The 123045-nt window shown below is 43.9% G+C and overlaps 1 protein-coding gene and 2 long non-coding RNA genes across 6 annotated transcripts; 2 read left to right on the top strand and 1 right to left on the bottom strand.

The window, feature by feature from the left end:
- Positions 1 to 1408: 1408 nt before the first annotated feature.
- On the bottom strand, positions 1409 to 77337 carry PINX1 (PIN2 (TERF1) interacting telomerase inhibitor 1). Of its 3 annotated transcripts, none has more exons than XM_017883688.1 (7): positions 77182 to 77337; positions 72136 to 72245; positions 70589 to 70681; positions 69372 to 69450; positions 63180 to 63272; positions 57090 to 57166; positions 1409 to 2343 (listed from the first exon to the last, which is right to left on the bottom strand). In XM_017883688.1, exons 1-7 carry the CDS (start codon positions 77198 to 77200, stop codon positions 1831 to 1833), a joined length of 984 nt encoding a protein of 327 aa, XP_017739177.1. In that variant the 5' UTR covers positions 77201 to 77337; the 3' UTR covers positions 1409 to 1830. The 3 variants fall into 3 exon arrangements, with proteins under 3 accessions (XP_017739177.1, XP_017739178.1, XP_017739179.1); XM_017883689.1 differs by lacking the exon at positions 77182 to 77337 and adding an exon at positions 76339 to 76901; XM_017883690.1 differs by lacking the exon at positions 77182 to 77337 and adding an exon at positions 75229 to 76308.
- LOC108536695 (uncharacterized) lies at positions 77245 to 84242 on the top strand. Of its 2 annotated transcripts, XR_001887587.1 has the most exons (4): positions 77245 to 77337; positions 78304 to 78371; positions 81543 to 81656; positions 83954 to 84242. It is a non-coding gene; the product is annotated as an uncharacterized LOC108536695 (long non-coding RNA). The 2 variants fall into 2 exon arrangements; XR_001887588.1 differs by lacking the exon at positions 81543 to 81656.
- Positions 84243 to 94066: 9824 nt separating this feature from the next.
- Positions 94067 to 99965, top strand: LOC108536708 (uncharacterized). The gene is made up of 2 exons (XR_001887599.1): positions 94067 to 95306; positions 98052 to 99965. It is a non-coding gene; the product is annotated as an uncharacterized LOC108536708 (long non-coding RNA).
- Positions 99966 to 123045: the final 23080 nt, after the last annotated feature.

Raw genomic sequence — 123045 nt, 5'->3', positions numbered from 1 at the left:
AATCAGCATCTACTTATTTTGAAAGTTAGCTCCCCTTAGGTTCCAGGCATTCCACTTATTTCTGGATCTCTGGTTTCACAGGCAAGATGGGACAGGCAGACAGAACTTGGGCATGTGCCCTCTGTGGAGAAAGTGACTTCAGAAACCTCTGAGGCTTTATTAGCCTGCGATTCTAAACTCGGGGGGACATGAAAAACTCAGAGACGAGTCATCAGGCTCTATCTTCATAAGACTTTTTTCTCTCTGTGTGTGTGTGTGTGTGTGTGTGTGTGTGTGTGTGTGTGTCTTTTCAAACAAATAGCACTGCGCAGTATCCTTAGAGACTACAGCCAAAGGTCCTTCACGTATTTTCTCTACATTTCAAGAGTCTCAGGACCATGCTTCTTATCTAATGTGTGACCTTATCTAATGTGTGACCCTTGAAAGGGGAAAAGGTCACGGAATTGGGGGCAAGTTTGAGTTCCCGTCACCAGCCACAATCTCTAGATCAAATGGAGGACAACACACCGCCTGGGCCCTGGCCAGGTTTGCCTGAAGCAGGGCCAGGCAGCCTCAAGGCCTCCATGGCAGGCTGGGGGTATGGGGACGTGGGAAAAGGGGGTGCAGGGAAACTGGGAACTAGGCGGGGAGCGTGAGAAAGGGAATAAACCCGTACGCCGATGAAGAGGAAAAGCAGGAGGAGATGAAGGCAGTGCAGGGGGCAGAACAGCGGACACAGGGCCGGGAAGGTGGCAGGGCTGCACTCCAGAACCTCAGCTGAGCGTTTTCTTCTCCTGTGTCCAGGAATGGTGTGAAGTATCTGCAGGCGTCCGAGTGAACCCACAGGGAGAGTTTGGCTGGCACACAGGGAGATGGGCCAGGGCGTGGCAGGCGAGGGCAGCACAAGCATGGTGCTGCGACACCACTGCTGGGAGCAGGGCTGAAAGGCGTCTTTTGCTCTAAGGACTTTCATAAGGCAGTCCCAATCCAAAGACCAACCTCAGTTTCACGGCCTTAGCCTCTCAGTTTCTTAAGCCTTCTGAGGACCTCCTGATCATGATGAGTAAGTCATTATTTACAGCCATGTGACAGATAAATCAGTATAGGTGATTTGTCCTGAAGGACCCCCAAAAGGAAATACATGAGAGCACCCACACTCGGCACAGGAACGGCAAGAGTCCTCCTGTGAGAGCTGAGGGAGGACACTGGCCCTGAGTCTGTCCACTGCTGAAGCTTGGCAGAGGCTGGGGGAAGACCTCAGAACAGTCGGCTGCCACTGCTTAGTGGAGGGGAGGGCGGTAAAACGTTTCCCCATCAAACCAAAACACAACAAAAAACCTCTCTGATTTGGGAATGTAATCATATAATTTCCACTTGGCAAAAATGTTGGTTGGCTATAGAACAAAAAGAACAATCTGAATCCAAGCTATTGCCTCTTAATCCTTTAATTAGGCTGAGTCTTTCAGAAGAAAGCACCATTCATTTTTACTGAAGGGAACCAAGAGCAGAGATAGTGACACACACAGACACGCGCATGCACACACGTGTGCACACATACATGAATGCATGTATTTGTAATGATTATAATTAAACACTCTTGCTGAAGGGCTCAGAGTTTACAAGAAAATTTATTTGTGTCTGAGAGCCGCCATTTAGAACATTAAAAAGGCCCTCCTGGGAACGTAACTTGAGGGAGATGTGGTGAGAGGGCGGGACTCAGCAGCCCACAGGCATGTCACAAGATGTGCCCAGATGCTCTGGGGTGAACTCTGCTCTGACTTCAGGCCAGAGGTGTCTGCCCCGGCAGTGCCCTAACAGCTGAGTGGTCGGAAGGCTCCAGCTGGGGAGGATTCATTTGGAATCTTTCTTCTTCTTCTTCTTCACTGGTGTTTCTTTTGGCGTAGCGTCCTCTGCTAACTCTACTGGCTTTTGCGGCTTTTTCTTCCCTCTTCTCTTTTTGGGCTTCAGGGTGAAGTCCCCGCCCTCAGGTGGCTGCGCATGGTCCCCTGCATCCGGAGCAGAGGCCTCAGAACTCTGGTCCCAGCAGGGGCCTCTGAGCTGCTCTCCCGCTGGCCCGCTCTTCTTGGCCACTCGCTCCTGGGCCTTGGGCCTCTTGCGCTTTCCCTCCATGTGCCTCTTGGCCTTAGGCTGGGGGTAACTCTCCACATCTTCACCCGTGGCCTCTTTGTTTCTTTTCTTCCCCCTTTTGCGTTCCACCTGCGTCTCAGAAGTGTCAGACCCTGGAACTGGGACCTGGGGCTTGTTTTTCAGTGCTGCCATCCGCTTGGCAAAGTACTCCTGGATGGTGAAGGCACTGGTTGTCGTGGTTTCGTTCTCATCTGGAGTGGAGGGACTGGCATCACCCTATAGTGCGCAGAAGAGTTAAAAGGCAGGTAAGCATCAACTGTTCATCCCTCACTGCACCCAGGAGGCACTCACACCCGGCACTCACACCCGGCACTCACACCCGGCACCCACACCCGGCACCCACACGCGGCACCCACACCCGGCACCCACACCCGGCACCCACACCCGGCACCCACACCCGGCACCCACACCCGGCACCCACACCCGGCACCCACACCCGGCACCCACACCCGGCACCCACACCCGGCACCCACACCCGGCACCCACACCCGGCACTCACACCCGGCACTCACACCCGGCACTTAGGAGACAAGGCTGAGTGCCAGGCTTCTTTCGGCCTCTCTCCCTTCTGGTCGGCCTGAACTGCAGGCCTGGAGCAAAACAGCCACACACTCTGGCTAGGTACTAGGTGGGGTGGTAGATGACAGGCAGAAGTTAATGTCAGAAGGGAGCTGGCAAGCCGCCTCGATGGAATTCTGAGTAAACATCTCCCTAGAAACAAGTGTTGTGGTGACTAAGCTCCCAGAATCTCATATCAGAAACAGGGACACTGGCGTTCCAGAGCTTCATGATTTTGTTAGACAACGATTTCACCTTCATTATGAATTACACGGGCCTCTGTGTTGATCTAGAAACTTAAGACACCACCTAGATAGGTTAACCTTCCATGAGGACAGGAGCCGCATTCCACCCTGGAACCTGGCTTGCCGGGGGCACCCTTTCTCACCCAAAGGCGGAGTGTGGCCGCTCTGGCAGCTGCTCCTGAATGGAGTGCAGAGTGGAGACTCCGCGTGTCTCAGCCTCCGCCCTGAAACAGCGGGCCAGCTTAGGGGCTTCTTTCCCTCAGCTGGGGTGGGGAGGAAGGAAATGCCCCTCCTTCCCTAACAAAAACTAGATACTCAGGACTGTATTCGGGCTATTCTTAAATTTGAGGAGTTACTCACACATAACAGCTGAGATGAGGATTTTAATTTTAAATGAGTATATTGCATTGTCAGATAATATCTGCTATAAGAAAAAATGTGAAAAAAGTATATATCTAAAAGTACATTTTGCTGTAAAGCTTGAGAAGTGGGAGAAAATTCCTAAGGGGAGAGGCTGGGATAAAGAATGAAATGCTGGAATCACCATTTGGGTTGAGGCTGGCAGTAAGGTGAGGAGGCGTGCCTGTGGGGCAGGAAGTGCCTTCGGGTTGAAGACTACAAGGAATATGCTCGGAGTCAAATCAATGTCTGCAGCAACTCTGCCCACAGAGACTCTGGAAATAAGTCATTAAGCTAGCATGCTAAACTTAGGTTTTCATAGTCGCCTGGCTTCTTCCTTCATACTCATTTACCTCACAAGAAGAGGCTGGGTATTCCATGCTTTCATGGTGGGAGGGTGGGAAAGGGCTCCTGAATAAAGCAATCTCTAAATCAGGATTCTACTATGATCCTAAGCTTGGCTGGCAAGGTTCTGCGTCTGCAGGTAACTGAATTACAAACCACCTATAAACAGACCCTGTATTGTCTTGACAGAGTGGTCCTCAAAAACCAGCTTAGTGGAATCCAAGATAATGTCCCATTTGCAGTTCCAGCAGAATCAATATTATTATATATGAACGGACAACTAGGGCTTGAGTGGCAAGTGCCTCAGAGAGCTTTCACAAAAGGGTACATAAAAAAATCATGTGGTCAATTTTGGAATTTCAAAACAGGCAGAACATGAGGAATAAATCAACTGAGTTTTGGGAAGAAGTTTTAATTTTATCCATTACTATTCAATTTGTGCTGGAATTCCATGTGGTGATTTTGAGAAAAATAAAAAATATCTGCTCCCAGGAGATTTGTCTTTTTGTTCTTCAAATGTCGAAAAAGAGCTGAAATGCTGCACAGCCGAATGAAGGATCTTCTCAAGGCTCTCCTGGTGCGAGCCAATCCCAGGCTTATGAACGAGAGAGATCCTGCCACCCAGATGGGCACCTCACAGCCACATGGAGACAGAGACAGGCTCGGTGACCAGCCACCCTCACAGCCACATGGGGACAGGCTCGGTGATCAGGCACCCTCAGAGTCACATGGGGACAGGCTCGGTGACCAGCCACCCTCACAGCCACACGGGGACAGACTCGGTGACCAGCCACCCTCACAGCCACACAGAGACAGGCTCGGTGACCACGGCGGGCTCGTTTATGCAACAGAAATCTCACTGACAGTTTTGCAGCACTACAGGCGCCTGCAGTCTGTGGGCCCTCTTTTGGAATGTATTTGTGAGGCTGGAACTCACATCTGAGTCAAATCCTATGACTCCTTACCTTGCTTATCTATTTATTACCTTGTGAATTCCTGATTTTAACCACAGGAGCTAAGTGCTGGTATTAATCACATTTTTTATTATCAGGAAGTACAAAACCATCTTTGAGTCACTTGTTGAATTCAGTGTGTCTTCCTAATCCCAGAAAGTAAGTAGGCTCATAATCAATTCCTGGGATGTAAGTTTAATAGGCACAGCCACTGCACAGGCTTGGCAGGGCATGGAGACAGGCTAGAGAGGGGCTAGCACCCGAGTCCTACTTCTTCCCAGCAAAGTGCTGGCCACATAATGACCGGCTAGAGAGAGCTGCTTAATGCGGGGGTAGCCACCCTCCCACACCACAGAAATGTGCCTATTGTACAAGGCCATGGACTCAAAGGAAAAATACACTGAAAATCTGACTCCTGCAGGAGCAATGGCCAGGACTCATCTTTTTATACACCAAAGTCAGAAACTCAGTTTCACTGCAGAGATTCTAATCCTGCTTCTGCATTCTTGACCATGGCATCACATAAAAATATATACATATTTTCAAGAAAACTAATGCTTTTGTATCTGGTCTCTATCAAAGTAAACAAGTATTGAGAAAAACAAGTCACTTTAAAGTATTTTGAAGTGACAATAACTTGCATTTTCCCACATTTCCATTAAACACACAATACAACCTCAAAAAATAAAATCTGTAATATTTAAATGTGACGTTCACCGCTTCATAAACGTTGAGAATGTCTGTTTGCTAACTGTGTTCCAAAAACTAATGAAACAAATTTAAGAGTAACTTGAAAACTTCTGGTTCTATATAAAATACTACCAAGAAATATGGTTAATCATCTTGCCAAATGTGATTTAAGCTCATGGATTCAGGAAACGTCGCTCTCTTTTGAATTCCAATGCCTGCTGTTCAACTAAAGGAGGTTTTGTCACTAATGGCAAAACCGTGAGCACTTTTGCACCAACCTAATAAAACAAGCAGGACTAGCCTTGCCCGTTCGCAGCAAGCCTCACGGTCCCCTCCCTTCCTTCAGCGCTAATGAGTGCATCGCATGTGTCAAAAACATTTGTGACTTTCCCAAATGGTAAGTGGGCCTTAATTTCTACCCAATCAATAAGCACTTGTGGGTTTGAACTGAGATGACTCCGGAGCATCTGCTCCCCAGTTCACAGAGCCCTGAGAGTTTAAAGCCAGGCCCACGGGAGCACCTTGCTCACTCACGTGAGGAAGCTTCACCCAAAGTGATCAGGCCCGGGGGTCCTGAGGAAGGCAGCTATCACCACTGTGCCAGGCACTTGACATCAAGTGGCATCTCAGCCATCTCTTGCGGCAACCTGAAGAGAGGCGCCCTCTCATGACACAGGCAGAGTGAGACTCCTAGCGCTTAATCCGCAGAAGGTCTCACAGCTGGAACACGGCAGGAGAGAAACAGCCCCAAGGCTGCCGGAAGCAAAGCACTTGCTCCCTCTACCACAGGACCCTGACTCCTAGCTCCCACCTCCTGGGCTGCCTTGTCACCTTTCCTCTCTCTTCAGAAGCCACCACCAAAACTAAAGCATGTATCAAGTGACCACATAATCCAGAGACTGAGGTCCACACTCACCTAAGTTGACTGATGCAGAAAAAATATCCACAGAAATAGTACTTTCAAAAGAGAAAAAAAAAACTACATCATCTTAGTTTGCAATTCATATAAATAAAAAACAGCCTGAAGCCAGGCTTAAGGGTTTTATAATTTATCAAACTAGCATGTACAGTCACTTGAAAAAGTGTGACTGTTTCAAAGCAGAGAGTAAAACCCAAGTCCAAACCTTCCACCCAGGCAAGAAGCCCTCTCGAGCAGATGCTGGACAGCTTCCACCTGGGCACTGCCAATATGGAAAGGTGGCTGCTCTGGTTCTCTGACTCAGTTTTCTCATCAGCAACAGGTCGATTCAGGTGGTTCCTGGGCATACACCGTGTGTCATGATTAGAGCTGGAGAATCTTAACACCATCTCTGGCAAGTCCAAATTACCACTGAGGAAAAAATAAAGTGGGTACAAAGGCAAGCTGACCCTGCAGAGTCCCTGCAGGTATCAATTACAATACACCACAGTCCTCTCTGGTCCCTGAAAGTTGCCTGAAGCTACACATATCAACTCTTCTCAGAGGTCTACAGAATTACAGTCTGTCTGCTTCTTTTAGGATCCTCTATCTGGAGACTGTGCAGCTCCATGAGTATCTGCGCAAGCTCCTCTGGGCTCACGGAGGACTTTGCTCTTGGGTCATTCAAATGTGTATACTGGGGTGGATTATTAATAAAACGCCCAAATAGAGAGGATTCTCCATTATTCTCAAAAGAATCTTTTGGGGCAGGGAAATGAAGCAGTCTGCACACAGGCCTTAGTGAAGTGCCTGGAGCAGATGCACCTTACTATAGAATCCCCCTACTTAGGATCAACACGCCAGTCCAGGGAATGCACTTCAAAGGCAAGTCTTTCAGCTTGCCAGCCTTGCTCACACATCACCACTGATCTTAAGTGAGAGGATGGAAGCTTTCTGATTTCCATGTTAAGATATGGAGGTCATGCTGCAACAGTAACCCTTCAATGAACTTTGTTAACAAAGTAGACACCCCGAGCTCAAGGGTAATGGATTTAGCAACTGGGGTTGTGAGTCCTGATGGCTATTGCCTGTGATGAACAAACGCTCACTGCCACCACAGCCTGTCTGTCATCAGCCTGTGCTGGGTTCGTCTGTGAAAAGTTAAGAAAGCTTGGCAAGTGAGTGGTTTGACAGAACATTCTGTACCTCTTCCAAACTTTTCAGTAGGGCAGTTCTGACAAACACAAATTATGTATCCCTTCAGGTATGAAGTGACTCTGTGTGACTCCTCAAGACAAAGGGATTGTGGAGACCCACTGTCAGCTGTGTGTGTCCTTTAAACTCCTCCAACAGAAGGGGCAGGATGAACTGACCCAGCCACTCCCTATGCTGGCCTACCATGTCCTTCCACATCCCCTGTACACAGTCTCATGCATCAGTTTCTTGAAGATCAAGTGTAAAACTGCTTCCTTCCACAAGTCCGATCCCATGTGAACATCCTTTCTTGTTTATTGCCCATAACAGCAATTTGTTGCTTCTATTTTCTGTATTTGTTTAATTTGCTTTGCAAGCATCTTCCCAAGGAAACAAGTTTCTTGAGGACAGGGGTCATTTCTACTTCATTTGTATTCATACAATCCACAACCTCCCTAATGAGGAACAAGGTATGGTAAGTGCTCAACAAAGGCACGAAGACACCAAACCCAGCCGGACCAACGCTGTGAAGAGCTCCCACCACCACCCACTGGCCCCAAATGTTTTGTGTTTGTCAGCACAAACTTGTCTGCATATCAGACAGGTCTAATGTACAGAAGGGGCATGGGAGGGTAAGAAGAGAATCAGCATTTTGAGTGCAGATTCTTCCCATCCACATGAAACCACCCCCTTCTCATCAGACAGCACCTTCCCTTGCCTCAGGATGCAAACTACTTCTCTAACTACTGTAAGGTATATCTGAGTGTCCTCTGCTGTCAGCCAGTTCCTTCCTGGCCCTTAGCAATAAATAGAAACTCAGTCTCATCTCCTGCTCCATCATTCCACATGTTACCATAGTTGCCTTGGAGGGGATAAGTCAATTGGAAAAAAGCAAAGTACTGTGTGGTATGGGAACTGCCACGTTTTTTCTGTGGGATTAGTCAAACACAAGCAATGTCAGTAGGGAATGAACTGTTCTTGCTAAAGAAGACAACTGTTCTTGGTAAAGAGAAGAGAGTTCTCAGGCATATCAGATACAAAGGTAAGCAGCTCACTGGGAGAACAGCAGTGGGATGGAAGTTCCACCAGCAGCCTCTGGTAGCAAGCTGTGAAGGCACAGCCTACATTATATCTTAGCTGAAAACACAACCTGGGCAAACTGATTCTAGGGAATCATTGAAATGGGTTTGCCACTGAAGGCCGAGCTAGGCAGTGATTCACAGCCATTCGTCGGAAAGCCTGCCCTGAACCACCATGGCGGGCGGCTCTGCTCTTCTCTCTATGAAACCTCTGTGGTTTCATGCGTTTCCTTTGTGGTTTCTACATAACTGAAAACATCCAGTGTTTTATTGACGAACAGCTATTTTACACTCACAAAAAGCTTTTCAAGTGTGAAATCTCGTACATTTTTCAAGACACTCATCGCTCACATCTGGAATTAGGCTAAACACACAAAGTCTCGGCAATGAGCAGCCTCAGGGAATTTGCCTGGGAGATGCAATCAGTTTTAGCGTTAGCAAGTATCACAAGAGTCAAACACAAATATAAAACCCCATCGACTGGAGCTGTGATTTGAAGTGGTGTTAAAAAGCAAAGATAAAATAACAGAATGAGAATTATGGAGCAACTCAACTGGAAAACACAGAAATTGTGTGTGTGTGCACATGTGAAACAGGTATAAGAACCTGTGGCATGTATTAGAAGCCCACTATGCAGGGGTTCCAGAGGGTTCCCTCTAGACAGAGACTGGTGAACTATGGCCGTGGGCCTAGTTTTTAATGATTTTTTAAAAACCATTTCTAAATGGTTAGGAGGAAACAAAAAACTATTTTATGACATGTAAAAATTACATGAATTTCAAATACCAGTGTCCTTAAAGTTTTGAATTTCCTCAGTAAAAATGTTGTGAAAATTTGTTTTCTTTCTCATCATACAAGTATACGCAATAGGTGCTAAGTAAATATTTACTGAATAAATGTATTATAAAATCAGCTCTGCGATTGTGAATATAGTACTGCTGACTTTTGGAAGTGGCAGGTGCATTTCAAGTGCACACACACAATATACCTTTATATACACGCATGTACCTATATACACGTATGGAACTGGAGGACACTGGGCTTTGACAAAGTCCTCAAGCTCTGTCTCCTGCCAGCGACAGAATGCCTACCTTTCTGAACTGTCAGCAAGCAGCAGAGAGGCTGCTAACTGCTGCCTGCTTTTGAGTAGCAAAAGACAGCAGACAAAGAAAAAATTTGTTTAAAAAGTGATCTGACGTCAAAGAGAACTCTCAGCAACCCAATAAGTATGCAGAGATACCTTTCTAATAATCAGGCATCAGAACTCTGCTTGGAATTTACAAACTCAGACACACTGGACATCGGAGAAGATAATACGAACTAGAAGGAACAGAACAGCTTGCTCTTCCGTGGACTTTAACAGAGAAATACACAGAATGCCAAATTCCTTATATGAAAGCCAATGCTAACAGAGCTGTTAATTTTATGTCTTTTTCTTTTTCTCTTTTCCCATATGCCTAAACAGCTATTCCGATCGCCACTTGTTAGGAGAAGCCGACATAAACATGTTTGAAAAGGATGGTTCTCCATGGCAACAGCTTCTCAAGTAACCAACATCAGGATCACTAACAAGAGTCATCCAGCTTCTGTGGAAAAAGAGGGAAAGAAACAGGAACAGGCTTCCTGCCTCCCTGAAAGGTCCTCAGGCTCGGAAAGTTGCAGTGACAACCATTCCCGACACACTGGCCATGAAGATAAACGAGGCTCCTCCAGAGCTGGAGATGATCCATGTGACACAGGCCCCAACTTCTGTGAATGATGTCTAAAAATAATCCAAATTGACTGCATTTTAAAATTCCAGGTCAACTGGTTCTCTCCCCTGCTCTCCAGAGGCAGGACAAACAGCTTTGATAAACAGCTGAGACCCAGCACTGGCCTCTCACAGAACAGAGCAGAAGCTTCCAGAGGGTTCTGTCTCTTCCATCTTTATCCCACATGAAGAGGTGAAAACTGCTAAAGAACCATGACAACTCGAATGCAGGCTCCTTACTATAGAAAGCAAAGCACAGCAGTTCTTGAAGATTCTAGAAAATCTAAAGTCTTCAATTTCTAAAAAGAATAAGGTCTTTGTTTTTTTTAGACGAAGTTTCACTCTTGTTGCCCAGGCTGGAGTGCAATGGCACAATCTCAGCTCACCGCAACCTCCGCGTCCTGGGTTCAAGTGATTCTCCTGCCTCAGCCTCCCAAGTAGCAGGGACTACAGGCATGTGCCACCATGCCTGGCTAATTTTGTATTTTTAGTAGAGACAGGGTTTCCCCATGTTCGTCAGGCTGGTCTCGAACTCCCAACCTCAGGTGATCCGCCCGCCTCAGTCACCGAAAGTGCTAGGATGACAGGGGTGAGCCACCGCGCCCAGTCGAATAAGGTCTTTTTTAGAGAATAAAATCTTTATTTTGAAACTAGGACTAGGGTATGCATTATATGGAGTAATTAAGTAGTCATGATTATTTATAAAAGAAAGGTAAATTAGGTGAATATAGTTGTGACTAATACAAAAAGTTTCCTCTTTCAATTTTGTAAACTACGTAAGGCTAATATTTTCACATACTCTTTCTTTCACCAAAACCAATGTAGCAAATAAAAATATTTAAGAAATATTTTTAGGAGTAAATTTGGCAAGGCAAAGTCATCCTATGTTTAAAAGGTATCAAAATTAGTAAGAATAAATAAAATTCTGAACTTAGTCATGTTAAAAAAGTAAATGATATAAAATAATACACCAGATAGTGTTCTTATCACAATAAAAAAAGACAATATGCCGGCACAACTTATTTTTAGCATAGACAAAAACTAAACAACAACAAACCAACTACAAAACCAATTCTACTCAAGAAAAACCCTAACCAGTTACACTGAGACGGTAATTCCAAGGAGCTGATAAAAAATAAAAACTGTTACTGCTATTAAATATATAATCCTATAATAACCTCTTCTCTTAGTTTTACAGAAGCTATACTTTTTTATTTTATAAACACAAAATATATTGAAAGCTTAAGTGAAAAAGTACGAGAAATACTGTCTCCCTGGCATGCTCAGAATCCAAAAAAGTTCTTGCAGCAAGACCTGCCTCATTTGCAACAAAGCATTGCTTGCAGTCCTGAACCGACCCAACCACCAGAAATTCAATGCCCTCCAGTATGCTGCTTCTCAAACTATCAGGGGTAAAGGATTAGTTCTGTCTGTTTTGTGTTTTTTTTTTTCTTTTGCCTTTAAAATTTCCAATCCATTACAGGATTACAGGGCAAGATTTTATACAGTTAAAAAAGTTACCAGAAAATGAAGTTTTAAAAGACATCTAAAACCCAAGTCCTAAATTATTGTCAAATTACTAGAAAAGCTTCTAAATGCTTACTCTTAATTTCTGTCTTTACCTTGTCTATGGACCATACTTTGAGTGGCACTGCTATAAAATATCAGCTAGCAAAGGACAGAAAACAGGTGCTCAATTTAAGACAGTAGAAGTGGCACTGAATTGGCTGTCAGAAGATCGGACGCACAACAGACAGAACGTGTGATCTAGGACAAGTCCCGGGACTTTCCAGGCCTCAAATGCAATCATTTGCAAGACAGAGAAATAGGGCTCCTCAGTAAGCTTTTTCAACATAGTTTCTTCACATGCCCTTCTTCAAACACAATCTTAAACAGAAGGCCAATCTGTACAACATCTCGCGGAGCTTTGGCTGCAGCCGGGCGGAGGCAACCCAAAGCTCATGTCCCAACTCTCCCCTCCAATCCCCTTGTAAAGGCCCCTGGGGACCCTAGAACTCTATGGAATCCAGTCTGAAAATCAACAGCTATATTTTTAAGGTCCATTACAATTCTAGCATTCATTATAGCCTAGATAAGTCCATAGCACTCAGCAAAAGGAGAAGGCGAAAGCTTTCGAGAATAAAATTGGTCTTTGGCTGGGCGCGCTGGCTCACGCCTATAATCCCAGCACTTTGGGAGGCCAAGGCGGGTGGATTACCTAAGGTCAGGAGTTCGAGTGCAGCATAGCCACCATGGCGAAACCCCACATCTACTAAAAATACAAAAATTAACCAGGCATGGTGGTGCGTAACCTCAGCTACTTGAGAGGCTGAGACAGGAGAATCTCTTGAACCTGAGAAGCGGAGGTTGCAGTGAGCAGAGGTCGTGCCACTGCGCTCCAGCCTGGGTAACAGAGTGAGACTGGTCTCAAAAAATAAATAAATAAAGATAAAATAAATTGGTCTTTAACATTACATAATATACATAATTCTTAACACTGTCATTAACCTTTGGAATGTCAACAACTGGCAGTCAGAACTGTACAGTCAACCAATTTCTTCCAAAAATGGTAACAAAGAATCAAGACTGAACTCCCCAATAGTGTAAAGTCTCAGGTTGCAAAGTGGGTCCTCCTGAGGCGCACAACGGCTGACGATGACCTCAGGCTGCCTACTCTTCCGGCTCTGCCTCGTGAGGTCAGGAAAGGACCACAAGAAAGGGGAAGCAAGGGACGGGATGGTGCTGCCCAGACCTGTCACCACAGTTGCCACCCTGCTTCCTTCAGACTACGGCTGGAGACACAGAGCTTTGCCTTCTCCGCCAACCCTTCCCCCACACTGCAACCCAAAGAAAGGTCCCCCTTCTTCCTGTTTTCATGACGTCACAGAAGGAAAATCTGGGGAGGAATGTTATTTCTGCTTTCCTGGCAAGAGAGAAGTACAGAAGGAAAAATGAGCCAGTGCTTCCCCCCTCTTCTCCTGCAGTAGACCATGTGTATGTCAATTTCTTACTATCACAAAGGCTCTTAAAACCACTTGCTTCATCTGTCAACACACGAAAAGCCAAATCTAATCCTTTCAGGCCAAACCTACGTCCTGGTGAAGCTCTAACCAAACAAAACAGCCCAGCGACTTCCAACCCCTGGGTGTGTTGGCAGGCCCTGCCCTCACCCCCACTGCTTTCTCATTTCTTCTTTACGAGTATCTTATTATGAAGTTATGTTGCTGATCCACAAGACGACATAAATTTTTACTGGTACTAAAACAACTTTCAAAAAAGTCATGACCCACTTTCTCCTTTCTGGCTCCTCTAGAAAGTAGAGGCAGGCCCAAGCCCCGTTTGAAGTCCTTGCTGCCGGGAGATGGCCAGTTTATGTCTCTTGTCCTAGGACAGGAAAAGGATGCACTCTCGGCACCATGTGCTAGGGTGAGATAAGACCAGAGATTCTGTCCTCAGCACCTTATCAGCTTTTCCTGCCACTTTCCAGAGCAGACAGCACCATGGCTGGCAATGAACGAAGCTCGCTGAGGGGGGGCTGGGTGTGTGAATGGCTTGGGGACTGCAGGGAGTGAGGTAGGCAGGGTGTAGAATGAGAAAAGGAAAGAGAAGAGGTTCTTCATGTATCTTAAAATGGTTTGTTCCCCCCAAAATTGCTTTTTTTTTTTTTTTTAAACACATGGATTTTGCATCTCTGTTGAAACTGCAGCAACCAGGATAGATGTTTTTATAAGGACTTCCGTTATTGTTAGAATGAACCACCACTTTCATTGCTTCGCGCCCTGCCCCTCACTGCCTTGTGCGACTGGCTCCTGGGCACGTAGCACAGGACGGATCTGCTATCAGATGCTCCATGGAATGCCCGTGGGGCCCAGGCTGCAGAGCCGGTGCCTTCCACAGGCACGCGAGCCTCTATCTGCACACCCAGTGATCTCCTGTGGCCGGGACACACTTGCTCACATGGGACAATCTACCTCACAGTGCAAAGGAACAAGGGAGGCTACAGGACACTCCTTCAAATACAGACGAATGGCATCGATGAGCTGCTTTGTTCTGCAACAAATAACATCTGTGAATCCAAGGATTATACTCTTTAGAAACCCTGGTCTTTTGGGGTTCGGTTAGGGAGGGGGAGAATAAAACTCTTGGAAAAAAATCTAGACTAAGCAGGAAAATTTTAATTTGGTTATGGACTCAGTTATTGATAATAAACTCATGAAAGTTCAGGTTGAGTATCCCTTATTTGAAATGCTTGGGTTCAGAAGAGTTTCAGATTTTTGATTTAGGAATATTCAACCTGGAATAGCAATATAAATATACTAAATTGATATTCCAGGTTGAACATCCCTCTCTTGTTTTTGCAATTTGTTGTTGATGAAACCAAACCACGTGTCCTGTAAAGTTCTCTCATAATCGGATTTTTGCTGAATGTATCCCTGTGGTATAGGTTAACACATTTCTCTGTCTCACGTATCTCCTGTACGGTTCAAGTGAGAGGCAGGCTTACTTCCTAACGGAGCACTTTTCCAATGCCAGCATGTTGTTTTATGAAAAACTGGGCTGGATTCATGGTCTAAGTAAGTTTGGGAAACAAGTCTGTGCTATTCCTCCCTTTGATTCATAACGCACATCACCATCTGAGACACGTGGCGGCTGTTAAACTTCAGAACGGCCCACATTTATTTGATCCTGGAACATTTTTGGTAACACCCACCAGCATCCCATGAAATCAGTGCTCTGCCGAACTGACTTTGAAAGGGCTATTCAAACAGATAGTTCCATTATCTGGATGAAATGAGTAGTTCTCTTGTTAAATCTTATAGTTAAATCTTTGTTTTGTCCCAGACTGTCCAAGAGGGTGGGCTTTTACCAATGTACGTTTTTGCAAAAATGACAAAAGCATAGCAGGGAAGTGAAAAGAGGGCCTGGTAAGCATCCCACTACGGACACTGGCTTGCAGAGCGCCTCCGGGAGGAGAGGTTAGCTCTTTTGTAGTTATCACACGATTGACACGGGAATGTCTGTTCCTAGGTTTAGAAAAATTATGCTTCCATTTTGGAATGGAGGGTAGCGGAGAAATAACATATCCTAAGTGATGCCGAGTACGGATGTATTTTCTTTGTTTACTTTTAAGACTGCCTACAATCTAGCTGTATTTTTAAAAGGATTATGCAGTAAGCGGCAAGCCCTGCAGAGTCTGACAGTGAGATGACCACTGTGAAGAAGAAAGATGTTGGGCATCAGGTTCCACTTAAAGTCTGCGCAAAGTTCAAACCACAGAACCAAGAATAAATGTATAAAATAATCAAGTGAATAGCATATGGAACACAGAAGTCAATGGACACATAACAAAATCAAATTCAAAAAAGCAATTTCTAAAAGTGAAACAAACTTGATTCTGCAACTAGCTGGTGAAGAGCCACACAAAAAGAAATTCCAAATGACTTGGAACATAATAATTTAACTGTATAGACTGAATAGGAAATACATAAAGACAAAAAGAACTGCCACACACCCAAAACAAACCCTCTGAATCTCTCTCTCTCTCTCTTTTAAAATGATCAAGTTATTGGCCTTATTCTGTGACTACTGTGTGTATAATGGGAAATAAGCAAATGAGTACTGTGATATTTTCATGCTTTTATTTCTGGAACCTGTTGATTCCAGGAATCTTACTGTGGGTAAGTAAAGGTAAAAGATGAGTGGGGTTAAGTCCTTGTGATCCTGAATCTAAACTGGCAATATGACTATAAACTCAAGATATATTTTATTATAAAGAAATTATAGTTATATACATGTAACAAGGCCTACAAATGAAGACCAATCTAGGAATAAATGAGCAAGCCCAAAGCCTAGATTGTGTCGCTAAATATCATTTACCACAAAAAAAAGGAATCAGGGAGAAAGGGATGACTCCAAGCGTGGGGCAGCAAATGTGCACAGTGGGCCTGGAAACTCTTACACTAGATTGGAAGGAAGCTATCAAATACCACTTAGGGTCATGTCAACAGTACTCAGGTCATTGTCTGTGTATAGAAATACCACAGATTTTTGTATGTTGATCATGTATCCTGCAACTTTACTGCATTCATTTAGTTCTAACAGTTTTCTGGTAGTCTTTGGGGTTTTCTACATATAGGATCAGGTCACCTGCAAACAAGAGATAATTTTAATTTTTCTTTCCAATTTAGAGACCTTTTATTTCTTTTTCTTACCTGACTGCTCTTGATAGTATTTCCAGTACTATGTTGAACAGAAATGGCAAGAATGGACATACCTGTCTTGTACCAGATCTTAGAGGGAAAGCTTTCACCTTCCCCCCCATCAGTTATGACACTAGCTATGGGTTTTTCATAAATGGCCTTTATTTTGTTGAGAAATTTTCTTCCTCTACCTAAACTGTTGAGAGTTTTTACCAATAAAGGATGCCGAGTGCTTTTTCTGTGTTGACTGAGATGATCATGTGGTTTTGTCTTTCCGTCTGTTAATATGATGCGTTACACTGATTTACACAGTTAAACCAGCCTTGCACGCCAAGGATAAATCCCAAACAAATGAAAACCTAGCTGAAAAAGAAATCAAGAAAACAATCCCATTTATGGTAGCATCAAAAAAAAAAAAATCAAAATACTTACGGATAAATTTAACATAGGAGGTAAAAGACCTGTACACTGAAAACTATAAAACACTGATGAATGAAAAGGGACATAGATAAATGGAAAGATATTCCACGCTCATGAATTAAAAGAATATTATTAAAATGTTTATATTACCCAAAGCAATATACAGATTCAATGTAATCCACCAGAATCCCAATGGCATTCTCAACAGAAATAGAAAAAACAATCCTAAAATCCATATGGAACCACAAAAGACCATGAATAACCGAAGTAATTCTGAGAAAGAAAAACAAAGTTGGAGACACCACACTTTCCGATCTAAAATTATACTACAAGCTATAGTAATTAAAACAATATGGTACTGGCATAAAAAACAGACACATAGACCAGTGGAACAGGATAGAGAACTGAAATAAATCTAAACATTCAGTCAACTAATTTTTGATAAGAGTATGAAGAAGACACAATGGGGAGAGGACAGTCTCTTCAATAAATGGTGCTGGAAAAACTGGGTTTCCCACGTATAAGAATGAAATTGAACCTTATAACATACACAAAAATCAACTCAGAATGGATTAAAGACCTAAACATAAGACCTAAACCATAAAACTCCCAGAAGAAAACACAGGAGAAAAGTTCCTTGACATTGCTTTTGGCAATGATGTTGCGGATATTATACCAAAAGCTCAGGCCACAAAAGCAAAAATACGTAAATGGGACTACATCAAACTAAAAAGCTTCTGCACAGCAGAGGAAACAATCAACAAAATGAAAAGGCAACCTACGAATTAGGAAAAAATACTTGCAGACCATGTATCTGATATAAAGTTAATATCTAAAACTTAAAAAGAACTCATGCAACTCAATAGCAAGAAAATACATAACCTGATTTAAACATGGGCAAAGGTGCTGGACGGGCATTTCTCAAAAGATGACATACACATGACCAAAAGATGCTCAACATCACTAACCATCAGGGAAATGTAAATCAGAACCACCATGAGATATCACCCCACACCCATTAGGAGAGTTACTACCAAAAAGATAAGAAATACTAAGTGTTGGCAAGAGTGTGGAGAAACAGGAACCCTGTACACTGCTGGTGGGAATGCAGATTGGCATACCCTTATAGAAAACAGTGTGGAGGTTCCCAAAGGAATTAAAAATAGAACTACCGTATGGCCCAGCAACTGCTCTTCTGGGAATATACCCAAAGCAAATCAAATCACCTTGTGAAGACAGCTGCACTCCCATGTTCACTGCAGCAGTTTGCGTAATAGCCAAGACATGGAAACGTCCTAAGTGTCTGTCCACGGGTGAATGGATAAAGAAACTGTGGTGTGTATATATGTATACAGTGAAATATTATTCAGCCTTTAAAAAGGAGGAGATCCTGCCATTTGCCATGACATGGATGAACCGAGAGGACACTATGCTAAGTGGAATAAACCAGACAGGAAAGAAAAATACTGCATGATGTCACTGATACGATGGAATCCTTTAAAAAAAGCAAATACGCAGAAATAGAGAGTAAGATAAAACAGTGGTTCCTGGAGCAGGGTGGGGGATAGAAACGGGGAGATGGACGTCAAAGGATGCAAAGTAGTAAGTGTGTCAGTCCCCACGTCGTACTTTAGATCTCTGAACTTCAGATCGAAGGTATGGCGTGGGGACTGTGGTTAATAAGAGTGTACTCTGTCAGGAGCTTCACTAAGTGAGATTATAGCTGCTCTTGCCATGAAGGGAAAATGGGTAACTATGTCATTATATATCAGTAACTCATAACGTGTACACATTAAATATACTCAATAAAAAAAATATTTTTTTTTTAAAATACTCAAAAGGCCAGGCACAGTGGCTCATGCCTGTACTCCTAGCACTTTGGGAGGCCGAGGGAGGCAGATCATCTGAGGTCAGGAGTTCGAGACCAACCCGGCCAACATGATGAAACCTTGTCTCTACTAAAAATATAAAAATTAGCCGGGCATAGTGGCTCACACCTGTAATGCCAGCCACTCAGGAGGCTGAGGCAGGAGAATCACTAGAACCTGGGAGGTGGAGGTTGCCGTGAGCCGAGATGGTGCCACTGCACTCCAGCTTGGGCGACAGAGCAAGATCTGTCCAAAAAAAAAAGTACTCAGGAACCAGGCCCCCATTGGGTAGAAATGGGAAATCTGATCACCAATAAAGATAATAACTGCAATGCACTGAAACATCAAACATTTGAATTCACCAGCAAAAAAAAAAAAGGAAAACTCTCCAGCTTTCTTTGGAGAATGCTAGAGCACCTCCCTGTTTGGAAATTGCTAAATAAAGGACATAAATATTTATCCTGTCTTTTCCATATAAACTGTTCCTCAGAGTAATCTACTAATAAGGGGAAATACACATTCCAAATTTCATTCTAAAAATGAAAGAGGAACGGAGAGAAATATGGAGGGAGACTCCACAGATTGAAAGAAATTTAAAAGATCTATCAACCAATTGTTATGTGTGCCCCTTATCTGAATCTTAATTCAACGAAAATGTAAAGAAAACTCAAATTGATGACATTTATGAACACTGGACTTTGAACACTTATAGTATGCAATGACTGTAAATTTTTATAGAGTATAATGGCATCAGAGATATACATTTTAAAAAAGAACCTCTTAACTTTTGGAGATAAATACACACGTACTAAAATACCTGTGGATGAAATATTGATTTCTGGGATGGATTTGTTTCAAAGTAACACAGACAGGAGAAGTGGCTGGAGCACTTACAGACTAGCTATCAGTAGGGCTGTTGTTCCCCAAAAGGACCTGTGCTTTCAAGAACCCGTGTCTTTGCAGATATGGTCTTTTTTTCTCTCTGGAAAGCCTCTGAACCTGCCAGTTGCTGCTCCTTCGAGACACACACAAAGGTTATCTTCCTTGGTCTCTGCAAGCTGAATCCAGTGCTGCATCACATATGCCCCCAATCCTCTGGCACAGCACTCAAGGCCTTTGCTCCGGTTGACTGCGAATGTCCCAGACTTCCTGACGAGGTTGTGAATAGGGATTACACCTTACCCATTTAATCATCTGTCATGAAATAATGCTACTGGGTAGCAAGAAAAACATCTGAGTTAAGTAGGAAAAGGAATTGGAAGGGAGAGGGAACCAGAAAGGAAAATGGTTAAAGCACTATTACGCAGAAGAACTATGAAATAATGAGATATTACCCTGAAGTCTCATTCTAAGACTATAGCCTTGTGTAAAGACACTGAGTCAAATCAAGTCTGATCCTATACTTTTAAAACATAGATGACTAGAAAGTAGGCTCTGTTTATGGATCACTTGTAACCTCAACTCAAAGACAGCTGATTTTATTCACTAATTTTAAGAGGGTGCCACCACAGTATGAGTCTAACAGTGGTTAAAGTCTTCTAAGAATCCCTATAAAGAGTCTAAAATAAACTGTGACCAATGATGATAATGTGTCATGCATCATGATTAATCCAATTTAGAGTACCTGAGGTCTATTAAAAAATAAAATAATATGAAAGTCATGCTTCTGCCTGTATAATAACACATAGATCTCCATAGCAGGGAGGACACAGGGGCTGCGAGTGAGGAGGCTGATCTAAAATGGAATGAATGATTTAACTAAATGAATAATGTCACTGTTTATAAAGCACATCATACATTTTAGAAGACTTATTAGTGGCCTTCCTTAGGATCACAAAGTAAGCAGGCACACAAATCCAATCTGAAACTTTATCCAATTTATCAGAATTGGATAAATTATTTTAAAGCTGATACTCTATTTACAAGTTTCAGTGCTACCTAGAAATAAAAGAAAACTAACTGCACTGATTCCCAGAGTCTACTCAACAATTTCCTACAAAAGCCATGTTCCTTTTAGAAATGGTGCTGACATGAAAGGTTCAGATTTACTTAAAGTAGCTTTCCCAGGTCAGCTTTTCTGCTTGCAGAAAAATAAACCTCACAAAACCTAGTTTACTGAAAGGCATAAAATAAGTTTAAGCACTTGTTAAAAAGCTATTTGGAGTTCAGGCCCACAAAATGCTTCAAAACCAGTCAGGTAAAACTTAAAACCTCCATGTGATTTTAAGAGTCAGAATGAGAATTGCAGGAGCCTGGACTAAGGTTAGGGGGCAGAGGTAACTGGGGGGGTGTCATTACTGCTACTACTTTGCTTCCAACAAGCCTTTTTGATGCAGGAAAGATAAACTTGTCAAAGAACAACAGATGACAAATCAAAGACTAAAGCATTTCAGCCTTGTGCTCTTGGGCAGAGACTGCCCGCTGTTCGAAGAAATACAAACTCGGAGTGAACTTCCTAGAGGCTCAGGCGGCTTCAGATAAGAATTAACAGAACCTTGAGAAACAGAAAAACCTACCAGCACTCTGATCCCTAATAAACATAAAGAGCGTATCATTTCAATCTTACCAAGGAAAGAAACTTCTTTTTAGATAATTCCCATTAAGTTTTAAGCTAGTTCAAGATGGTGTTTTAAACAGAAATTTCTGGTTGTTACAAAGTAGTTCCAATGGAATTATATAAGATTACAATTTCATGACAGATAAACATCAAGAGATATTCTAAACTACACTTAGAGCTATTTAGGATTGGTTTAAGTTGCTTCTTGCATTATTCTATGGAAGGACTGGCCTAGTAAGTTAACCCATCAGAACCTTATTTTAATACTTTACTTTAGAACCAGTCTACGAAAGACAAGATTCTTAGACTCCATCCAACTATGCTTCGATGATAAATTATCCCAATGACTTAATTACAAACAGTTTGAATTACAAAGAACTCCTAAGGCACAGGAAAATGTTTATTTAAATTACTATAAAAAAACACTTTCAGGTAGCTTCAAGCAATAGGATAACACTCACTTATACAAACATTTGCTGTACTAATTACAATTAGTTCTTATTATAGCAATCCCACCGGGACAGTTTGAACAATAAGCTGGGGTTGAAGCTGTTTTTTCCTCTAGAACAAAAGTTCTTAAACCCCAAACTCAAATAAGAAAGATCTTAAATACAAATGCTTTTCGCAACACTGAGCTAATTCGTGTTGAAAGACTGATTTTTAAGTACCCAGCGTGTGGAGGTCTGTTGCTTGTGTATGTATACCTACATACACATGTGTACAGCACCCCCTCCATGTAAGGAACAAACACTACATACTCTAATGGAACACAAATAATGTACTGAGAATAGTTCTTTTCTCTTTAGCTAGACAAGTGTTTAGGTTTGTTACCATGAAAATCAAATTAAAGATGGAAGGATTCGTTACCTGAAAAAGATTCTGGACTGGGTATACCACCACCAGATTAAGGGAGTGTATATGACGAACGCAGAGCTAGGCCACGGTGAGTAGAAAGGAGGCAGTCACTTTCCTCACTGAGGACATCCAGGTTGTATGTGGATCCACTAGTGTTTTTGGTTTATAATCCTTCTTTATTTTTCACATTTTCATCGACTCAAAATGCCTTGTTATCTTACAAAATTATTCTTAATCATTTGTTCACTTCCTTGCTAATGTATTTAAAGAGATGTTACATTTTAGGTGAATTTCTTGGGACTGATAAACCTGATAAGTGAACATCAGGGTTAGGTCTATAAATGGCATCAATACCTTCCTGAAGCCAATACAAAAGTGAAGAGGCCTTGTGATTCTCTTGCATAGCGGGGAGTTGCATGGTTCACACGTGACACTTCCTAAGCAAGGGGAGCCAAGACAGTGTGAGCAGAACTATAACCCTGAGAAAGAAAGAAAAAGTTCCAAGTCTCAGGGTGGCTGCAGCACAGGCAGGACCCCTCCAGTCTACTTTAAGAAAATTAAGCATGAGCTATGCCCCCGAAGGGCTCATCCCGCAGGGTTGGACCCTGTGACTGGTCAGTGCAGGGGCACAAAGACTCTGCCCCCTCCAAAGATCTGGGGCAGTTGGGAAGAGCTCCCTGTGGAGTCAGCTGAAAACTTCAGTGTACACTGCAGGCCAAAATCCTCTCCCTGTGTAATCTTGCTTCCTCCTTTTTGCTCCCCTAGCAGGCAGTCCTGAAAGCACTCCTATGAACTTTCTGCAGGCCAACTCCCAGGACCCAACCTGCAACCGCACTTGCACCCAGCACCTCTCCCCAGACAGCCCTCAGCTGGTGGCAGATTGCACCCCACTGTGGACCGCTAATGGGGAGCCTGTACATTCGACTGTCTTTGAACATTTTTAAGACTCCCAAGTAGCCCCCCTGGTCTGAGTGAATTATCTCATGAGGAAACAATTACTGTGGTGTGGAGGGGTAGGCAACATATATTCTGGGTGCAAAACGACACACATTTTAACAGTTTGACCCTTACCCAATTTTTCCCATGAGCTCTGTTATTTTATAATATTTTATAAAATATAATATTTTCATGAATGCATAAATTGTTATAGCAGAAATGTCTATATTTGATATTATATATATGTATTTATATATATATACACATATATACATATTTTACACACACACACAAATTTTTTTTTTTTTTCAAGAGACAGAGTCTTGCTCTATCACCAGGCTAGAGAGCAGTGGCACAAACACAGCTCCCTGTAGTCTCGAACTCCAGGGCTCAAGCAATACTCCCACCACAGCCCCCCGGAGGAGCTGGGACTATAAGTGCATGCACCACCACACCCAGCTAATTTTTAAATTTTTTGTAGAAATGGGATATTGTTAGGTTGCCTGGGCTGGTCTCCAATTCCTGGGCTCAAGCAATCCCGTCTCAGCCTCCTAAAGTGCTGGGATTACAGGCGTGAGCTACCATGCTTGGCTGACATGTCTTTTATTTGACATTATTATTTTGAAAAAGTTTACAACATTATTATCTTTCAGATTACACTGTAAGCTACATGACAACAAGAACCATTTACCTTTTGGTAACAAGAGCCACACCAGGGAAATTAAGGATAAATGTGGATTCAGCAAGGACGGAAATCTATGTGGTAAAGCCAGTCAGTGTAGGGTCTCTTTACAAAGTGAAGATACTAAAGCCCACTGGGAAGGTGAAATCAATAAAATTCAGGATATGGGAAATTCTGTAAGATAAGGAACCCAAAGTGACTTCAACGATAAACTGCAAAGAAAAAAGAGAGAAGGAATAAGAGCCTATTGGTCAGGAGAGTCTAAAAGACATTACCGAATAATCTGTAATATACAGACCTTGTTAGATTCAAATACATATGCGAAGTAAAAACTTACTAGACAGCTGAGGAAACTTGAACACTGACTGGATTTGATGATACTGAGAAACTGTGGTTAATTTTTTTAGGTGTGATAACAGTACTGTGATTGTGTGTTATGCAGTCCTTATCTTTTAGATATGTAATACATACAGACAGAATGATATGCTGTCCAGGAATTGCTTCAGTAATGGGAAAGACGGGTGGGAGTACAGCTGGAATGAGGCTGGCCACAAATTGATCATTGTTAAGCTGGGTACCGGGCATGGAGAGACTCCTTTATTATTCTCTCTACTTTTATACACATGTAGAGTACTCCATAAGCAACAGTTTTAAGAAGTGAATGTAGGCTAAACACAGTGGCTCACATCTGTAATCCCAGCACTTTGGGAGGCCACGGCGGGCAGATCACATGAGGCCAGGAGTTGGAGAACAGCAGTTGGAGACATGGTGAAACCCTGTCTCTATTAAAAATACAAAAAAATCAGTTGGGTGTGGTGGTGCGTGCCTGCAATCCCAGCTGCTCGGGAGGCTGAGGCAAGAGAATCGCTTGCAACTGGGAGGCGGAGGTTGCAGTGAGCCAAGATCGTGCCATGCACTCTACCTTGGAAGACAGAGCAAGACCCTGTCTCAAAAAAAAAAAAAAAAAAAAAAAAAAAAAAGTGCGTGTATATCTGTTGGTATAATATCATTACAGTTTTTCCTGGAGTGTAGTAAGTAACCCAAGGAATCTGTGTCTAAGTGAAAGTGGTCACAGAAAGTGGCCTACCTGAAGCCTGGCAGTTCCATTATCCTAGGAGAAATAATCGTGGACTCTCGCAGAAAAACAAGGCTGAGGGGAAGCCAACCAAGGCAGAAAGGTGACCCCATCTGTGCGCTGACTCAGACAGCAAAGCGGTGGGTTTCCCTTATGAGATCATGGATTGGCCGCCAGTGACCGCTACTAATGTTAGAACAGGGTTTTTCCCTGAAAGAGTCACAATTCCTCTCCCTGGCAAAACAGGAACTGGTCCTAACAGGAATATTATGTAATACCAGAACTGAGGAGCTCAGGAAAAGCAGGATGAGGGTGGGGGTGGGGATGGAAGAGCAGAGCCCTTTGTGGGAGCGTGAAAGGGACAAGCCCAGTACTGGCTTCCTGCCAGCCTCCCCTTCCCGCCTGCAGCACCTTCTCTCCCGGGATGAGCAGGCATCTCGTAGGCAGACAGAACATGGAGCGGGAATAAAAGAATCCCACCTTCTTCAAGGCTGACGGTAACTGAGACTGTAACTACAGTGTAACTGAGGACCCTGCATACAGAGATGGGCCAGGGAGATGAGGAGCTATGCTGGACGAACGTCCTTTCTTTTTTCCAGATGTAATAAGGTATGACAGGAAAACTCTATGTTTAAGGTGTGTCGTGTGATGTTTTGATCTACATATACATAGTGAAATGATCCCCACACTCAAGCTAATTAACACATGCATCACTTCTCACAGTTACCTTTGCGAGTGGTGTGGACACCTAAGATCCACTTTCTTAGCAAATCTTGAGTACACAGTGTGTTCGTATTAACTGTGGTCACCATACTGTACGTTAGGTTTCCAGAACTTACTCATCTTAGCCTCTGTCCAGAGGGGAGCCCCCTTGCAATGTAGAGGGCAGTGGTCAAAGGAGTAGCATTTTAGGAATGTCCTCAAATAGCACAGGGTCCATAAAACACATGTCACAGGCCCAGTGGCAGAGCCAAAAACGCAAGCTGCTAAAGAGACAAAACATGTTCAATTGTTTTTCAAGTTCAACATTGTCCGTATCCAATGACCCTGCTTTTGAGACAGACAGAAAGGGTACACACCACTGAGACCACATGCACACACCTGGGCACACACGTGCCCAGCTTTTCACTGCGGTTATCTCTGGCTGTTTGGATCATGGATTTTTCCCCCCTTCTTCCTAATGTATTATGTATAGGTCATGATTTTTCTAGAGTGGACAGGTACTGCTTTTATAATTTAAAAATAGTTGAAATTAAAACTCACACAGAAAAAAACCCTACAAGCCTAGGGCAGAGTGCTCTCTCTGTGAGGACAACTGCATTCAGGAGGCCAGGATGCCATCACAGCCAAGCAGCAGGTGCTGGCCCTCGTCTCTGGACAGGACACAGGTGGAGGTGCCGTCTGCACTCACTCTCAGGACTCAGGTTCCCTCTTCATCCCTTTCACTTCCAGAAGGTCCCCATGCTTCTCTCAAGGTTCCTCCCCCACTACACCCCACCGGCTGTGTCTATAAGGGATCTAACAGGGCTGAATAAAAGTCTTCTAGCACAGCAAATGACAGGAAAAAGTGTTCAAATGAGAACGAAGGAGGCTTTTCAGGAAGTCACAACCTGATGGCAGAGAGGGCTCTGACATGCATTGAGTACATGAAAGAAGTGAAGGACCTCACAGCATCAGGTCAGATGTGGAGGAAAAGTTAACAGCACGAGCGACGAGATGACAGGCAAGCGAGGGGGAGGAAGCAAGGGTGCACCAGCAGAGGCTTCACATCCTGAGCTGCTCCCATCCACACGTCTGCCCGGCCGTGCGCTCCTCTCCCAGGAGCCGTGCCACCATCCATCCAAGCTGTCAGAGCCTCAACTTGTCCATACTGTCGGCCCTAGTCCCAGGGCCTCGACCTCCCAACATGCCCTCACCAAGCTGCCCCTTTCTCTTCAGGTCTTGCCACCATGGAGCAGCTCAGGCTGAGGCTCAGGCTTGGGCTCTGGCGTCCTCTGGAACAGCAGCCTCTACCTGCCTGCCTCAGTCTGGCCCTTCTCTGCCCTCCTCATTCTTAGTGCCTTATCTCTGCTGCTAGAGGGATCTTTCTAAAATGCAAAAGCAACCAGCCCCGTCCCATACTTCAAAGCCCCCAGGAGCTCTCAAGTACATGCCAAACATACAGTCTATCCTCCCTGCAGATGTCTTTTGGGGGCTCTCAGGGAAAAGTGCCCCTCCCCTACTCTTTTTTATTTTTGAGACGGAGTCTCCCACTGTTGCCTGGGCTGGAGTACAAAGGCGTGATCTCAGCTCACTGCAACCTCCACCTCCCAGGTTCAAGCGATTCTCCTGCCTCAGCCTCCTGAGTAACTGGGATTATAGGTGCGCACCACCACACCTGGCTACTTTCTGTATTTTTAGTAGAGAGGGGTTTACTATGTTTGCCAGTCTGGTCTCGAATTCCTGACCTCATGATCTGCCTGCCTCGGCTTCCCAAAGTGCTGGGATGACAGGCGTGGGCCACCACGCCCGGCCAAAATCCCCTCCTTTTTAGATCCAGCTCATTTTTCAACACCCACCCAAAAAGTCAAAATTAATTCATAACAAGACTCTTTTTTCCAACATCCAGCTGCACCTAAAGCATCTGAAGCCTCTAGTGGCTCCCATCCTTTCTTGGTGGAAGCACATATTGCAAATGCTCTGTACACGGCATCCTCAGGTCACTGCAGGTGCAGTACGAAGTGACCAGCTTAGGGACGGCAGCTGCTCCAGGATCCTGGCCGCGAAGAGGGCTGAGGGGATCAATCCCTCGCATCACCTACAATCCACTCGTGGCGTGCCAGCTGGTCAACTCTGCCTAAGAATAAAGGTGACTGGTGAAACCAGCTTGCTGAGCCACAATTTGAATTTAGGCTTCAGTGCAAAGTTGGAAACATAGCTATATTCTTTTAAAAGGACTAGTGGGTTGTTTTGGAATGGGGAGCTCCGGCCCCCATCTTTGTGGCTGCTGCTGATGTGCTTGGGGGATCTGCTGGCCCCCTGGCTTTCTACACGGAGTCTGACTACAAACCGTCAACCCTGGAAGAGATGCCGGGGTGGCGGCGGCGACCTCTCTCCAGTACTGCGCACAGCAAAAGACTCAAATCTGGCCTGTGGTGCTGCCACGGTTCCTGCCTGGGAGCGGGTGGACATCCTGCCCTCTTCCAGGCTGACCAGAAGCGTGTAGCTTTTGGAGGCCCTGAGACCCCCAGGACAACATGCCCCATCTCAGTCTCTCCACAGAGGTGCTAGTCACACCTGGGAGTGATGAGACTCTTAACTCTCCGTGCTGGCCAGGACCGCCCATCTCTCCCGCTCAGGACCAGCCAGGGTAGTGGTGGAGCTTGCCTGTGTTACCATCAACCACTGGAGTCTGAGTCTCTGGATAAAGGTCCAGCTATTTAGAGACCTAGAGAATTATCCTCTCACCTGACGACAGCAGGCCCTGCAGATGCGCTGGCCTCGCCCTCCCCGCACTCTCCACACTGGATGGGCCTGCAGCTGCAGGTTCCTCTCTGCCCTCTTTCCACTTCACATCCACACCCGATGCAACTTCTGCTTGAAAATCCTCCTGCATCTTCTCTTACTGACCCTTTTGTCCTTATGGATTAGCAAGGACACCTCCTCCTCCAGGAGGGCAGGAACCTACCTGAGAGGGAGGTACCCAGGGGCCACGTGCACGCCTTGCCTCCAGCTCCAGCTCAACAGTTACCAAACTGCATCAAAATCATTGACTGTCCCTCTCCCGTGACACTGTGTGCTCCCTGAAGGGACAGACTGTGCATCTTCTTCACAGTTCATAGTTATGAGTGCCTCGCACCACTCAAGAGTGGTTCTGGGAGAAATGGATGAAGTAAAGCAGATTTACAGCAAACAGAAATACTCTCAGGGATGGAATTCATGAAAGATTTGCAGATGCCACACCACATACACGCCGCAGGGACTCTGGCAAAGGTATTTTTAGCATCTTGAGATTAAATGGTTTTATCTACAGAAGAGTGTAATAGGAAAAAAAGAACTACTTCAGGGACAGGATTGTTTAATTGCTGTGATGTGATAAACAGCAGTCTACATTGTATTCCTCATGGGATAGCTGTCATCTGTGTGAATTACTTAGATCACAATGTTTACTATGTTAGTTAGTGTGAGTATATACAATACACCATCTCGTTATCTGAGACACCCCCTTACCTCTCCCAGTCAAGCAGCTTTCATTCCCAGGTAGAAGCTGACCACATACCGTGCCTCATCCCTTTTCCAGACTGTCTTGTTCCCACTTCCATGGATTTGCGAGATCCCGCTCCCAATGAACGTGTTCCACGGCACGCCATTCTGACCCTCACTGACACCTGCTGAGTGCCTACGAGGCGCGAACGCTCGGCCAGGGGCAGACACCCATGATGAGGAAAGCATGATCTTCCCCTTGAGGTGCTTCAAGAAGTGTAAGTTTGAGGAGCTCCTGCCCTCAAGTCTGTAACTCCTAGTGTCTGCGTTCTCTAAACTATTTTAACAGGAATATTATCTACATAATGCTCAATTAGCTGGTCTACAAACCAAATTATGATTGACAAGTTCTTCTGAGCCAGGTTATGCTCCTGAGCTTAGTTTGCCCAAATGTTTTCACCTAGACCAGGGATATCCAATCTTCTGGCTTCCCTGGGCCATGTTGGAAGAAGAAGAATTGTCTTGGGCTATCCATAAAATACACTAACACTAATGACAGCTGATGTGCTATTAAAAAAAAAAATTGCTAAAAAGTCTCACAACATTTTAAGAGACTTTACGAATTTGTGTTGGGTCACATTCAAAGCCGCCCTGGGCAGCATGCAGCCCACTGGCCATGGGCTGGACAAGCTTGACCTAGACCATTACCTTTCTACCAAAAAGCTTCTAAGGAATTAATGCTGAAGAAAGGACATAGATGGCCACTGGAACAGGGGCATTTGTTTTAATTTTAATTATGAAAGGTCATTAATTTCAATAGCGAGAAAAAAAAAAAAAAAAAAGACCTTACTTGAAAAATAAAAGTATAGTGAATTTACAAATCATTTTGCCTCAGGGATCTCTGTCAAAGCAGCAACATGAATACACTTAATGCTGTTGTAACAAATCATGACAACATGAGTCACTCAGGAGCCTTTCAGTATATTCTTTATTACCTATAAAGATTTAACTTAAGATAAACTTCAAACAAATACTGCAATAAGTATGTAGTAACAGACTCAAAGAGGCAAAATAATTCCATTGGGGTGTGTAAAAGCTATGCTGCTTAACATAGCTTTTGTGTAAGAAGAAAACTACATTCAAAGATCTGGAATGTTTTTAAATTTGAACAAATGTAAACTTTTAAAAAATGGACTTGCTAGTTGCTAAGGAGTTGTCACCACCAGAATAACTCTTTTCATTAATTTTTCTCTTCAAAAGTGAGAATGTTATGAACTGGCAATGAAGGGGTATTTTTAGAAATGGGCTCAGATGAACCAAAATATTATTGCTCAATCACTGGTAATCTATCACAATTAAAAATTTAAATTACAATTTTTAAAATAAAATTGTAAATTACATTTTAAAACATACAGATCTTAAAAATCTTTCCTTTAACCTACACAGAAAAGTAATTTTTGTTTATTCACAAAAAGTAGCTTCATCATATATTGACTTAAAATATCTAGACAGTACTACAAAGTAAAAAGGAGCAAACCCTCCCCTTCGCCTGTTACTACCACTTTTTTTTTTTAAAGAGTCTCACTCTTCGGCCGGGCGCGGTGGCTCAAGCCTGTAATCCCAGCACTTTGGGAGGCCAAGACGGGCGGATCACAAGGTCAGCAGATCGAGACCATCCTGGCTAACACAGTGAAACCCCGTCTCTACTAAAAAATACAAAAAACTAGCCGGGCGAGGTGGCGGACGCCTGTAGTCCCAGCTACTCGGGAGGCTGAGGCAGGAGAATGGTGTGAACCCGGGAGGCGGAGCTTGCAGTGAGCTGAGATCTGGCCACTGCACTCCAGCCTGGGCAACAGAGCGANAAAAAAAAAAAAAAGAAAAGAAAAAAAAGTCTCACTCTTCTTGCCCAGGCTGGAGTGCAGTAGCGCAATCTCGGCTCACTGCAACACCTCCGCCTTCCGGTTTCAAGTGATTCTCCTGCCGAGTAGCTGGTGCCCACCACCACATCTGGCTAATTTTTGTATTTTTAGTAGAGACAGGGTTTCACCATCTTGGCCAGGCTGGTCTCGAACTCCTGACCTCGTGATCTGCCCGCCTTGGCCTCCCAAAGTGCTGGGGTTACAGGCATTAGCCACTGCGCTCAGCTGCAGTTACTACTTTTAAATGAGTGGGAAGATGTGTTCAAATTAGACTTTTAGGGGTTTAAAACTAAAATCTGAGTGCATGTATGTTTTTCAGATTGCATTTTGTTTTTAGTGACATCAATATAACAAGTGCTCTGAATTCCTCCCAGGAATAGAAAGACCATTTATCTACTGTATTTATTCAGGGCAAGCTTCCTGTCTGTGTCAGACTGAGAAATTTAACATTGCTGAAGAACGCAGGCGGTGATAAGGGGGGTGACACTAGAAATGAACACCTCACATGTTTCCAAATACTTTTTAAAAGGACGAATACTATACTCATCTAGAAAGTGGGTATGCATTCAGAGAATCAGAAGATAAAATCCAAAAATTTATTGACTTTATAGATGCAAAATTCTAAGATTAATTCACTCAAAAAAAAAATCACTTGGGTTGGGTGAAAATCGTAATATCAAAGCAAGAAAACTCACCAAATCTACGTGGCGAATGATTATCAAACCTCTGCCTCTGCCAGGTTAAGTTCACAGAAGTGTCTTTGACCTGGCCACAAACGGAGGGCTTCGCTGGCTCCCAGGCTGTCTTTCTTAGCTGCTATAATCAATGAAGCAGAAAGGGTCCTTTCTAAAGATGCTGGCAAAATTTTTAACCATCAATATCACCTTAAGTAAAAATTAAAAGTTTCTCTCCCCACCACCAAGATGGCGTGTTGCTCTGTCACCCAGGCTGGAGTGCGGTGGCGCAATCTCGGCTCAATGCAACCTCCGCCTCCCGGGTTCAAGAGATTCTCCTGCCTCAGCCTCCCAAGTAGCTGGGACTACAGGCACACACTACCATGCCCGGCTAATTTTTGTATTCTTAGTAGAGACAGGGTTTCACCATGTTGGCCAGGCTGGTCTCGAACTGTTGACCTCATGATCTGCCCACCTCGGCCCAATAAAAGTCTTTAACTTGTGACTTTATGACTTACTTTTATAGTCACTGCTTGTAAGAAAAAATCCCAAGACTCTCAAAGCATACTGTACTACCTAAATAGGTAAAGTTAAAAGTAAAGTGATCTCACTTTTTACACCAAAATCTCTGTTAGGGAATACCAAATATTATGATACTTAGGAAAAAACAACAAAAGGCCCTTATTCACAAATCCCATTTTATTTTATTTTATTTTATTTTATTTTTTTCATGATGCCTAAGCTTCTGTCCCATTCAACTGAACAAAGATTTGTATGGACGAATAAAATACAGTAGTTGCTTTAGTTGCCTAAAGGTGGTTTAAGAAAAACTATTATCACCACAGAAGAAAGATACAGGTGTTTCAAGAAGAGAACTGGCTGATGACTTTGGAGGCCAAGTGGTGAAAGAACTTAGAGATTTGGAGAACCAGTCAGTTCAAATGATAACGGGATGCAAGATTCTGAAAAGAGCAGATAATGACTTAGAAGAGCACACAGAATTGTATACTGCTGAGTGCATGGAAGGAGCTTGTTTGCTCAGATAAGAGAGGCTTCCAAGGGACTGTAAGCAAAACCCAAGAAACAGGGCAGCTTGGGGGAAAAGAACTTCTATCTGAAGTCAAAGACTCCAGGCATATGAAAGGCACAGGATCTCCTAGGGGGAAATGGAGAGTAAAAGAAGTGTGATTTGTTTAATTTCAACCAGAACAGAGACAGCCGCAAGAATCCAATGAATTCCATTTCTACCTCTTGTATCCAGCCTTTACCATTAAGACTCACTCAGCCATCAGCCCCCCTTCCAGAGAGCAAATTGGGAAAGGGAATGAAGAACTCTCTATTAGATGATGACTCAGCTAGCCAGGCTGCCTTTCGGGTTGCTGTTCTATTTGTTTAGTTCTATTCTGATAATAGATTTTCTTTAAAAGATAAACTGTTTAAAATATGGGAAGTCCTAGAAAACAAACTTGTTCACTCCAGACAGGTGATAAAAATCCATTACTCTGCCTACATTTTTTTATCTGATTTTTTTCCCTTAGTAACCTAGTGTAGCTTTCCTCAACTTACTCTAAGGGCTGTTAAAAAAAAAAAAAAAAAAAGAGTTCCAGTCAAAAAAGTAACATTAATTCTTAGAGATGAACCATGTTCATTACCATATAAAAGGCTCTAAAAAGGATGCAATGAAAAAGTTGTTAAATATCTACATGTTTAATCCGTGTTTCCCAAATGTATCTGAGCATGCGACAATGACAACCATCAGCACTCCCCTCCTCCCACCTCAAACATCTACCAGCAACACTGATGGTTCCAAGGAACACATTTTGGAAAATTCTGCCCTACAGCAATGCTGACAGTAAGAACCAAGCAGAAGAAACAGCCCCACAGCTTGAATTGAAGCTGATCCAGTCTCTGTCTCCCCTACCCTGCAACACACGTGAACCTGCAGTCCAGTAAAGCGAGTGACAGACAGTGTTGCTGCTGTGGAGGGAGAAGGGCCTGGTTTTTCATTAGGGGTCTTCACACTCACTAGTCTAAGTCTTCAGCCAGGTTACTTTGTCAGCTTCCTCATGAGTAGTTCCTACCTCTCATGGCTGGTGTCTCAGGGACCTAAAAGGAAACAGTATTTGACTGCACTCTACAAACCAAAAGCTCCCTCAAATACAAGGCACTGCTGTTGTTAGTAAGCCACTGACCATGTGACAGAAAGGGTGTGCTGGAAGACACTTCTACTGCACTTAGCTCAAGCCTGCTAGCAGAGCCTGAAATAGTCGACAGTGGCCTCTCCTGAGCTGGAAGTTTTGAACACATAGTTATAGGAGACGATATTGTTGCTTAAAACAAAAAAACAAAAACTTTCTAAAGACGAACAGAGCCTAAGTCATGTAGATTACTACAGCTTCAGGAATATTTGTAAGCCACTATTTTATTCAAAATGAAAAGAGGATCCCTGAATCAGAGATTCAGAAGAAACCTAAATATTGAGGACCACGAGGGGTGCCTGAAATTCACTTTATTTCTAGTGCTTCATCATCACAGCAAAAGGTGCCTCAAACCACCTTTTCATATTTTCAAATAATTTGAAGAGAAAGAAAACAGCATATTTTCAGTCACAGAAATGTATTAACTCATAATTCATAATAATTTATTCAAAAATTTGAATTAAGAAATGGTACAGCAGGAACTAGTGAGCTCTCCGCTGTCTGATGGAGAGAAGAAATCTACACTAACACAACCATGACAACCATGTCAGGAGAATCTCAGCCATCTACTAATGCATGCACGCGGGACATTCTAAATGATGAGCTAAACAGTGCCTACTACTTCACTCTATCAGAAATAAAGCAAGTGTTCTTAAAGTAAAGAAAATAATGAAGTACTGAACCGACTTTCCAGGAGTAAGAGCTACACTAGAAGTGAGGAATAGACGGGGAGACAGATTCCATCCTGGAACTGCCCCCACAACACACGAGTTTCTGGGATGTTTGCAAGACATGAGTAGGCTGCCTTTGAATAAACTGGTCAGCCAACATTTTTGAAAACTTAACTGAATTTCTTTTCGAGTCCATGTGGCCTGGGTAATGCTTATTAAATGTCCACTGAAGTGTGCATGTGTGCATGCTCACATGTGTGTTGTGGAAATAATGAGAGCGGCACAGGCTCCAGCCTTGAGAAATTATTACTTCAAGTTGACTTCCACCCCCTCCCAAATCCATTTCCCTCAAACATATTTGGAAACAACTCAGAATGAGACTGTGGCAACATGTTATTTTTACCGGTTTTAACTAGCATATGATTTAAAACTCAGGATGAAGTTACACTTCCACTTGATATATATAAAAGAAAATATAACAGTGGAAATTACTAAAGAAGAGAAAATCATTTCTTTTATCAGTCAAACATGTAGCCAGGACTCCTGGGTAAAAAAAAGCCAATCAGGCAATTCAAAAGCTGCACTGATGGCCGTTTAGGAACAGTCTCTTTGCAGTAAGCCAGGTAAAACTAAACTCTTTCCATCTCCTCCTCAATTACTTTTGCAACTCTCTCAAAAGGTAGAGCCACCTTTTCTAAATTCAGAAAAGGTGAATTATTTTCAGTCTAATGGTCTGGTCAGTGTTTCTGAAATTACATACCATATTACCTGGGAGCCTGTTAAAAATGCTGATTTCTAGTGTCCAGCCAGAGCCTACAATATGCATTTCTAGTAAGTCCACCAGGTGATTCTGCCAGCTTAGAACTGGAGGTGGTGAATCAGCTACTGCTCAGTAGCTCCTCCTGGTGTTAGCTTTTAGAAAATAATCAGTTTTCCCAAATTGTGCACAAGAAGCAATGATTTGATATTAGAAGAATCATTACCCAAATCATTAATGTGATAAGAGAAAAGGCCATCTGCTTGCCCTCTGAGAGAAAAATCCTTCTCCCTCTTCTTAGTTATGTAGACTATTTATGACTCTTAAATTACATATTTTGTCTGCACATCGTTTTTTGCCCTTTCTCTGTAAGAAAGGTTGTCCCTTCCATCACATGATTTGTAAGAAAATGAGTTTGTACTCACATACACTTTCACAGCAAAGAAATTAGAGGTAAGGACTCTTCCTACTCTCTTGGGAAACTGATAAGCTGTATCATAATATTTAAATTTTATTTCAATAAATTACACAGTATTTAAAGAAAGGTTTTCTAGTTTGTCAATTTTTTCTTTTATTTCAGTGCATTTGGAATCTATATCTGGACAGAATAACTGCAAAAAGTAATAACTCAGTTAAATAATTGTATTATAAACCTGAACTTATGTTTTATGTTGTTAACTATATTTGAATACAATCATCAATTTAAGATGGTCTCAACAGAACTGATGAGACTTTAAAGGGTGTGTTCATGCGTCATGTGTTTGCTGTTGCTTTTTTTTTTGTTTTTTTTTGAGAAGGAGTCTTGCTCTGTCGCCCAGGCTGGAGTGCAGTGGTGCGATCTCAGCTCACTGCAAGTTCCGCCTCCCGGGTTCACGCCATTCTCCTGCCTCAGCCTCCCGAGTAGCTGAGACTACAGGCACCCACCACCACACCCGGCTAATTTTGTATTTTAGTGGAGACGGGGTTTCATCGTGTTAGCCAGGATGGTCTCGATCTCCTGACCTCGTGATCCGCCCACCTCAGCCTCCCAAAGTGCTGGTATTACAGGCGTGAGCCACTGTGCCCGACCTGCTATTGCTTTTACAAGCAAACAGTTGTCCTTGAGGCCCCCAGAGGCCTGACAGTTGCTGGGGAAATGATGGGACAGACGTGCCTGCTTCTGTTTCCATCCTTCTTCTGGCTGGCTCTGCCATTTCTCTTACTGTGCATTCTAGATCTGCCATCAAAGATTCCAGTTCATTCCCCAACACACCTGCTTGGCTTATGGAGGTCCATCTTCAATATGGTTTGAAATGGACAGGTGAGCAGCCTGACTGCGAGAAAGCATTCAGGGAAGAGCGGAGCCACTCGGACCACATTAGTGACCAACCCACAGCTGTCTAATCTCACTTATTGTCCCTCTCTAAACTGGGGTGCAGTGGACAAAACCACAATCCCTGCATGTCTGAGCGAAGGGACATGACACAGGGCCATTAGATAAGAGGAGCCCACTGGCATGGGATCAAGGGAGGACAATGTCCAAGGACTATGGGCTGGAACATGGATCCTGGGAATTTTACTGGGCAAAGTAGGTTTTTTCCAAGTTAGGGCCACTTCCTACAAAGTTGAACAGGGAACATGTTCTCAACCAGGGTCTGAGTTAGTCCTTACTGGGCTATTTGTCATTCCACTAGCTGACTACTAAGGCTCAGAAAGGTTAAATTCCTGCCTAAGGTCATATGACTCATAAGGGCAGAGCCGAGACTGCGATCCAGGTCTGCATGATGACACAGCCCGGACTCTTTCTACTATACCACACCATTCTCACGTCTGTTACTACTAGTCTTTAGGATTGTGTTCCTTCTCCGTTTTGATGGAAATAACATTTTTTATCTCCACTGTGACTTCCACAAAGTGAGACCGTGGGTGCAGGAATATTACCTAACAAGAGTCTGATGTACAGCATTTGGTATTATTCTTAAGGATTCATGAACAAGAACACTGCGTATGTATAAATGAACTTGTCCGACTTAAGAGTCACCCTGTTGCTAAACCACACTGATGCAACTCAATGTTGCCGCGGGGCTTTAAACAATGTCAAGGATAATTATTTTGTGGTTCTTTTACTGAAAGTGCTGTTATAAGTAACTTGGGTTTTTCTTGGTCATGGTCACTCTAAAACAATAGAATAGAGTTTATCTACATGATCTAACTGAGAATAAAGTAAAAATTCTTTTTTTTTTTCCTTTATTTGAGAGCAAGTCTTACTCTGTTGCCCAGGCTGGAGTGCAGTGGTATGATCTTGGCTCATTGCAGCCTCTACCTTCTGGGTTCAAGCAATTCTTCTACCTCAGCCTCCTGAGTAGCTGGGATTACAGGTGCACACCACCACACCCAGCTAATTTTTGTATTTTTAGTAGAGAGAGGGTTTCACCATGTTGGCCAGGCTGGTCTTGAACTCCTGACCTCAAGTGATCTGCTTGCCTCAGCCTCCCAAAGTGTTGGGATTACTGGCATGAGCCACTACGCCCAGCTGAGAATAAAGTAAAAACTCTTTTTTTTTTTTTTTTTGAGAGAGTGTTGCTCTGTTACCAGGCTGGAGTGCAGTGGCATGATCTCGGCTCCCTGCAACCTCCGCTTCCCAGGTTCAAGCAATTCTCCTGCCTCAGCCTCCTGAGCAGCTGGGATTACAGGCGCCCACCACCACACCTGGCTAATTTTTGTATTTTTAGTAGAGGCGGGGTTTCACCATGTTGGTCAGGGTGGTCTCGATCTCATGGTCTCATGATCTGCCCGCCTCGGCCTCCCAAAGTGCTGGGATTACAGGCGTGAGCCGCCGCGCCCGGCCAAAGTAAAAATTCTTCATGTCACACTAGCCTCAGATGAAAAACAACAGCACTCTCTTCTCTTTGCTTTCCCACCACAGACCACACCACCTGATCCAGGTGCTTAGCTTATAGGACCCAAATACTGAAGCATGCAGATGACAAATCTGTCCCAACTCTCCTTTCTGCAAGACGGACACTGAGTCAGTGTGAGATGGTGGACCCTGGGGGAGTCCTTGGTATCAGTCTCTTCAGCTCTATTTTCTTAATAGATGGATAATGGAGTAGAAGCTCTATATTTTATCATGATCTCAACAAGATAAAGAGAAATGTATTTTAGGAAGACACTGCTGGTAGAAAACTGAATTCCAAAACACAAAAACCTAGTGAACTCTTCCCAGTACCACAGATTAATCATGCCTATCCTGCAGAAAGGGAAGGAAGGGGAAAGTGAATAGAAGAAAGGGTCGGATTTCCACTGATGGCTTACGAAAGCGTGCTTCCAACTCCCCTCCCATATGCTAAAGGAGGAGAGGATGACGCTGCCCCAGCTATCTGCTTAGACTTACTTCCTCCAACACAATGATGACTGCACATTTGCTTTATGCCTTAAAGAGTCTCCAAGTACTTTCAACCCATACAATTTCATCAATTGGTAAGGTGAGCATAGGCTGTCATCCACATTTCCCAAGTGAGGAGGCAGAAGCTCACAGCAGGTGTGGTATGCTCCCCTCACCTAGAAGCAAAAAGCCAGAATTCTCTGCCCAGCTCTACAGTGGGCAAGCTTAACCTCTATAAACCTCAGTTTCCTTTTCTGGAAGTCAAGGGAAGACCTAGATGGTCTTCTCCAGCTACAAAATTCTACCACTTGCCCAAAGTCACGCTGAGGGTTCAGTGACAGAGCTGGGACTTGAGCCTAAGTTTCTGACTTTTAAAATAATTGGTCCGTACAGAACTACACCAAACCACCTCCAATGAAAAAGAATTTCTGGTATCATTCTAACCTGGCTCCTGGATGCTTTAAACCTGTGAGCAGTATCTCAAGAATTCAGACTGCTAGGAGAACAGATTTGCCTAAAAGATAAAGGCACCTCCATCGCTGCCCACGGATATCGTCCTGGCCCCATGAGAAACCTTGTCACAGGAAGTGGCAAGGTAAACATCAAATGCACAAGCACCACTGGAATGCAGTCTCACAGTGCTGCCCCGTCCCTGCACTGGAGAAGCAGAAGACGTGCTGCGAGCCGTACAAGTGCCAGCTGTATCCTACTGACAAACTGGAAGACGTACGAAGAAGCCCAAACGCTTCAAAGAAATGAACAAGTTAAAAAGATAGTTTGGGGGATGGAAGGCAGAGGAAAAAAAAAACTTTAGCATAATCAAGAACTTCTTCAGAACAAGTCGAAAAGCCTGCAGCATTCAATGCCAGGGAACTCCCTCCCCTGTAACAGAGAATTGCTTTAGGGGGAAGCTCAAGAAGCTGACTGCACCTGGGGAACCATCGCCAAAGAGACTTCTGTGACTTACACACAGCAGGTCACTCATACACTAATGACATTCCCTCGGAGCACTTCACCCCACAGACAAGAACAAGGCTGACATGTATGAAGACAACCTTCACTCTGGAGACATCAATCAAATTTGGATATTCCAGGCCTGGAATAGCTTTGCATTCCACTCCATCATTTATGATGAAAAAATTGCTTTTTGGGCTTGTTCCCATCTTGGAACTCCTACCTCTTTGCCAGAATCCGGTATCAACAAAAACCTACTGGTTACTTGGCATTCCCAAATCTTACTAACTGCTTGCTATACCCAACCTTGATTTCCCCAGTAGCCAGGAGTGCACAGAGGGCAGGGACCCGGAGGAACCAGGTACTCTACTGCTTCCACACCTCACTTCTGTCCCATGGGATCTGGGCGAAGAGCTCTGTGAAGGGAATGTGCCAGTCCTCTGAGGTGGGAGATAGGGTGCTCTGCTCAGAAGACTGGGGGATTATATTCCAGGAAAGAACCAAGATATGGATTCTCTTGGGACAACTATCTTCTCTTCGTTTGCTTCCAGCCCTGACTTCTATTAATATTAGTACACACAGCAAGAAGACTTATTGAAGGGATTTAAGGAAGAAATAAACTAGGACATATGAGGGCAAAAATAAATGGGACACTAACAACTTCACACTTGGAGGATGACCATGACATTGTGAACTTAAATTCACACAAAATTAAACCATTTCTGTGGTGGGACTAAATAAATGTTAACGTATTATTAGTAGATTCAAAAAACTTTTTTATTGTGTGAAAATTTCAAATGTACAAAACATTAGTGAACCCTAATATTCCTATCAACAATTAACAAAGTTTATCACACTGTTACATCATTGCTTTGTTCTTTGCTAAAGTATTTTAAGGTGAATCCCAGACATCAAGTCATTTCATTCTGAATGCTGCAGTAAAAACCACTAAAAAGCATGGAAATTTCCTTACACAATCACAGTGCCATTAGCACATCTAACCAAACAGACAATAATTTCTTGGCATCTAATACGATCTATAATCAGATATCCTCACCAGCTCCGGGATGTCTTTTTATGGTTCAAATCAGCTCATAAATAAGGTCTATAATAGCGCGTGATAATCGTATCTTCTAGGGTTTTTCTAGTTACCACACCCTATTCTGTCCCACAATCCCATATTTTTTTTCATTCCACTGACTTGTTGTAGGAATTGGGTCAATTGTCTTGAGCTCTGTCCCACATTTTGGATTTTTGTTTGTTTCCTTCTAAGATTGCATCTCTACAACTTGTATTTTCCATGAATGAAAAATACTTCTAGAGATTTGATTAGATTTAGGTTCAGCTTTTTGGCAAGAAGAGTTCAGATTTATACTGCATTATGTCAGGAGCACACAAGGTCTGATTGTTCTACCTCTGTGGTACCAAGGCTGAACCATAAATAGCAGGTTCTTTATTAGGCTGAAAAATACTCTTTTTCTGTTGAAAACAGATTTCCTATGAAAGTGAATTTTGTATAACTCTTAGTATAGTGGATAATGTGTCTGGATTTTAGTAGGAAGCAGAAACTGAATAATTCTTTCATAGGACTATCAATTAAGAAGCAAGGAAATCAACCTGCAATATAAAACTACCCTTGATTCCCATAAGTATTAAAGAAGTTCAAACCAGCTATCATTTGTTAAAACTCATAGTTACCTAGTTACCTAGTGGGCAACTACTAATGATCCTGAGCCAGGGCTATGAAGAGACAAAGGCATGGCTTCTGTCATATGGGTAGAAGAGGAAGACACACACTGTTGAAAGGACAGCACGCAAGGCAGCAGACAGTAATCAGCAAATTCAGACCAAGGCAGAGCATAGTGAGAGGCAGGATGGAGATGAGGAAACCAGCTATGAAGATGTCACTGCGGTGTTAGCCGCTGGGGGCAGTGACTCGCATCACCAGAGCCTAGAACAGCGCCTAGCACAGAAGTATTTAATAAAAACCTGCTAAATAAAATAATGAGCCAGAATGTGGTCAGGGTCCTAAAAGAGGCGGCAGCAGAGTGGGTGACAGAGCTGGGTGAGAAGAGTCCCGGGAGATCTGTACCAGGAGCCAGCAAGCATCAGCATCAGGGAAGCAGGTTAGCGTGAGCTGGGCAAGGGTCTGGTGTGTGCATGAAGGGAGCTGCATCTGTCATACGCTGGACACTGCTGACATGGGACAGGAGCACTGGAGAAAAGCTGATTTTGAGAATAAGCTCTCAAAAACGCTCTGAAAGGATGCCCTGCAAGTAGGAAACAATGGGGCTGGGGACGCCACTCAGGATTATAATTTCGGGTCATAATGATTAGGAACGGTTTCACTGGAAGGAATGAAAAAGTAGGATGGATGCTGGAGGTGTTACACACACAAAATCAGCAGGCCCTGGTGATGTCAAAAGAAAAAAATAAATCGCAGATCACACTTAAGATCCAACAACTCTAGGTAAGTAAGATATCCAATGACAAGAAATGTGCTTAGTGCTTGTACTTTTCCCCCCACAACTCTGGGTATGGGTTAATCCACTCACCATCATTCTCACAGGAAGTGACCCTGTCTATGCTTTAATCGAACACTCAAGAAGGACCCAAGAAGACTTGGCTTAACGCTACAAAGGGAGCTGCCAACAGACCTCGGACTGAAGTGAAGACTGGTGGCACTCAGCTCATTCCTCTTTTCTCATCCACATCACAACTATAGTTTCCACGAATCTTTCTCAATAGGGCAGTTATTATCACTAAGAAAGGCCAACCTGCAATAGGTGAGGCCTGTCTCTCCTGGCAGAACACCTCACATTCTTTCTGTGGGAAAGGAAAATGGAGCCGGGGGCAACGTATCTGACCTGGTGCGACCTCCTGCAGGGTGTGCTTGGAGGAACCATCCAGCAGAGACAGCCTGCCGGCTACAGGAGGCACATGCAAAAGACATCCACGTCAGGGTAATAACGACCAGCATGTATTTATGGAGGCTCAGAGCACTGTCTGCAACCCACCCCATGTTTCAGTAAGATAAGTTAGGAATGGCATATTTCCATGATATACTTTAGACAACCAGAGTACTTGGGAGATTCATGCTTAACTTGTAGGAAGAGGCCACACTAGTGCTGAGGGGAGGCAGAGCACAGGAAGAGGCCACACTAGTGCTGAGGGGAGGAGGAGAGAGCACAGGAAGAGGCCACACTAGTGCTGAGGGGAGGCAGAGCACAGGAAGAGGCCACACTAGTGCTGAGTGGGAGGACAGAGCACAGGAAGAGGCCACACTAGTGCTGAGCGGGAGGAGGAGAGAGCACAGGAAGAGACCACACCAGTGCTGAGGGGAGGAGGAGAGAGCACAGGAAGAGGCCACACTAGTGCTGAGTGGGAGGACAGAGCACAGGAAGAGGCCACACCAGTGCTGAGGGGAGGAGGAGAGAGCACAGGAAGAGGCCACACTAGTGCTGAGCGGGAGGAGGAGAGAACACAGGAAGAGGCCACACTAGTGCTGAGGGGGAGGCAGAGCACCATCTCCTTCACTGCACAGCAGGGGCTTTCTCAGCTTTCTTCAGGCTTGGATCTGACAGGCTGCAGCGGGAGCTCGTGGACGCACATGTAGGGGAGAGGTCTGCATGAGACCACGGCCCTACTTAAATACAACTCATAAGGAAGTCAATCTGAGGAGCAAACAGAATAAGTTTTTGTGTTTTCTGTTTATGTTTTAAAATGGGAATGATGCCAGGGCCAGGATTTGAAAAGAGCAACCACTCCCACCCCTCCCACATCTATTGAGACAAAATAGTTTATAACATTTTGGAATTGATGGATGAGAAAAGGGGTTGTTACACTTTAAAATAAATATTTCTTTTGAATTGAAAGGGTTTTCTCTTACTCTTTCTCCACTCTTTTCCTTCAATAACGATTTGCTGAATACCCTGAGCCTAATGGCCCAACCACTTTCCAGAGTGGGGAACAGCAGTGTTTCCTCTACAAGAGAAACATGTGAGGCAACAGAAGCTATAACCCCTGGAAAACTGACCCCAGAGGTTCTGCCAGCAGGACCTGGGATGCAGCGGAGGGTAGGGGAGACGCTCCTGACAGGAGGGAGGCCAGGGCATGTAGGAGGACCTCCCTCTTGTCCACCAGAGCCCAGGTCCATGGGCCCAGCGAGATGGCTTCTCTAGAGAAGCCAAGACCCACTGACAGAAAGACCCGCCAACTCTGACATCTGGGGGTTCCCTAAGGAAACGGCCAATTCCCCATCTGAGAAGGCTCCCTCTGCAAACAGCTTCCAACTGGCTCTTCATTCATTGACTGTTAAATGAGAGTGGACAGCAAAGGATCATCGGACTATGCAGGGGAAATCCTCCGTCATGAAGGCAGCAAACCAAAACCAAAAGAAAAGAGGAACTCAGAGGACAAAGACAGAAAAACAATCTTAAGAATCTGAAAAACACAATGCCTCCAGAGGCCGGGTAACATATGGTCGTATCCACGACACAAGAACAGAACATTATGAAAAAACAACAAACAACGAGAAAGACACAGCTCTTGAAAATTAAAAATATGACAGCAAAACTTACCTTATAATAAAAGGTTGGAAGATAAAACCAAGAAAATGCCCCCCACCCACCCCCACCAAAGTAGAACAAAGATACAGAAAAATTGGAGACAAAAGGAACATCTGAGGAGGAATTCAAGATGTCAGTGCAACTACTGGCTTCCTGACAAAACAGAGGGGAAAAAATTATGAAAGAGCTAATGTTCCAGAACTCAAGAAAGGACATGAATCTTCATATTGAAAGTTCTACCAAGTGCCTGGTGAGTAAAAACCCCCAACCAACTCATATTCCCATGAGGTTTTAGAATCTGAACATGTTAAGATTCTAAAACATCCTGAAAATGAGATAAACAGGTCTGTGCAAAGGACTAAAGTAAGAACTGCAACAATGGCTGTCAAAAAACACTAGCTAATACCTTCAAAATGCTGAAGGAAAATGATTTGCACCTCAGAATTCTATACCCAGACCATCTGCCATAGTATTATTAGAGATTTTCAGACCTGTGCCCTTCTTAGAAAGCTGCGGAAGATGAGTGAGGAGCTAAAAGGAGCAAGGCTGGGGAAAGTCCAGGAGGCCAGGGAAGTGGCCGAGCCAGCAACCAGTCCTGAGGGAGCCACGAGGCGGAAATCTTGGGAGAAGTCTCTTGGGAGACAGATCCAGCCGACAGATGATCTGATGCAGCTGATACTCTGCAAGTTTTATATTAAGAGGCTACCAGAGGGTCTAGAGGGAAAAAACGAAATCACACAGATATATAGAACGCTTTTGTTTCCCATCAGAAAACCAAAAATTGTTACAGGAAATGTTATTATTACACGCTATTTGGCTTAGCAGGGTACGATATTTACATAGTAATAAAAATATAAACCCCAAATAACAAATTCACTAATTATTATACAATACGATCAGTAGTTTGAGTGGTGTAAAGGCCCAGATCTTAATCTACCAAAACAGAAGTCCACATTTTAAAAATTACAACATTGAAAAATGTCAATGCAAGTTATTATTCTAAAATATGAAGGTAAATACCAAGTAACTGAAGAAGAATTAAAAGTGCTGCAGGGAGGAGGCTTGTGAGGTGAAGTGGCAAGGGTGACTACAGAATGCTCTTTCTTTAAAAGCTGTTTGGTGGAGCTTAATTTTTTTACAACTAGGTGCATATATTACTTCGATTAGAAAATAAGCATTTAACACATACTCTCTTTGTATGAGTCATTGTTCAAATGCTTTATAGGTGATCTCATTTAATTCTGCCTAATAGATGATATTACTATTATCCCTGTTTTAAGATATGAAAATTAAAGTACAGAGAGGTTACATGGCGTGTCCAGCAGTGCAGTGCTAGCAACTGATGGACCCAGGATTTTAACTCATGCAGTGTGGACCAGAATCTGGAGATCTTAACTCGCAAGGAAGCCAGGAAAAGATAATTTCAGCTTGGGAAAAACTATCTGATTTTCACCTATTGGTAAACCTAGATAGTCAAAACCAATCAGCCTATCTGACATGAATAAGTAGGAAGCATTTATTTTCTCATACCTAAAATCCTATATTTTCTATCAACAACACAAAACACAGCCTAAACAGCAAGAGCAGCAGAAAAGGAAAAGTTGGAAAGAAAAATTGCAGTCACACAAACTGTAGTTAAAAAATGACTAAGTTTCCTTGATATATGAATTTCTTGGAAAACCATTTATCAACAGCCTGTTTCTCTCTAGCAGAGTCCCTCAAGCCGAGAGCCATGTCATTCCCCTTTGACTGATTAATTAGCCAATCAGGGGACATTTTTCATTGTGAGGTATGATGGTTTATTTCAGCTAATGTTTGGTCTCTAATGGCGACACATTAAAGCCAACTCGGCTATTTCAGCCCTGTAGAGTGACCAAAAGGAAAGAACAGAAGATAAATCAAAAGAGCTCCCTTCAGTTCCCCTTCAGTCCTTAACAAAACCCCTAAGGAGCAAGTGGCTGCAGGGAAGATCCTCTACCAATAAAGAGAAAAAACAAATAAAAGAAAGGCACACATGTCTTCGAGCCCAAGAGTAGCCTTCCTGCTTCTGAAGAGCAATAATTTATCTGTTGATTTACAGACCACTGATAGAACAGGCCCCCAAAAGTCAATATCTAGCTCTTCTTCCTTTTATCAAAAGCTGTGCTCAATAGAAAATCTAGCTCTGTCATGCTTCTTACTCACGGGGCTGATTTTCCCTGCACTCTGAATTGGAAGAGGCTGTGAGTAACCCACCTCAAGCACTATTCACACCAAAGTCACTCCCCCAGCGAATATCCCATTGCACTGCAGGTTCTCTAAGCTTCTTACCTGTCCCTATGCTGTGAGGGCACTGAAAACACAAAGAAGTAGAAGTTCAAGAGGAGGACAGATGGGAATATTCACATATCCAGGCAAGAAGCACATCTTCAACACGTCCACTGACAGGAGTCACCAAGGCAGGTCTAAGGAGCTGGTCTTTGCTATGTAGTCACATCTTCACCTTTATCATCACCATCCTCATTCATCATTCTAATTTTATGAATCTTGGAAGCTGTGTTAGTCTGTTTTTGTACTGCTATAAAGAAATACCTGAGGCTGGGTAATTTATAAAGTAAAGAGGTTTGATTTTGGCTCACAGTTCCGCAGGTTGTATAGGAGGTGTGCCACTGGCATCTGCTCCTGGTGAGGCCTTGGGAAGCTTCCAGTCATGGTGGAAGGAGAAGGCGGAGCCAGTCCATCACATGCTGAGATGGCAGGAGGAGGTGCCAGGCTCTTAACCAGATCTCATGTGAACTCAAAGAACTCATTCATTATCATGAGGATATCAAGTCATGTGTGAGGGATCCATCCCTACAACCCAAACACCTTCCACCGGGCCACACCTCCGACACTGGGGATTACAATCCAGCATGAGGTTTGGAGGGGACACACCTCCAAACCATATCAGAAGCCTTCAGACAAGACACCACTGTTTCCTTCCTTCCCAACTGATTTAACAATGACTTCCACATGGCTAGTTATGTTCCTGGACACCACTACCATTTGTGTTTGAGGCCAGGATGAGTCACGGCTCATGCTGCTTCTGCCTTTTGATGCCTTGTCCAGCGAGAGAACTGCCACCCTTCAGGCCTAGCTCAATTTTCAATTCTTCTGTGCATCTATGTCTCCTGACAGACTCAGCATTAGCAGCTCCCTGCCTTTGTTCCCACATGTTTAAGGCATATTTCAACAAATGAATTCAATTCGGCAAGAACCTTACTGAGAACCCACTCCATGCCAAGTGTGGTTCTAGATATGAGGAAATATAAAAATTCCTGCCCTTACAGAGATCCCAGTCTCCTGAGGGAAGGCAGGCAGTCAACAAGGGAACCACCGAGCATGTCAGCGGGTGCTCACTACTGTGAAGGAAAACAAGTGACCAAGGTCTGTACTTCCACCCAAAACTGCAGAGAACATGGCATTAAAAGGTTATTGCCTTCGTCATTACTTATCTTCAACATCAATTAAACAAAATTGATGCGTTAGGAGGTCCTGTGCCATTGCCGTAATGGCAAAACGGCAGGCAGGAGTCACTTCACTGGAGGACTTCGAGAAGGACGTGCTTCTCAGCAATGACCCCGTTTACTCAGTAGGTTTATACCAAATATTGTGACTACAAACACATAGATACAATTTTCTCAGTTCTAAAGGATGTCTCATAGAAATTATTACTGGCTATTTTAAACTGTGAGAGTGTTGGTGCTGACTGTGATGACAGTGGTCTCAGCAGCAGCAGCTAACTAAGAGTTTTATGTGGCTTATCATTTAATCTTCCCTGGATCTTTTATTATCCCCATTTACAAATGAAGAAGCTGGGGCTCAGAGAGGTTAAATAACTTGCCCCAAATCACGCAGTCTTCAAACTACTCTTGGGCTCACAGGCAGGCATATGAAACTCTCAAGTGCCTATTCACAACACTATATGGCCCTGAGTGAGCTGCCCTTTAGAAGAAACCAGAGTAGAACATTCATTAGACGACCTGATTTCCTCATTCTACTGGCTCAGATGGTTCTACCAGATATGTATGTTTGACACCAGGTATCGATGTCTAATCATAGAACCACAGGAAGACAAATCCTGAGACAGCCATTTCAGTTATCTACACAACAAACCATCCTGACACTCAGTGGCTTCACACATAACAGCCATTTCCCTGTTCACCCTATTTCTGTGGGTTAGCAATTAGGAAGGGCTGGGCTGGGCAACCCTGGCTCAGGGTCTCTCAGGCAGATATTGTCAAAAGGTGGGGAGAGCCGGCAGAGCCAGGAGCTGGCCAGGCACGCTCGGGGAGCCTGCATAACTCACTGATCACGGTCTCTCCATGGGGGCTTGCCTGGGCACTGGGCCTCCTCACAGCTTGGGGCTCGGGGCAGCTGGACTATTTACATGAAAGCTTCAAGAGCAAGTGTTCCAGCCAACGAGGCCTCAGAAGTCACCTGGTATCCTACTGCTAGACTGTCTTGGCTACAAGCAAGTTCCAGGCCTGCGCAAGTAGAGGGGAGGGGACCGGACTTCACCTCCTGGTGCGGAGGTGGTAAGGGCCCACCTAGAAGAGCATGTGGAATGGGAGGTATCGCTGAGGCCATCTTTGGAAAACAGAATCTGCTACACAAACATATAACTCAAGACTCATTTATAGATATCTGAGTTTACAGATAAAATAGGAACACCCTACCCAAGGTGAAGGTAACTTTGCCTTGATACTCCACAGTTCCAGTTGCTCTTTCAAGTCTTGAATCTGCTAAGACAGATGACTTGCTATTTTACCTGAAGTCTATTTGATCTCTTGTTTGCACACATCAAGACCCTTTCACATTCATCTACTGGATAAAGGGCATAAGTAGATAAAGCCAAAATTGCTCAAGCATGTAAGAATCAAGAAGCATCCAAGTAATGTTCTCTTTTTTGTTGTCGAGGAAAACGTAAAACTTCAAGTCAAGTCTTAAACCTGCCAGCACCATTTCAAATGGGATCATTTCACATCTTCTCTTTACTCCAGAATGAGAGAAGGACAGAACTGGAAGGGCTTGAATGCATTTAGCTGGGACTCTTGCCTGGTACCAGAACCTGCACAGGGCACTCCCAGGAGGCGTGCACTGTGCCCAGCAGCTCTGCCAGCCCATGCAGGCTGTTTCCTTTTCCTGAGTTGTTACCTTTCTATGAATTTCATCAGTCAGTGCTAATTCTTCCTTTGTCCAAACTGTCACCCTGACAACTATACCCAATTCTTCCACCTGTTTCTGTACATAACATGCTTTCCAGGCGCCACTGTCCCCGAAGGCCATTCTCTGAATGTACTCTTTGAAAACATGACCCCCAGGCCCCCAAAGAGCTGTTAAAGCGCAGTTACCAGTGAGGAACACAACTTACAAGCCTGTTGCTTTCAGCAAGTGGGCACAGCCTCCCTGGCACAGCCCAGCCTGCACTCAGGACAGGTGCCACAGGACATAATTTGGCTTAGGTTAAACTTGTGGTCAGGATACATGTCCTACCTTCTAATTTTCATCTAGCTGCTACCAAGTTAGATGTTTCCAGAACTAAATGAGACTGTATGTATCTTCATAAACTTTCACCTTAAAGCAGTGAAAACGTTTTGGCCAACTGTCCCAGCTAAGAGAGATCATTTTGAATCAGGATTCTGTTATCAATGGTCAAAATGATGACAAGAATTACTAAGGTCATCACTGTTGGGAAAAAATGAATTTTGGAACTCAAGTGTATTATTTGTCTTGTTTGTGGGCTTATATTTCTCCCTAACTAAAAGGTTTTTAATTAAAAGATGACTTTGGTGTCCAGATGTGGAGCAGGGGGAGGGTGGGCAGAGCGATGGGTACAGGAAGGGGGGTCCACATCCTGCAAAGCCCTCATGAAACTCACCTAACCATAAACATCGGGTATCAGTGTGAAAATTCAAAACAAAAGGAGAAATGCCCTTCAATTAAAAGGCACTTGAAAAATTACGGCAATAAAGAGACTCTTCTCAATGATCTTCTCCATGAGGAACTTAAGGCATTGAAGCCAACCAGAAAAATGAATGGTCCAAGATACTTCATGAATCCCACCAAGCAAAACAGAGGCGTCTGCTTGGAATTCGTTTTCAGACTGGATAATCAGCAAGCAATGGGGAAAAAGGGGACTGACAAAGAGAGGTGAGAAAGGAACACAAACTGCCAAGAAGTCATGCTTTGCTTCAAAAAGCAAAAGTCAGCAGAAGAATTTCAAGGAAAATGATTATTGAGTTGGTATCCTGGGAGAGTGTAACTCTCACGAGGGTTCTAATTCAATCAGGCTAGAGAGGTGAAGAAATGGACAATTATTTTGCCAGGAGCCCATGCCAGAAGCATGCTAAACAGAGAAACGAAGTGAGAAGGCTGGTGACACATTCTCCATCCTCACTCCGGTTTCAGAGTATTTTCTCTAGTGATAAGGCTCAATCCGGAAACAAGCCGGAGAGAGGAAGGAAACTGGGAAGGTGGGGGAGGGAAAAAAATGAGAGAGGAAAAAAAAAAAAGAGTAGCAGGAAGTTCAACCAGATAGGAACTGATGGAATTTGTTTTTCAGTGTCTCCAACTTCAAATTGCAAACCAAGTGAGAAAAGACACACACTTATGTACACAGGCCCTGGCAGGCACTGGCCAGCACAAGTACTGCCGCAGGTCTCAAGGGGCCCTGGGAATCTCAATTCATTATCTTCGATCATTTCTTTGTCTCCATAGAAAGTGCACACATCTCCAATTTAGGTGCACTCCAAACCAGAGTTATTATCTTCCAATCAATATACAACAAAGATGGTGGGAAAAGGAAGAACTTGGAAATTAGAAATGTGCAACCAGCCGTCCCCACACAGAACAGTTTATGAGAAGTTTTCTGAGCAATTGGCAGTTCATGATGATCTTTCACCGTTGAAGCCAGTACCTCTGAATAGCCGGATTCAGTGGGGAAACAGCGCCTCCTGACAACTTCGGTGTCTGGAGGAAATACTCAGCACTAATAAAGTCAGAGGAAAGTCCTTCAAGCAATAGGAATGCTTTATCTTCTGAGCAAAGAAAACAGCCAGAGCTGTGAAAAACTATTCCAGAGTGAAATGCAAGGTCTGAAAGCCAGTTTCTGGCAAACTGGGTTGATTTTTAAAAACATAAAATGGTGTGAGCGAAGATTTATTCAATAATCCTTTCTCCAGAACCCACAAGTAGATTGTGCATGGCATGCAATGTAGATTATGAATATGTCCTACTCTCAGAGAAGAAATACTTATTGATTAGAACATTTCAAAAGGAAAAGACATTTCAAATATCAATGATGACGCTATACAAACGGTGATTTTTATGGTAACAAAGTCCATTTTTTAAAAAGAGATGAATGATAAGGCTTCAACTGACTGAATCCCTACCATGTGCCAACGACTGGAGCCAGTCACATGCTGGGGACCTAGAAATAAGAACACACATCCTCTCTAAGGTGTTCGCTGGCCAGTGTACGCCACAAATGAAAAAGTCCACATGTAAAACACAGTGAAGCGATTTCTTCTTTTTCTTTGTTTTTTTGAGACAGGGTCTCGCTCTGTCACCCAGGCTGGAGTGCAGTGGCATGATCATAGCTCACTGTGGCCTCAATCTCCTAGACTCCAGCAACCTCCCATCTCCAGCCTCCTGAGTAGCTGAGACTACAGGTGGATGCAACTGAGCCTGGCTAATTTTTAAAATTTTTTTGTAGAGACGGTGTCTCACTACATTGCCTAGGCTGATTTCAAACTCCTGAGCTCAGGCAATCCTCCTGTCTCGGCCTCCCAAAATGTTGGGATTATAGGCGTGAGCCACTGTGCCCAGCTAGCAGTTTCTTCATTAGACACAAAAACGTCAGAGAGAGGACAGAAAGCATGATTTAAGTTTCATAAACATGTCCTAGAAGTCTTGCATTTAGCTTGGATTGTTGCTGTTTCGTTTTGATGTAATTTTCTTTTTATTTCTATACATTATATTCAAAATAATTAAGAGAACACATTCTTCATTTGGCATAGTTTGTTCCACTACACAAACAAAGTTCATTCCTACTATGCTCACAAAGGAATTTTACATTTTAAGTGATTTTTTTTTTGGAATGAAGATTTCTAAATGCATAGTCTTAGATTTTAATGCTTCTTTTTGGACCAAGGACACCTTCGAAAATCCAATGAAAGCTCTGCCCGTGTGCCCCCACATATTTTGCATGCAATTTAAAGGAGGTCACAAACTCACTACAGTGAGTTTACCTTGAGATACTGCCAACACCATGAGCTCTCCAATACCAGCACGCTACAGATGACAAAACTGTCACGACACCACTTTGTACTTATATATCACTTCACAGTTTAACATACCTCTGAAGTTACTAAGTAATGATTTAATCAATTGGAGTGAACTTTAAAGACGTCAACTGATTTGATCTCTACAAGGAGTTCTCTAAAGACTTATAAAACAGAAAATAACACTGAGCTTGGCTAAGTGCAGGAAGCAGATCACGGAAACAACTGGCCTTTAGCACTGGGTAGTGACCCCTGCAGATCTGAGCAGCCTCGGCGTCAAACTGAGAGACCATGTGGTCTGTACACACGATATGCCACTCCTAGTCAGACAATTCTGTCGACAGCAGTGGTTGCTAGGATCACGGGCAGTGCTGGAAGGGTATGCAACTATGATTGGGGTTAGCATGAAATAGTTCAGGATCTTCACTGAACTATTAGTTCAGGTGGTCATGAAATAGTTCAGGATCTTCACTGAGATAATAATGGTCACACAATCCACAAATGTGATAAAGGGGCACAGAGCTATATGAGCAGATGGTACCAATGCCCATTTCCTGGTTTCATCATCCTGTACTGCAGTTAGGTAAGATGTAAGCACTGGGGAAAACCAGATGAAGGGTACACGGAACCCCTCTACTATCTTTGCAACATCCTGTTAATCTATAAAAAGTTAAGGAAAAAACCCTCATGACTATTAATCAAGGGCTGCAGATGTTTCTTGGATATAAATATATTCAGATCATCCAGTTCAATAGAGAGATGAAAAAATACACAAGCAACACAACATCTATGCTCCAGATGCTCAAGTTCTTTCTTAATTTAGCCTCCAGCCCCAACAAGGAAGTCAAGTCGTTCCCTAGGCTGGTCCAGACACCTAGTTACATGCTTCTCAACCCTAACAGCTCACCTCTGACTACAGATAACAAAGAAGTTTTGAAATTTAAACCATTATTTTCTACAAAATAGGAACAGCCAATCATTTTCCCACAAAGTTACGATACAGCATCAACCACTGGTGTCTCTGATGAAGCTCAACAAAAGCTGCTAAGGCCTAACTAACCCCCTTCAATGTAGATTTTTTGTTAAATGTGAAAGAGTTCATTAACTTCGGCAGGACTGCGGTACAGGAGAAAGAAGGCTGATTTTGAAATTGGAGGGACACAGATTTAAAGCCCACGTGTGCCATTCTGGAGTGTTCTAACAATTCTCTCTGTGTTTCCGTTTCCTCACTGCCACAGAGGGGATGCTGACGCCTACATGACAGGATTGCTGCGAGGATGAAATGAGAAAATCCAGCAGAGGATTTGGCACACAGGTGCTTAATAAAATTGGAATTCTACGATGGCAGTCAGGAGCTACAGAAATTAAAATCAGTAGGCTTCGCTTAATGCAAGGGTGATGCTGTCACCCAAGCCAAGAATGTGGTTAGCACCAAGGTTCTGGAACTCGGGGTGCTGAAGACAGATCAGCGTCAGCACCTAACCAGCGCACCCACAGAGCTACTGCTGCCTTAACGGCCCGCACCGCCATGGTTTCCAGGACTCTGGAGGTAGGTGACCTCCAGCAACACCTTGGCCTCTGCAATGCCAAATATAAATCCAGGCCGACGCGGCTATGACAGTCAAGCAAAGCAACAACATGCAGTATTCCCGCCCACTGAGGATGGGAGCCGAAAGAGGTTGTATTTTCAAACAGATCTGATCAAAGACCTCCTGCCTTTGACTATAAGGGCTGTTGTAACTAACAAGGTAAGGTTTCTTAGCAATAGTCTACTCAAGGAAGGTACCAGTATACTCAATAAAAGCAAACTTATATGAAAATCCACATGGATGTCAAAGATAAATTTAAAGGTCATTTTGCTTTATAGAAAGAATATTCTGTTTGTCTTAAATGTGATAACATTTAAACAGATTCTGCTTTCTGCACACATGTGGGCACACATCTAATGGAAAATACTGTCGAGGCCCGACCTCCTCAGTGTGGCACACAGGCCAGCAACAGTGTCACCTGGGAGCTCCTTGGATGGGGACGTGCAGGCTCTCAGCCCCCACCCAGGTTTCCTGAGTCGGAATCTGCAGTTTGACAAGGAAGCCCTGTGCACACGGCAGGACTTGAGGAGCTCTGTCCTCAGGGTTACTCACGACCCCAAAGCCAGAAGCTCTCAGTACAGCTGCATGGCAGGCTTTCCCCGGGTTCTCAACCCTCGCTCCTTACCGAACGTCAGAATAAATGCCGGAACAGTTGGGGAGGTATTGAAAAAAAAAATTTTTTTTTTCTCTTTTTGTAATACAGATACCTGGGCCCTGACCCAAGATTTAATTTAATCGGTCTTGGGCAGGACCCTGGCATTAGCGTTTGTTTAAAGCTCATTAGGCAATGCCAGGGCAACCTTGTTGAGAACTATGGCTACAGACGGAGAGCAGGGCCTGGTAGAAGACTGCCTCACCAACAGGTAGGACCTAAATTCATCACTGGAAGAAAACACTGAACTGGAAGAGAGAGAAAGATGTGACTAACGGAAATCTTGCACAAAACACCATGTTGCATCAAGGTTGATCATCTCTACACCAACTGGACCAAAAGAGATTTTCCCGGGGCTAGCATTAGGGAACTGCTTCTGAAGCTCCTCAAACACAGGTGGGTGTCTCACTTTAACATGACTTAGCCACCAGAATCAAGTAACACCACATAGTGCTGAAAATCTCAAGGCACCCAACACAAATAAATTCTCAAACAGAAATCTGCCAGAGGATCAGAAACCTCTGATCTCTTACAACTAACAGCTTTCTGCACCAACCACATAAATTCTCTTGAAGTTCTACAAAAGCCGACAAGTAATATTCCTCCCTGATCTGTTCAATTGTACATTTGCAAAGAAGGTGTCCGGGAGGGCAAAGGCTGGGGGTGGTGGGTGGGTGGCAGGGAGAAGAGAGAGGATCAGCGTGCAGGGATGTGGAAGCACCAGTGCAGAAGGCGCTGTGCGCCCCACGGGGCTGGGGAGATGGGGGTTATCTCAAGGTGTGGGAGGGATGTGGAGTTGATGCAAAGGCTCAGGCTGTGATCGTGGGGCGGGGCAGCTGTTGGGCAGACCAAAGGAGATGGAGTGCAAGAGGCGCGGGACGGGAATTCCAGTTCTTCCTGAGGACACGGAGGCGACTGAGAGAGTCAAGGAGGAGGGGTTGGAGGGGAGGCTGGGATAAGCCAGAGGCCATGTCCTCAGTGAACAAGGAAGAGTGGCCTAGTCCAGGTCTCATGGTGGGCACTGAGGGCAGAGGTGCAACCAGAAGCCAGCCTGTCTGACCATGGCTCTTTCCAGCAGCCCCTTTTGAAGGAGCAGCCAGCCTGGCCTGATGTCAGAGCAGCTCCTCCCTAGTGACCACTGCCTACCGTGACTCAGCACAGTCCACGCAGGCACCAAAGCCAGGTATCCTTTCCCAGCCTGCTGCTTCCATCTGCCGAGAGTACAGCGGCAGACAAGGGCTAAGGTACCCAGGAATTTAGTCCCAATCTGCACAGGGAATCACCAAACAAGACTTCCAACCACTGGTAATTCTAGACTCTCTAAAAATTATTACTATTAAGAAACAAATATCTACCACCTTAGAAATAAAGATTTCTGTCAGTCTGGAAAAATGCCAGGAATTAATAAACCAAGTCTTCTTTTTTGCTCTATGGTCACCAAGGGCCCTGGCTAGGAACCAATAAAAGAACATCAGTACAACATACCAGGTTAGCTGAGTAACAGCGGTCACAACCATATGTTCCAGATTTTCTTAGACAATACCAGTTCTAAGTATTTTTAGCCTGTTATCTTCAGAAATCTGTATTTCAAAATCCTAATATATCTCAAATTATATCCAGGGCTGTCTTTTACACTTAAAAACAGCACAAAAAATTCTTTGCAATATTATACAGCCCAATTTAATAATTAGAATGATAAATTATGGACTTCATTCCATTAAGGGTGCAGTTTAGTCACCCCATTCTTTTCTTCTAGTTGTAGAGCAAAAATATTGAATAGAGGAAACACCCCATCGAACCCCCTTATAGACGGTGCTGATCTAGCGCTGTCTCACATGCTGTTAGAATGGAACAGGCTGGTTCTAGAGAATGAAGGTGACATCCTTCCTCCCACCTCCGTTCCAAAGGCAGTCACACAGTTTGAGCAGAATGGACAAAATCCCTCCCACCTCGGCCATGGAAGAGATATTTTCCCTCCAATTATAACAGCAGTGGGTATTCTTCCCCAAGTTTAATCTAGTTCTCACACCAAAACCAAAAGAACAAAAGCCAAAAACCAGAGAACACTTATTCTTTGTTTTAAGATTCCTTATAAAACATTATCTACCCAGTAATATTAGTAAAAGGATCATATCTAGGCTGTGTATGAAGCCTCCGAAGTGTTTTGGAAACTTTGTCGGAAAAGTACTAGTCCTAGATAGAAACAGTCCCATACACAGGTGAGAATCAGACAGTACTAAAGCGGAACAGACGCTGTGGGCTTTATACCTCGAGAGTCTAAACAGTCCCATACACAGGTGAGAATCAGACAGTACTAAAGCGGAACAGACGCTGTGGGCTTTATACCTCGAGAGTCTAAACAGTCCCATACACAGGTGAGAATCAGACAGGACTAAAGTGGAACAGACGCTGTACTGGGCTTTATACCTCAGGAGTCTTCTTACTCTGTCTTTTCCCAAAAATGCAGTCAAGATCTGTTTTGCTCCGAGATGATAGATCCTTCCCTAGAAAAACAATGTGATGCTTTCAGTGAGACCGCTCTTCCTAAAAGAAGGAGCAGAGACGTGAGTTACATGGCACCTCAAAGGAAAATGGCTTTTGGGAAAGAAAGAAACAACTTTGACTTTCTTTTTTTTTTTTTTTTTTTTTAAGACGGAGTCTCTCTCTGTCACCCAGGCTGGGGTGCAGTGGCCGGATCTCAGCTCACTGCAAGCTCCGTCTCCCGGGTTCACGCCATTCTCCTGCCTCAGCCTCCCGAGTAGCTGGGACTACAGGCGTCGCCACCTCGCCCAGCTAGTTTCTTGCATTTTTTAGTAGAGACAGGGTTTCACCATGTTAGCCAGGACAGTCTCGATCTGCTGACCTCGTGATCCGCCCGTCTCGGCCTCCCAAAGTGCTGAGATTTCTACCCACTGTTTCATTACAACTCTTCCATTAGTAAACAAAATTAATTAAATTTTAAAAACAAGTAAATGTTTTAGAACCAGAACTCTTGACATCCACTTAATTATAGAAACAACCCAGAGCATCCTGACTGCAAGGAAAGCTAAATTCTACAGCTCACTCTACTCCCGCTATGCCCTCAAGGTGCAATTCCTGGGTCTCTGGGTTCCTCATTTAAAAATAGATCTCATTTGCTTCAGAGATATGAGCTACTTAAAGATTATGAAATGCAGATTAAAAAATATTACTAGACACATAGCTTCAACTCCACATATGCACATGAATGAGAATGTATCATATTTGACATATGGGAGCTTAATAATTAACTCAACAAACAAACATTTTAAAAGAATACATGTAAATAAAAAATACTGTATAAGGGGGACAGGGTTTCAGATTTTTCTTCTTAAAATGTTCTTTACTGCTCTAGCTATATTGTCTAAATAAAAGGCTACATAGGGAGAGCAGGAAATTAAATGGCTCTATGGTTCTTATTTAAAACATTAAACTCTTTAATTTCAAACCCACGAACCAACTAATTTAAAATTCACTTCTTTGGAATTTCCACTTCTACCCGATAATCCTCTGTGAGCAGTCAGCCAAATCTATTCCCATTTGTCAAAGGCACGGTAAATGCATTGTAAAACGTAACTACTCCATGTAAAGGCTTGAGGCTGTGGGCGAGGGAGGTTCTGGGTCAGACACAGGAATGTGAGTTTCACACTGGAAGCCGAGTTCCACCGTCACAGACTCACTCGTCTTCTTGGTTTCCTGTAGCACACTGACTTGGCAAAGTAATGTCATGACCCAGAAGGTTCTAGTTCACTGACTATCACTGGGGCACTTAAATATGACATTGCTTAGTGACTCCGTGAACTTAAAAAAACAAAACACCCTTCAATTTAATGCAAAACCAGGTGCCAAAACCAGTTTCCAAGGCAGCAGTACCAGATGAAGTGGCCCAGGCGGTATGACCTGTTCCTCCCAGGAGGGCAGGCTCCCTGGGCTCTGCCTGCTGCTCTCCTTCCTACCTGAGCTTGACACTAAGCCCTCCTGCTTCTCATTTATGATTAAATAGGACCTACACAAAAAGACCCAAGGGAAAACCTACTTAAGAATAGACAATGCACATCACAGATAGTGCAGAAAATGAACCGGGAAAGTGGGGAAGAAAACTAGTTGTAGCAGGAAGAGGTGGACAAACTCATCGGAGGTGTAGAGATGTCCTCACAGCTTTACTGCCAGTACAGCCCATTTTCCAATGCAAAGCACAATTTGTACTTCAGAAAAGGCAGCTGCACTTAATTCAAAATGTGTACTGGCCATCTATCCCTAACCTATCCTCTGGAATACAGACACTCTAGAAAATGCAAATTAAGATCTCTTTTACAGGCATTAGACTAAAAGGAATGCTGGAGGGATTAAGGAAGAGAGGGCACATGCGAGATCACAATTCGAAACTACGATGTCAAAAGACAAACACACAGAGAGTCAAAACTCAAAACAGATCTGAAAGTCAAAGGGGAACTGCCAAGCTGGCAGAGACAGTAAAAGCTACGCCAATGAAGGTGCACCTGTGTCTAAAGTTTTGATGATGGATTCTTGTACCAGAAATGTTTATCCTTTAGCAAAGTTCACTTAAGTAAGTGTAGAAACCAGGATTGTTACAGGCTTTGCTCTGGATTTGATCTGGAAAACAAGAACACAGAGAAGAAAGAAGAGTCAGAGACCAGTGGAAAGGAATATAAAAGGTGGATAAAAAGGTGAAGATGGAAGTGATCTTGAGATTGTTACTAATTAATGGTCCTGATGGAAAGCTTATAAACACTAGGAAATTATGGCCACTTTTGAATAAATACCACAAACTTAAAAAGTATTTAAAAAGCTTATTTGTTTCAATTCTGAATTATGGTCAAATCATACAAAATACTGTTGATAAACTTAGAGAAAATGACAATTAAGAAAACTGAATAGGAAACAGATCTATGTGGATTTGGTTCATCTATTAGTCTTCAATGCATGACATTTGCAGAATCAGTAAGAAAGGCCTCCGAGAGTCAGACTGCAAGTTCCTGCAAGGATGAGCAGGTGCTTTCATGGAAGTACGCTCTATTTAGGATCGTTTTAGCTGTTGTCTAATAATCATGATTATCAGTTTCCCAGTCTGTCACAGTAGCTACTGGGAAGGGAGGAAAATTACTGCTATAGTCAGACACATTTACAATACCAAGATGTCCACATGGGAGGCAACTAAAACTTTTATAGACACGAGAACTTAGGAATCAAGATGACGTGGAAACAGTTTAGCAATAACCCAACAAGCTGTATTAGAATTGAGGCTCAAAAAACCAAGTCTGTGGAAAAGCAGAGTTGAGCTGCCGAGAGTAAAGAAGCGAAGAGCAAGGAATATGTTTGCTAAAATAAAAAACACTTAGGGTTTATAAAGGTAGCTTCGATTGTTTAGAAAATTCATTTTCATTATTCAGTCAAGAAGGACAAATAAAATGAAATACTTTTATTTTTATTTTTTTTAATTGCAAACACACAGAACTGGCAGTCAGCCGAGGGCAGAAGATAAGGGTAACTCCACTAAAAGCCACCGTAAACCAGGAAAGTGGGAAGAGTCAGTGTGGGTGACACAGGTCAGACCCTAATAAGCAATAATAAGAGTCAGAATTTTCAAAAAGCCTACAAGGTGGTACGTGATATTTGTTTAAATGTCAAAAGAATCAGAAGAGGAAACTGAATGCTCCTCACCACCGGTGTGCGACTGAGGGGCAGGGCTGACTGCGCTGTGAATACCAATTCTGTATTTCCCGACCAGGAAGCTGAGCACCTGAACACGTGTTAGGCATGTCATTTCCTTGTTTAAGAAGCACATAAAATAGCCCAGACTCTCACAGGAATAAGAAGTCTGCAAGATTCCCAGGATAAAGCTGCACAATTACAGTTTATGCAACTTTCATCCAACGACTGCATAACTGAGGGGAGGAAGCACTGCTCTCCTGCCAACATCTCACCATCCAGTCAGAAAACCTCAAAAATGGCTTTGTGTTGATTGACATTTTCCCCTCTGCAGATATAGCCTTTATCTGCAGACATCTTTTGAATTAAAAAAAAAAACTCACAAACCAAGCTGGAGTTGGGCTTTTAAATAAGTATGGATAAAACTGACTTTTAAAATTATACAATAAATTAGCTCAAGTGAGACGATAAACTCAGGACCAGGGAAAGGAATAATTATATATCAGAACTAAAAAGATATAACCAGCCAGGTGCAGTGGCTCCCACCTGTAGTCCCATCACTTTAGGAGGCTAAGGCAGGAGGATCACTTGAGCCCAGAAGGTCAAGTCTGTAGTGAGCTGAGATTGTGCCTCTGTGCTCCAGCCTGGGCAACAGAGTGAGATCCTGTCTCAAAATAAAATAAAATAAAATAAAATGATATAGCCGATATTTAGGCAGTAGCTCTTACCAAACTATGTAAAATTCCATCTTCCTGTTTGATTTCCTGGACCATGCATGAGTGACAGTATGAATCATCCTCATCAACGAAGTGAATGAGTCACTGCCATGGTGAGCATGCCCACTGGTTAAAACCTTTACGAGCCATAATGCTGAAAAAGCAACGGCTCCATAAATGGGCCACTGCCTATAAATCGTAGAACAGAGCCTACCTCAGAACTTAATAGCCACTTACAAATGTATCCACATTTTACAAAAGAGGAAACTGAGTCTGAAGGGAAATGGGTAGGTGACTTGTCTGAGCGAGTAATGGCCAGAGTCAGATTTTCTGTGATCTAAGATAGTGTACCCTAGAGGAAACTTTAAAATAAGCTTGCACCGAGGACTAAAAAGCTAGATGGTAAACCATTCTTTTCTTCACTCCCTGGACTTTTGCTTCCTTCTCTCTTTCCTACATAGGCCCAGTCTGCATGTCCTTCCTGTCTCCACTCCAGCTACTCTCTGCAATCTGACAATAGATCCGGGACTCTTTCTGTTCTGCATACTGACTCCCCCTTCTTCCTAGGCAAGGCTAATAGATACAGAACCCTCGCTGGAAGACAGAAAATGAAGGCACAAGTCACCCAGCAGTCTGACAGGGTCACCCAGCAAAGGAGTGGCTTAACTAGAAATAGAAAGCAGATGCTCCCGGCATCCATTAGATTAAAGCAGATTACAGAGGCTTATCCCAGCCTCAGCAAATGCTTCAGATGAAATCATGCATGCAGTCTGGCACCAAAGGAAAATCAGAAGATTCTACCTGTAAAAGTGAAAGCGTAAAATGCTGCCACACCATCCGAAAGTTACAGCTCACTGAGTTTTATTAATTTGCTCTGCAACAGCACCTTCTGTGATCGTGTTTTTTCTACAGTCTAATGAAAACAGAAGTGCTGTTTCAGGGATTGAGTATGAAGTGAGCATTTCCCCTCTCCTCAAAAGGACTGAGGGCCAACGAAGCCTATATTCTGATCCACAGCAGGCTGGGGTGGAGAAGAACCCCAGTCAGAAGGGATGCAGGCGACAGCCAAGAAAGTTCCGCGTGAGAGAAAGAAAGGAGGAAGCAGAAGAACCACGGCTGCTGACGAGAGAAGGGAGGCTCAGCCTCTCCCTGCACACAAGCCCCGATCCACTCAGCTCTGCCACGGCCTCTCACCTCAACCAAACCCAGTCCTTACATTTGGGCTCCTGGCCCCAAATGAAAAACATCATCAATACTTCAAAGTAGTGGGAATTCCAGCTCCCACTGCTATCCAGGCTGGTTCTACAAGTTAAGAGCTTCCCAGCAATGCCCTGATATGCATGACATTCATAGAAGACCAAAGCAAAGAGATGTGCTTTTCCTGGCTTATTGAGGTAAAACACATCCAACCTCCCAGGGAAGAACCATCAGTAGAGACTAGATATGACAGTATCAGCATCATCATCACGCTTCTTAGCTATACTATGTAATAAGCAGGTTTCTAATTCATGGTACTGTTCTACAGGCAAACAACTGGAGAGTTGATGCTAGTAAGTTAAATTGTTTCTTTCCAATGCAAGACCGCCACCTAGCGGCTGAAGAGGACAGCCGGCATGCCTACGCTGTGAAATGGATAAATTACGTGGAAGAAAGGGTCAACCAGGGAGTGTGCTTTATCACACTGGAGGTCTCAACATAGAGCATAATTCTCTAACGTGGCGTATTAAGAGCTATCTAACACCAACACTCAGCTGTGAAAAAACAAATGCAGCTAAAAATGTTGGGCAAGAAATAAAAATTATTTTCTGACCTAGCTACATAAAGTCCCTTTTTCCTCTAAATATAAGCTGATTCCATTTTTTAGCTCAGCCACAGGACTTGTTCCCAGTCTAAAGCCTAACCTGGATCCCATCTCAGATCTCTCAGATCTGAATTCTAACAAGATCCTCAGGCACACCACAGTCAATGCGAAGACTCCAGCACCGTTTCAGAGCAATTCAGTCAGGCTGTCCATAAAGCATGAAGTCACTGTTGACCAAGAGCTAAAATGCTTCAAACCACTCAGGACAAATACACAGATTTCAACAACAAGTAAAGAAATGCTTAATCTTACCTTTTGTGAATTTCATATAGTGAACACGGTTTTTGGAGATTTTGGACTTTTCCTCAAGGCTAAAAGATTTCTTTTCCTTCTTGTCTGAGGAATCTTAAAAAAAAGATGAAAAAAAATACATTAAAGTCTTTGTAATCCAATCTCATTTATTCTCCTAACAGTGGATAGTCTTTAAAGAAAATTTTAGGAACCATATCATTTATGATTGAACTCTTTCATTTATTTGCTCTACAATAGCACCCTTCTGCTGGATCTCTGTTTTCTTTCTACCGGTCAAATGATTAGAAATATTTCCTTAATTTGCATACTACGGATCAGGCCAAGCTGCCCTCCAGAAATTTAGAAAATCCTTGAGGAAGAAATGAAAACTTGTGTTCACACAAAAACCTAGACACAAATGTTCATATTAGCCTTATTCATCAGCAAAATACCGAAATCACCCCCAAGTCCTTCAACGTGTGAATATGCATGAACAGCTGAGCAACCCCTGGGCCATCCTTGCAGTGGAATACCACTCCACAGTGAAGAGGGGCGGCCGCTGCCACTGCAACGGCCAGGACGAACTCCAGGGTGTTGTGCTTAGTCAAAGAGGTCCATCTAGAAAAACACCTCATATGACTCCATCTACCGAACATTCTCGACATGACAAAACTATATAGAGAGAGGACAGATGAATGGTTTCTCGGGGACAAGGATAAAGGTACAGTGAGTACAAATACAAAGATGAAGCATGAGGTTGCTGTGCCGTGGTGGCCAATCCTGTATCTTCACCGTCGTGGGTGCTGCATGAATCTACACTTGTGATAAAATTGCACAGAACCATACACCCATGTGCAAATGAATGGAGGCCAAAAAGAATTATGAAAACTGGATAAGGTTTGTGGTGCAGTTAACAGTAACATCAAGTGTCAACTTCCTGGTTTCGAAAAGCCACAGTAATATAATGTCTCTCCACCCTGAGAGAACAGGGGAAAGACGTTCAGGACTCTTTGTATCATTTTGCGAATTCCTACGAGCTTGTAATTATTTCAAAAGAAAAAGTTATTTAAAAAAGTGAATAGAGGTAAGACAGGTTAAATGATCATCTAAATACAGATCAGAAATGACGATTAGGTGACATGTGACGGAGCAGCACTGGCTCCGAGCCACCTCCTCAGGGTTTCGGGGAGGACCACTGGCAAGGCAAAAGGAGCAGGAACACACCACTGAGGAAGACATCCGATGGGAACTCCTTTGACAGAAAGGAAAATGTGAGCCAGAAAGTAGTCCCTTGCCTGAACTATCAGAGCAGGCTGATCTGGGGTTAGAGTCAATTATAAATTAGCTAGCCACCTGCATTCTCTTACCTGTATCTGCTTGTCAAGTTCAGATAGAAGAGTGCCACAGAAACAGATCACAGGTAGAAGAGAGACTAAATTTTCCTATAGTTTTAAGAACATTCAGCTATGAGGTTAGAGAAACTGGAAAAAAAAGCGGCCGGGCGCGGTGGCTTACGCCTGTAACCCCAGCACTTTGGGAGGCCGAGGCAGGCGGATCATGAGGTCAGGAGATTGAGACCATCCTGGCTAACACAGTGAAACCCTGTCTCTACTAAAAATACAAAAAATTAGCTGGACGTGGTGGCGGGTGTCCGTAGTCCCAGCTACTCAGGAGGCTGAGGCAGGAGAATGGTATGAACCCAGGAGGCAGAGGGTGCAGTGAGCCGAGATCGCACCACTGCACTACAGCCTGGGTGACAGAGCGAGACTCCGTCTCAAAAAAAAAAAAAAAAAGAAAAAGAAAAAAAATCCAACAAACCAACCATCTTCAGAGGATATAAGAGAAGCTGGAAAAAAAGAAACTCTCACCCTAATACTGGAGCGAAACAAGCACGTGTCCATTCAACAGCATGTGACTGCACTGAAGTCCCTCCCAGGAGTGACTTATTTCAAAGGTGAAATGGGAACTATACAGCAGGCTCGGAAGAACGTGAAGGCAGATGTTCCAAACTTGAGGCAAAGCCCAGCAAGGGTTCATTATTTCCACAAGCTGAAATATTCTCTTCTGCAGCCACTTCCCAGGGACACCTTGGATTTTTTTTGCAAAGACATCCTACCAGTAAATTCTTCCCTTTTGTACTTCATATGGCACATAACATTTTCAATGCTGATGTTCCAATCACAGATCACAGAGGAAGTTATCAGCTTAAAGTGGCTCCTACCAACTGCAAGTGTATGAGGGACTAGGCGCTGGACTGGAGGCTTTCCATGAATTCTTGGATTTCCTTCCCACAGCCACTCCATAAGAGAGCTGCTGTGATGCCTGAATTCACCACAGAGGACGACACTGATAACGCACACCCAGGAAACCACCGCGATGGGACCGATGCCCAGAAAGACATGACTGAGAGGCCACATCCTGAACCACCACACTGTGCCCTCACAGAGCAGCTCTCAGCCTTGAGAGGACAGAAGAATGACCTGGGGAGCGTCTCTACCTTCTCAGTATGCAGGTATCAAGAAGGATGCGTGAGCACTGCCAGGCCTTGAGGAATCACTTTCTATCTATTTGTTCACGTGCACTCGTGCCTGAAACCGCTCGGAGTCTGAGTTATGCGCCAATCTCGCCGTCCTTTCCCAGGTGCCCCCTCCCACTTTACAAAGGAAAGGCACAACTTTCCTCTTACTGGGATCAGTGAGGGACAAGCGAAAATACTGGTGTCAAAGCAGCAATCAAAGCAGCTTGCCTAGCCCCCACACCCCTACGCCAACCCAGCTCGTCAGGAGATACACTGCTAAAGAGATGTGTTTAATAAGCATTCATTAAAATTTTTAACAGATCTGCTAATTTTACTAACTGTAAACTACTAATCATGAGGGCAGGTACAGTGGCTCACACCTGTAATCTCAGCACCTTGAGAGGCCGAGGTGGGTGGATCACGAGGTCAGGAGTTTGAGACCAGCCTGACCAACATGGTGAAACCCCCGTCTCTACTAAAAATACAAAAATTAGCCAGGAGTGGTGGCATATGCCTGTAATCCCAGTTACTCAGGAGGCTGAGGCAGGAGAATCAGGAGAATCGCCTGAACCTGGGAGGCGGAGGTTGCAGTGAGCCAAGATTGTGCCACTGCACTCCAGCCTGAGCCACAAAGCGAGACTCCATCTCAAAGAAAAAAACAAAAAAAAAAAAAAAAAAAAGAGAGAGAGAAAATAAAACCCTAGATTCCTTATCGAAATCCTTCAGAGTAAAGTAAATTTTCTAGCCTTAATCGTGGTTTATGGCTCTAGACTTACCAGCCACACTATCAGGAGGCTTACAGTGCTGAGTATCTCTCCTTGCTTTCCTCAGATGTTATAACACATTTAGTCCTCACAACAACCTTCCAACGATGATACTACTGCTTCCATTTGACCAAAGAGGAAATCGAAGTACAGCCATGTTCAGCAGTTTACCCAAGGTCACGCAAATGAAGAGTCAGACCAGGATTAAAATCCAGGCAGTCTGACTCTGGTGTTGGTCTCTAAACCACTACATCCTATTTAATCTCCAAGTCTTATATGGTCATGCTTACATTCTTTTTTTTTTTTTTTTAAGATGGAGTTTCACTCTCGTTGCCCAGGCTGGAGTGCAACGGTGCGATCTCGCCTCACCGCAACCTCTGCCTCCCGGGTTCAAGCAATTCTCCTGCCTCAGCCTCCAAGCAGCTGGGACTACAGGCATGCACCACCACACCCGGCTAATTTTGTATTTTTAGTAGAGACGGGGTTTCTCCATGTTGGTCACGCTGGTCTCGAACTCCTGACCTCAGGTGATCTGCCTGCCTCAGCCCCTCAAAGTGCTGGGATTACACCGTGCCCAGCCAAGCTTACATTCTTATCTGTATTTCTACTGAGTTCAAGTGTGATCATAAATATCAAGATGTTTTCTGTGTATAATTAGTAAGGAATAGCGTCCTTGAACTTGACTACTTCATAGATCCCGCATTTCCTAATATGAGTCACTCAGTATTTTCAGGAAACATTTTCCTTATCTTTTTCTTCTGCTAATAAATTATTGTCCTTCATATTAGGACCACACACAGAACTGTTAGGATATTTCAAAGTCATGATCCTATGGCTAAGGAAAACTGTCCAAGTTATGCGTTCCAACAAAAAGTTCAATCTGGTTAGAAAAAGTACCAACAAAGCACCTTTCCCTTCATGCTTTTGGGCTCACTTCTGCACACAGCACTGCAATAAACCTTCTATGCTTAGATGTGTGCTGTGATTTTTACCAGGTAATTACCAGCATATTCTGCTAGGTACATCCAAGCAGGACTGTGCCTGATACCCCTGCAGATCCTCACACCTAAACTGGTACCGAGCACACAGTTCAATAAATATTTGCTGAACTCAAGTCTAATTCATTATTTCACTCCACAAAATTCTCTTTCAATCTATCACATATCTTTTGATTATTCACACATGATACACAAGAAATAGATTGTTTATAAACTAGAATGTTTATAAAAATGCTTGCAGGCCGGGCGCGGTGGCTCAAGCCTGTAATCCCAGCACTTTGGGAGGCCGAGACGGCGGATCATGAGGCAGGAATCGAGACCATCCTGGCTAATACGGTGAAACCACCGTCTCTACTAAAATACAAAAACAGCGGGCGACGAGGCGGGCGCCTGTAAGTCCCAGCTACTCGGGAGTCTGAGACAGAGAATGGCGTAACCCGGGAGGCGGAGCTGCAGTGAGCTGAGAGCCGGCCACTGCACTTCCAGCCTGGGCGGCAGAGCAGACTCCGTCTCAAAAAAAAAAAAAAAAAAAAAAAAAAAAAAAAAAAAAAAAAATGCTTGCAGATTACAACAACAAAATCCAATTAAAAATGGGCAAAGTACTTAAATAGACATTTCTTCAAAGAAGATATAAAAATGGCCAATAAGCAGATGAAAAGATGCTTAATATCGGTCATTAGGGAAATGGAAATCCAAATCACAGCGAGACATCATCTCACACCCATCAGGATGGCTACTATCAAAAATATGAAAGATAAGTATTGGCAAGGATATGGAGAAATTGGAAATCTTATGCACTTTTGATGTAGTCACTATAGAAAACAGTATGGCAGCTCCTCAAAAAGTTAAAAATAGAACTACTATATGATCCAACAATCCACTCCTGGGCATTACCCAAAGGAAAGGAAATCAGCATGTTGCAGAGGTGCTGGCAAACCCACGTTCAGTGTAGCACTATTCACAACAGCCAAGATATGGAATAAAAATAAGTGTCCACCGGCCGGGCGCGGTGGCTCAAGCCTGTAATCCCAGCACTTTGGGAGGCCGAGACGGGCGGATCACGAGGTCAGGAGATCGAGACCATCCTGGCTAACACGGTGAAACCCCGTCTCTACTAAAACTACAAAAAACTAGCCGGGCGACGTGGCGGCGCCTGTAGTCCCAGCTACCCGGGAGGCTGAGACAGGAGAATGGCGTGAACCCGGGAGGCGGAGCTTGCAGTGAGCTGAGATCCGGCCACAGCACTCCAGCCTGGGTGACAGAGCAAGACTCCGTCTCAAAAAAAAAAAAAAAAAAAAAAAAAATAAGTGTCCACCAACACAAGAACGGGGAAACAACATGTGGTGCATACACACCATGGAATACTATTTACCCTTACGAAAGAATGAGCGTTTTCCATTTGAGGCAACATGGGTGAGCTTGGAGGACACCAAGTGAAATAAGCCAGGCAAAGATAAATATCGCACATTCTCATTCACATGGAAAAGCTAAAAGAGTTGAGCTCATTAAAGTAGATAGCAGAATAGTGGTTATTAGAGCTAGGTAAGGAGAATAGCTAGGTGGGAATAGCTAAAGATTGGCTAATGGATATAAAAGTCCCACTAGATAAGAGGAAAAAGCTCTAGTGTTCTATATATAGCACTGTAGGGTGACTATAGTAAATAATATTTTATTGTATATTTTCAAATAGCTAGAAGAATAGATTTCAAATGATCCCAACACAAAGAAATAATAAATGTCTGAGGTGATGTGTATGCTAATTGTGCTGATGAACACAACACATGTGTACATTACAAATTGTCCACAGGTATTGATGTACCACACTGTACTCAATAAATATATAGAATTGTATCCATTAAAAATAATAAAAGCAAAAAACAAAAAGTAGATAAACATATTTTCACTGACAGCTTATGTCATCCAATTTCCCTACCTGCGGTTTCCTGCCCATGGCAAGTGTTCAGTTCAGCCAGAAGCTGGTTAAAATCATCCTGATGGGCAATCCAGTTGTCCTGAAAATATCAAAGAAATGAATGAGAGGTAAGCCTGTAGTTTACTTACACTGACTGGGATGATATATTTTAGAATCAAGGAAATCCAGTGGTTAAGAAATTTTAAATGTTTTACCAAAATGTTATTTGATAAATTTAAGTGGATTCAAGAAATAATATAAAGTTAAAATGCTCTTTATCCAGGTCAGTATTAAAAAGCGGCTTCCTGGAAGCTTAAGGCCTGATTTCAAAAGTGAATGACTATCAATCAAGTCAATCTATAGTAAAGAATCAACAGGCAACCTGTGTGCTAAATGTTGAAGTAAAACACAATGAAATTACTGTTTTTTTCTCACTAGGGGAAATTCCATCGTTCAAAGGACAAGAACCATGAGAGACACAGAAATGCTCTTCTTTGCTCAGTAGAAATTAAAATATTCTAATTACTTGCATCAACTCCAATTTTACAAAACTCTTGAGGAAGGGGAGGACGAAGGACCTCAAGTCCCCTGAATCAATGAGCATCCATTTGTAAGGTGGTTACCTAATAAGTTCATTATTTTATAAGAGAATGAAGATCTCCCAAACCAGTGGGAAGCAGGGTTTCAATGTAGGAATCTGCCTAATCACATTCTTACACATTTTTAAGAATACTTAAGGTAAAGCAATACGGAATAGGTTTACTGGGCAATGCTTCTTCTAAGAAAATAAGTATATCTGTGTTATCTCTCCCTCAACAACTACATTTGAAATCAACCTTATATAAACTCTTTCTCTAGTGGCTAAAAATTTTAGCTCCGCCAATCCACTACTCAGAGATACTGAACTAACCAAAGTAATTCAATTTACCTAAAGTAATTCCCCAGATTTCCTACCAGATTCTGTTGGCTGCAAAAACTGAGGAAGAAAACTTCCAGTTTAGATACTTTGCAAAAGGGAACAATGATACTAAAAATGAAAAGCACGGTAGGCCACGGACTTCGAGTTACAGTGCCACTCATTCAAAGTGTCAGTGTTCAAGAGGAAATGTGAATAAAATGAAATGCTGCACCAACAGTCAGAAACAGATGAATCAATCAACTGACTGGACTAAAATTTGTAGATTTATAAGACTAAAGTCAATTATGCAAAGACACGCAGGAGGCACACTGCTGCTCACTTCATGATTGATGGTAGCTCCGAGTCCCAGGTGGTTATTTTTCACTTGAACTTTAATATGATCTGTAGCTCCTTGCTCCTGAGCCCCTAAACCCTGTGGAGATTAAACACAAAGAGAGTTAGAACATGCCTCTCACTGACACTCAGAAGCAGAGCACTGCAACAAAACTCACAGATGCCCATGGCAGGTGTTCTGAACTGATGATTCTCTCCATTAAATACTTTCACAAAACAACACGGGGGAGGACTCTAAGTCCTCTGTATCAATCAGCACTTATCTGTAAGATTTTCCAGGTAAGGGAAGATCAAGTGCAAAGACCCTGGGTGGGAAACACTCAGTGTACTGGGAAACCTCAGAGGCACCCGGGTGGCTTCCGCAAACGAAGGAATGAAGGAAATAGGATGACGAGGGGCTAGATCTCACATAACCTATGGGAGGAATTTGGATTTTATTTTAAATACAATGGAAAACCACTAGTCTTTTAAGAATGACATGATCTAATTTCCATATTTTAAAAGATCATTTTGGCTGCTGTATAGCAAATGGGCCAGAAGAGAAAAAGGAGGGAGGAAGGGAGGCAGCTGAGAGTCTAACGAGTCAATGAGTGCAACTGATGGCAGTGGCTGAAGCAGAACACTGCCCTACATGGAGAAGAACTGATGACTGGGGGTGCAGGAGGTGAGAGGGTGGAGGCACCAAGCGTGACTCTCAGGTTTCTGGCTTGTGTAAGTGGCAGATGGTACCACGTATGAAAAATGGGGAAAACGTGGGAAAAATATATTTGGGGGAATCAAGAGTTTTATAATAGAAATGACACCCTTGAGATGCTTACCCAAGTGGAAATATCAAGTAGGCTACTGAATTCACAAATCTAGAGCTCAGAGGACAGAACTGGACTAGATACAGAAAAATGACAGTTCCCAGACTTTAGCTAATCCAAAGTGTTGCAAGGGAATGAACGAGATCACCGGAGCAGAGTGCAAAAAAGGGCCTGAGGTTGAGCCTCAAGGAGCTCTAATAATCAAAAGTCTACAGAAAGAACAGACAGCAATGAATTTAGGAGTGGCAAGTGAGGTTAAAAGGAAGAACAGAAGAGACAACAGCACTCTGGAGGCCGAGACAGAAGTATTTCAAGGAGAGGAGTCAATTACATCCAGCACCACTGAGGACTGAAATAATATGAGAACAAAACAAGGCCCCACTGGATTGGCACTTAAAGATCACTAACAACCTCAACAAGAACCATTGAAGTATAGAGATATCAGCAGCTCTACTGGAGTCACAAACAAATGGAAAGGGAAAAAAGCATGTAGCCCTAGTTGCACAATCTACAAAAGATGCTAAGCATGGCAGCTTAAATGATAGACAGTTGACACTTATGTTCAATCCTAACTTATCATCATAAGGTCACAACAATTTTTGATTTTGGATCAAATCACTTACTGATCCAAAGCATAAGTTTCTTCCAGTCTCCTAAGAAGGAAGTTTTCCCCTAATTTCTAATCTCTTTTCATAGCTCAGATTTTTTCTGCTTTTCTCCAAAATACCTTTCCTTTAGACCACCCCATCTTCTCTAGCATCCTCTGGCCAAACTTGGAATCGTCATTACTCCAGGCAGTGTTCTGAGGATCCACAGCCCACTTCTGCTTCCGCCGACCTAGAAATGAAAAAGCATCTCATCAGCAATGCACTACCTTTCAGACCTGGAAAATACCACACAAACATACACATGCATAACTTTGTGTATTTTACGTATGTTTGTAAAATATGACATACATTACAATACAGAAATTAATTCAACCCTCAATAGAATGTTAACAGACTGGATCATTTATCCTGGTTTTCCTAATAAATGTACATTCTAGACATATAAGTTGACCTCTTAAGATCAAAATTGAAATATTCCCTCATAATGTGGCAAAGCAAATACTCAATATACTGGAGCTGCGCCTTCCATACTCCACCATCAGCACAACTGAAAGCACCTGTGGACACCAGCGTCCTCATCACCATCAGCAGTGGGAGCGGCAGCAGTTACAGCTTCCACTGCCATGCGTTACTACATAGAAAATAATATGCAATACCAAGGATGCACTTAAAATAATAAATGCCAATTGTTCAACCTTAGACTTGCTCCAAACGCTGTACATAATAAAGATTCACAGTAACCCAACGAGGGTGGATAGTACCATCGTCGCTGGCAGATATGAAAATCTGAGGCTTAGAGAAAGAAATCTGCCCAACATCCCCAAGCAAAACCCAGACCCTTTAAACCAACCTTGGTCCTACTGACTTCAAAGCTTATGTTCTTAACCCACAACACAGAATAGTCATTACACTCTTGGGGAGAGGTAACTGTACCCGCCACACATGTGACCTACAGAAAATAACAACTCCATCCCTCTCACAGAGATGCCCTGAAGCCCTCTGACTCCCCTTTGAACTTCTAGAATCACTTACCTGTTTCTTAACATCCACTGTATTAGAGCTATTTACATCCACCTTTCGGGTTTCCCATTAGACCATCATGTCCTTTGGGCTCATATTCATGTCTTTTTTCTGAGGCTTCATTGTAAGAAATAAAAAAATCACTGTGCCCACAGCAGGCACTCAATAAATATGTGAATGGAATAAATGAGTAAACATGAAGAATGGGAAGAGGGAAGAAAGGAGGAAAGAAGAGGCAGAGGAAAAAGGAAGGACGGAGTATAACCGAATTAAGAGAGCTGCTTTGAATCTCATCAAAGCAACTTTTGTTAATGCATATAAATTACTGATCATTATGAACTCAAGTTTATCACTGTAGTTTTAAGGAAAATTATGGCAAAAATAAAGAACTCCAAAGGTTCAAAGAACAAGAATATGAAACCCAAAAGTAGACTGTGGCCAAATGAGAAATTTGGAGGTGTCATTACCATTTATCTGCCACATCAATATAAGCACATTGTCTCACCATCAACACAACCCCTCCTACCTTGCCCATCTCATCACATAATTAAAAAATAACACAACCCCCTGGCAAAGGGGCTCACTGTGCCACACATAAAATCAATAGAGGCCCATAACTATGCACCCTCCAGCAAAAATAGGAAACCCCTTACAAATACACAGGCAGAAAAAAGGCCACCTAACAAAGCAAAACAAGCTGGGCTCGAATTTGTAGTGTTTTGCAGAAAAAAAAAAGGTGACCCAAAAATGTTCCATCTAAGTTACCACTTCACTTATCTTGGCAAATACTCAGCATAACACTGCGTCTGCTAATGAACAACACACCAGAGAGAAGCCTGTTAGCCAGTATTCTATATGCAAGCTGGCATCAGGGTGTCAGAGTTCATGTGTCTACGCAGTGCTTGCCAGGGTTCTTTGACTAGGGTTCGTATGAAGGAGACAGTTTTGAGAATAAGCTCACACTCTGCAATAAGAACTGCACACGCTTCATGTTACATACTTATATAAAACAAACGATAATGCCTACACGAGAAATTAGCTCTTCGAGGTCAGTTCCTCTCCCCCCGGGAAATGGCAGTTAGCTTCAATCAATGGGATCACACCAGTGTTTCCAAATAAGGATGTTAAAAGGGAGGGGGGGGGGCCAGTTTCCCATTGAAAATGAGTAACACTGGGTTAAACAAAATACTGAAGAATCTCCTGGAAACTTTACTATGCAAATGTGCAGATCCTCTTAGGGGAGGCCAGAGCAGGCCTACCATGCTTCCCAGACTTACTTGACCAGAACCTTGCTTCCCTGGAACATTTCCTGGCTCTAATGCCACGCAAGTTTCCAGGTGTGGAGAATCATGGTAAGGAAAACACTGCCTCTGAGCTCTTCCAATTGGCTCACCTTTTACAAGTCCTTTGTCATTCTCATGCCACAGTCTGTTCTGTGCTCAGATCTCAGCTTTGTTCACTAACACAGCAGGCCTGACTGCTATCCTTTGAAAGGCCTGTTTATAACAGGGAACCCAAGGGTTCCCACCATTCGCAGAACTGGTAAGAGTGGCTCATTGTTCCTGTTTATACAAATGATATGGTTTATGCTGAATGCCTGCTTTCCTTCTGGGAGCCTGGAATTTTGGTATGTGCCAGGTAGAGGGTGTCTATGTGACCAGCCCCCAGGAAATCCCTGGCACTGAGTCTCTCACTAGCTTCCCTGGTGGGCAACATTCCACATTTGCTGTCAGAACTCACTACTGGAGGAATTAAGCGTGTCATGTGTGACTCCCTGGGGGAGGGCTCTGGAAGCTTGATGCCTGCCTTACTCTGGACTTTGTCCCATGCATCTTTTCCTTCTGTCGGCTTTGTTCTGCATCCTTTTGCTGTAATAATCTTAGCAGTGAGTGCGACTACATGCTGAGTCCTGTGACTGAATCCCCCAACACATCGCTGAATCTCGGGATGATCTTGAGGACCCTTGACACGATCTGGAATAGCAGCGTTTACAGCATGGCGCTGGACTTCAGGTAGAATGCCCTGAATCTGCAGAATCACTATCTGGGATGTATTTAACCATCCTCTAGCAGGTACTCCTATGTGGAGATCTAACTGTAAATGGATCTGTCAGGATACTTTTGGGCAAATCCAATAAAAACCATCCACACAACAGCTCAATACCACATGACTTATGCTAGGATCCCACTTACTCTAAAGGGCGTGTTGAGTCCCAAGAGCCAGGAGCAGAAGTTTTAAACAATCTCTCAAAATTCAGAGGTTGATCAGAAGGAGCGAATTGTTACACTAAATTAAATTTGGCCTGAGGAGGCCTCCGGACTTCAGTCCTTTCATAAGGAACTACAACCTATGTTAGAATTTAAGCGAAGCGAAAGCCTATCGTAGGAGTATACTCTTTTAACATATAACTGAGTCTCAATCCTTTACAGCAGCTGAGCAGCAATCACAAGCAGCCAGCTGATTCAAATAAGGCAAATCAGAGCAGTAACCCTAACCAAGTTGTCTCTGTACCTCACTTCCATTTACTGTCCATAAATACTGCCTGACAGCATAGGCTTGGAGTTCTTATAACCTGTTCTAGTTCTGAAGGTTGCCTAGTTCTTGAATCATTTTTTGCTCAATCAAACTGTTTAATTTGTCTAAGGTTTTTCTTCTTAACAACACCAATTCTAAATATCTAATTACAGAAGATGCTATACCCATTTGGCAAATTATGAAGAAAAAAAAAAACACAGAACGTTACATATTATGACAAGGATTTGACAATTTGGAATAACGTTGGGAAAGGAGAACTGAAAACACTCTCTTGAAATCATGCAATCTGAATTATGGATGTCTACAAATAGCATTTTACACCTCTCTACTTCAGATTTTTCCAACTATGTTCATGTTCACCATCGCATTGATTTAAGGCCACCTGGAGATAAAGATAGTAAGAGAAGATTTTAGTGGCCTCACAAACACCAATCAAAGGAACAGACATAAATGAACAGCAGAATTAGGGCCAGAGTCGCCAAGTGCATGCCGAATTGAGCAAACATCAAATACGAAAACCAGAAGAGATCTTAGCTATCTAGGCTCTAATCCTGACTCCTCATTTTTTACCGGTGAAAAAATAGAACCCACGGGTTCAGTCTAAAACATACTCATTTCTATGGGTCTCCGCTGGTCTTACTGGCAAGAATATAAAGATACAGAGATAACTGGATCAATTTTGCCATTTTCTAGCTCAATGACTAGGGGCAAATTATTTTCCTTTGAACGTCAATTTCTGCCCCTGTAAAACCGGGATGGTGACTGACCCATTTTGTTTTGTGCTCCTAGTCCTCCGTCCTCTTAGAAAAAAAAAGAGTGCTAACAGCATTTATTTCACAAAATCCCTGTGCTGGTCTGGTTGATCTGTTAAATAAGCTGTTTCTGTTCATTGCTCCCGATACAACTCACAAGAAGGACCCGCTTTTCAAGATCAAAGCACGACTGCCATCTGGTGGCAAGCGACCTCAGCTGCAGGCACAATTCAGAGGTGCAGCAGCCTCTCCAGAGACAGGGCTTTCACCGGCTCCACAAAGTGAAGGTAAACGTCAAAGGTGAACAGGCAGGACCGGGCGCTGCGGCCAACAAGATCAAAAACGCCGACCTCATTTAGAATTACGCATTAGGCCTGCACTCCCCCGCTAAGTGGCTGACGTCCCATATTTGAGACTTCTAACTCCTTTGCTTTTCTTTTTCTCGGTCAATGTGATTACAGTTTGAAGTGATCCTTCTGCTCAACCTTCTCTTTTTAACCTGCGGAAGCTGAGGTCCGGGGGCAGTGAAGCAACCAGTCCGGGTCCCCACAAAGGGCGGCGGCGGGGCCAGTCCCGGGACCCGGTGTTCTGACCCACTTCGCGCGCGCCCCAGGGTGACTGTGACGAAGGCGTCTCCGGGAGACACTCGCGGTCTTTCTCACTACCAGACCCGCGGCCAACTTTCGGGGAGCTCTGCCGCGAGCAGGACAAGCAGAGCCAGGCTCGGCTCCCCGGTCCCCCGACCCCATGCGCCAGGCGCGCCTGGAACCCACGCTCCCAGTCACTCGGGACTGCCGTGCGGGTCACCCGGCACCTTCACCGACGCGCCCGGGTCGGGGCTCTGCTTCCGACACTCACGCTCAGCCAGCATAGACATGTCGGAGAGCCTGTGATACCGCGGCCTCTGGACCTGGGTGACTGCGGCCACTGGGCGGGCAGGAGACTCCAGGAGAATCCGGACGAGCGTAACTCCCTCGCAGGCTGACTGCTGCGGACGGGGCGCGTGCTGGTGACGTCAGTGGCGCGCGACTCGCTCCTCGAGCACGCGGCGGTGATAGGGCGGAGCAGGGCGGGGCAACCTGGGGCGGTGACGGGACAACCAGGGGCTGAGGGGGCGGTGGCCGCCCGGCGGGAGGTGGAGAAAGGAGTACGTATTCGCTCATTGGCTGGAGGGAGTGTGCGTACTAAGTGATTGGATGTGAGTAAAGCCCGCCTGGGCGTGTCTGCCGCGGAGCACGCGCTCACGTGGGTTACCTGTAGGGTCTCCACCCGGAAGCCGTAGGTACGGGCAAGGAGGGTAGTGGAAAGACGTGACCTGCCCTGAAGCAGCTCAGCCTCACGGGGAAAAGAAATGTGTAAAGAGCTGAAGTTAGGGTCATCAATGCTGTATGGACAAGGAGTTTGAAAAACTTGGCTGGAGGGGAGGACTTTGTGCTGTATTGTCCCATCTCTTCTTCATACCCTACCTCTGCTTTCTGAAATAAACAGATGGATGATGGATGGATGGATGGATGGATGGATGGATGGATGGATGGATAATAGATAGATATATAGGTAGATATTAGATACCAGATAGATAGATAGATGTTAGATACTAGATAGATAGATAGATAATTAGATACCAGAAGATAGGTCTGCTATCTATCGGTTTTTGTGTGGGACTAGATAGATAGATAGATAGATAGATAGATAGATAGATAGATATTAGATACCAGATAGATAGATAGATATTAGATACCAGAAGATAGGTCTGCTATCTATTTATCGGTTTTTGTGTGGGACCCGATAGATAGATATAGATAGACAGATAGATAGAGATGATAGATAGATATTAGATACCAGAAGATAGATCTGCTATCTATCGGTTTTTGTGTGGGACCCAAACTTAAACAGGTAACTAGTTCTGGGGAAAATGGTATCTCTTTAAATAATGGTATGCCTTCAACAAGGCAAAGATTTTATTTATTTTCTCCACCACAGTGCACACATTGGAACGTTGCCTTTATCATATCCATTTCTGTATTCGTACCAGCACCTCGCAAAATAGTGTGAGTATGGTAAGGCTCCATAGATGTTTGCAATATTTAATTAAAGTGTCCCTGTCTCCAGGGGAGTTCTAATAAGATCCTAGCGATAACACTTTTAAGTATGGTAGACACATGTTTTTGGATGAGTGACTCTCCAGTAAACTTCGGGTGACAGTGCACACAGAAGCCTTTCCTACATAAAAGGAAGATAAAAAGAGACAACTCAGATGACAAGAAAAGCAACTGAAGGACTAGATTCTTGTTTACAATGAAATTCTCCCTTTAACTAGGAATCTGTACAAAAAAGGTAAACTCTAGTTTCTTAAAAGTTAGAAGAAACACAAAAGGATGCTTATAGCTATCAGTGAATACTCGGGGGTGAGGGGAGGCAAGTGAATGGAATCTTCCCAGCCAAGGCAGGGAAACTGTGATGTTGTGACATAGGGAACAAGGTTAAAAGTAGGGCATTGGACTCAGGCAGGCAGGATCACAAAAATCTTAGGATAATTAGCAGATCTATTTGATTATGCCAGAGAGAGTGGAAGGTAGATATATAGAAGGAAGAACACTGAATTGGTCGGGAAATCAGTGTATTTCAAGCACCTCCTGTGTTGGTGTGTTATTTCAGAAAGGTGATTTTGTCTCTAAGATGGTCAGAAAGATTGAAGCAGACATTTATGGCCTGTTGCCATGGTTCAGGTGGTAAATGGTTGAGTTATCGTTGGATCTTGTGTTACAATGAGGTGTCTCCTGGAAATGCTCAGTTAGAGGCCACAGAGGAATATTGTAGAAGGGACTCTGCCTTTTGGTGAATGCAGGATGGTTTCCAAATTTTGTTTCAACCCCAGCATTCTGTATGGCTATGAAATATTAATGGAGATCATCTACTGAAAAAGAATATTATTAAGTTTGGGATTTTAAAAAAATTACAGAATCTTGTTTGTATTTTAAATGGCCAGCTGGGAGTGGAAATTGCACTTGTGAAAAGAAGGTGATCCAATGTAACCCATTCTATCTTGTCCTTCAGTCTCTTAGCAGGCTCCCTTGGGCAATGCTTCACAAACATGACTGTGCATGCCAATCACCCAGAGATCATGTTAAAATGCACATCTGGTTGAGGAGGCCTAGGGTGAGCCTGAGATTCTGCCTTTTTTTTTTTTTTTAAGACAGGGCCTCACTGTGTTGCCCATGCTGAAGCGTAATTATATAACCATGGCTCACTGCAGCCTCCACCTCTCTGACTTAAGCAATCCTCCCACCTGAGTGTCCTGGGTAGCTATGACTACGGGCATGTGCCACAACATCCAGCTAAATTTTTTTATTTTTATTTTTTGTGGAGATAGGATCCTCCTATGTTTCCCAGGCTGGTCTCAAATTCCTGGGCTAAAGTAATCCTTCCACCTCAGCTCCCAAAGTTTCAGGATTACAGGCGTGAGCCAGATTCTGCATTTCTAACAAGTTCTAAAGATGTGGATACCAATGTTCCACAGACCTTTCTTTCCATAACGGTCCATGACATGAGCAAAGGTATGAATGGACTTAAGGGTAAAGTAGGTTCTCTTTTTTTTTTTTTTTTTTCCTACTCAGGTAGTTGGTTCTCCCAAGTACTTAGTTCTGCTGGTGTAGCCAGAAAATGGCTAAACAATAGATAAACACTCATTAATTTATCTATTGTTTGGCTGCTTTCTGGCTACACCAGCAAAACTAAGTACTTGGGAGAGACTATGTGGCCCCCAAAACCTAATATGTTTACTGTCTGATCCTTTAAGAAAACTTTCGCTGGCCCCTGAATTAATTTCAAAAACATGATGCTCAGTGGAAGAAGTACATGGTATATGATTCCATTTATATGAAATTCTAGAATAGGCAACACTAATCAGCACGTAGGACAGATTTGAGTGATCCAGGCCAGAAGCCATTCTGTACAACAGAAAAAGCCAGAAGATGTACGAAGAGAAGAAGACTGAGATAATGAGGGGTAGGTCTCCCAAAGGCAGGGCGTCAGAGGGAGCTAGCAGCTTCTGCTGAGGCTCTGGAGAGGCCCTGGGGCCCCAGCGAACTTGCCTTCAGAGCCTGGCTGCACTCTTGGTCCTGCACTCCCTGTGAGGTCCAATTATTTGTCTTTTTTCCTCCCATGGTTCATTTAGCTGAGAATCATATTTCCTTTTCATACTTCTAATATACTTCCCATTACATAAGGTAAGCCAAGTGAGTGTTGGTTCTTACAAGCAGAAAAGCGAAATACACATGAGAAAGTGCTTAAGATACGTAAAGAGGAAATAAATCTCTAGGACACCAAGTTGTACCAATGGTTTGATCATTCATAGTTCATTTAATATCAGTAATTAAAAAATACATATTAAAGTCTAAAAGGTAATACTCTAATTCTTAACTGAAAACCATTTCTAGTTGGTAAGGTTATGGGTTATTGTTTGATCTTCCTAATGCTTTTTTTTTTTTTTTTTTTTTGGTACATTTTCTTCTGGAAGTGAGTCATATTTTCCTGCATCTTTCACACCTGGTAACCTTTTTGTTTTACATCTGACATTGTGAATGTTACTTTATTGGGGGCTGAAGGCGTTTGTATTCTTTTAAATATTTTGTTCTGGGATACATTTCCCTTGGGGAAAATGTGGCCTTTGCAAGCCTTTTGTGTAAGCTTTGCTAGATGGGCCCACAATAGTCTTTAAGTTTAGTTATAATCTGGTCCCACTATTAAAGCAGCACCCTACCGAAGATTCTGCTTGATGCTCCATGTGTTTAGAAATTATTTCCACTGGGGACACGCAAATTGCTTTTGGCTCTGTGCGAGCTCTGGGGATTTTTCTGCCTGCTTGTCTCTGGTGGTTCTTTCCCACTAGTTTCCTCCAGTGCAAGTGCTGCTAAATCTTCATTTGAAGACTTGAGGAGACCCTTCTGCAAATATCTGGAGTTTCCCTTGGTATAGTTCTCTTCTCTCTGACACTCGGCCCCAAGAATCCTAGATTTCTAGGATTTTTGTTCCCTAGCTCAGTGAGACCTCCAGGTTCTGTCTGAGTTCCTTCTCCCTGTGCTGCAGCCTATGAACTCTTCAGGCCGGAAATGAGGGCTATCAAAGGGCTCACCTCCTTTATTACCAAATTGTTAGAATTGCAGTTCTTCACTGCCTTTTGCTCAACGTCTCAAAACCATTGTTTTGTCTGTTTTTCCCAGCTTTGTAGTGAAGATGAAAGGGTAAATCCAGTTTCTTTACTCCGTCATGGCCGGAAGCAGAAATTCCTAATACTCTTTGACTATTTCAAATGATCTACAATTTGTATACTAGCTGTGAGTACTTACAAAAGTCAAGTATTCAAAAAGTGGAATCATTCTAGCTGTCACTGGCAAATTAGAACTGTAAAGGGTTTAAGTCAACAAACCAAATTTTCCCTTTAAATTGAAACCACCTTTGCAAAAATTGTCACAGTGAGAAGATTATGACAAGGAAAGAGACCTGACCTAACCAACTCCATCTTGCCTTTCATCTCCAGGCTGCCCGTGTTCGTTCCTGGGGGTAGGCTGAACTAACTTTGGGAGGAATTTAGTTTATAGTTTAATTTTAAAACATGGATGCTAACAGCCCCTCCCTGAAACAACCCCACCATGGCTCAGGTGTAATGCAGCCAGAGGCCACAAGACTACTAACGTCCCTATTTGCTCCTATAGATAACATTACTATTATAAAACCTAAGGTTGGTATTTTATAATACACCAAAACATTCTGCATTCTGATGGATCCACTGGAGCCACCCAGGCCAGTAAACTGGCTCATCTGGTCTTGTGGCCCCCCACCCAAGAAGTGGCTCATGCAAGAGGAGAGCTTCGACTACCTATGATTTCATCCCCAACCCAACCAATCAGCACTCCCCATTCCCTAGCCCCCTGCCTGCCAAACTATTGTATAAAATTTCAGTATCTGAATTTTGGGACAGCTTATTTGAGTAATAATAAAACTCCAGTCTCCCATTTAGCTGGCTCTGTATGTATTAAACCTTCTATTGCAATTCCCCTGTCTTGATAAACCAGGTCTACCTGGGTATCCTGCAAGAGAAAACCATCAGGCAGTTACAGAATCAATTTTTTTTTCAGTGATGACAAATAAACCTGAAATGACATGATGCAGAAAAATAAAGTATCATGTGCTCTGAACGACTGCTGCTGAAAAAAAAAACTAAATATTTGAAAGAGCATCTTGAATTTTAGTAGATTTGTGTATATTGTAGATGTTGGGGGAGGCAGGGTAAAGGAAGAGGAGAGCATTTTTTTCATGTATTCAAAGCTAATTCTGCCACTGGTATTTGCTGTAGGTCTCTCCTGCACCCTTCCCCTGCCAACATTTTGGGTTATTTCTCTAATTTGCCTAAAGAAAACTGATGCAGCCTGTGGCATCTTTTTGTGTGTGAGCATCCCAAAAAACTGTCGCCATGACCTTGGCTCTTGACCAGTCCACTTTTTCTTTGACTGGACCATCTCCATTTCTTGGTAGCCATTGCTTTGATTGTGCTTTGTCTTCAGGATTGTAGTGGTAAAGCTGTGGTTTATCTCCTGTTTCAATTCTTCAAAGAAGTGCTTCAGGATCTTGATTCCACTTGTTTAGAATTTCCACTGAAAGCTCTGCTCTTGTCTGCAGCTGATCTGGGTATAATAGTTCTGGCACCCATTGAATGGAAAGATTGCTCAACTCTAATTTTTCAGTCAGAGTTGTATACACTGAACCAATTGCGATGTCTATGGTTTAGCTATTGTTTCTCCTGTAAATAATTAGCCCTCTTCAATTAGTGCATGAACGAGCTTACTTTTTTCCTTGCAAATTAATGTGGATGGTCTACCACTGCAGGCGTAATTTTTAACATCATCTTGTTCTTTCTTAAAGTAAGTTATCCAGTTGTAAACTGCTTATTTCTTTGGGACATTGTCCCTGTAAACTTTTTATAAAGTATCAGTGATTTCACCATTCCACCCAAGCTTCACCACAAATTTGCTGTTTGTTCTTGCTTCAATTTTAGCAGAATTCAGGTTGCTCTGAAAGGGGCTCTTTCAAACTGATGTCTTAGTGCCTCAAACTAGATCATGTTCACACATGTTATAACAAGTTATTACAAGTATATTTTGGCGCAAAAAATTTGAAATCCATGTCTAATATGACTTTTCCACAAACTTTTGGAAGACCTCTCCTATGGTTATGCATACACTCCCCAAATGTATCAATCCAGTTGCTATTGCCCAAAGAACAGAAGGCTCATCACTCCATGGAGGGTTTTTCCTGCAGCCCCTGAGACTTCTCACTTTCTCTGACAATCCTATTGTCATGTCGTAAAAGGCCTGCCCACTTAGTCCAACACACTAGAAATGGATGATTGATAACAAGTGTATTTACCCATCCCCTGGGGGCGAAGTCTCAGATTTTGTGAGGTTGTTTGCCCCTGCAGTCTGCTTTAAACTCAACTTTCTGTTGCTTGTGTCTCTGGGTCAGAAGAATTTGTCAGTGATAGTGTTTTTGTTAAAGTCTTATGCCCAATTAATGCCAACTCAGGGCTCTCATCCCCTAGGGCTCCTGTAAGCATTTTTCTTGTCTTCTCTTGCAGTTTCTATATATTATAGAAGTTCAAAGAAGACAGACTCTAGCCAAGAGCAGTGTGAAGAAAAGAAGGCTCTATATTGATCGCAGTCCAGGGATGCCTTCTGGCTTCCTGGCAGCAATTCCGGCCTGAGATTCCTTCTCTGTCATACTTCCTGTCAATGTTGTATGATATCAAGCTGTAGCCATCTCAAAAGGACTGTGAATACCTGTAAATCCCAACCATCAAAAATCACACCGAGGAATCCAAATTAGCATTATTATGTCAAAAGAAAAATCTGATTTCCCCACTGTCTTATAACTGCTTTCTTTATTGTCCTAAACAAGCCTTCCCTAACCCTTGAGTGAGATAGTGACACTTTAGTTTCTTATATTCTAAAATGTTTTCAGGGACAGCTGATGGCAGAGGAGAGGGCAGTGGGGATAGGCAGGGAGACAGATAGCTGCACAAGGAAGGTATAGGGACGAGGTGGGAGTCAAGATGATGAAAGGAGAGAGGGATGATGACTAATTTAGTCACCCATTTGAGAGGATCTCCAGACTTGCACTGCTGGCTAAGGACCCCTATCCTAAGTGAGAAAGCATTATATCAGGCAGGGGCTCTACCCTGGTGGTTATGGGTGGACATTTTGGAGTCATCTAAGGAGGCTTCCCGAGCCTCACTGTTGGCTCTCCCTGACCCGTTCTAAAGCTTTCTTTCTAGCTTCTGCTGCCCTCCAGGTAAACACTCCACAGCCTGTGGAGCTCTGTGAGTATAGTCTGTCCTTCCCATAATGATTTGCCTTGGTGCAGTAATTAACAGAATGAGCTCCAAAGTTAAGGGTTCAAATCTGGCTCTGACACTTGCAATTATGTCCCCTCTGATTCCTCATCTGCTAATCCATGGGGTTGCTGTGAGCACATGGAATGCCTCATGATACTGCAAGGGGGCACTGCCAGGTGCCCTGAGAATTACAAGCAGCTCTTGGTGCCTAATCTGCTCCATCTCTTATTCTTCATATTCTTTGTGTGTCTTCCTCTGCCACTTACCAGCTGTTGACCTTGGGCAGATTACTAAATTTCCTATGCTTTTCCCCATTTATGTAAGAATAGCAATGGTACCTACCTCAAAGGTACTATAGATGCTATAGATGAAATATTGGTTTCCTCCTTAAAATTTACATGTTGAAATCTTAACCCCTAATGTGAGAGTATTTGCAGGTGGGACCTTGAGAGGTGATTAGTTCACGAGGGTGGAGCCCACATGAATGGGATTAATGCCTCATAAAAGAGATCCTAGGAAGTCTTGTCCCTTCTACCCTCACCAGACACCAGTTCTGGTGAAGTGGTCCCCTCACCAGACACCAATGCTGCCAGCACTTTGATCTTGGACTTCCCAGCCTCTGGAACTGTGAGAAATAAATTTCTGTTGCTTATAAGACTGTGTTACCCACTCTCTGGTATTTTGTTATAGCATCCTGAATTGACTAAGACAATACATGCATTGCTATTCAATGAAGTGATAGATACCACTCAGGACAGCAGCTGGCACGGAGAAGGAACTCAGTACCTGATGTGCCTGTTTTGAGTGCACACAGTTTTGTTTTGTTTTTAACTATACACCAAGGCCACTGTCTTGATCTGTCCACAACTGATGCCCATGTAGGTAATAGATGAGAGACTCCTGGGTGGTTGGGGGTAGTTTCTTTGGACATAGAACCCTTCAGAATCATGACCTGTTACATCATTAGCTGGGGGTTATTGCTGGTTGAGGCGGGTGATAAAGAGGAGGCCATGACCACAGAGTACAAATACTTGCATCAGGCACTACTTTAAGGAAATCTCTAAAGTCTTTTAGAACACTTTTATTTATACAGTGTTAATTTATACATAGTCCCTTTAAAAAACTTTGTTGCAAGAGATATTAAGTCAAAACCATTTGCAAAACTGTAGCACCCCATTTTTTAAAATCCCACTTTTAAATAGAAAAAAGTATATATAATAGTCTATATATGCATACATATATGGTTTAGTATATGCATGGAAAAACTGGGGGAGACCCTATTCCAAATTGTTAATACTGATATTTTCAGCAGAGGAGGGGAAGACATTACAGAAGACTTTTATTTTCTACAGTATGCATTTCTATATTGTTGCAACTTTTAAATAGTAAAAATCCCATGTTACTTCTTTATTATATCAGAATAGCTTAAATTCTCCTATTCATTAAGTTGAGAAAAGGGGTATGCAACTGTGGAAAGTGTGGTCTGCACATGAATTGGACATAAGTGTCTTGCCTGTAAATTTAACTCCATCTCATCTACTCACTCCAAGGCATGCTGGAAACCCATTACAAGCACTCATGACAGAAATCTGTCAACATTTTGGAAACCACTTGACCCCTATAGGATGCCTATGTGAATGTGGAGCTGTTGAAAGTGTCACTCAGTTGGCCACAGTTGGGTCCTCTGTAGACGCCCTGGCTTCTGGTGCACATAGTGTGTCTGCAGCAGCTCTGCTCTGCCATTCATCCACATTTTATATTTGTTAGTAGCTTGGGAGAAGTTGGGGTGGAGTTAAGAAGACATATTCTGTGGGCTACCCTCCAGCTTACTCCTCCATTAGACAATTAACGATGTACTGAATTGATGGGGTCAGATTCCAAGACACCAACTGTACCACATTTTCTAGTGGTCAGAGTCACTGTGGGTGGCAAAAGTCACAAGCCACACACCTAGATGTGGCTTTCTCTCTGATGGCAAAAGGAATGGGCTGAGCCAGAGTTGTCTCTCTGGGAAGGCTTGCCCATCTTGCTTTCCACCTCTCTCCCTGTCTGTGAGTACGAGTGTGGCAGGTGTATAGATCAGCCAGCTGGGGAAGGAGTCAGACTCAAGGCAGAGAAGCAGCCTCACTTAGGCGCTGAGCCTGGTCATGGACTCCAGTTTGGTTTACCAGAAACCATACATGAGGGGAACACCACATGTCCAGGTCATAGCGACGTACAGTGAAGGGAAGAGCTTCATTCACTGATGTCAGCTCTTGCTTGGAGCCACTTCCTGTTTCACAGAACAAATGATTCTTTGAAGTCCAACTCTGCATGGCACACCCAAAGCCAGTGATGACTGGGATGCCTCCTGACTCCAAAATTTGACTTCTAATGGAGGATGAGATTTACGAAACACTGTGTTTTGCAACCGAGGGTGGGAAAGTCCTCACTTTTACACAGTCTTCACAGAGTGAAGATGTCATGATATAGGCACCTTCCAAAGTGCGCTGGTCCCTTCCAATCCCAAAGATCTCTCCCAGCGTCATGGCACTCATTCTCTGTCACTGCCTGACCTTCCTGAATGCTTTCGTTGGCATATTCTGCTTGCCCTACATTTTCTTTTATTTAAGAAATATTTTAAGACAGCATCTCACTCGGTTGCCCAGGCTGGACTGCAGTGGTGTGATCACAGCTTACTGCAGCCTTGAACTCCTGGGCTCAAGTGATCCTCTCACCTCAACCTCCTGAGTAGCAGGGACTACAGGCGAGCACCACCATGCCTGGCTAATTTTTAAAAAATTATTTTTTGTAAAGATGTTCTTACTATATTGCCCCGGCTGATCTTGAATTCCTGGGTTCAAGCAATCCTCCCGCCTCTGCCTCCTAAAGTGCTGGGATTACAGGCATGAGCCACTGTGCCCAGCCATTCCGTGCATTTTTTCTTTTTTTTTTTTTTTTTTTTTTTTTTTTTTTTTTTTTTTTTGAGACAGTCTTGCTCTGTCACCCAGGCTGCAGTGCCGTGATGCGATCTTGGCTCACTGTAACCTCCACCTCTTGGGTTGAAATGATTCTCCTGTCTCAGCCTCCAGAGTAGTTGGGCTTACAGGCACCCACCACTACTCCCGGCTAATTTTTGTATTTTTAGTAGACACGGGGTTTCACCATGTTGGCCAGGCGGGTCTCGAACTCCTGACTTCAGGTGATCTGACCGCCTCAGCCTCCCAGAGTTCTGGGATTACAGGCATGAGACAACGTGCCCAGTAATTCCCTGCATTTTCTTTTCCCTCCCTTTGCTATTATTTCTCCTCCAGACGTGTAGCCTTAACTATCACCTGAACTTGTTTGGTCTTCTCTTCTCCTTATAGTCTCATTCCCTTCGAGGGCTCATGCTTTTCCATGATTTCAGCCACCCTGCCTTTCTGATGTCTCCCCGTAGGTCTTCTGGGCAGGGACCTTCCTTCGAGCACTGTCTGCCTTGCCATTAGCACTCACTTCGCCCTCTCTGTCTCTGTCTCAGGAGCTCTTCCTCCTGCTTTGCTGTTCCTAGGACTGGCACATCCATCCACCGTTAACTAGATCCCACAGGGCTCCATATAGTTCTCCATGTAGGGCTGACTGCAATCAATGGGTGCCTGTTTTGCTTCCCAGGAGGGGGCATGTTGAGTTTGGGAGTGGGAGGCAGCAAGCTGGCCAGGGGCTGTGGTGGGAAGGGCATGAGTCTGGGGCCCACAGCAGGCCAGGCACAACTCTGCCACTCCCCAGGGAAGGAGGTCACCTGGCCTCTGTGAGGCTTCGTTTCTGTATCTGTAATATGGAGAGAAAGAGAATATGGAGCGGAAGCAGTGAGGGGAGGGAGGGGACAACGTACTTGGAAGTGGATTGTGAGTGATAAGGAAGGAGCAGGCAGTTGTGATGATCAGCCACCAGAGCACTGTGGCCATATCCCAAATAGTTTCCATCCTAAGCTTTCCTTCTCCCTGGGCCTAGGACCCCTGTCCATATAACAAAGTCCAGATGAATGCTGAGCTTTGAAATAAGAAGCCACGTGGGAGCTTTCCGTTTGGAGAAGAACTGCCTTTGGCATAATTCTGAGCCCCCCCCCCCCCCCCCCCGATGTTTTAAGAATAAAGGCTGAGGTGGGAGTCAGTGGGTAGGGAGGGGCACCAGGTAAATTAGGAAACCCAGGTGGGCTGGCCCCGGGGCGGGGCTGGGTATTGCTAAGTCATCAGTTATTTAACCTTATGGAGTTTTATTTAGCCACCTTTGTGTGACATGTTTTATATATATCATTTTATTTATTCTTCACCAAGTCCCTGTGAATGGGGTGGTACTATTGTCCCCATTTTAAAGAGGAGAACACTGAGGCATGGAGATATTAACAAGTTTACAGATAGTAAGAGCCAATAATAATAATAATAAGCCCAGGCATTCTGATCCCAGAGTTGGAACTGTTTGACTAACTGATTATTTTGATACCACAAGTATATGGCTGTCCCTGTGGAGTTGTGGTCTCCCCGAAAAGGTGAGGCTATTTTTGGCATCAGTCACCAGGGGGAGAAGAATTAGGGTTCTCAGAGGCAACAGAAAGGGGCAGGGAAACAGCCTGGTGGGATTCATCCCTCTTGGCCTAGTTGGAAAAGCCGGCAAGCTATTGAGGGAAGGGGCTGAGAAATGGAGAATTTGGGTACGGTGTCTGGAGGCCGTGCCAACCCACTGGGCCCAGGGCGGAAATAGCTCAGAACACACGGGAGAAGGCGGGCGGGGGAAGGCCCGTGGCAGCTCCGCTGTTTCTATTTCCTTGTTTAGTGGTTACTTGTCACCTGTGACTCTTGCCTGATGCTCAGTGAGGGCCCTTGGGAAGATCCAGCTCACCTCAGCTGTGCTTAAGGTTAAAAGAGAGCAGCGCGAGGAAGGGAAGGGGTGCACGGGAGAAGGGAAGGGGTGCACGGGAGAAGGGAAGGGGTGCACGGGAGAAGGGAAGGGGAGCGCGGGGGAGGGAAAGGGAGTGCAGGGAAGGGAAGGAGAGGGCAGGGAAGGGAAGGGTCCGCGCGGGGAGGGAAGGGGAGCGCCGGGAAGGGAAGAGGAGTGTGGGGAAGGGAAGGGGATCGCGGGAAGGGGACGGACAGCGCGCGGAAGGGAAGACCACATTGGTGGTCTCGGAGGTTCCAGGGAAGGTGACCCTTGGAGAGGCAATGCTTGCCCCACATGGAGATTCACTCTCCAGCCTAAACCCAGCCGACAGTGAGGATTTTTTTCTGCTGGGAGGAGCCATAATTAGACCTAAACATTAACAGCAAATCCAGGACCATCCCTCACCAAGTAGGAGAATAAGGGAGAGAATAAAACCTCCCGGGAGTCTAGGATGTAATTGGACCTGATTTCCCAAAGGAACATATATTTTTTCTTAACCTTATCCAACATTATTTTGTGATTCTAGGCCCTTGGTTGGGGCCTACACAGGACAAGCTACTCCCAGAAAACGAATAGAAAAGAGAACATTTTCCGAGGGTTCTCTTGACTCCTTTCGGCTCTGTCTCTGTGTTATTTCCAGGCAAAGGGCAGGATCCCTCCGATTTTCCATATTCATAGGCCAGTTTTGAAAGCTCCTCCCCGGATGCGGAGACCACATTCCCCGTTCGGAAGGAGGTGGATGGGGAGAGTCTGCATAAGGAGATGGGAGTATAATTCAGGTAGAGTTGGGTTTTTTCCAATGTACATATAAAAATCCTTAAATATTGCTTGGTGCTATATATTTTTCCTAAGTATGACATCATGTCGAAGGAGCCCCGGAAGCCTCTTCCCTTCTTCATTTGTGAGACCAGCTTCCACTTTCTGTGACCCGCGCATGCTGCAGCCTCCTCTGGAAACTGAACACTGGGCTAGATCAGTACTCCCTCTCCAGCACTGGTGGAAGGCTGTGGAGGGGATCTGAGCAGCAGCTCTGAAGGCCAAGGTGTCTCCTGCAGCCAGGTGATGGTGGCCCAAGGCTCCGGGGCTTCCCTTGCCTTCCCTGCCTCTCTCCTACAACCATTCTTGCCTCACAGTTTTGCAATCATGGTGCTTGTGTGTGCGAGGGCAGGGAAGGCGGGTCTTTCCCTGAAGCAATGTAGGTAAAAGCCTTGATGGATGTAAAGTGAGGGTCTGGGGAGCTAGGAGAAGAATGTGAACTTATGGGAGTGCATGTGCCCCCAGCACTACTCTGAGAAAAACAGATGCCAGCTCACTGCACCAGACGGAAGACATCTTTTAAAGATGAAGACAGCCACTAGACAACGAAGCAACAGGAACATTAATCTTAGAGTCCTAGCAGCCAAGGAGGTGTCAGGCAGGCCCCAGGCCACATGGAATTCTTTGCCCCTCTCCCTGAGTTTAGGGTGGGAATGATGAGGTGAACCACCCCTGGCGCCCAGGGGCAGTCGCTCCCTGCCTGTGGCATTGAGGTTCTGAGAAGGGACCATCATTCAGATCAATGGGCTGACACCTGGGTGCAGTGGAGATCAGGCCAGGCCTGGGAGAGAGTAAGCAGGAGAGGGAGCCGGCAGGAAGCAGGATGAGGAAGAAGAGAGGGCAAAGAGGATGGGGTGGCTCAACTTCCATTTGTCTTGGCTTTAGAAGTGTGTCCAAACGGACCTCCATAGTGCATGATTAGATGGCTGGGGCCAAGGACCTGGGGGCTGATGGGTGGGCCACCTTGGAGTGGGGAGCCCTGTGGGTCTGTGTGTGTGTGCGTGCATGTGCCAGCAAGTGCAAACTGGACAGCAGTTCACTATGTGACAGCGTTTGCTCACAATAGTCCCCCAGCAACCCCAACTACCAAGGAGCCCAAATGTCTCCATTTACCACAGAGAAAAGAGGGTCGGCTATAAGCTGAAGGTTTGTGTACCCTCAGAATTCAAGCATTGAAATCCCAGCCCCTAAGGTGATGGGATTAGGAGGTGGGGACTTTGGGAGGTGATTATCCATCAGGGTGGATTCCTTACAATGGGATTAGTGCCCTTAGAAAAGGGCCCAAGGGAGCCTCTTCACAGCTGGAGGGCACCGTCTATTACTGAAAAGCCCTCACCTGATGCTGAATCCCGCTGGCCTCACTTTGATCTTGGACTCCCCACCTCCGGAATTGTCAGAAACACATTTCTGTTGTTTATAAGCCCCCCAGTCTATGGTATTTTGTTACAGTAGCCCAGACGGGCTAAGACAGGGTCCAGATTAACAAGTACAATTATATGCTGGCAAGAGGCAGAATCTTAAATCCCAGACCTAAATTCCCCAAGAGCCAGAATTCAAGAGTACTCTCTAATTGCCTTTGATGAGAATTCAATTTAGGAAGGATTCTATTAATAGTTTAAACTAACCAGGAGGCGCTTCCCATATCTTCTCTGCAGAACCCAAATTCTCTCTAAACAGCTGAACCTTCTGCAAGCTGAAGATTCCTCATCAGTTTAATAAGAGGTTTGGAAAAGAGATTTGGAAACGAGTGGATAGGAGGGGGCTTTCTGTTTCTTTCCTGGTAGACATGTCCCCAAATTGGCCCCTTCTTAGGCCCAAAGAGGCATTTATTTGGTATAATTGGTGACTGATTCCTTTCTAACATCTTGGATTAGGACTTGAAATAATCTAGTCACAGTCCCCCGCCCAGGAGTCACGCGTGTTCTCAGGAGAGACTGAAGAGACTGGGGTGCGGGTGATGGAGGAAGCGAAAGAGGCCCCTCTACTTGCCCCTCAGTGTTTCTATCCTCCACAGCGTTCTATTTTCTGACAAAGACAAGCCTGAGCTCTGGGTGCCTGCCCTGAAGGGGACATACCCAGGAGGCACATATAGAAGATTCGGAATTGAAAATATTGGGAAGGAGGAAGGGGAATGGAGAGAACAGGGACGTTGAGGGAGAAGGATCAAAGGGCCGATTGTTGAGAGCATGCCGTCCCTCCCCAGAGTTCTGGGCGCCCCATTTAATGCAAGCTGTCTCTCCTCCTCTCTCTTTTCTCTCTCTTCAGAGGAGGTACTTTGGGGCAACCTTCTGAGGAGGAGAAAGGGCTCATACTGACATGGATTCCTTTCAAGTAGTTGTTCCTCCCTTTCCTTCCAAAATGACACATTTTGAAAGTGGAACACGTCCAAGCACGCAGAGAAGAGTGGAGAATAATGTCGTGAGATATGCTCACCACGCTGTTTGCCACATATGTTGTGAAAAATGTTTAAATCAAGCCTCTGGATACAATCACTTTTGACATGCCCTCCCTCCCTCCCTCCTGGCTGTCCCTGGTCTTCCTTGTACCAGTCACAGCCTCACCCCATCTCCACCTGTCACCCACCATCTGGGAGAGTCTAGAATGAGTATGCTTGTATTCGATGCTGTGTTTCCCCTAATTGAGCAGTGAGAAATTCTCCTAATGGGGCAATAAGAAACCTCTGCTGGATGTCCATGGGGCTTGGTCTGAAGGCTGTTTGCCCCAAGGATTTATTTGCAGAATTTCAAGCAAAGGCATTAGGGGGAAAAATGTTACGTTGAGAAAATACAACCCAGGACTTCTCTGCCTCTCCCCAGACCCTCATTTTCAGCACTGAGTTTTCTCTCCAGCTTCTTCTCGTCTTAGCTTCTTTGGGGTTTCCCCTACCAGGCCCCTCTCTGAACCTCCAATTACCAGCCTGCATTTAGGCTCCGGGAGTGGGTAGCTCTGCTCTATGCATGGCTTTTCCTACCTGGCAGAAGGTGTGTGTCAGTCAGAGGCAGCTGGTGCCTGGAGACGTCACCACCCACTTACCTTCTCAATTTCCCTTTAACACCTCTTCTTCTCTTGGTGCCAGCTGCTTCTAACTTCCAGGTGCAGGAAGCATTTGGTCCACCCTCTGCTCACAATGGATGCCCCTCAGCTGCCAGAGTTTTCCACTCCACGATGATTTGCCCCTCCCCCACCATGCATAAAGGAAAAGCCACACACACATGCGTGTTATTAAAATGAACTGTTTATATTATCTCCGTTGAGTCAATACATTATAATGTATTAAAATGGAAAGGTACAAAATTGAAATAAATACTTTCTGATTCATTGTATAAATCTTTTTTTTTTGCAAGATGCTTTATCATCAGTACATGTCACAAGAAAACTTTAAATGACACTGAACAATCATTGAAATCATTGGTGCATGGAGAAAAGGTAAAGAAAAACAACTTTTGGTTGTTTTGGCATGGAGACCTTGAACATTTTGGGTTCCCCAACCCATGTGAAGGGTGTAAAATAGAAATGCGCAAACTGACTTAAAAACATAAACAGGCTTACAAAAACCCTCTTTTTTCTTAACCAGCCACTTCTCGCATGTCTGCCATACCAGTAGTACATTCATTATTGTCCAAGGGAAGACAGTACGGCCTTTCATTTTTAAAGAGCTTGGGTGGAGGGCTAAAGACAATGTGCTGTAGCTGAAGGTGAGTAGAGTGTTCCAGAGAACAAAAAAGTCTAGAGGGTCTTCAGGAACAGCACTGAGCATGATGGGGGGAGGGTCTCTGGGACGAGAGGTGGAGGTGGAGGAGGGTGCGGAGTCCAGATCTGAAGCCATGGAGACTGAGGATGGAGCTGGGTTGTCAGTGGTGAATGTGGGTGCAGGGATCTCTCCGCCTGAGCAGTCCTGGGTTTGTCCTCAGCCTGGGGACGTTGCTCTTTCAGCAAGAGGCGAACCCTGGGCTTTGGAGACGGGGCTGGGGCTCTTTTGAGGCATAGCAGCAGTGGGGAGACTGGGGACAGGCTTGCAATGGATTCCATGGGAGGGGCTTCTCTCCTGGTTCTGACTGCTTATTAGGTGGTTATTAAGGCAATAAGGACTTAAGCAAACTAGAAGTTAAGGGCAGCTAAGTTCAGCCAGATCAAAGGTAAACAAAAGGTGAGAAGGAGTCCCTTTCTCCTCAGCTACCTTTCCCCCAAGCACAGGAGGCCTCAGCTCCTGAAGCTCTGAATTTACAGTACACAGTAGCAGACGGCTTGCCCTTTGGAAGGCTCCATGGAAAGAAGGCTTATCCCTGACTTGGGGCAACTTGACCGAATTTTCTACTCTCCAGAATCTCTTTTCTGTGGTCACCCGACTGGGAGTGGAAGATGGAAGCACCAAGGTTCCTGCAGAAGATAGATCAAGACCTTTGCTGTCAACCTTTCGGCCCATCCCAATGGCCTTCAATGGCATGTGTCCTGGAAAGCCAGGCCTGCGTGCCTGTATGCCCCAGCGAGACCTATGCTCAGCTAAAGAAGAGGACAGCCTTTCAGGATTCAGGAATGTTCCCCCTAGAACAGATGGAATGACAGCTACAATGTCCTTGGGAATGTGAGGTCCTGGGTGAGTCTCTGGGGAAGTGAAAGAAGCTCCTTTAACTTGACTCCACTCACAGGGCGATGTGCAGGAGACAAAACAGAATGGATAGAGGAAGCTTCTCCTTTCTTCTTGCTCTAGAGTGAAGGAGATGGACAGTTACCTTGAACTGCTATGGGAAGGATGAGCATGGAGAGCTGCCTGTTATTCTGAGCCAACTTCTGGTAAGATGCTGGGTAAATCGACTGCCTGGAATTGAAGAACTGGCTCTCAAGCAGTTGCTGCTGAAGAATGTCAGCAAAGGAACCACACACCACTGTGGTAAGCCAGGTGGAAATCCCTCCACCCTCTGGCATGGGATGGCAGTCTAGAAAGGACTCTCCATGAGATGCCTGGGGCCTGAGGAGGCAGAGGCATGGACACACTGTGCTATGATGACTTAGAGACACCTGTGAGTGGGACATTCATGGGGATGAAATGGGTGCAGGGAGAAATGGCAGTTGTAATGGCCAGCCATCTGGGGACCAGTTCCCTTCCTGGCCTTTCTTTCTCTGGTGGAGCCCATCCTGTTTTGGTCCTAAGAAAAATGGGTGTCATTTTATCCAGGAATCTAAGAATTATAATAACAAATTAATAAAGTGAATGTGATAATCAAACCGTGAGAGTATGAACAACATAAGATTTGATGATCATTGTCAAAATCAGTTGGTAGGTCTGTGGAACTTTATTGTACATTTCAACTTTGATATGTGTTTGAATATGTTTTCTAAGTTATCTACAACCCAAAACAGAACCCCTTGGAGGTAATCTAGCGGAATCCTTCATGTTACAGACAGAGCCACTGGTTAAGGGTCTAGGGTCACACAGGGAGTCACTGCAGAATCAGTACTGGAACCCTGTGCTCTTTCTGCAGGGATTTGGATATTTTGGTTGGATATGCATTCTTACATCAATGTATATTCTCCAGCTCTGCTAATACATGTTGAAAGGCAGGCAGCTATTTTTAAACACCCTGCCTATTAGCCTTAGGAACATAATAATAATGGCAAGCACTCTTTATTGCTTCACTGAGCTGCAGACACCCTTCTAGGGTGTGAACAGAGCTCAGTAAAGACAGCAGCCTCAGGTCCGCATGTTGCTTTGAGCCACGAGCTAGTCTGCAGGCAGCAGCCACGGGCCGTCCCTGTGTTACGTATATTTAAGAACACCGGGGAACACAGGAATTACATGGACTAAGTTTAGAAAACAAATAGTAACATACATAAAGGAAGGCTTGATATGGACTGCAAGGACGTAGAGCAGGTGCACATGCGTGCACTACCAGAATGGCTACACGGTGGGAAGGAACTCCGGAACCACGTGAGAAAGAGTTGTTAGGACAGTGCAATTGTGAAATACTGTTTCCGACTCTAACACGTTTTCTATCACTCGATTTTAAAATAGATAATAATTATAATTTTTATTAATATCAAACAAATTAGCTTTGGGACCTATGGCCCTAACTTGGGGGTCACGGCTGCAGTCCCCTTCTTACAGAGCTGGCTAGCTGCACAGATAACTGCCCCCATTGTTGGCCAATTCTGGACACTCTCTTCTCCCATAAAGACACCAGGGAGTGCTCTTCAGCCCCAATGTTTCAAAGGGAGAACCCACACCCACCCTAACTTCTGGTGAGACAAAGCACTTATTATAGCTGTTCACCTCTTCACAGGGCACCCACCACCAGGAAAGGTCACTAAAGGTCCTGCCTGGGCCCCTAGCGTGGCACAGGGTCATGGTCAGTCTTCTCTGGAGCCTGAGTCTGGGCCTGGTGGGGAAAGGGGATGTCACTTATAAGGAAGTGGGGGAGGTGGGGACTGGAAAGGGCTGGAATGGCACCTTTTTAAAGGAATAAAGCCCTTTAAGGATCTTCAACTCAGGGACTTGGTCTCTTTGAGAAACAGCACCATAATCTAATTGGAATAAAAAAATTATCTATTTAATTAGAAAGAGACTCTTAGGAACTGGAGGCTGGGGAAAGGAGTGGGGATTCACTGGACCCTTCTCAGGGATAACAAAGAATCAAGGGCCTCAGTAGCAAATTACAGACTTTATTTTGAAAATTCAAATAAAACCACAAAACTTCAAATAAAAACACATTCTAGACTATGTCTTTGTAAGCTTTGGGGGACAAACCTCAAAGAGTCCTCCCAAAGGAAAACAGACCAGCTAAGCCAGGTGCCTCCAGGCTTGTAAAAGGGGGAAAGTGAGGCCAGGAGGCCAACAGCCATTTTTTAGAAGAATGACACCCCGAGAAGTTCCTGATCTACCATTTTGCATGAGGAAAACATGCTTTGGCTTCTGGTGGCTCAGTTGAGATAAAAGCAGAGAGGTACAATAAAAGGAATTTATAACAAATATTAGGAATACCTGCTTGGATTAAAAAGTTGAGGGTTTCCTGAAACAAGCTCTGCTAAAAGGGACTTCCTGGAGAAATCAGATGCCTCTGGAATGGAAGATGTCCAGAAAAGTTGAGATGGCTGAACAACAGCTGAGGTCGCTGGGTGGATGGATGGACCACTGAGATTTTTTAGGAAAAAGCTGTTCTCACAGGAGATTTAGTGAGGGCAGTTTATAGGTTTAGATTCTGCTGTTCCTTATTTTCATTGTTCTTCCTCAACCCTCAAAAATATAGATTAATGAGACATTAGCTCATTTCACATCCTAAATCTGAATCCTCTTCCCTTGGCTAACACGGGGCTGGGAGAGGGGAATGTGAACATGTGTGTTCATATTGACCATAATCATTGAGAAAGGAAACTTAGGGACTTCTATCAAACAGAGTTTGGGAAGGACATCTGAATTTCACAAATTAAAAGGATTCTGAGCTGCTGGTTTTAGTCAGGAGGGGGACAAAGGAGCATCGGGAAGCAGGCTCTGAGGGGGTCTCTGCTCCTTTTGAGCTGGGTTTCTTTGGGCAAATCACTTCATCTCTCTCTGGGCTTCAGTTTCCTCATCTGTACAGGGAGGAGATGGAACCCCACATGCTCTGAGTCCTTTCTGACATTTGACATTTGACATTTGTAGTCTATGGTCCTGGAGAACCGACATCAGTCTGGAAAAGATGTGAGGCAGGGGCTGAATTCTAGGATCATGAAGGGCTCCACTAGCCTTTAATCCAAAGAGGGCCAACCTTGTTCCAGGGGAATGGTGAGTACACTTTCTAGCAGGTTCCTTGGGACTCCTGAACAATGTCAGCATGTCCACAATGCTCCATCTAGATTCTGCCCTTGAAAGAGCCAAACAGGACAGCAGTAATGTCTGCCACATCTTTGTGGGATCCTGCCCTTTTGTGGTCAATCTCAACTCAGGGAAAGTAGGAAGTGCATTAGAACGTAATAAAAATTTCAAAAGATCTTGAAAGATGCCCACCAGCAGTGGACAGTGACACAATCAGTGCCCATGGCCAGGCACATCATGGAGGCTTGCAGGAGCCATGAGAAACAGGAGGTTTGTAAAGTGCTCTGAGCTCTTCCCTGTGAAGAGTCAGAGTGGCAGAGGCATCACAGTCCTGGTTTCCACTTGGCCGGCCATCAGGATTAACATTTCACTGCAGAGCCAATAAGCCCAAGACTTCAGAGGACTGGCTGTGTCTCTGGATTTGCGGAGGGGGAATGGCTCACTGTGGAGAGGCGCACTATTCCGCCAAAAGACAAATGTCTGCAAAAACACAGACACTGGAAAAATCGATTTAGGTGCTTCTAATAACTTCTGTGTACGCTGGTTCCTAGCACTGGGAGTCGGGGAGATGTGTCTATCAGAGTTTGAGTTGGAAAAACATAGAATGGCAAACTCTGTGTGCCCAGGGGAAAAAAAGAAGTCCATGATTCTGACCTCTTTAGGGAGAATGAATGGACTGTGTGCCAGAGATTCACCTCTATTTCCCAGAGATATTGCTTTCCAAATCTACCTCCTTTCAAAAGCTATGCAGAAGGACCTGGCTGAAGAGATGACTTGAGATCCCAGCAAGAAGAAAATCAGGGTAATCTTGAACCAGAATAGTTTGTGCCTTTTAAGACATGCATTTCTTCTGAGCAAGTCCAGATGTCCAAAGGGGGAGAGGGGATGCTGTGAGCACTGTCTCTAAACAAACAGTGATCCAATCTCCTAAGTAGTTAAAGATCCAGTTTTGCTTTAAATGCATTGAAGGCCCAAGAAAATTTAGATGCCTCTCTCACTTAACACTGCCCTTCCTAATCTTACCTAGAGTGAAGCTGAGGCACAAGGAAGGCCAGCCCATTTTTCTGCAGCTCTCCTATTGAAATGGTGCCACTCCTGGGAGGAAAACCCAAGATCTCTCTCTCTGAGTCCTTCAATATCTTCCATTGCCTTTTTGCTTAATTCACATTTAAAGCCTGCCTATCTCTCTATAATATATTATATGCACTATTTGTACAAAATATAAATACTTCTTATATTTCTGCTTAATTTCCTGTCTTTTATCCTCCTTTATATAACTAGGTTAAAAAAAAAAAAAGATGTTCATGACAAGGGAAAAACCACAGTACTGCTCAAAGGAATAGATCTCCGGAAGGAGAGATGACAGCCGTTGTCCATGGACCCCAGGGGTGCTTCAGATCTGGACTGTACAGCAAATTAAATGGAACACATTTCAACAGAAATCGGCAATGGAGACATCTGAGCCAGACGAAGTGAACTTCCACAACCTGGTTTTAAGGAACAGTAAATACGATAGAGATAGATAGATACACTATGCTGAATCTTGAGTACTAAAACAAGTTATAAATAGAAATATGCTAACTTAAAGAAGACATACGTCATAGGGATTAGTCTGGTCAACAACCAATTACCATTAGGATCAAAAAGTAAACCAGCCTTTTCACTGAGTGCCTCCACAACATTTCTCAATGCACTAAGTACATTTTAACCATGCAAAAATACACAAACATCTTAACTAGGTTGTTTTTTTTTTTTTGTTTTGTAAAAAAAAAATCAAACACCAACATTATGCATTTTGTTAATTATATTGGTTAAAGTAACAGCCAGTGGCTGCCATATATCAGATACATCATATACATATTTTTATACAGAATCTGGACAACACAACATTACACATCAGAGAGAAAGAGAGAAAAAGAGAAAGAGATTATTTGTTCCTTTGTGGGTTTTTTGTTGTTCAGTAAAAAAATTAAGTAAAATGTGACAAGCAATGCTAAGAAGGAAAACACTTCAACAAGTTAGGAATACATAGGGAGAACTGCTAATCCGAAATACAGGAGGAAAAGAGTTCATATTTAGGTCTGTGTCTAGAATTTTCTTCACTAAGAAACAAAAGAGTACAACCGGTGTATTGGTTTGGAAAAGCAGAAAGAGCGAAAACATCATGCTGTCTGCCTCCCAGCATGTTTCCAGCAAGAAGAAAAAAACATAAGCACAAATTAATTTCACAAGTTTTGTTTTCAAAAATGTCCTCCCTTACCCAGGAAGCTTGGTAATGCAGGGGTGGGGGGCAGCTCAGTTGAGAGTGTCCTTGGCAAAGGTTGGCCAAAACTGTTGGCCTTAAATTAGTTGGAGATATGAACTGTCTGTGGGAATTCACGCAATGAAATGCGACATCAGCTTGCTCCGTCTAGGCAATATTTCCTGTTGCCAGCTCATGATCTGGCCGAAGACACAACCCCCATGACAGGCTCTGCTAGCCAGGCCCCAGTCCTGCCCCTTAAACATCTGGCATCAACACAATCTTAGGAATTCAACCTGAAAAGAAAACGAGACCTTGAACACAAGCTATGGAAGCACTACCGTGATCACGGTTAGATACAAAAATGTGAAAATTCAGATGTAATCAAAAATACAAAATCAGTTTCAATAAGATTTGCTTTTTTTAAACCATTACAGTGCAAGGTTTTTCAAATTACAGTAAAAGTTATGTGTCTGCTTACAGTAACTAGAGTAAATAGCTGATTTTGTTCTGCTAGAATCAGAGGTCCCTGATAAGTGAGAATGCACCAGTCTGAAATCAACCCAGCACAATAAATGGATATCTGAACATAAACACGGTTCATTGTAGTCTTTACCCCTTTAAATTATAGTAACAAAAGAATGATGTCCTTTGCACAACTCATTAGCATGATGTTCTTCCTCCATTAAAAACAATCGTAGTAAATAGATGGTATTAAAATTCCACAAGAAAAGGACTGGAAAACCGGGGCTGACCAGTGGAGGATCTGAAGGGAGTTTCCCATGTCACTGAGCTTTTCCCATTATACTTAATTTTTTTTTTTTTTTTTTCCTAGCACAAGCCTCTTTGGGCAATGTTGCTTTGTGCTTCAACACCCATCACCCACACCATCCCAGGCTGTTGCGAGAGGAAGAGGTACCACCTCGCGGAATGAAAGGAAAACATAAGGGGTCACCCCCGAGGAAAGAAAAATGGAATAAAATGGGAGTTGGGAAGCCAGGCTGGGGAGGAGCCTTCAGTTGATAAACGAATGACCCTTGTCAAGGCCATTGTGTCTCAGAGTCTCACAGTCAGCAAGGGAAGAAAGGGAAAGTCAAGAACCCAAAAGACCATCTGAGAATAAGAGTTGCTGTTCACCAAGAGCCTCACTTTTGGGCAAGTGGCTGGCAGACAGCGAGAGACTAAAGGAAGTGATCAGGCAATGGTCTTCACACTTATGCCAAGGGACAGGAGGAGAGGCAAGGGAGACTGAGGGAGAATCCTCTTCTGAAATTTGTAGCAAGAACTAGTCTGGGACAGGTTGGGAAAGGCAGGATGCATCAGAATGCCTCCAGGAACCACCACTGCATGCCCAAGAGGGTGGATGATGGCCCTTTGGCACAGACCGCAGGCTAGAAGCCCACAGAAGCCACATATCGTCCCTGTTGGTCTTTGGCCTTCCTCATGTGGCCCCTCTCTAGCCTTATCCTGGGGCTTACCCAAGAAAGCCACTCTTTGAGCCATTTGGATTGGCCCCTTCTACCCTACTCTAAGTCACTCCTAATTGCACAGGGCAACTCTTCCTAAATTAAGTGACTTGGAAAGGAGGCAACTTTAGACAGCAAGAGGCTGCTGTTGAGGGAGCAGGGGAGTGGGACTGGCCAGCCCTGTGTAGGGTGTGGGCAGCGCCTTCTCTCGTCTCCCCTGGGATGTAGCCTGTGGTTTGATCCACCCACCTCCTACTAGTGACCTGCATTCAGGTAAGAGAACCCTTTGCTCACACCCATGGCTCAAGAAAGGGAAGAAATGCAAACTCCTCTGACACATTAGGAAGTTTTTCTAACTTTGAAATAGAGTGTGAGATGTTAGCGTGAGTTCAGGAAGCACTCGATCATTTGGTTAAAATCTGGCCATTGCAGGAAGTTTGGACTTCCTCTAAAAATTTTGCTACACTCCTCAATAAGAAAAAATTATCCCCCTGACCTTACAGGCTTAGAGTCCACCAGCGTCCACACTGGTCTGGTTCCTACTCTCATGGGTAGAAGTGGACAGCTGTGCTTAGTCCAGCACAGGGCCTCCTCCTGCAGGCACATCGGGGTTTATTTTAGGAGTGAGAGAATCAGGCAGAACCAGTGCCCCCGTCCTTTGCTATTTGCATAAGGTGTTCACACTTATTCATTCCTTGGGCCAGAGGAGATCCCACCTTACTTGCCTTCTGAATCCCATCTCTTACTAAGCTTTCCCAGACTTCAGTTTCCACCCATGACCTATCCTAGTAAAGTGGTTGTCTTCTGGACAACCACTTCTGTCCTGGAAACTGTCTTTGTACTCCTCACCCATCCTTGACTCAAAACAAGCCACACTTGTTCCTCTGCAGTTCAGAGGTGGTACCCTCTGCTTATTGCTCTGAGCCCCCCTAAGTGAGTAGTTCTGCAAAGCCAACAAAGGAGCTGCTGAGCATGGGTCTTCCCTCAAACGGAAGATTTTTAAGAGGTGCAGGCTGCTTTGGCTGAATGGCCTTAGCAAACACCATGATGTTCTTCTGACATCAATCCCCAGAACTCTGCCTTACTAGATCAGCTCTCTCCAAATGGTGTTTCTCTGACCTGGCAGTTTGGAGATGAAACCATGTTTGAGGATTTGTGATCATAGATGTATTTACATAAGGAAGTGGACAGAATAAAATTAGGAAATGAGATGATGTGTAGTGTGGCTTTAAGGGTAACGATATGCTCAAAGAATCCTGAAAATGCCCCAAGGCAAGGCTGTGATGTCCTACACTTGGTACCTGGGACCATCTGGTTCTATTTACCATTGATTGGAAGCCACCCTGGCTGAAAGACATTCCCAGGCATGGTGGAGAACAGGCATTGTCAGTCCAGGGCCTTGGTGGGGAGGTAGGTGGTCTGCTGCTCCTCCAACTCTCAAAAGAAGGGGGTTTGGACATCACAGACAGCAGCATTGGATTTGAAATTGGACCCTAAACCCTTTATAGTAGTGTGACCTCAAGTGGGCTACCCTCTCTGAACTTTAGTTTTCTCATTTGCATGTTGGGTATGACTTTATTATTCACAGTGTTGTTGAGAAGATCAAATAAGATACTGCATGTGAAAGTGCCCCACAGGCATTTAGGAACTGTGCTGGACAACCTTATTCTCCTCTGTTAAAAGCATCACAGCCTTCCCCGGACAACCTCAAAGTTTGATACTTTTCCATACCTGAAGCATTTTCTTAGAGAGGTGGTTGTTTGCTAAGTGGAGTTCTAAGGACAGTAGAGTTTGCACAGTCTTTTGCTTGGCTTTGTTTTGTTTGGTCAATAACCTCTGTATATCCCATACGGCTGATTCTCATCTCCTGATTAGTTAATGCTCTGGTCTGCACCCCAGAACATTACAACTGCTTGACATCAATAACAAAAAAGGGATTAGAGGAAGCAATGTGGTTTTGTTTTGTTTTAACCTTCAAGTTATATGTTTTGAGTATATTTATTAGGGTGAGCTGTTGGCTTCATCTTTTTATTTTAATTTTTTTTTTTGAGATGGAGTCTCACTCTATCACCCAGGCTGGAGTGCAATGGCACGATCTCAGCTCACTCCAACCTCTGCCTCCTGGGTTCAAGTGATTCTTCTGCCTCAGTCCCCTGAGTAGCTGGGATTACAGGCATGCACCACCACACCCGGCTAATTTTTGTATTGGCTTCATCTTTTAATGCAAGAGAAAAATGCAGTTGAATTGATTTAGGAGATGTTTGCCTTCTATGTAAGGAGGATCTCCTTGGGTTCTTATGCTGATAGACATTAGCATGGGTTTAAGGAGAAGCTAAATTTTCTTCCCATTTGTTGGATGAGTGGGTATTGATAACAGGACTTTAGGATGGGAAGGAACTTTAAGGAGTGTCACCATTTTGCAGAAAAGGAAACTGTGCTTGGGCGCGTGGAGTGTGTTAGTGGCAAATCCAGGACTCCAGCTGCTGCACTGGAATGTAGAAATGGGTGACCCTGCTTGGAGGGGAGGTAGGGCTTAGATGACAGTTCTCTGTGGTCCTGGGATGCAACAGCATAGCTTCCTAATTATCTAATTTCTGCTGACAGACGTCATTTTCAACTTGCTCTCACCCAGTCATTCTTAGAGAAATCACTAGATAAACTCCTAGTGGACTTTTAGTGGTCCAGTTTGCCAAATAGAACTAGGAAATTGGGGAAGAAACAGTAACTATGTCTTGAAGGTTAAAAAAGAAACAACACTATTTCTCATCATCGCTAATCAGTGGGGAATTTTAAAAAAGGCACTTACCATTGACCTAACCTGTAGTGTTACAAATGGACTCACTTGGAGATAAATATGTAATATTTTGGAAATGGGTGCCTGGTAAGTGATGGATGCAGTGAATGTGGTATGTCCTGATTCAGAAACTCTTGTGATAAATCACCTCAAGTCATATCTCAGCATTTGCCATGAGGTTAGAACAGTGACAAAGAAAGAATGAACGATTCTTAAGTGGAATTGATGAGAATTCATTGTTGGCCTAAAGGAGCAATGTGGGATTAGCCTGGAGCTTCTTATCTCACAGAGAATCTTTCAAGGTTAGTCGACTGATCCAAGGTCTGTGTTGACCCCTTTGTCATGCTGTTGTGTCCTATTTCTCTCTTGGCTCTTCCTAAGAGAATATCCTTCTCTCTTGTTCTTTGTAGCCCATGTGCCTATTCATAGTATATTGATTAACCTAAACTTTGTAAGTCCAAAAGGCTCAGGATGGAGGCATGGGGTCTGTGGACATGCAGAAACAATGGCTAGGAATGATAGCAAGAAAGGCATAGGGATGTTGAGTTTCAGGTCCTTCTTTCCTTGTGGTGAGGTAGTAACAGGACCTTTTCTTCAGTTTCCAGATCAAGGATAACATGATTATGTTTTGCTTTCTTTCTAAAGCAATCTGTCTCAAAAATAGAGGAATCTTTTCCTTACTCTCCCCTCCCCTTGTCTCTTCTTGCTGTGGTTAGGGCATTTTTTCCTATTTGAGAAGGACACCTGGTGATTAATTAAGAAGGAAGATGATTGTAGGAAGCATCCTCTAACAATGGCTATCAAAGGAGCCAATATATTGGTGCACACTGGGAGTTACTTTTAGGGAAAGAAGGGGGCACATGTGTTAATTGTTTCCTTATAACCTTCCCTAATGTTCTTAACCCATGATGTGCCATTCATGAGGAATGTTCAACAGTCCTTAATGCCCACGTCATCTCCTCTTTCTTTGAGTTTAGTGGTGCTAAGTTGCCTTCCTTTCCTTTGAACTCGAGAGAGCTTTATCTGCATTCATTAATTTCATCTTACTTTTCAGCTCTGGATGTACAGATGTTAGCTTCCCACCAGAGTGCGAATCACTTATGGACAGGGTCTAGTCACATGCTTGGGATCTTAGCTAGATGAATAATGAGTGTGTAAGTTAGAAGACTAACGAACAGGATGAATTGACGGTGTGTGAGTTCAGGAATCTCACTGAGCCCTAAGTTCTCAAGGGAAGAAATCTCTTCTGTTAACCTCAGGGAGGTGGCTGTCAGTTTTGACAGCTGACATGGGGCAACACCAAGGTCTTTGCAAGCTTCCTGAAGCCAAGTTAGAGCCCAGTACTTCAGGTCAGCAGTATCGGAGACAGCAGTTTTGGCTAGAGGCAGAGACTTGCTGTTCAGTTCCTTTTGAGCAGTTTGGGCTTCAAAATATAATGATGCTACCCAATGCCCTGATTTCTTCTCTACAACATAAAGAGATTCTGCCAAAAGATCTTCCTGGGAAAGATCAGAAGAACACCAATTGGCTTTAAAAGTAGGTTCTCACAGGATCTATTTTACATATTATTTTCAGGGAAAATCTTTAGAAACAAAGAAAGGATGTCTTTTCCATATGTCAGTCTCAGGCTGGTGCCTCAAGGGCCCCTGCTCTTAGGCAATCTCCAGATGGGTTTTTTATTCACAGGTCAAACCATCCTTGGCTGCTGCAGGCTGAGATAAAATGTGCCACACAGGGAGGTGGCCTCTTAAAGTTCAGTGAGGCAGCAGGAAGAAAAGAAAGGCAGAATGTCCCATCAGTCAAGCAAGAGAGTGTGTAGGCAGAGGTGTGGTGGAAAAGACCGAAGACTTTCAGCCAAGACACTTGATCCCACATCATGGTTTTATCTCTTATGAATCAAGTTGAGCAAATCATTCGAGTGCCTAGGTCACATTTTTCTCACCTGGCAATTAAAGCAATGTGTTATACTTCTCTAAATGAAAAAGGTCATTACAAGGAATAAGTAAAACAAACTAAGAAAATATATAGAAGAGCATTTAGCAAACTGGCATGAAGCAAGTGCTCAGTAAATATGAGTTAAATCTGAAATGAATGATGGTTTGGGTAACACACCCTTGAGCAGACATCATGGGTGTGGGGAACATGGGGTCCAGTGAGAGTCTGGGGTCACCCTCAGCCTGTGGTGCATGGTGGTCAGGTTCAGTAGAGCCCCAGATGGTGGGCGGTAAAGGGAATGATTAAAATTTAATATCTTGAAGCTTGGAGTTAAAAATGATTTGTGTAAAATGGAAGTCCAACTTTTCTGAATGTATGCTTGGCTGACATGGTTTGTCTATCAGCCCCAGGGATGCAGGTGGTCACCATCCCACCCATTCTGAAAAGATTCCAGGCCATGGGCCAGCAACAGTAGAGTTATTTTATGGAAGTTAAAGAGAGAATAATTATAAGGAACAAGACTGAGGGAAGTTGGGAGGTTCCAATTGGGATTCCAAGCCTGCTTGTCTCATTAATAAGTTCTAAGGTTCAGAACTGCCATCCCCTGCATTTCCACTTAGATGTGCTGCAAATCTGAGGTCAAAGGCCAGGTCACACTTTAAATGCTTAAATACCAGTTGCAGGAGCTGTACCAGTCTGTGGGGAGGTCCTCACGCTTGTCCCAGTTCTCTGTGCCTTTGCATCTCTCATCTTAATGTCTGCATGGTTTTGGTTCTGTGTTTCTTAAAGTCTCAGAAGATGAAATAAGGTGAACAAACTGTCGAAGAATCTGTGTGTAGTGCTGAGAGAACTGGGGACCATTGAGGAAAGGATCAGGAATAAAAAAACTGTCTTGGCTTCCTTTTCTATATACACTTCTCATGGTATCTGGAAAGACCTAGAACCACTACACAAACTATAGGAGAAACTGGGCCTTACCCCACATCCCGAATACTCAATTCCTTATTGGGAAATGCTGTGACCACAGTAACCAGCTCCTTGGCTGCTACAGTGAGGGCCTGGGGCCAGCCAATGTCTGCATGGCTCAACCAATTCTGGGAGATTGCACTGGCCTCAAATATTCCTGAAGCTTGCCTGACCAGGGTTGAACTAAAACCCTATTAAGAATCAGAGACTGGAATCTTCTGTGTCTCTTGGGCAGCTTTGGGCTTTAAGGAATTCCATTTTTCATTCAAGTTCCTTCCCTTTGGCCTCAAAAACTCAGTGGTTCCAGAAATCACATGTAAAGTGGTCCAGTGACACCTTCCACTCTTCTGATGTGCCCTTGCAGATGGAGACATGCAAATCACCACTTGAAGCCTCATTCCTCCTGTCTTCCACCACATGTGGAGGACTAGAGGAGTGGGTTTTAGATATACCAAAGCCGCAGGGGCTTAGCTTTGAGCCAAGGCATGCACATGGATACATCTGAGCAACCGCAAGTCCAACTCTTGGGGTGTCCATGAAGTCTTTGAAGAGGGAGTGCAGTTATCCACAAGGAAGAGCCATTCCCTGAATCACATTTCGAAACCAAGGGTTAACCTAGTTTCAGCTGAAGGGCTATTCTTTCAATAAGGTTGGGTGAATGTTAATATATAGTGGAAGACATCACATGGCTTGAATATGTGCTGCTGAAAATTGTGTTGCTTTCTCATAAGAAGGAAATCAACATGGTAAGTGAATGAATGATTTATTATGACTATGGGCATGGCCAGCCATATTCACCCATTTGCATGCAGGCTATGAATCCTTCAAAACCCAAGTCAAATGCCATTGTTTCAACGGCTTCCCTTCTACCTTCACTTGGAAGTATTTCTTCCGGTTCTGGATGTCCATAGCATCTTGCAATTCTGCTTAGGTTCCACTTTCCATTGCAGTATGGTTTTTAATGTACATTTCTTATCTCTTGTATTACATGCCTTGAAGTTTATTTCATCTTTATATCCCTATGGTTCTAGCCATTTGCTTGATAGAGCAAGTGTTCAATAAATATTTGATAATCAAATGATTAATTGAATTTGAAGTGGGAATACTGTTCTGGCAAGGAAACTCCAGTGGGATAAAATAGATTCATTAACTGTCACATTGTCCTTGCAGGGAAGGTCACTGGGAAGACCCAGTGGCCTGAGAACATACAAAATGTCAAAAATCATCTACCAGAGCTGTACAACACCTTGAGTTTAGGGTAAAAGAAAATCTTGCATCATCTGCCACATCCCACTGTAATACACCTGCTTCCTCTGGTCCAGTGATTTCAAACCTCCTAAAGCATAGAAGCTGTTCTTGTCCAGAAGCAGAAAACCAAGAACCCAACTAGGGAGTCAGAAATTGTTTCCAAATTGGAGATTTCCTTGGGAGTTCAATAGCAACTGGCAACAGTAACAGAACTGAAAGCATCTCTATCTAGAATGATTACATCCTGGGGACAGCACCTTCTCCCTTTCCAAGCAACAAAGAGGTGTAATAATGAGATTTAAAACAAACAAACAAAACTACAGCATCCTTCCAGCAGTGCAGAAAACTCCCCACAATAAGTCAACAATGGTCATGCCCAAGGACCAGCCCACTCTGCAGAAATATGGTCTACAAATAGAAAAGGAAAGGGAAAGAAGAGAATGCTTTTTACAGTGAACTGAAGTTCAATTCCTTTTCCCTATTCCCATACTGGCTCTGACATATCAGGGATTCCCTCTCAACTAAGGGAGTTTTGCTCATGAGTGAGCAGAGGGTCACTATGAGAACAAAACTAGCTGGTCTGGGTCAGAAGTCCTGTTATTCCATCTCCATGGATTACCCTTAGAGTTTGATCCATTGTGGACCCTTCCTGTACAAGAAATAGATTCAACCTCATGCTTAGGGCTACGAACATGTACATCTAAAATGCCTTGATCACAGATGCAGCAAGAAATTCCTTCTACTAACTCTGAAATTCCTGTTATCTGTGCCCTGGGGATCACTGGGGCTAGGAGTCCAGGGAGGGTGGCACCAGGTGTGGAGAGGGCCCAGAACCAGCATGGAAAGAGAGTTCAGTCCAGTATTCAAACTTCAGAAGGGTCTCCAGGAAACAAGGCCTCCCCTGTGGAAAAACTGGGGAACTGAGATGAACAGAAAGACAAGAGTCAGAATGAGCAGGTGTAGGTGGCTCTGTAGCTAATTTTCTCAAGGCATTGGGTGGGGGTGAAAGGTGGTGATACAAGAAAGGATCCTCCCAAAGTCTCCCTAAAAACAGGCTCCTCTGAGTGTACAATGGATATGTCACAATGGATATGAAAGAATAGGGAATCATAAGAATTGTGTTTTCAAGTACCTACAGAAAACAAGCAAAACATTTCTTTCTTAAACATTTAATTATTTCAAAGGAAATCTTGGAATCTTGGGAAGCTCAGTGAGGTGGCAAATTCCTCAGAATCAAAAAATCAACTTTGAAAGCATACTGTCATTGTGCCCATGTGTGTGTTTGCGTGTATGTGAATATATCATATATTCCCACTCACCTACTTATGTCTGTATATATATATATATAAATATATATATTTATAATTATATTTTTCCCTTCAAATCAACATCAGTGTGTTCTACCTTCAGTACATATTTTATCTGCATTTCAATTCATAGACAGACCTTTATATCATAAAAAGAGAGAAATAGTCAAGAACAGGCAAAGTCTAACCTAGCCAGGTTGTTTTAAATGCTGACTCAGCATCATTAAAGAACAAAGCAAACCTCCCCAAATACAAGTTAACATGTCCATTACTAATACATACCAGCAATTATTTATGATAATCAAAAAAAGAAAAACCAACACATTACGAAATGTTCATTTTTCTATAGCATTGCATGTATTTTATGGGTAATGTCACCATTTGTGGAAATAATTCCCCCTTTCAATGACCACTTTTCCATAGCTCCCTAGAGCTGGGGAATAATAAAATACTTAAAGGGTTTTACTGAAGTATCATTTTTAAGGATCTTTTATTCTAACTTACAGACTTTTCTTTATACTGTTTAAAATATATTGAATGAATTTAAGAAAAGCCTTACATTTTGGCCAAAGACACAGAAAAACAAGGGTGGTTGAACTGTACAAATTATTTAGGGCTCACAACCTACATGTGCTTAGCTAAAGGATAGTAATTCTGTTCAAGCACACAGATAAAGGGAATCAATTGCAAACAATCCACCTTCTATTCACAATCCCTTGAACCTGTACTGTAACTGGTCAGGATTCTTCTGAAAACCTTGAGTCTTTATGGCATCACTGGCTTATAGACTACACAAGTTTCCAAATCACCATTCTTCTTAACATGTGGTATGAAAGAGAGTTCCAGAAGGTTTAGAGAAGAGGTAGGGGCTGGGCACAGGATAGTTCACCACCAAATAGCACAATACATAAAATCAACATAGGGAAAATGGCGGAGTCAAAAAGTCAAAAGCAGCCACGTCACACAAGAATGCCAGGGAGTCAATGAATACCGAATTTCATGCCAAGAAATTGAAATTTTAAAAAGAAATAAAGTTGGACATAAATAAATATCAAAAGCGTCAAGAAGTCAAAGCCAAACCAATGTTTCCTTTTTCCCCCTACGCACGAACCTTTTGTTCTAAACCCAAAGCCCAATGGCATTGAGATCCATAATTTTTTCTGGAATATTCAAGTCTGCAGAGATACTTCCCTTCCATTTGATCACTTGAGTCCACAGAAATAAAGCACCTTTGAAACCAAGAGTTGTTCAAGAATCCTAGTGTCTTATTCAATGTGTCAAAAAAGTATAGTTAAAATAATTAGAATAATTCATCAAATGACAAACACAACAATATTGACTCTCGTGAATAGGCAAAAAGGTTCCCGAGACAATTCACAACTAAGGAGAGAGAGCACAATAAAAGGCTATGATATTTCAGGAATATTCTGTGTTATAGCTTTGAACTTTATTGCAAAGCAAAAAATATATATTTATATATATATATTTTTATCTACATTTCACCTCTGACATTGTACACAACACGAAAGCACAGGAAACCAAAAAAATCATAATGAGGTAGATACATAACACTTACAGATGGAGGAGACTAAGATTTTAAATTTGGCTTAATACTGCGGTCACCAATGTATGCATTTTCAATACAGCAGCAAGCATTGATTCACAAGGCAAGAAGCCCAGTGATCTCAAATCCAAAAATAAGCCCCATTAAAAAAATACCTGCTCCAAAATGAAAAATATACATATATATTTCTTTAAGTCAGGGAATCAGATGTGTTCAATTGCAAACCCTGGTGAAATTAAGGAAGTCTTTGTTTTTGCTTTTTGTGAACAGAAAAAACAGAAGTAATTTTAATTTATCTAATTAGGAGTAACCCATCCCATAGGGTTGTTCTATGTATTCTTGCCAGGTGGGGTTGGAGCACCTTGTGAGCTCGGCAGCCCAACATCAATAGTAAGGGAGTCAGGATTTCTTCGTCTTCCCTAGAGTCAGAACTCACTTCTACAGCCACTGTGTCAGGGGCCACTTTGAGCGCCCTTGGCACCTGCTGGCTGGAAATCAATTTGGCTGTAATGGATCTGGCCCAACTTTTCCTCTCTTGGGTCATCTGCACTCATAGTGGTTGAAGCAAAGTCTACCAGATGGGGACATTGAGGTGGTCCCTTTCTCCTTCTCATTTCCAAGAACAACCCTTCCAATGGAGAGCTCAACAGGCCACCAAGAAGGTTTGTATCAGCCTTGATCTTAACTGTGAATGCATTTTTACTATAAAATGCTCTGTCAGGCAGTGATAGCTACTGCAGAGACCTGTTTGTCCGCATAGTTCTGTCCTGGATGGAAGGAAGGTGGGGTGAGAAGAAAGCAGACATGGACATTGGCTGGCTGAGGCAGTGACTTGGAGAACAGAGCCATGAAACCACCAACCAAAGAAGGGTCAGCCCAGATCAGTACAGGCAGCCAAAAGGGACCTAAGGGACTTGAGCAAGAAAGCCAAGGAGTAACTTTTGGATTTGTTGGATGTGGCTAGAAAGCTCTAGAGACTCTGGAGAAAATGTGGAAGATATAGGGCTCAGAGGCATCTGTAGGGCTAAATGCTGAACTGAATCAAGCTCCTGGGATTGTTAAGTGGTTATTTTTACTCTGGACATGATCCTGCTTTTGGCGGGATTTGCTGTTGAAAAATAGCTGGGAATAGTTGCAGCCCAGGTTAGGGGGAAGACTGAGGGGTCCTAGTGTAATGCCGGCTTCATTTGGGGATGATGGTAGGTTGGGAGAGGGAACTGATGAGAGAGACCCTTGATGAGAAGCTATATGAACTTTGGGAGGCATGAAGTCAGCTCTGCTGGGCAGGACCACCCTGTCCTCCCAGAAACCGGATTGTAGTGCCCATAGGTTTGTGCTTTGTCTCCCTGCTGGACTGTGAGTGCCTTAAGAGACCGTCTTTCCTCTTTGTCTTCCCAATGTCAAGCAGAGCTCCTGCTGTGTGGAGGCCATGATCCCGGTTGAACTGGGTTTTTGGGAAATGCAACAAGAGGACTGGTTTGGGGAAGAGGAGAAGGTATCAGCAGTGCTCTGAGGGCTTTGAAGACCCTGTAAATACATATTCCCCTTGGAAGCAATACCCAGGGGCCTCCTCCTGCCTTCCTCGATCCATTTCAAATGAAGACTTACATTTGAATTTTGAACATAAAACATTGCACCTGATGAATGGAAAGGAATGAGAAACAGTTCATTTGAGTCTGTGTAATAACAGGACACAACAAAGATGAAGAGCTGCTTCCAGTGTGGATGGGCTGTGAGGTTGGTGGGAGGATTGCTGTCTGTCTGGAACACTGAACTTCAGGAGGCAAAGACAAGGTAAGATACAATCTCTACTCTTGCCTTCAGGAGGTTCTGGGCAAGACTAGGCCAAGGGCACTTCCAAGTATCCCAGAGATCATTCATCCAGAGGCAGGGACTCTGTCCCCTTGGAAGCCCAAAGCAAAAGAAACCAGTCTGGATCACAACAGGCAGCAGTAGGCCAGTTCTAAGGGAAGACTATTCAACTACACGGTACTCAATCATGAATGGAAGCAAGGAGCTTCTGTCCTTGGAGGCCTGTGACAATAAGTTTGATAGCCTTTTGTCAGTGACTGTGTGAGTGAGCAAAAATTAGGTGGTGTCCCAGTCTCCTTCAAACCCTGAGATTCCACTGTTCCTTGTGCTCTGAAGAAGCCCCAGCTATGCTCAAGGACTGAGGGATTTTCCCCATGGGTAACCACTGGTCATTGGCAGGATTAGAATAATGTGTGTGTGTGTGGGGGGGGGGGGGGGGGGGGGAGGGGGAATGGGGGGGGGGGGGGGACGGGGGTGGGTGTGTGTGTGTGTGTTGCACGTTCTCACTCAAGGGTGCCTGGGACCCTTAACTGATGTAAATTGCTTAATACCAACTTATAAAGAAAACACGAACTGCTGGTGGAAGGTAAGAACATGGCAGTCATTAATTCTTATCATTCCCCTCCCACCAATCTCTCTAATCTCCTCTTTCTTCCTGTCCATTTCTCCTCTTCTCCCCACTACCCTCTCCCTTGTGCTCTTCTCTCATTTCTTTCTCTAATTTTTTTTTTTTTTTTTTTTTTTTTTTTTTTTGAGATGGAGTCTTGCTCTGTCACCCAGGCTGGAGTGCAGTGGTGTGATCTCTGCTCACTGCAACCTCCACCTCCCAGGTTCAAGCGATTCTCCTGCCTCAGCTTCCTGAGTAGCTGGGATTACAGGTGTGTGTCACCACACCTGGCTAATTTTTATATTTTTAGTAGAGACAGGGTTTCACCATGTTGACTAGGCTGGTCTCAAACTTCTGACCTCAGGTGATCCGCCCGCCTTGGCTTCCCAAAGTGCTGGGATTACAGGTGTGAGCCACTGCACCCACCTCTTCTCTCATTTCTATTGTTTTTAATCAGTTCACATGGAAGTGAAAATCACTGTTTTCAGCCTGCTAGTTTGATGTTGGTATCTGCATTTGTTGACTTAGGGTCCTAGAGTGGTTTCTGTTCCCAAATCTGAAGGTATCCATTCATCATTCAAGACATTTTATCAAATGTATTTGCCTGGCTCACTGTTTTCATACCTTTCTGGTTTGGATCAATCACAGAGGTTACCAAGTTCATGTCTGCATTTTAGAGATGGGGACACTGGGGCTCATAGAGGGTGATGGTCAGCCCAGGAGCAATGAGGACAGGAGCAGACGCCAGTTCCCAGGCCCTGGCATGGTCATCCCCAACCTAAGCCTGCCTTCTCCCCAGTCCAGCACAGGGTCCTTTCTGGACTCCTTCTCGCTGCTGAGTCACAGCCACTGTCTGCAAAAACCTCCTCAGAACTGACCCTGTGAAGCTTAAATTTCTTAATTTGTTCTAACTCTAAGTTCTCATCCCCTCTATATCCTTAGGGAAATAATCCATTTATCGGAAAGTCATCTCTCAAAGTCATGGAGAACAAAAATAAAACAAGACAGATAGGAGACACTAAAGTTCTCAGGACAACCAAAACTGACACCTCAAAGTGCACCCAGGAAGGCTCCTCCTGTTCCACAGGGCTCCTCCAGAACATAACTGAAGGGGTAAGGCTCAGGGTGACCTCTGGAAAGCAGGCATCCTTTTCCATGGTGACACTGTATTTCATTAATCGTCCCTGAATTTTTCCCACTCTTCTCCTAGCTTCTCTGGCCAACTGAATGCAAACAAAAATGCTCAGGCTTCCTGGATTTAGTCCCAAACATTGCACGCCAGGCACTGTGAACTCCCTGGTGTTTGTGAGCTGTGGGGAGAGGGATGAGATGGAGCCCACCTGGAAGAGGAGTAGGACCACTAGGGATGAAGCAGAACCGAGATACCGAGGTCTGCCCCCAGCTGAACCCCCAACTGACCATGGGACCCTGTGCAAGTGTGAAGACTCCCTGAGCCTCAGTTTCCCCATTTGTAAAATGGGGTGGGATGTCTCACCTCACCAGATGATCCCCAGGATTTAGAGAAGATGATTTGTATGGAGGCATCGGGCAGACAGCCTGACACATCCGTGGTCCTTGGTTACTGTCAGCAGATTCTTGGTCCTCTCGTCCTCCCCAAGAGGGCTCTGCTCTGCGTCACTGATGTCACCTGCTGAGACCACACTGGACTGGTTCTGACACATGACATTCCTGAGACCCCAGTAATTCTAAACGCTTCTTTCCTCTAACGGAACTGTCTCCTACTCCCATCGGGGAAGCACAACATCTCTGACCAGATTCCTTCTTCAGAAGCAGCCAGCCCTGCAGGGCCCTGGGCTGCCCCTGGCCTCTCTGGCCTGGCATTCAGGACGGTCCATCCATGGGTCTGACCAGATTCCTTCTTCAGAAGCAACCAGCCCTGCAGGGCCCTGGGCCGCCCCTGGCCTCTCTGGCCTGGCATTCAGGACTGTACATCCATGGGCCACATAGGATCTCAGGGTGCAGTGGATGGCAAGAACCCACATAGCACAGGGTCAGACTCATCCACTCTGATGGGGAAGATTTTTCCAGCAAAGGCTCTGTTTACACTGGGAATGAATTGTCAGGCTTCTGAACAGGCAGGTTTCCTGGGTCTAGATTCAGGCAGAAACTCAACAATGCCACAGACTGCAGCAGTGGGCATGTCCCTTCCCAGAAAGGCAGGTTGTCACAGCCCCCGGATGGGTATTGGGCACTTTGATTTGGCTCTGGGCAAGCAAGGAGTGAGGGATCTCGACCACTTCCAACTTTTGGCCACTCTTCACTCTGCCCAAGGTGAGTGAAGACCCAGAAGCTTGAGTGCTGATGGGTCAGGCTAGAGGGGACTGGGGTCACAGGTCCAGACCCTGGCAACCTCCAAGAGGCCCCTCTAAATCTACAGCTGATTTTTAGGGAAGGCCAGGAGTTGGGAAATTCCATGGTGTCCTGGAACAGATCCCCTGTGGACTTTCTGAGACTTAAAGACAAGTCAGCTTTGGGGAAGCTTCTTGGGGTCTGGTTTTGCAGGGCCAGGCCCCAGGACAGCTCTGAAAGTCTCCAAAATACTCACTTGAAGGAGAAGATGAACCCTTTATTCCTATAATATATAAGGAAGAAAACCAAAGAATGAATGAGAAATTCCCAGGATGGGTCTCAGCAGATGTGATCTATGGAACAAGACAAAAGTAAATGAATAGCTCTTTGTTCAGATCCCCTGAGTAGCTAAGAGAATGTGCAGGACTGGGGAGGCAAGGAATGAGGCCACTAGAGACAATGCACCTCATCAAAGGACTGACTTCCTTCTCTGTTCCAAAGAAATTTCATCTAAGCTCCCACCCGCCGGCCGCCGAGTGGAAGCATGTTGTGCTGGAGCAGTTAGGCAGTGTCTGGATTTCTCTTTTAAAAACTGTCTTGGATGGCTCAGCCACCTTGTGCAAGATTTGTAAACCATGTGCAAAACTCAGACTTGTGCAGACAACCAGAGAAGTTGCAAAGCTGCCTTCTGCATACAGGGCTTCCCCTGCCGAGTTTGTGCTTTGTGTAACCCTGTGACCTCTCTTCTTTCTCTCAACTATTTTTTAAAAACCTCTCAAAGTCTTGCTCAGCCAAACTGGCTTGATGGTAGTTCGTAAATGTGCTAGAAACTGCTGCTCTCCTCTGCAGCTATGAGTATGTTTCAAATGCTTCCAAATGGCACGCAGTCTAGGACCAATTTCCTGAGCACTTTTGACATTGGGCTCTCAAAGATTCCCTTTATATCTAACTTTCTAAATGAAAGCAGATGCATTAACCCCACGCGGGCAAGTTGTCATCAGTGGCTGGCAGGGGAGGAGAGGTATTAGGAGTCCATGGTGCAACAGAGGGGACATGGGATTTGGCACTGGGTGGAGTAGCTAGGAAGGACACAGTTGGCCTAAAGCTAAGGCAGAAAATACTAGTCCATCCTCTGGGGATAGGTTACTCCATAGAGATGACCACAAATAAGGAAAGAAAAACACCCAGGTCAGGTCCTCCCCCGAGTCCATCAGATTCCCTGCCATGGTCTTGACTCAGGACCATGATGTAGGTACTAAATCAGCTGCAGGTACACACGATCTCCCTCCCCCGATCCCAGAGGTCGCATGCTTATTTTCCACTTAAGCCAAATTTTCTTCTTGCCTTAAGTTAACACATCCCCAAAACATATGTAAAAAGTAGAATCTATAAAGAAAATAAATATTTTGAACCAAGAAGAGGATGAAAACAAGTTGTAAACATGTAACTGAAACAGAAAATACACATCAGTTCACTTACAGAACCAAACGAGGTTACCTTGAACCATTTCCAATTAAAGAAAAGGAAAGCATTTTTTCTTTAGCTCTTAAATTTAGGAAAAGAATCACTGTAGCATGCTCACCTTGAACCAGGGATTGGATATTGTGGTTCTTGTAGAAAGGAAAAAAATCTGTGAGGGTTATGGAAAACAGTTTGGAAATCTAAGGTGAAGGGGTCGGGAGAATAACTGGAAGATTGCATAGCTGTGAAACAGTGGCTTCTCACCAAGGTGAACAAGTGCATCATCTGATAAAATAGCATTTGATATATATTTTTTCCTGTTCATTTCTGTTTGTGGTATTTTGTTCTCTGTCCACCAGACATTTCATACACTGAAACATATATACAGTACACACACACACACACACGCACGCATGCTAGCACGAAACACCTAAAGTACACACCCATCCTTTGAAAGGACCCCACACCACTAGTTCTGGCAAAGTTTACATTCACCCATCATACACTTTTATCACATCCTAACCCACTTCTGGTCAAAACTCATCTCTTGGATTCTTTCGTTAGTAACTAAAGGGGGTGGGGTGTGGTGGAAAAGGATGGGGACATGAAGGAAAGCCTCAGAAATGGCTCTCTTCTCTTGCTGAACTTCTGTGGAAACGCCTCTCCTTTTGGTTAGGGGACACTATTTTTTAAGAGATGGGAAAACAACTGTCTCTTTTTTTAAAAAAAAACTTTCTTGAGGTAAACATTATTGGTTAACGCCCTAGGCAGGGGACAGTTTTACAGCACTGCAGAGAAACCTTGGAATAAAGAAGAAACACCACGAAAGCATAACATCAATGCTCCGAACATTTAAAAAGCACGTCTATGTCTTGATTTATTCCCCTTTCCTCTCATTCAGCCTGTTCCTTCTACTAGCATGTGGAACAAAACAGAAAGATGAATGATTTCCCATCTCACGCTGGGCACCCCTTATCCCATCCCCACCGTAAACCTCTCTTGCACACATACTAAAAGTTGTGAATTAACTGACAAAATAAAGATGACCATACTGTACATTTTTCCATTCTATCTGCCTCAAGCATATATATATGTATATAAATATATATATGATAGTTTACATTAATATAAGAAATAGCAAAGGTCTTTTCATTACACTTTATACAGAACCTCTGCATCTTATCTTTATTTTCTATTCTCTCTGTCTCACTTTTTGGATAAACAATTGGCTATAGCAATCTATAGTAAGGCTTCACAGAAAGAATTCTGCATGTTTTGTTTTTCTCTAAGAACCAAAGTATATAAAATGAGGTTTGATTCTAGCACCTTATACAGTATTAGTGATGTTGTTCCCTTGGGAGAAATTAGCACTACCCAACGCCCTAGGTGAATCTCCACCAGTTACAGAATATTTAAGGTATTGCCAAAGGCAGGACAAAAAACATAGCAGAGATGGAGAAACGAGAGGCGAACAAAACCAAACCCCAAGATTTAAGTCTTAGCAACATATAAACAAAATCTTAAAAACATGTCAAGTTGCTGTCTCCAAATTAATAATGATCTAGTGATTCAGTATCATCAATTAATCCTTTTAAGTTACTCTTCCCCATGAGGTAAGTAAATATTATGATACTCATTGTAGATGGAGAACCCATGTGTGGGCCTTATGCAGGTCACAGGGGAAACTGAGTCAGGACCCGAAGTGAGGGATGCCCAACTTCCAGCCTTTTATTCCCAAACTGTCCCCTGCCACCTTTGATTGGTGAGTCGAGATTTTGGGAAAAGCAGCTTATTGGCCACTAATGGGGAAGCAAAACAAACAATGAATTAAAAGAAATATATATCAGCACCAAAGGAAGTTCAAAAGAAGCTGCACTTTGCTCCCTTATCAAATATTCTGTGCTATGGAGACAGCAACTTTCACAAGAAGGAAGAAGAAAACTTGTCACAGGAGAGTAACCCATCTCATCTGTTGTGCCTTTTCCCAAATGTCAATACCCTCAAGAGAGCCATTAGTTCCAGTTGAGTAGTATATATTTTTGCAGAGGAATGATCAACTCCCACCAAAGCTGCATCAGAACCTCAATTATATAGTTATAGAACTATAGTGATATATCTATATCTATATCTATGTATATGTTTATACATTAAAGTCTTTTACTGCACTGGCACATAATACCATTTGCTGGCATTGCTGTTTGCTGCAAGTGGCCGCCTTGAGTGGAGTCACACAACAGAGAAGCACCACGAGGAAAGGCACCACAAGGTTCGAGAAGTTACATTGTTTGTTGTCACTGCCCTGACCTCGCCATGGTGGGGGAACAGAAAAGTCTTTTGAGCAACTGAGTCAAAAGCTCCCAGCCCATGTGCATCTGTTCCTTCAAACTCAGCAGGGAGAGAGGGAAGAAAGAGCATGACGTTGTTGTTTTAATGCAATTTTCTTTTGGCTAAATAGAAAAGAAAACAGTTTCTTTTTTTTCTTTTAAAATAAGGGGTCTCAGACACTGAAAACCCAGCTCTCCTAAAACAGTAAAAAAAAAAAAAAAAAAAAAAAAAAAAAAAAAGTCTTGTGCTAAGGAAAGCCCTACATGGAAATCTGTCTTTCTAGCATAATTACTCAGTTGCAATGCATTCGAAAATAAAAAAAGAAAGAAAGAAAATGAAGGAAATTACATCCATAGGCACAATTTGCCACAAATAGCACCAGGTCTAGATTAATGAGGACAGACAGATGTCCACATCTGTCCACATAGCTGAGAACCATGGGTGTTGACTTTGAGTCAACATTACTCCATCTTCATAGTCTGGCCAAGAAAATGGAAGTCATTGGCCATCTGGAGCACCAAGAGTTAAATGTGCCACTGATGAACCAGAAAAGGAGAGGAGGCAGTGGAGGACTGCAGAGTAGATATTAAACGGCATTTTAATTTTTATTAGCATACTTGCCGGCCTTGAAATATTCCGTCCTAGGTTTCTCCTTTCAGGCAGGGAGCCACGTCCCATGTGGGAATGGGGAACCTGTATCTGTGGCAGGAAGATCTGAACACGGTGTGGGGGATACAGGGGCCCAGCGTTCTCTCCAGCCATTGTCCTTCCTGACTCTAGGTCTGGGCTGGACAAGGGAGGTCAACTGGCCATGCTGGTGTGAACTGCAGGCTCCCACGACTTACTTTCCACTGTCCAAGCTGGTGGTGACAAGATAGGGAGACCCGGAGCCAGGATCAGAATGGTTCCCTGTGCTGGGACCTTTCTTCCCAAATGCGGACCAGTGCTTCTCTCAAAGACAAGAGGCTGCTTAGCGGGTGGGGTGGGGGGGGTCCCACCCAGTAGCCTCTGTGATATACTTATTTCCTTGAGCTGGAGGTTTTAGCTAAAATTGGTTTTCAAATTCTGATGCTTGTCTACACCAAAAGTGATGCTCCCAATGCAGTATAAGGAAAATAAATGATTCCTATCACCTTCCAACAATCTGAATTATTTACCCAAGTCTACTTTTGCTGTGTGGAAAACAGGGCCAAACAAAAGACTTCTGCCAGAACAGTTCTCCATTTGCAAGGAGGTTTCCTTAGCCCCTTCATGGGAACAGAAAAGTCACCTCACCACCACCTCCCTTTCCCTGGGTCTCTTCGTAGGCTATTTTCCACGACACACCTACAATAACAGACTGGAGTGTCTGGGAGCCTTTTCCTGTGGTTCTAGGACAGTGATCTCTGCCCATTTTGCTGGCTTCCATGCCTCCGCCTTTCCATTGATCTAAGGTTCTTGGTACTCCAAGAACCAGTCCAGCAACTGTACTACGTGAAGTCTAAATGGCAATGTGCATTCTGAGCTGCTAGAAGTGGGAAGGGAAGATTTTGCTCTTAGTCTTTACACCTTGGGAATTTTCATTCAGTACTTCCCTCCCCTCTGGCTTTATCTACGGGCAAAGACTATGTTTTGCATGTAATAGGTGCTCAGTTAAATTAATTAAGAATAAGGGCTTCTTTCCCCATCCAAAGGGTGCATTAATTACATAGCATGTCATCAATCACATGCATAAGGGCTCTCGCTGACCTCTCACACAGGGTATCAACAAGCAATACCTGTGTAGTTTGAGGGTGATCAAGGGCAAGGTATTTTCTAGCCCTCCCCCAAAACTTTGGCGAAGTCACTTCCACAGAGATCTTCCCCAGAGAGATGGGGGCTAGAAATTGGCTCATTTCTATGCTTTTAGGTCGAGACTTTGGTTAACAGGAGGTGGTCATGAACCTGCAGCTAGGAAGGTCCAGCTCACAGGCTTTCTCCTTAGCCTGTAGTTCACTATAGACTATTTTTAACAACAGCAAACTCCAGAGTAAAGGAAAACATGGTATGAGCTTTGGAACCTGTATTCTACTCACTCAGCTCTTCTCAGGATGTAAGAACCAACCATGAGGATTAGATACATGGAGGCAAAGGGAACAAGGAAAGAATCCCAGCTGCAAAGGGTGAGTTTCATACGGTGACTAAAACTTCACACGGTGAGCAAACTTCCTGTCCTAGTGAAACTGGAAGAGGAACAGGGGCACCTGCCATTAGCTTGGAGTTGCCAGATTCTTAACCTTTCCTTGTATAGATGCGTGCTTGCTCAAGCACAGGTTCCGTGGTGGTGGGGGGAAATATTTGGAATCTCAAAAGTAATGATGTTTATGACTCTGCTTCCTGAAAACCCACAAATACACACACAAACCTGTTTGTCAGACAGCCCATGCTCAGGGTAGACAGGAGCAGTGAGACTATTTTGTTAGCCCTTTAGGGAAAATTACAAATTATATGCACTCAAGGCTTTGAATTACCTGAGAAGTTCAACTAGTTTTGCTTTAGAGAGCGTCAGTTAGCAGGGTCTTCAGCCTTACAGAGTGAACATGGAAAAGCTTCTTGGGAGAAAAGTATCCAAGAAAAGCTAAGCAAATCCAAAAAAGAAGCCCATGAAAATCACCATCATTATGAGAAGAAAGATTGAATTCCAGTCTCCTGGCCTCTGCTGGCTGCCTCCCTGCGGCAGGTGGAGGGGTTGAGAAAGCCCGTGACCAGGCACAAGAGAAGCCCAAAATGACCCTGTAGGGTGAAGTCAGTGAGGCCGGAGCCAGGACCTTGTGGCCTGTTCTCAG

Source organism: Rhinopithecus bieti, unplaced genomic scaffold (assembly GCF_001698545.2).
Source record: "Rhinopithecus bieti isolate Rb0 unplaced genomic scaffold, ASM169854v2 scaffold_13857, whole genome shotgun sequence".
In the NCBI taxonomy this organism is placed as follows: Eukaryota; Metazoa; Chordata; class Mammalia; order Primates; family Cercopithecidae; genus Rhinopithecus; species Rhinopithecus bieti.
This window is presented reverse-complemented; position numbering and strand designations above follow the sequence as displayed.

What these genes read in the sequence shown, in the direction of transcription:
- PINX1 (XM_017883688.1), bottom strand. An exon ending in CCATGGGCAGGAAACCGCAG is followed by an intron (nt 63,273 to 69,371) that starts GTAGGGAAATTG and finishes CTTTTTTTTAAG; the next exon opens with ATTCCTCAGACAAGAAGGAA. An exon ending in AGAGTAAGAAGACTCCTGAG is followed by an intron (nt 2,344 to 57,089) that starts GTATAAAGCCCA and finishes TGCGCACTATAG; the next exon opens with GGTGATGCCAGTCCCTCCAC.